Source organism: Macrosteles quadrilineatus, unplaced genomic scaffold (genome assembly GCF_028750875.1).
Source record: "Macrosteles quadrilineatus isolate MER2022 unplaced genomic scaffold, UCM_ALF_1.0 Scaffold_2__2_contigs__length_208266976, whole genome shotgun sequence".
Classification (NCBI taxonomy): domain Eukaryota; kingdom Metazoa; phylum Arthropoda; class Insecta; order Hemiptera; family Cicadellidae; genus Macrosteles; species Macrosteles quadrilineatus.
In genome coordinates, this window is record NW_026542595.1 from 61,544,900 (window position 1) to 61,689,078 (window position 144,179).

The window sequence follows — 144,179 nt, forward strand, 5'->3', positions numbered from 1 at the left end:
TTAACGAACAACCTCGCTCCCTTTCAGATCTTAGGAGATGGAAAGCTACTGAACTGAGAATGTTTTTGCTATATACTGGACCTGTTGCTTTAGTGAATGTGTTAGAACAGTGTCTATATGAGCACTTTTTATGTCTTCATGTATGGATAATCATTCTTTGTGATAGGACATTTCATTGCAAACTAAATTTACGGAAATATGCAGGTGATCTTCTAAAACACTATGTTAGAGTCTTCAGTATGTCTTATGGGCAGGAATATCTAACTTATAACTTTCATGGCTTGACTCATTTAGCTGAAAATAACATTAGCCTCGGTCCACTAGATAACCAAAGTGCTTTTAAATTTGAGAATTTTATGCAATTTTTGAAAAAAGCTCGTACGAAAACCAGAAAAGCCTCTACAGCAAATCGTTAAAAGATTAAATGAAGAATCTAACATATCTCAGCTATATTGGCATCATAACTCAAATAAAGTCATACATTTTCCAGTTTTGGAAATAAAACATAATGATGATCCCCTCATACAAAATTGTGAAAATCCTCAATATAAGAAATTGTTAATAGAAACATTCCTAGCTACTAATGAGAAGCCGAACAATTGTTTTTAAATTTGAGAATTTTATGCAATTTTTGAAAAAAACTTGTACGAAAACCAGAAAAGCCTCTACAGCAAATCGTTAAAAGATTAAATGAAGAATCTAACATATCTCAGCTATATTGGCATCATAACTCAAATAAAGTCATACATTTTCCAGTTTTGGAAATAAAACATAATGATGATCCCCTCATACAAAATTGTGAAAATCCTCAATATAAGAAATTGTTAATGGAAACATTCCTAGCTACTGATGAGAAGCCGAACAATTGTGTCTTAATTGATAACACTGAGGTTGTGTTAATTGATAATATCTGTCATTCCAAAAACAAAAGTGTCTGCATTGTTGGTAGAGAATTCAAGTGTAAATCAAATTTTTTTGACAGCCCTTGTGAAAGTTCAAGGCTTAATATATTGTTGCTAGAAAAACTGTCCCATACCCAAAAAACTTGGAATATTGAAAAAAATACTAAAAAATAGCTATTGTTGCCATACAAAGGGAAATATGTTTGTTTCCCCTTAGTTCACATATAATCTATATATTAATTTGAAACTGTGTTTCTTTGTCACAGCTATTTTGAGAGAACGGCTGGGCGTAGAAACTCGGTAGAGGTGTCCAAAGAAAGGTCTTGGTCTGTAGATGAGCCATCAAAAGAGAAACATGGTGAATTCCCTTGGGGCTCTGCCTCCGTGGCCTTTAAATTCCCATCCCATGTTATTCTTATGGAGGAAAACGGGGTTTTTGTCACAGCTAATTTGAGAGAACGGCTGGGCGTAGAAACTTGGTCGGGGTCTCTTAAGAAAGGTCTTGGTCTGTGGATGAGCCATCAAAAGAGGAAAGAGGTAAATTCCTTTGGGGATCTGCCCCAGAACCTCTAAAGTTGCCTCTTCAGATTTGTTTACATTACGACCAATATGCATAATTCTACACTAATTTTTAATGCAACAGCTGCTAATATTTAAATTGTGATTTATTGAATTTGTCAAAATGAAGTACAGTATTTGCAATGGATTTTTCTGATTTTAAAATTGATTTTCTTCTGCATCGTGTCATGTTTTGCAATATAATGTTCTATTACCAAATCAGTGGAAAATCCTAATATCACAGTAACTTTTAAAATTATTTCTTATGGAGTTAACTTATATCTATTGTTTGGGTTGGTTTCTGCCTTTTTTACCACTCCATGGAGATTGTACGTAGGTGATACTCTTTGGCATATTGCATCTGTAGACGAAACTTCGGTTAATGTAATTATTACAATGGAAAAGAGCGAGAAATCCTGGACAATTTGATATTGGCTAAAAATAAAACTGAATTAACACTGTGCTACATTTCTTGAGCAATCATTGAAATAACCGATTTGCAAACAATGGAAACATAGAAAAAGTCATAGAACAGAACCAAGTAGAAGAAATAGAAATAATGTTTTTTTAACACTAAAAACACTAAAAAAAAACAAGATCAGCTAATTGAAAAAAGATAAGATATTGATTATATCTAACTGTTGTGTGGATCGTGAGTATTTCCATAATCTTTGAGTCGCCTGTAATGCTTCGCAATTGCTCGAATTCGAGCAACAGGTACACTAGTCTATATATTAATTTGAAACTGTTTTTCTTTGTGACAGCTAATTTGAGAGAACGGCTGGGCGTAGAAACTCGGTAGGGGTCTCTAAAGAAAGGTCTTGGTCTGTAGATGAGCCATCAAAAGAGAAACGTGGTATATTCCCTTGGGGCTCTGCCCCAGTGGCCTTTAAATTCCCATCCCATGTTATTCTTATGGAGGAAAAACGGGTTTTTGTCACAGCTAATTTCAGAGAACGGCTGGGCGTAGAAACTTGGTAGGGGTCTCTAAAGAAAGGTCTTAGTCTGTAGACGAGCCATCAAAAGAGAAACAAGGTAAATTCCCTTGGGGCTCTGCCCCAGAGGCCTTTAAAGTCCCCTCTTCAGATTTGTTTACATCATGACCATATGTATACATTTACACTGCTTTTTAATGAAACAGCTGTTAAGTTAATATTTAAATTGTAATTTACTAAATTTGTCAAAATGAAGTATTTGCAATGGTTTTTGCTGATTTTAAAATTGATTTTCTTCTGAATCGTGCTATGTTTTGCAATATAATGTTCTTTTACCAAATCAGTGGAAAATCCTAATATTACAGTAACTCTTAAAATTATTTCTTATGGAGTTAACTTATATCTATTGTATGGGTTGGTTTCTGCCTTTTTTACCACTTCTTGGAGATAGCACGTAGACGATATTCTTTGGCGTATTGCGTCTGTAGTAGACGATACTTGGTTGGTGTCATTTTTAAAATTACAATGGAAAAAGCGAGAAATTATGGACAATTTGATATACTAAAAATAAAACTGAATTAACACTGTGCTACATTTCTTGAGCAATAATTGAAAGAGCCGATTTGCAAACAATGGAAACAGGAAAGTCATTGAACACAACCAAGTACAGTAGAAGAAATAGAAATAATGTTTTTTTTTCATTTATAATTGCTATTATAGACAACCTAATGCGGCTATGAGTGGGAAGCATTTGTAGAAAACACAAAAAAAAAACAAGGTCAGCTTTTGAAAAAAGATAAGATATTTACAAAAAATTTTAATTATATCTAACCGTTGTGTACATCTTGAGTATTTCCATAATCTTTGAGTTCGACTCTTATAAAGTCATCGGAAATTATTTTAAAATAACGCCTGTAATGCTTCGCAATTGCTCGAATTCGAGCAACAGGTACACTAGTTCTTATAAAAGTGGAAATGAAGAGAGTCGTCAAATATTAATTGGTCGTCAATAAGACAAGTTTACATAACATCATATATTGCATGAACAAACACAATCTTATTAGGCCTACTATTTTTGTTCCAATTATTTTATTATTAAATCATGTTGCTCTTGGACTTACTGCATGTGATAAAGGTATGTATGCAGAAATGTGTTACGCCAGCATAACATAATTAACAAGAATGATCATAAAAGATTATAATCTTATTTTTTCTTAAATAACTAGTTATTTTTCTAAACTTTCTTTTGTTTGCAAAATTACAATTTGCAGTACAGTAACATATTTTTTAAACTGGGTGAAAACGTAATTTAACGAGAGAACCTTTTAACGAGCCTTAGAACGAGAAGACCTAGGCGACGGCCCCGTCGCATTACCCTAAGACCAGCTTTGGAAAGTCATAATATTCTAACAAAAATGAATAAATTCACTGATATTATTGTTTAAACAAAGCAAAATATTAGTGGTGTTCATAAAAGAACAAAGTCTTAATGGGTAACTTCTAGTCAATAAGGGCCAACAATACAAAGAACTTTGGTTATATTGTACTTCCTTTTCAGATGAAAGTATATCTTGCTACAGTCTTATGAAGCTGTTTTGATTTTCAAATATTTTTTTTCTCAATAACAGCTATATAAGTGTTTTTAGTGTTGCTGATTAGATCCATGATATGTGATCATAGGGTTTAAGCACTTTTATGTTAACCTGAGTAATTGATTTCAATTTCAGACAATGGTTTGGGCTGTTGTGAAATTTCTTGAATAAAACACAGTCAGCTGTGTGCCACAGAAGTGGCTGACGGATGACCAGGCATCATGCATGTGGCCACCAAAAATACCTGGAATGTCGACATCTAAATTAATAGAAACTGAAGCACACCCAGACGACTCGTGGACTGTGTGTAGAGTAAAAACACTTTAGAGTAAAAACACTTTGTATCAATATTTGTGAGTATTAAGATCTGTATGTACAGTACAGTATTAATATTGTGTGTGGTAAAATATTGTTTAGTGGGATCATCACTGGGTTTGGCTTACAGGTATCAATAGGCCTACTTGGTTCAGACATGGAAGTTGCCCATAAAAAGTTCTAAAAATATGAATTAGTAAATCTTTAGAAACTAATTGCCTGCTGAAAAATCTTAAGAACCAAAATATTTTGTATAAATAATGAAATCTGTGTAATTCTCAACAATCGAGCTTATTTTTGTGTTCATAGCAACTACTTTGGCCATTTTTGAAATGGTTAAACATTATGATATTTTTTATACTTCTTCCAATCTTACCTGTTCATGACTAAGCTTTTTGTTTATTATTTAAAAGTGTTGCTCCTTTGTAAAATTAGTTTTTTTAATAACTTGTAAAGAAATTTTATGTTAGTGTCGTGTGAAAAAGCCCGGAAGAAGGAGAGGAAGGCTGAAGGATCCAGTGATGTGGAGAAAGGAAGTAGTTGCGATGATGAGAATAGAAAACGTAAGATTGTCCCCAAAAAATTTGGTTATGAAACTTATGAAGACACGATTGCAGTAAAAAAAAAAAACATGGCGGCAAACAACAAATATCCCACCTCCATTCCCAGATGTGGATTCAGAAATTCAAACTGGTCAAGCTGATGAGTCTTCTCAGCCTCTTCTGTCTCCTCAGCCTGACTTCAGCCAACTCAATGATGAGACACAGCAGCCTGTTGGATCTGAACAAGCTAATTCAGTCTACTGAAGATTTTCAAAAAGGTAAGCCTTTTATTGAATTTCGCTAGGGAAGTAGCTATTACTGTGTATGGTAAGACCTAGACAAGGGATTGGTATACTTTTTTTCATTATGATGTACATTGAGGCCAAAAACGCTATTCATTCAAATTTATATAAAACCTCCGTGAACTTGACTAATTTTTGTTCGATAAAGAAATTTGAAAACTAATGATTTATTATATTGAAGGCGTTTTTTTACAGTTAGCCTATTGGTAACGGATAATATAAAAAAACTGTAAATTATAAATTCCCATGTTCTTTTTGTGGCGAATAGGACGTAAATTGTAAAGTTTTCTTGTTTATGGATATATTTTTATGAAACTTGGCAAATGTATTTATTTTATATTAAGCTATTCATATTACACTAAAAACAAGTTTTTGTGTTGACTGTTTATTGACTGCTTGTGTGGACTTAACCTAATCATGAGCTCCGAGGTGAGAATTTTGTGATTGACGATGAAACCCCAGTTGCACTAAATGTAGACTATGTTCAAAGTTAATATGACAAGGTGGGTTAATAAAACGACTTCAAGTTTATCAAAACAACTCTAATCCAAACGTAAATTTGAACTAAAAAAAAAAGTAAAGTATGCTTAACTGTATCCCAAACACAACCATCAACCTCAAGTAACAAGTAACATATGCTGGTAAGTTACAACAATTCTTTGCAAAAGCAAAACTACCCTCTGCATCAACTGAAATTCCTGAACTTCAACCACTTCTGAGAAAAATGGATTTATATAATAATCGGTTGGAGATAAACGCCAGCAACAGAACCTCTCTCTATCGATGTTGGTCCGACTGACGTAGGATTTGAAGAGAAGAGTGTTTCAGTGTCTGACAAAGAACTGCAGTCTCCCATGAGTTGTGTCTCATCATTAAATCCCCCAACAAAGAAAACCCCTGCTACATATCCTAAATCAGTTACACTGCCTGTTAAAGGGCAAAAAAACTATACAAGAACTTTATGATAGAAACAATTTACTAGAAATGGCCCAAGGGCTGTTAAGAATGGCAATTTAATAGCTCAAATGATGTGCCTTGACCCACAACCAGTAGAATGCCTTGTCCTCTATTGTAGAGGATAAGTGGTTTTTAAGATTGCTAAACCACTTTGAACCTCGGTACAATGAATTTACTCTCTGGTAACATTTTTGCAAAAAATTCTGATTCGCTATTTTGAATTTTTGAATTTAGAAAAATACGCTGATCTGCTACATAAAATAAAAGAAGATCTCATCCATGTCAAACATGTAGCCATTACCACAGACATTTGGACCTCTGTGGCGAATTGTGATATTATGGCTGTAACAGCTCATTTCGTCTGCCCGAAATCAAAAACAATGGTCCACAAGTGCCTTGAGTGTGTGCCATTTCCCGAAATAAGCCACACAGGAGAGAACATCTCAAACTTCCTAAAAGAATTTTTTGAAGATTGGGGGATAGAAAACAAAGTGGTGGGTACAGTAAGAGGCAATGGGGCAGATATTACTGCTGCTGTTAACAACAGCAAATATGAGGGAACTCGTGTGTGGCCCACACACTACAACTTGTTTTTTTTTCGCAAAGAGGGATTCGCCGCTGAAATGTCAGCGTTACCCGGGTTGCGCCCGATTGTGATGTCGTTCTTCAAGAAGGGGTGTGTCGGTTCCAAAAGTCGGTTCTCGGTTCCATCGGTTCTTAGCAAAGGAACCGCAACCGAGGGTCGATGCCAAAATGTCGATTCCTCGGTCCCGGTTCCTGGATCTGATCGTTCTAATTAATTTGCATCACATTTCAAATTACTGTTCAGTACCATTTATGTTAAATAGTGAATGTAAAATTTAAGAGCAAATATTATTATTATTGTTTTTGTGTAGTATATGCAATTCAATAGGAATTATTCATTCAATTTACGTAAGTCAACAGATCAAACAGCTGATTGAGTCGACCATCGGCACTCTACAAATGAGAAGGGGTAAATAACAATATTTATCTATTTTTTTACCATACCCTCCTTCCTGATTATCTTTTTATTAAAATTTTTGTTTGACTTTAGATGATTGATGCGAAGTATCAGGTAAATAATAAGTTACAGTTACGTCATGTGCAACTGTCTGCAGCAAGGTGGAAAAAAGAATGTAATGGAGGATAGTTCAGAGTCAGAGAGGAAAGTGGCAAGCATAACTCTAAATCAATATGAAATAAAAGTTAATATAATTTTAATTTTGTATTGTAAAAACTGTTCACACACTTTTATTTCCTCTATGGCTGTTAAAATATCGTAAAGCCATTCTTAATTGTGTGAGATTCAATAAGTGGTGGAAAGAGTTTAAAACACGCTAGCTAAGATCACGATTAGAGTGTTTACTTCATCTATGATCACAATCCCATTCCTTCTCTTTCAGACTTGACATTGCACACAGACCGTCTCCTCTACCCGCGCATGCGCAAAGAGACCTAGTATAGTTCAATTAGGTAAGGTCAGAAGAATAAATATGTTAAATAAATGATAAAACTGTTTATCATTTGTTTTTTAACATATTTAATTCTATCCTATTCGCCGCAGCGCACTATACATACAGACAGAAAAAAGAACTATTCTAGGTTCTAGAACCCTTTCTCTCTTTGTGCATGCACGGGTAGAGGAACCGGTCTGTGTGCAATGTTAAATCTCTTTCAGTGATCAGAGTTGAGTTATACCTCCATACTGAAATTAGCACAGTCGAGTAAATAAAAATTTGTTCATTTTGGTTTTTAGTGTAGTGATCGAATTTGCTTGTGATCTCTGTAGGATGGATGGACCCTGATATGTGTGGGCTTATGTTCTATTATTTTGTATAGTGAATCATGGTTCTGTTATTAGATCAACACACGTTTCCTAACCTACAATTTAAGTGCAAAATTTATTTGTAACAGTGTTCTGTTAATATTAAGATGGCTTCCGTTGTTTGGTCTTACTTCAAGATCGACGAGGTTAATAAGTTTGCCAAGTACAACGTTTGTTCAAAATTAATTTCAAGAGGTGGGTGCATGACAAACTCAAAAAGCACTTCAAACTTAATGCAGCACCTAAGAACTCATAAAATTAATCTTGCTCCTGAGCCCAGCTCTAAATAAAAAGGAGAGTATTGGTCTAGCTAAAACTCTTGATGCATTTCTGCAGAAGTCAGGTAAGCCTATGATGCATATGCATTGTACTGGTGGTGCTTCCAGCCAAGTTATGACTTCAGAAATAAGACCTAGGTACTTCAAGCCAGTCTCAATTTAGAGTTACTCTGGATGTTGAACATGACCTTAATAAGGTTAGGCCTACATGCCAAGATGATGCAAGTAGGCCTATTTCTTCTAATTCTGACCAATCAGAGGGTTCATTTGTAGGATTACTAGCTGTCAGTAGGCCATCGTCAAGCACACCTTTGAGGCTTGATGTTGATATACCCACACATGGAGATCCTTTAGGCCTAGGCCTACATCAGTCCCGAGTCTGACGTCAATGTCTTTGTTTACGTAGACGATATAATTATTGTATGCTCTGAATTTAACCAACATTTAGAAATTTTAGACAAAGTATTGAAACGCCTTAAATATACAATGTTAACCTAAAATAAGGAAAAGTGTCAATTCTGCCGTTCTGAACTGAAGTACCATGGATATATATTTCATAGTCGAGGTCTAAGGGTAGACCCAGAAAAGGTAGACGCAATACTTAGCCGGTCATCTGGGAGTATTTAAGACCTTCAAGAGGATAAAACAGTATTACAATTTTCCTAAAATGAGATAAGATATTGCTAGATATATTAAAAGTCCCCAAGTCTGTCAGCGTACTAAATACGACCATAGGAAGCCTTTTGGACTGCTAGGATCACGAAGAAGCAGTGACCAACCATGGAATATGTTAAGTGCAGACTTAATGGGACCGTTTCCAAGATCAAACAAGGGATTCAAGTACCTCTTAGTTATAACTGAGTCATTTACAAAGAACACACTACTGTTTCCTTTAAGGGCCGCAACAGCAGCATCCGTCGCTCGACACTTAGTCGATGATGTTTTTATGATATATGGAGTTCCGCAATATCTGATATTCGATAACGGTTCTGAGTTCGTTGGTTCTAAAGTCAAGCAAATAGCTGGAGAATACAAAAATAAAGATCTTATGAAATACTAGTAGACACCCCCAGGATAACCCCACTGAGAGGACCAATAGAACGATTATCAGTATGCTGAGAGCGTATATTCAGGACAATCACCGGTTATGGGACCAAGACTTGCCAAAACTAGGATTTGCCTTACAATCTGCTGTTAGTGAAGCCACAGGGCATTCTCCAGCATATCTCACCTTTGGTAGGGAGCTTAAAGCTACCAGAGGCGGATTAAACCTACTAGAGAATTGGGAAGAAGTTGCAGACAACCAAGATGTTACACCTCACCTAGGAAACCTGAGAAATCTTGTAAATATATACAAAGCAGTTTAAACGAATTTGGATGAAGCTCGCCGTAAAAATGAAAAGCGGTACAATCTTAGGAGAGAAGCAAAATTTGAGGTTGGAGATTACGTAATAAAGAAAAACTTTACACAATCCAATGCAGCCAATTACTTTACGTCAAAGCTTGCACCTCGATACGTAACGTAGGGCCTTACAGGGTAAAGCAGGGGTTATCTCCAGTTGTGTATCTCTTAGGGCCGCTTAACCCAAACTTGGTTAAACTGTATGCTACGTTTAAACTTGGTTTAAACCATCCGGTTGCTTTCCCCAAGTGTTGAACTCCGTTTAACCTTGGTTTGATCTAAACCACCAGAGGATTTGGTTCAACTGAAAAATCATAGTTAATCTCTGGGAAGAAGAAGGGGAACTAAATTTATTGAGAGCAGACGGCAGATTATATGTTTCGGCTGTAAACAATTGTCATAACCTAAAACAGTGCTGCATTAACTCATTTCTCACAATTGGTTCGTTATAAACTTATTTCTTTCTATAAATTCTCTTTTATAAACTTACTCTTTTTCTAACGATATCTATATTTGTGCTCAATGGAAGATTTCATCGAGGTGTTGGATAAGGTTGATGAAGAGGACTTTGATATTTATGCCCAAGAACTCGAGGACCAACAAACATTCGAGAAAGGATATATAACTTTCAAAAATGGGATGAAATTGAAGTTTTTGATAGATTTCGCCTCCACAAAAGAACAGCAAATATCATTCTTGAAGCCATCCAAGAGGAGATTTCATCAAAAACCAACAAGAACCGCACTATATCACCAAGTCTTAAACTTTTAACATGTTTACGGTTATTTGCGTCTGGTAGTTTTCTGCTAAATGTTGGAGAAATGAGTGGTATTCATTACTATACAGCTAGCAAAATCGTAAAACAAGTGTCTCAAGCGATTGCTAGGTTGTGTCCCCAGACTACCATGATGCCTGTGAAGAGGACCGAAAAAAGGTAAAAAGTGTTTTTTTTACACGTTTCCCTAATTGCTTAGGAGCATTGGATTGTATACTCGTAAAATTCCAGTCGCCAGGTGGTCCCAACGCATTAACTACTGGACGGATTGGGCAGAAATTTGACATGATGATAGCTCACATTCCCGATTAACATATGCATACAACTGACATAACATACATAAGAACATAACATACAACTGCAATAAGCATTTTATTTATATACCAACCCCGTACGAAAAACGGGTACTCTGCTAGTTTTCTATAAATTTTCAGCTTATCTGTGATACAATTGCTAGATGGCCTGGGTCAACCCATGACTCGCACATCTTTCACTCCTCCAGAATCCGAGCTGAATTTGAATCAGGCGTGTATGGAAATGGTCTGTTGGTTGGTGATAGTGGCTACGCTTGAACTAACTATTTAATCACCCCATTAGGCACTGTCACAACACAAGAGGAAAACCTATTCCAAGAGTCAATCGTGAGAGCCCGAAATCCGATTGAAAGGTGTAACGGGGTGTGGAAACGTCGATTCCCTGTGCTTTCCCTAGAGATTCGACTTAAGTTAAACCTGATCGAAGGTATCATTGTTGCTACTGCGGTTCTCCACAACATTTGTAATATGGGGAATGAAGATCTCCCACCCATGGATGATGATATTGAAGCAGCCATCGAAGCTCTAAATGCAGCACAGCTCCTAGACCAACCAGCAAGCCAGAAGATGATTTTGACTTTTGATTTTAGAAACTTTTATTTAAGAATGATGGCTAGTTTGTTGGAAGTTTTGAAAGAGATAGTGATGTTATTTTTTGGAAATTTAATTTCTAATCACATTATTTAAGACTCCATATTCCATAGAACATATTTTGATTTTTAACCTCGTTTTTTGTGTGATATATCTGGATTGTTTTCTAATCCTTCACTTTTATAGCTGTTGGATACTGATTTAAACTTTATAACGTCTACTTCGTTTTGATAGTCTTCTGGGCTTTGGGGGATCGATATTAGCCTATGTACAAAGCTATGGTATACAGCCATTTTTGTATAGCAAAATGTTTATATATATATATCTAATTCTGTAAGCCCAAAATTTTACAATGAAATTGTGAGCAAACAGGAGGCTTTAGAAAGCTGAAAGAGGTCACATTATAAAGGGAATGAAATTTTGGGGAAAATTATTTATTTTTCTTAATAATTATGCACCAAAAGGTTGTTACGGAATAAAATCATTCACATTTAAATAGCATGGGAATCAAGGTCGTGTCTGTTTTGTTTACTTTAAAACACGTGGTTTAACTTTATTTAAATCATATGGCAATACGTACTGTAATGTTTAATGTTAATTTGTTTTTGTAAGAATGTTAGTCAAGTAGTAAACAACACAAAGTGAAAATTAGATCAAATTTTTTGAACAAACAACTTGACACTTTTAAACCTTATGCTTTACAATGGATTGTTCTTTTACACAAGAAGGGTCCAGGGAAAAAACATGTTTATTCCAAAATCGAGTTTTTTTCTGGTTTTAATACCATTTTCTAAATAAACTGAGTGTCTTTCACTTTTAAATTGTGCAGGGGAAAAAGCTATTCAGTCCAGAGATATCGACAGAAAAAGAAACCGTATGCAGGGAAAGAATGTGTTTAGTCCATGTGAAACTGGGAAACAACATTTTCAGTCCAATTTATTTTGTTTTGCAAGTTGGTAGTGTTGTGTTCCAGCTGGATTGCCTGAATAGTTTTGCTTCTTTGTTCTCATCAATCTGTACATGGCGTTTGACTCGGTCAGTGTTTATAGTAGTTGTTTACTGTGTTATGATAGTGTTTACTGAGTGGCTTGTGTGATTCCTTCTCCGAATATGAACTCCAACTCTAGTGATAGTGATGATGATTGTACACGGCATCAAACAACCAAGAAGAGAAAGAAAACTGGGGAACTCCAGCTACAGGGTGGCAATAAACACAGTCTCAAAAATAGTGGAAGAAGTATGTGAAGCTATATGGAATCGATTGCAACCATTGTACACGCGAATGTGATGGTAACGTTTTTATGTCAAGTGCCCTAGGGAAAAGGCTGTGTAGCTACAGTATGGATGTGCCTCCTGATGAACGGCTTGTGGAAAGTGGTATTAACTTGCCTTACGTAATTGTTGGTGACAATGGGTTTCCTATGAAACGCTTTCTTATACGCCCATTTCCGAGGGACAAGAACCTTGACGAGGAAAAGCGAGTACTTAACAACAGGTTATGCCGTAGCAGAGGAATTACTGAAAATGCTTTCGGGATTCTGGCACAAAGATGGCGTATTTTCTTTCGTCCTTTGATGTGCAATATCGACAAGGTTCAAAAAGTCATTCAAGCAACAACGGTTCTTCACAACTACCTATGCTGTAAGGGAGATATGGCATCAGCTGGAACTCAAGAAGAGATCGAAAAAGCATATAAAGCATGCTGGAAACTATTGCCTTATTACGGGACTCGAGCCAGCGACGAATCAAGTGATGTCCGTAATTACTTCGTTGCCCATTTCACTTCACTTGATGGGAGTATGTCGTGGCAGTGATCGAAATGACCAGTAGTGTTTCCTGTAGTAATCAGGACAAGGTAGCCATTTTATACATGATAAATAAATATTAGGTAGGCCTTCATTATTGTATACAACCTATTAAAGAGCTTTTTTCTCGTTCTTAATGAAATTTAGTCAGATGAATATAATCACATGTTCTCAATTTATTGCATTGTTTCATCATATTTTCCCTTTTATTACTAGTGCACAGTGTTTTCATGTGATTCACAATGCCTATGCAATGCAATATATCTAAATATATAAAAGGCCCTCACTGACTGACTCACTCACTCACTCATCACTAATTCTCACACTCCCCATTTACCTAGGAGGCTGAAATTCGGTACCGATTCTTTGGACATTAAATAGGAAAACTAAGTAGTTTTTATTCTGATCGGACTTTCGGCAAGGCCACACTAAAAAAACCTTTAGTTTTTTTAGTGTGGCCTTGCTTTCGGGCTCCGCCCCAGTGGCTCTGGAGTTTCCCATGTTAACCTTATGATTTTTCATATTTAAAAAGAATTTCTCAACAGCTGTTTCAATTAAACAAGTTGGTTCTGTTCTATAATGTTCAATAGCATTAAAGTTACAAGGATTACCAACCGGGTGCAGCACTATTATTTTTTTTAAATTTATGACTGCAGCCAATTTGCAACCAAAAGGTGAGTGAGCGTAGCGAACGAACTTTAACCTGGAAGCGAGTTAGCGTAGCGAACGAGCTAACCTGAAGGCAAGTGAGCGGAGCAAACAAGCTCCAACCTAAAGGTGAGTGAGCGTAGCGAACGAAGATTGAAAATTGAAGATCAGTGGCGGTAAATAGTGCTCCAAGAGTTTGTTATCGATTTTAAAGACATGAAAAATTATGAGTTTTGGATATTCATGGGAGATTATTGTAGTCTTGACGGAGAAAAGGAGTTGAGAGAATTGAGTATGTTTGCCCTTTATGTACTAGCACTACCATTTTCAAATGTGGCGTGCGAAATAGTTTTTTCCAAGGTGAACTTAATAAAAACAAAAACAAGGAACCGAACTACAACGACAATAAATGGACTTCTTCTTGAGGTTCCTCAATCCATGTTATCTTACATGACGTCAAACAATTGATATAAAAAGAGAGCAGAGTGTCCATCCAATGTACCTTTCATATCTTGGGACTTCGGAAACGAGAGTGAAGAGGACATAGTTTTCATCGATTCCGATTAAAGAATCATATGTTACATGTATTTGATGTGAGATGTAAGATGTTGATGTGAGATGTAGATGTGTGTTTTGTAGGCCTTTGGATCCATTTTAGTTCCTATAACATTATTAAGAAGAGATTTTAATTTATGTTTGTTCTGTTCCAACTTTTATATTATTTGTTCGAAGTGCTGGATTTGATTTAGTTTATATTTTACTATTAGCGGCTAACTATAATAGTTACCACGAGAGTGATTTAATTTAGTTGAACTTATTGTGTGTAATAAAGTTATCCCTCTACATATGATACCCAACCCAGGTAATTGAACCTGTAAATCATTGCATAGTGTCGAAAAACCCTATTAAGTATGTGTTCGGAAAGCGGGAAAATTAACTCCCGATGAGAAACTAAACAGGCCAGAGAAATGAACGCAAAAGAGCTGACCACCACAAAGTGCAGTTAGACGGATTTGATAAACGGGTAATAGTTGATTGCATAAAAGACTTTCACGCCAACAAACAAAATCGTGCCAACGTGTAAAAAATTACTCCCTATTTTGAGAGAAAAAATCAACTTTAGGTGGAGTGAATGGACGGTTAGACAAGTTCTCTAAAGACCTATGATTTAGGTAAAAAGCATTTGTTATATTATTAAAATAATCGAACACACTATACTAACATAAATTCTACACGAACATTACCATATTAATATTCAATTTTTAATTTGTTTGGCTCCGCCATTTTGACTTACTGGAACTCATTTTTTGAGCTGCTAGAGATTTCATTTTAGTTCAGAGAATTGTTTTATCACCAGCAGGAAATTTGCTGAAACCAATATTAATATCAATTGAAAGTAGCCCAATTGTAGCAAACCTGCAATCTAAGAAACTACACAAACTTATCAACACGAGTTTGTAGACTGACTATCTATAAACAGCTGATCTAACCATGAAACCAAGTTTAAAGAGGTAAAAATGGGATTGATTTTTGTCAGTATATATCTTAAAAATCCAAACAATATGTATGTAGCATGTCTGATATTAATACGTGGACATTTATGAAATTAAATTAAAGTTTTAGTTCTGTTTATTGTTTTCCAGATCAATCGTCTGAGTAGACTTGGAGGGGCCAATGTAGCAGATGTGACGAAAAGAATTTTGAGGCAACTGCTGACAAATGGGGCAGCCTCAGAATTTAGCTGGCTGGGATTAAAGCATAAAACTGCTTTCTCAACATTGCAGTTGAAATAAGTTATATTTCGTAAGTTTATATGAAATAAAAAACATTGTATTTCTGTGTATCTCTCTTTATGCTTCTGAATTTTTAGCAAATTTCCCATAGGAAATAAGCTATTACCGTAGGTACTATGGTAAGACCTGAATCCAGGACCGATTTACTTTTTTGTTTTGAGGTCCCAAGGGGCCAAAACACCATCCGTTCCAATTCATATGTATTTTTTTATTTATTTGAAAAATCACAAAAATCTTACAACATTTTATAAACAAAGCTTGCTGCAAAAGCCAGGAAAAATTGGCTTGTCTGCAGCTCATACAGATAAACTTGTTCTAGATAACAATGAACTTTGTCCCTTGGTCAGTCCTTCTCCATATTACACTCTGGTTTTGCTTGTTTCTTGTCAAGATTTGCTATTATATTGTTGTTTTGACTTATTCTCTACCTTTCTATATAAGACTAGCTTGCTTTAAAAACAACTTGAAACAATTACCTTAAAAACAATAAAATATATAATAATAAATAACATGCATTAAATTAAATACTTCTCAACTTTAACAATAATTGAATGTAATTGAAAATCCTCATATATGTATTCTTGGAGTATAAGTACATTTTTGTAGTTTATTTGTATATGCACATATTTTGATCAAATTTTGAAAATTTATTTAAATTATAAATTTACATATTTATATATGTGTCCATTAGCACAATAACTAGAGCAAAAACGATCCAATTTCAATGAACTTTGGTACAAAATGTATGAACCCACAAGTGAGTTCACAAAACAGCATGATTGGACTATAAGAATGGATGTTTATGGGGATTCTATGGGGTAAAAAGTGATTTTTCTCATTTTTTACCCTTGAAACGGAATTTACTGATTTTTCCTAACCCATTTTGTAGAACCTTTGACTATTGACACAACAGTAGACCTATCTACTAGTCAGTGGTAGAAATGTAAAAACTTTAATACATTTAGTGTCTTGAAGTGTTTTTGTACAGCGATTGGTTACAGTGAAATTCCACAAATTTTAAATTTAAATTCCCAGTATTCTTAGGAGAATAAATAAACTGTTGTAATTATTAGGTTGTTTACGATAATATTTTGATCAAAACGTCAAAATTCATTTCATACTAATCTAGACCTAATGTTCTTTAAGTAAAGGACTTAATATGTTTTTTTTTTTTAAGACATATGTTTGTGAAAATCCAATCGCCCAAACGAAAACTCGCTTAGTTGGCTGGTTTTGCTGCGGCGGTGACACTTCACTTAGCAATTTGATTTTGTGTCTTCATCATTAACTGCAACACATTGATTGTAACAATGATCTTCCATAACAAAACTGATAAAAACCCCAAAAGAAATTCTCCCTTTTCTAAACTATAAATATATTTTATTTTTCTTTGTAAAATTATTACATTTAAATTTATACTCAACCATTTATACACTGTCCACTACTAACATTAATTTAACATTTATGGTATACTGTCATAATTTACAGAGTTTTATACAATCTTGTTATTGAACTATACACACGGCCATTACATTCCAAATTGTTTAATTTATTATTTAAATGTGGTATTCGTGGTAAAGTTTTTAACTATAGGCCTATACTTAAAACAAACTGATAATTTGTTACGACTATTTTAATTTAAATGAAAGGGGTTTAGCTGAAAGGTTTATTATTTATTTTCCTCTTTTCGTTATATATTTTATAACAATATCTTGACAAACGCCATTTGGCCAATGATCCAAAAATCACCTACACACCTCCTACAAACCTGCTACCCTACCTACACACCTACTACAAACTCCTCATAATTTTTTATACAAATAATCCAGATATTAATATTTTTGGGCTGACTTAACTTTTTAGGTTTTCCTCTTCTTAACTGTTTTTACATTTTGATATAAATTTTCAGGAGCTGTGAGAAGAAACAAAAATGCTGCTTCTTCAACTGACAAAGAGGTTGAAGAAGTGATCAAATCATGGTTGCGCGCGGCTAAGTTTAGATCTCAGTCAGAGTAAGTCTTAGTAAGATTCTGCAATTGTGTTGTTATGAATTTTAATCAAACCATAACTCACCAATGTTTTCATATTTATTCATTTTTGTTTATTGTGTTTATTTCTTTAGTGTCTTTTCATACCAATCAAGTAAACTGACAGATGCTATGGAATTACAAAAATTTAAATTGGAAGGTGATTCAACAGATTTTTTTATGATACTTAATTACCCTCTCTGTAGCAGCAAACTTAGGCAATTATTGTTTTTTAAATGCAGAATCAATCTGATATGTTCAAGGAAATATTTATGTGATAATCCAATGAGGCAAATGGGAGTTTTCTAAGACAGTAGGATTGCCTGGGGGGGGGGGGGTTTGACACGGGGTTGACATATGCTTTGAATACCAATGCAAATATTAACTACAATTGAATTAAACTTTACTTTGACAAGCAGTTCTGATCATTCGAGACATGATAATATTATGTCTCTTGCTCTAATGCTCTGACCAGCAAGAGCATGATAATATTAATGACTATTATCATATCAGTATATTAATCTATTCTATTTATTGTTTTAGGGCAAAACATGTTGCTGCCGTTGTTTCTGTCGATGATGGCGCTACAAACAACTAATTGTTTGTAATTGTTGTGTTCCTAAGAGTGGAAGGAGAAAACTCATCTTTTCTATTTTATTTATCGATGTTAGATGTTACCATTGTTTGTTTTTTTTTCATGTAAATAAATATTTTTACCAAAACAATGGGTTTTTATACAGTCCAACCTCGGTATAACGAATCTCAAGGGACCGAACTAAATATTCGTTATATCAAGGATTTTGTTAAAACGAGGTTCGTTATATAGAGGTTAGGATTGTAAAACATTCGCTATGTCAAGGTTTGCTATCAACATCGGTAAATGTTGGTCGAGGTGTGACGTCGTTTAAACACATTTACAGTACCATATGCTACTACAGTTACTGTATTTTTAAAGTTGCAGATTAAATAAAACTCCCATTCTTTTATACAAACGTTGATTTATTTTTTTTCATATGAACTGTACAGTATTCATAAAATCATAATTGTACTACAGATAGTCAAGTACAGTACACTACAGAAGTACAGCACCATTTCAAAACGAAAAGTCTGGTTCTATAATACAGGCTATACGGTGAATACATTTTAATACACTCACCTCCCGAATTCTAGCCATTAACGGATGATACGTGTTAGCATAACTGGGACATTTTCGACGAAAATTAAGCTAAACGCATACGGCTTTTATAATTCAAGTGAATGTTTCCATTGTTTCCGTACACGTTGGGTCAGTGTTGTTGAAACAGGGTTGAAACAGCAGAGTTTTTTCTAGGTAGGAAGCCTTAGTAGGTAAACAAACCATAAATCACTCGTCTTGAGCCGGGCCTACTCAAGGTCATAGACCTCTCCCCTCCTTGCCCGTCCCGATACGTTTGCAATGAACTGCTACAATTGCAGACAAAATTATGTTTTGAAACATAAAACAAAACTACAGATAGAGACGTTTCTCACAGAAAACTGTTAGGGCCTACAGATTATTTGCAAAGAAAATAAATTATATTAGTGTTTATTTTGTCAATAGTGAACTGAATTTTGTTTTATCTTAAAGACTAGCCTACATTTTTTTTTAAATAATTTGCTTGTTTCATTGTGTTTAAATACAATACGTGCGTTGTTCATCGTGATTCCTATAAAATTGGAACCCTTTTTGTTCAATTAATATTTTGCAGAATAAACCACGATTTAAAGTTTCCGGTAAGCTTTGACTTAACACTATCCCGGAGAATTGGGAGTTGAGTGTATGTGTATTTTGATAACTATCATTATCAATCTACAAAACCTTTAAATAAAATAGAAATGTTTTAAATTTAACAGAAATAAGAAAACAGTAATAGACTTGTTACAAAAAAATACTGTACACACAGAACAGAACATAAACCATATAAAGAACAACAGAAAATGTGAGTACAGTAATGTAATTTAAAAGAAAAATAACACTTTTTCAATAAGCCTAACCTATTCTCGTCATTCTACATCAGAATTAAGGATTTAGTTGGCATTGTCAGTTACTTCACTTACTTGGCTACTTCCACTCTGATTATTAAAGAAGAAGTCTGTTATCGTTGTTTGCTTACGTGCAGTGATGCTCAACGTGTCCAAGGCGCAGTCCAGGTCGGTGATAGATTTCACAACACCGTCAGACAAACCACTCTTTTTAAGAAAAAAACGTTTTAGCAAGCTTAGAGCTTGATGAGCTTCTTTTGAAGTTGGGTCAGGCAACTCAGTTTGTTCATCTTCGTCGTTATCTTCCTCCACATCCGCCACATCCGCATTCTCATCTGACGTCACAGAGGAGATGATTTCGGCATCAGTTAGTTCTCCACACACGGCCAGGTCGTCATCAAATGTAACGAAGTCTTCGAACCCTGCAGCGTCCTCCTGTAGGTTGAGCACTTCTTGGATTTGTTCCCAACTCTCAGGAACATCGACGGCTTGAGTGAAAGGCTGTGCTGTGTTGTCTTCCGAGGTCGGAACGGCGAATCCGCTCTTCCTGAAGCAGTTGGAAATTGTGGTCTCCGTGACCTTGCTCCATGCTTTTGTTGTCATCCACATGGCGTCCAAGATGTTAATGTTAGTTGGAATTCGGCTTTCCATGTCTCTCAGAAACTGTTGAACAACCTCTTTTCGGTAATTGACTTTAAAGCTTTGAATAATCCCCTGGTCAAGTGGTTGCAGCTTCGATGTTGTGTTTGGAGGCAGAAACTCGATCTTTATGTTACTGAGTTTAGGAATGTCTCCATGAGCCGTGCAGTTATCCACAAACATAAGAATTTTCTTCTTTTTCTTTTTCATTTCTTTGTTTACACTTTGAAGCCATTTAGTAAATGCCTCACAGTTCATCCAAGCCTTTGGGTTTGCCATGTAGTCCGTAGGAAGATCAGTCAGATTTTTAAAACATCTTGGGTTTTTTGACTTCCCGATTACAAGAGGCTTTAATTTGTCAGTTCCTGTGCAGTTTGCGCACAACATTACAGTTAGGCGATCCTTGCTGCTTTTCCCGCCGTGGCATTTATCGCCCTTAAACGACAAGGTTTTGTCCGGCAAACACTTAAAAAACAGTCCCGTCTCGTCCGCATTATAAATGTTTTCCGGTTCGTAGCCTTCGGTTAGCGCGATAAGTTTATCTTTCCACTCGGAACAAACACTATCGTCGACTTTAGCACTTTCACCGCAAATTTTTCTAAAAATAATTTCATTTCGTTTTTTGAAATTTTGCAACCATCCGTTGCTAGCTCGGAATTGTTCATGCCCCAGTTCAGAAGCAAACTGCTGGGCTTTTTCTTGAAGGATTGGACCGCTTACAGCAATATTTTTGTCCCGACACTGCTTCAGCCATTTGAGAACACACTCCTCTACATCCTTTAGCTCACACGACTTTAACTTTTTGATTGCCGAACACAGATCATCGTTGTCGAACTTGTCCTTTCTTTTTAAAATTGTAGCCAAGGTGCTAGGTGGTATGCCAAACTCTTTCGCAATTTCCGTTTTTTTCTTTGTTGGGTTCTCTTCAACGCACTTAATAATTTTACGCTTAGTATCCACGCTTAACGCGCACCGTTTCTTTTTATTGTTTTCACTCATAATCTCTGATTTCACGCACTGCACAATCCACTGCACTGACAGACGCAATGAACTGGAATAAAACAGGACAGGAAGCTAGACGCTGTGACCGAGCGTTCATGTCTAGACGCGAATTGCGTTTGTTTCCGTTCGTTATAACGAGGGATGACGCAATCAATTCGTTAAGTAGAGGTTGCGTTCGCTATATAGAGGTTCTGATATTGATAAATTCGTTATATAGAGGTGAATAACATCAGCCGGGATCGTCAAAAATTCGTTAAATCAAGGTTTATAATACGGTTTGTTCGTTATGTAGAGGTAAAATTTACATTGTTTTATATGGAAAGTTCTAGGGGATTTAAAAAAATTCGTTATATCAAGGAATTCGTAATATCGAGGTTCGTTATATTGAGGTTAGACTGTATCTACCAACAGTTGAAAAAGATACAATCTATGATAATCATTTGTGTCAAAAACTGGTGTACGCTTTGTATGTTATTGAGGCCAGTGACTTTTGACCATTTATTTTAATAAAATTACCGAAATTTGAATAAAAATAAATATTTAAACAATGTCCACTTAATGTTCAATTGAACATAAATTGAAAATCATCAAAATGATCATTAATTGTACTAGACATGCGCATTATATGTATATCGATGTTTGTGATATTTGTACATTTATTGAACGTTAAATAGTCTTAATTTGTACAAACATGAATGTGCATATGATGTATACTCAATGCTCAATTGAGCGTTAATTTAACATAAATTGAATAACAATTTGATGTCAAATTGATGATAAATTGATCCAAAAACGCACATCATATGTATATCGATGTTTGTGACGTTTGTACAATAATTGAACGTACAATAGTCGTAATTTGTACAAGCATGAATGTGCATACGATGTTCAGTTTAACATTCTTGAACATCAATTTAATGTTCAATTGATGTACTTGTGTTATATGGGACAATACACATTTGTGTAGTCTATTTTCATAATGCCATAAAGTCAGGTCTATTGTCATTCGGCACTGTGAGTGAGTGCAAGAACAAATATTCAAAATATTGAGTGACGGGCCAAGTACACAAAAAACTATGTTCCAATTGCAGAAAGAATTGGGTTCTAAATTTGCTAAGGAACCGATCACTGGCATTACTGTGAAATCTCCCACGAGAAAGGTGCTCCTGATGAGCACCTCAATCCTATGCTCAAAAGAACAGAGGATAATCTGGTTTCACGAATGGTAGACATTCCAAACTGTGACACTGTAGTCACCGTGTTACAAGAAATTTGTTAAAGTGTATGTGTTAAGATGAAGTAGATAGCCGTGTTAAAAAAGAAACTTGAAGCATTCAAAGGCACTATGAAGATTTATGAAGTCTTAAAAAAAACTCTAATCACCTTGAAGTAGAAGGTGCTCATGCAGAATGCCAAGAAGGCAAATGCAAACATTACTTGTTGGGAATTATTCAACTTGTACATTGTAAATGTCGAGTTATTTTGAAGCGAAACATTGAGTTTTGGTGCCATTTTCTTGTAGCGCTTCTATCCTGCAGTAAGATGGCGGACCAGGCTTCCGCTGCTTGAATGTTATATCGTTGGCATAGACGCTAATGAAGAAAAGCCCTTAAGGAAACCCTTGACATGTTTCAGAGTTTTGCCAAACGTCACCGTTCCCTTAACCTTTAAGAGCCTAGTGAGCTCCATGAAGAGGACAAGGAGCCAAAGTACGCCCAGAATCCCTCAAACCTACGTGAAGAAATATTGAGGGGACGATTCCATGACACTGACGGCACTTTAAAAGAAGTGGGCCAAGATGAGGACGTAGCAATTTGCTTTGTTATCGACACACTAAAAGATGTCTTCGTCAACGCCAATGAAATACATTTAGATGGAACGTTTAAAGTTGTACCATCTATCCCGAAGAGTAGGCAGCTCCTGACAGTAATAGCAGTAGAGAATGATCAAGTGAATTGATTATCACAAACAATAATATGAATGTTACAGGAAATAATAATTATTTGTTGATGTCATATAAAACGTGATTGGTAAACAACTACAATATCACAACAAAATAGAATATTTCAGAGCACTACAAGCAACCTTGAAATGCAATACATGATTTTTTTAAATGGCTCTATAGTAGAGAACATATATTATTATTTCCTATCGGTTCTATGTCGTATATTTTGTTGGATAGTTTGAAATCGTAAATTTTGCCATGCATGGAGGAAAATTAATTTGTATTTGAACATTCAAATTGCTGGCTATTACTCATTTAACTCAAATAGTTTTGTTACTAAGTCTTAGCAAGCGAAATAAGATATATCGTTGATGATACACAGACAGCACAAGGATATTTAAAAAATGGTTTTAAAATATATATTCATCTTTAAAATATTTTATGTATTGTAATATTATTTTTAAAATATTTGTTTTTAATTTTTCAATAATATTTTAACGTAACACCTTTAAAATATTTTTAAAATGATTTTTAAATGGTCTTCAAAATATATCTGGTAAATATTTTATATTTTCGGTTGAATATATTTAAAACATATTTTTAATATATTAAGACAAAATAATTTAGTTTTTTATGCAAAAGTTATTTTTTTAAATATTTTATTTAACTAAAAAAATACCATTTAAAAATATTTATAGAACTTTAATTGTAAAAATATTTTTTTTAACACTTTTTAACGCCTTTTTAAAGAATATTATAGAAATATTTTGTAAATAGCCTGTTTCAGTTATAAAAAAATATATTTTGGTAATTTGTTTTAACCGAGCTGGGTAAAATATATATTCCCACACATTTAAAAAAATATATTTTGAAAACATATTTTGTGTTTCTTAAAAAAATTGTTTTAGGGCCATGACTAAGACTTTTTTAAATAAATAAAGTAGTCTTTACTAAAAATCGCATGTAAGTTTATATTAAAGTTGGCTTAAAATCACTCCAAAAATAATTTCGTTACTTTTCCCAGTTTATTAAAAAAGGGTTTTGACTATCTCATAAAAGTAAACTTTTAACATACCGGATGTCCGATAATAGTCGACATCCTTCTAAGTTTTCAAAAACGAGTCAAAATACTTAATACTTAGATACTTTTAATCGAAATGGTGACCACTACTTATTTGAGTTACTCGCACAGATATATTGCATGCAGGGCAGGCTAGCTGGTGGGGCAGGGGGGCCATCGCCCCGCGCGGGCCCCTGGGTTTTGATGGGTTTTGATACGTGAAAACGTAATTTAACGAGAGAACCTTTTAACGAGCCTTAGAACGAGAAGACCTAGGCGACGGCCCCGTAGCATTACCCTAAGACCAGCTTTGGAAAGTCTTAATATTCTAACAATAATTAATAAATTCACTGCTATTATTTTTTAAACAAAGCAAAATATTGGTGGTGTTCATAAAAGAACAAAGTCTTAATGGGTAACTTCTAGTCAATAAGGGTTAACAACAATACAATGAACTTTGGTTATATTGTACTTCCTTTTAAGATGAAAGTATATCTTGCTACAGTCTTATGAAGCTGTTTTGATTTTTTAAATATTTTTTTTTTCTCAATAACAGCTATATAAGTGTTTTTATTGTTGCTGATTAGATCCATGATATGTGAACATAGGTTTTAAGCACTTTTATGTTAACCTGAGTAATTGATTTCAATTTCAGACAATGGTTTGGGCTGTTGTGAAATTTCTTGAAGAAAACACAGTCAGCTGTGTGCTACAGAAGTGGCTGACGGATGACCAGGCATCATGTACGTGGCCACCAAAAATACCTGGAATGTCGACATCTAAATTAATAGAAACTGAAGCACACCCAGACGACTCGTGGACTGTGTGTAGAGTAAAAACGCTTTGTATCAATATTTGTGAGTATTAAGATCTGTATGTATAGTACAGTTTTAATATTGTGTGTGGTAAAATATTGTTTAGTGGGATCTTCACTGGGTTTGGCCTACAGGTACCAATAGGCCTACTTGGTTCAGACATGGAAGTTGACCATAAAAGTTCTAAAAATATGAATTAGTAAATCTTTATAAACTGCCTGCTGAAAAATCTTAAGAACCAAAATATTTTGTATAAATAATGAAATCTGTGTAATTCTCAACAATCGAGCTTATTTTTGTGTTCATAGCTTTTATAGCAAATGTAAACAAAAATCATAAGATATTCTTTGACAGACATATAAAACTAAACAATCTCCAGTTGAGGCTAGTTTTTTCTGAAAACTACTTTGGTCATTTTTGAAATGGTTAAACATTATGATATTTTTTATATTTCTTCCAATCTTACCTGTTCATGACTAAGCTTTTTGTTTATTATTTAAAAGTGTTGCTCCTTTGTGAAATTAGTTTTTTTAAATAACTTATAAAGAAATTTTATGTTAGTGTCGTGTGAAAAAGCCCGGAAGAAGGAGAGGAAGGCTGAAGGATCCAGTGATGTGGAGAAAGGAAGTAGTTGCGATGATGAGAATAGAAAACGTAAGATTGTCCCCAAAAAATTTGGTTATGAAACTGACGAAGACACGATTGCATTAAAAAAGAAAACATGGCGGCAAACAACAAATATCCCACCTAAATTCCCAGATGTGGATTCAGAAATTTAAACTGGTCAAGCTGATGAGTCTTCTCAGCCTCTTCTGTCTCCTCAGCCTGACTTCAGCCAACTCAATGATGAGACACAGCACCCTGTTGGATCTGAACAAGCTAATTATGCTGTTCAGTCTACTGAATATTTTCAAAAAGTTAAGGGGGGAGTTCACGCCAAAAAATATATTTTTCGTCAAAAATTATTTTTTTGCATTTTTTGTTTCTATATTAAATTTTGAACATAAAATAATAAATATAAAGCCCTAAGACTTTTTTAACTTTGAAAAAATAATTTGAAGTTCGTAAAACAAATTGAATTTTTCTGCATTTCAAGCAAAATTGGCTATAGATGCCTTTTTTTCTCATAAATTCATTAGAGATATTTTACAGCATTCTAGCTATTTTTTTTTTTGTCACTTTGTATAGTAATACAAAATGAAATAATTCTATGTTTGCTTATTTTACTGGCTTTGCATTTAGAAAAAGTGGTGCAGTTGTTTACAAACATACAGCTGACTTTGTTCTGTCTGCTTTTTGTTGTGAATTCACTGATTACAGTCTGCTTTGTTTACTATCTCAGTTATTGTGTGTTAGTGAATATTGTTATTAGTGCCATAATGTGATTTTAAAAATATAAAAAGTATATTATTTTAGTGCTACAGCAGTGTTATTAATTTATTCCGAAATTACTTATTTTGACTCAAGAGTACAAAACAGAGGTTATGTTAGGCTTGTAATCATTATTACCAGTAGACATCTAGTTCTAGGTTATGAAATATGGGTCCAGTGAAGCAAAGAGAGGTGAAAAGACTAAGTAGCAGAACTTTAAAAGCTAAATCTAAAATTAAGGCTCAGTTATCTAGCGCGAAACGATGGGCCAAAGAAAACATCAAAAGTTTCCGAAGAAATTCCTGACCCTAGTGATGAACCCATGCCTTCTTCATCTAATGATACTCAGCTCATGGACTTTTAGCAATAGATGACCCAAGTTCCTCAAAAGTACAAGACGGCCTAGATAGGTATGCTAACATTAGAAAGACGGAACTAAAACAATCAGCGATTAAAATCGACCAAGAAGTAGGCCTATCCAAAGAAATAGCGCCTGAGTATTTATTAGTTGATTTTAACTCTTTGAAATCTTTGGTCGAAAAATTTGCTTGTCCTGACTGCCTAGAACCTGAACTTATTTTAGTTTCAAAGAATAAAGTAGGATTTAACTCTTATTTAGCGGTTGAGTGCGGAATTTGTCAAAAAGAAATTGTATGTGTATCAAGTTCAAATAAAAATGTCTGGCGATTCAGAATTTGATGTAAATAGAAGAGTAACTAAAGCCTTCCTAAACATAAGTAAAGGTCACTCTGCTGTTGAGCAGTTTTCACTAATAATGAATATGACTCCTATGAGCAAAGGACTTTTTCACAAAAGCTGTACTACACTTCACAAGTTATCTAAAGTGACCAGCGGTGAGTACTTGGCCAAAGCCAGAAAACAGGTTCGGGATTTTTGTAAGGAGCAAGATGATGCTCTTACAGAAACTAGTGTTATAGATTTGGCAGTTAGTTATGATGGAAGCTGGCATAAGCGTGAATTTACCATCAAACTATGGAGTAGGAAGTGTAATTCATATTGACACCGGATTGGTAATAGATTTTTGTGTATTATCAAAATGTTGTCGCAACTGAACACTTACCAAGGAACAATTGGGTGAAGACAGCCCTGAATTCAATATATGGTTTCAAGGACATGCTCCAGTGTGTGAAAAAAGCTATAGCGGATCCTCTCCAGCCATGGAAGTCACCGCTGCAGAAATATTGTGGACACGCTCGACTGAATATAATTTCCGGTACACCACTGTAGTCAGTGATGGAGACTCTAAAGTTTTTAGTCACCTGAAAGAAATGAACGTGTATGGTGATCTATCAATCACAAAAGAAGAATGCATCAACCATGTTTCCAAAAGACTTGGAACTGCTCTGAGAAACCTTGTGAAAGACACAAGAAAAGCCGAAAAAGTTACACTCTGAGGAAAGACCTTTGGCAGTCTGACTGACAAAACAATTACAAAACTAACAAGGTATTATCATAATGCAATAGCTGAAAATATAAACAAGGATGTTACATCAATGAAAAACTCTATTTTAGGCACTCTATATCACTGCATTTCTACGGACAAATATCCAAAACATTTCAAATGTCCACGGGGAGAACATAGTTGGTGTTTTTATAATAGAGCTCTGGCCAACAATGAAACACCAGGTAACCACAGTGATAACATAAAGACTCCGATCAATGATACTGTTTTTAAGTATTTGATACCAGTTTATAAGAGGCTGACTGATGCAGAGCTTTTGAGAAAATGTCTGAAGGGGCAAACGCAAAACAGCAATGAAAGCTTACATAGCAATATATGGCGTAAATGCGAAAAATCCAGGAGTGTGTCAAAAAGACTAGTAGAGATTGCAGCAGCTGATGCAATCAGTGAATATAACTTAGGAAATGTAGCAACCATTACAAGTATGATAAATGCATCACTCTCACCTGGCAGTAAAGCGTCGTCCCTGGCAAAAATACGTGACCGTCGTCGTCAGATTAGAATAGAAAAAACCAAGTGTGCGAGGTTGAAGAGAAGGAGGCATTATTTAAAGATAAAGAACATGCAAGAGGAAGAGAAGAGGAAGGGAAATGAAGGTGTAACATATGGGCCCGGTCAGTTCAAAAGGTAAGTTGTTAGTTAAACTGTACTGAAAAGCGCGCTGTTTTAGTTATTTGGTGATTTCCGAAAGTTGTATTTTTACACCTTAGAAATTACATAGCTCAGCTCCTATGACAGATAGAATGATAATTTTTTATTTTGTTGAGTTTATTCCCTTATATGATCTGTAGGATGGATACAAAAAAAATAAACAGAACATATTTTTAAAAAACATTTTTTATAATTTTTTTTTGTAAAATTCAGCTTTTATTTTTTACTTTTTTTTACTATTACTTATTATGATAAAGTCAAACCCATCCTACAGATCATAGAGTACACCCTTAGGAACACTTGGAAAGAAAAAAAAATTCAAATTGCATATATGGTTTATAATCCATACAGAATCTAGCAAACCCTTGTAAATGGTAAAACCGAACCCCCCCCTCCCTACGGGGGTGGAAATTTTTTTTCCACAATTGTTTTTTGTTTCCATGGTTATGTGTAACAATCATACATAGTATAAATACTTAAAGCTTAAATTTAAAGATTTTTGCTTTTTTGTTAACTCCCCCCTTAAGCCTTTTATTGAATTTCTCTAGGGAAGTAGCTATTACTGTGTATGGTAAGACCCAGACAAGCGATTGGTATACTTTTTTTCATTTTGATGTACATTGAGGCCAAAAACGCTATTCATTCAAATTTATATAAAACCTCCGTGAACTTGACTAATTTTTGTTCGATAAAGAAATTTGAAAACTAATGATTTATTATATTGAAGGTGTTATTTTACAGTTAGCCTATTGGTAACGGAGAATATTAAAAAACTGTAAATTAAAAATTCCCATGTTCTTTTTGTGGCGAATAGGACGTAAATTGTAAAGTGTTCTTGTTTATGGATATATTTTTATGAAACTTGGCAAATGTATTTATTTTATACTAGCTGTGTGCCCGTTCTACGCACGGGGATCTTATCATAGTCAGTTAAAACCTTCTTATATAAAGCACAGCAGTTGGTTTGCATACTTTCAGATATGCTGACAAACCTATTCCTTTGCAAATACAGTATCTGACAGTTTCCAGCCAAAACTAATGCTTCGCAATTAAATTTCACCCGGATCTTGTTGGTCCACATGTTAAATCCAATGATTAAACTAAATAAACTGTATCAGCATTCTGACACATACTTTCTCCCATAAGTTTGTCAACAACCTTTATTATGTGTAAGTGGAGAGTATTATTATTATGAGAGTAAATATACGGAAATGGGATTTGTACAATTTTGTTCAAAATTTAAAGGACTATAACATAATGGTTAAAAGTATTTAAGGTACTACTACCTCAACATCATAATTTAACACTTTATTCGGGTTGACATTTTCATTATCAAGGTGCTCTTGTCCTTTCCGTGAAACACTGAGAAATAAGGACATTAATGTGTTACCAACAGACATACACACAAAAATACAGAACTTAATTAGGGAATTTGCTACGCTTTAAGCATAACATAGTACATATAAAATTAGAATTTGAAATCTTTGTTAATGTCATAAAACTTTATCATAACAATTTATATTTGCTTGGACCGGAGATGACCCGAAATTCTGTCGAAATGCTATATGAATCGGTTTGCTATATGAAATGAAGTACAGTACTATAGACGATTTAGATTGGTAATTTATAATAAAAATTACCAAAATAGGCCACGAACTATTGATACATAAACAACGTTCAAAGCGTTTGAACAATTCATGATGGTTTGCTGAATAAATGTTTTACTAAAATGAGTTATCGTTTTCTTAGCATAAACTAACATTTTGGAATCCAGACAGAATAAGCAAAACTTTACAGCTAGAACATCAATTAAATTGAATACGCCTGTAATAAATAAGGTGCAACACTAACGATAACTAATTTGTAAATTACTGTGATGTGTTGGTACGTAAAAATGATTCTTGCTGCTACCAATGGTTAAAAGGAAAAGAACCAGTACCGTACCAAAAACCAACGTTTACAGTTATGGACTGTAGTACATCCGACCAATTAAATGCGTTAATCAAGGTTATTGATCTCTTGGTTTTGGATTTTCTCGTAAAAAGTTATCGGCAATCAAAGTTATTTCCCATTAATTGCTTTATTTGTACACAACTCTTAAAAACTTATAGATGTCAGTTTGAAAAAAACAACCTTATACAACAACTTTCTGTTATTTCATAGATTACGTATTCTCTAGACAATTATTGGTATATCTATTAACATTATAAAGAAATGTGACAAAAATAACACAACGTTGGGTTTTTGGACGTTTGTAATTTTATTTCTTAAGTACCTAGGTAGGCCGTATATTCTAGGGAAAAGTACCGGTATCAAGGATCGTCGTCAAAAAGGTTGTTATAAATAATTGGGTAAGCGTACGTACCCAAGAGATGGGCTATGGGCCTATTGGCTGTATGGTCCAGCGATTGCATCACACGTTGAGTAGGAACTATTGACTATATAAAATAGTCAATGGTAGGAACAGAAAGTGACACATTGGAAAATCGAGTTTAGCATCATCCGTAAACCTCTGTTACAATCACCCACTGCAGTTGTGATTTTTTACTTTTCACTTTACACAACCGCCATTGAAGCGCTTGAATGAGTGGAACCTTGTTTCTAAGCTATTGGCGACGATCATTAATAAATTTAAGTTTCCCAGCCATATACAACACTGATTCAATGTCTTCTTTCTGGTTATCAAAAGTCCAGAACAATTTTATACATAAAGAATCTCTAGTTCCTGACCTGGATGATGCCTAGTTATTTAATTTACGGTTACACTATATTATTCCACTTGCGATTAATTAAATCCTTTATGTAAGAAAAACGTTTTTAATCTCACTTGGATGGGATTTGCCTTCAAAATTCTGACCAATAGAGGGTTCATTTGTAGGATTACTAGCTGTGAGTAGGCCATCGTCAAGCACACCTTTGAGGCTTGATGTTGATATACCCACACATGGAGATCCTTTAGGCCTAGGCCTACATCAGTCCCGAGTCTGACGTCAATGTCTTTGTTTACGTAGACGATATAATTATTGTATGCTCTGAATTTAACCAACATTTAGAAATTTTAGACAAAGTATTGAAACGCCTTAAATATACAATGTTAACCTGAAATAAGGAAAAGTTTCAATTCTGTTGTTTTGAACTGAAGTACCATGGATATATATTTCATAGTCGAGGTCTAAGGGTAGACCCAGAAAAGGTAGACGCAATACTTAGCCGGTCATCTGGGAGTATTTAAGACCTTCAAGAGGATAAAACTGTATTACAATTTTCCTAAAATGAGATAAGATATTGCTAGATATATTAAAAGTCGCCAAGTCTGTCAGCGTACTAAATCCAAGGGAAGCCTTTTGGACTGCTAGGATCACGAAGAAGCAGTGACCAACCATGGAATATGTTAAGTGCAGACTTAATGGGACCGTTTCCAAGATCAAACAAGGGATTCAAGTACCTCTTAGTTATAACTGAGTCATTTACAAAGAACACACTACTGTTTCCTTTAAGGGCCGCAACAGCAGCATCCGTCGCTCGACACTTAGTCGATGATGTTTTTATGATATATGGAGTTCCGCAATATCTGATATTCGATAACGGTTCTGAGTTCGTTGGTTCTAAAGTCAAGCAAATAGCTGGAGAATACAAAAATAAAGATCTTATGAAATACTAGTAGACACCCCCAGGATAACCCCACTGAGAGGACCAATAGAACGATTATCAGTATGCTGAGAGCGTATATTCAGGACAATCACCGGTTATGGGACCAAGACTTGCCAAAACTAGGATTTGCCTTACAATCTGCTGTTAGTGAAGCCACAGGGCATTCTCCAGCATATCTCACCTTTGGTAGGGAGCTTAAAGCTACCAGAGGCGGATTAAACCTACTAGAGAATTGGGAAGAAGTTGCAGACAACCAAGATGTTAACATCACCTAGGGAACCTGAGAAATCTTGTAAATATATACAAAGCAGTTTAACTAGTTTGGATGAAGCTCGCCGTAAAAATGAAAAGCGGTAAAATCTCAGGAGAGAAGCAAAATTTGAGGTTCGAGATTACGTAATGAAGAAAAACTTTACACAATCCAATGCAGCCAATTAATTACTTTACGTCAAAGCTTGCACCTCGATACGTAACGTAGGGCCTTACAGGGTAAAGCAGGGGTTATCTCCAGTTGTGTATCTCTTAGGGCCGCTTAACCCAAACTTGGTTAAACTGTATGCTACGTTTAAACTTGGTTTAAACCATCAGCTTGCTTTCCCCAAGTTTTGAACTCCGTTTAACCTTGGTTTGATCTAAACCACCAGAGGATTTGGTTCAACTGAAAAATCATAGTTTAACTCTGGGAAGAAGAAGGGGAACTAAATTTATTGAGAGCAGACGGCAGATTATATGTTTCGGCTGTAAACAATTGTCATAACCTAAAACAGAGCTGCATTAACTAATTTCTCACAATTGGTTCGTTATAAACTTATTTCTTTCTATAAATTCTCTTTTATAAACTTACTCTTTTTCTAACGATATCTATATTTGTGCTCAATAAAAGATTTCATTGAGGTGTTGGATAAGGTTGATGGAGAGGACTTTGATATTTATGTCCCAAGAACTCGAGGACCAACAAACATTCGAGAAAGGATAGATAACTTTCAAAAATGGGATGAAATTGAAGTTTTTGATAGATTTCGCCTCCACAAAAGAACAGCAAATATCATTCTTGAAGCCATCCAAGAGGAGATTTCATCAAAACCAACAAGAATCGCGCTATATCACCAAATCTTAAACTTTTAACATGTTTACGGTTATTTGCGTCTGGTAGTTTTCTGCTAAATGCTGGAGAAATGAGTGGTATTCATTACTCTACAGCTAGCAAAATCGTAAAACAAGTGTCTCAAGCGATTGCTAGGTCGTGTCCCTAGACTATCATGATGCCTGCGAGTGAAGAGAACCGAAAAAAGGAAAAAAGTGTTTTTTTTAAACACGTTTCCCTAATTGCTTAGGAGCATTGGATTGTATACTCGTAAAAATCCAGTCGCCAGGTGGTCCCAACGCAGAACTGTATAGAAATAGAAAGGGTATATCTTACAAATATTATAAATGTGAAAGTTTGTGTGTGTGTGTGTTTGTTTGCTTGTTTGAAGTTCGAAAACTACGAATGATCACGCATTAGCTACTGGACGGATTGGACAGAAATTTGACATGATGATAGCTCACATTCCCGATTAACATATCGGTATATATTCTTATCTCAAAAATCCTTTCGGGCTCCGCCCCAGTGCCTCTGTAATTCCCCATGTTAACCTAATGAGTATTCATATTTAACGGGAATTACGGGATTTAATCAGCTGTTCAACTGTTTAATTAGCTGTTTTCTTTCTCTTCTTGGTCGTTTGATGCCGTGTACAATTATCATCACTATCACTAGAGTTGGAGTTCATATTCGGAGAAGGAATCACACAAGCCACTCAGTAAACACTATAACATTGTGAAAGACTGTGACCATGACCTTAGTGTCGAAATGCATCAGTCATTAAAAATAATTTAAAAAAGGGTACTATGGTGTATTATTTATTAATATTAATTACAGTAGCCCTAAACCCTGTGTTCCAGCTGGGTTGCCTGAATAGTTTTGCTTCTTTGTTCTCATCAGTCTGTACATGGCGTTTGACTCGGTCAGTGTTTATAGTAGTTGTTTACTGTGTTATGATAGTGTTTACTGAGTGGCTTGTGTGATTCCTTCTCCGAATATGAACTCCAACTCTAGTGATAGTGATGATAATTGTACACGGCATCAAACGACCAAGAAGAGAAAGAAAACTGGGAGAATGTCCACGGTAAATATGCAACTAAAGCTTCAATCTTTTGAAACGGGACAAGAGTGTTCCTGTAGGGAACAATTTTTTGAAAAAAGTGGTACCAACAAGACAGAGTTATAAAACGAATGAACTCTTTAGGCTAAAATGATTCTGTTAACGCCTACCTGGCTGGTTTAATTACTGTTGTACCTGTTGTCAGAAGACGACCAAAGGTTGACGAGAATGAGGCTAAATATAGAGATTAGATATGTCGATGAAAGCGGACCCGTTGAAATGGTCGTGTGTAAAAAGCATTCATGGGGTTACACGGTATTGGTCGAGGAAAAAGAGCTTACATTTTGAACTCACTAAAAGAAACTGGTATTTCTCCCAAGTACAAGAAGGGAAAACACAACCACCACAAACATTCTTTATCTGAAGACACTAAAAACAAAATACGCGACCACATAAAAGCCTAAAAACGAGCGACGTTCGTTACAGTCTTGCAGATACAAAGAAGAAATATTTACCAGCAGATCTCAATGTAAATAAGTTGTTTAAGATGTTTAAAGACTTAAATCCACAGTGCAATATCTCGTACGAGTCCTATAGAAATATATTTTGCACTGAATTTAATCTAGCTTTTGGATATCCGCGAAAGGATACATGCTCTCAGTGTGATTTATACTCTGCAAAAATCAGCTGCTTAAAATCTGAACAACAAGCAGCCAATGACAATGAAACAAAACAAAAACTGGAAACTGAAATTAAAAGTATAACATCGGACAAGGACATTCATTTGTTAAAAGCTGATCAGTGGTACAAATTAAAGAGAAGGGCAAAGAAGAATGCAAAGAAAGATAAGACTAAAGAAGCTATAGTTTTTGACTACGCCAAAAACTATCACGTCATCACGACCAATGACGTCTACTATAAACGTCAACTCAGTGTTTTTCTGTTCAATATCCATGTACTATCACAGGACAGAGTGTTTTCTACGTGTATCCTGAAAATACAGCAAACAAAGAAAGTGACGAGGTTTGCTCTTCTTTGCATCACTTCATATACAACATTCTTGGCCCTGACGTTACAGATCTAGACACCTTTTGTGATTCATGCTCTGGACAAAACAAAAATAACATTGTTTTCAAGTTTTTTCAACATGTAGTTGTGAAAGAAAAGAAGTTGAAGAGTGTAACATGCTCCTTTCCGGTCAGAGATCATTCGTACAATGAGTGCGACAAGAACTCTGCGTTGATCCCTCAAAACCATGAGGCCCAGTTACCAGAAGACTGGGCAGAGTGTCTAGCAAATTGCAGACAAAAACCAACACCGTTTGAAGTAATTAAGGTTGAGCAAGAGATTATTAAAGAGTGGGGTTTTCACCTAGAAAAATTGTACAGACAACAGTTGGGCTGAAAAACTCGCCCTATTAAAGTGTTCAAAGTTCACCAGGATGATCCTACTTATATGAGCTACAAGACAATGTACACTGTACAGTGGACCTTGGAAGAAAAACCCAATGCGCCCACCAAGTGAAAAATGGCTGAAGAAGAAAAGTTGATCTCTATTACCACTAGCGGATGATGGTTACTTCAACCTTCCAAACCAAGCTTATGCAGGTAAGTTATCCAAATCATACTGTTTTTTTTGTGTGTTTTTTAACCAATAACGCAGAAAGTTTTAACTTAGGTAATAACTATTATTAAATTATTTAAATTACTAAATTAAAATAAATCAAATTATTTTAAAATAAAATAGCTTCAAAACTATTGTTTGGTTTTAGGACCGTTAAGAATATCCAAAGCAAAATACGAAGATTTACAAACACTGAAAAATTTCTGCACAAATCCAAAAGCGGCAAAATACTTTGAAGAGCCTCTGTATGAATAAACATTCCACATGATAATGTGTTTAAACAACACTTAATAAAGTTCGATTTGTTCAGATTTGTTGCATTTTTTCTTTTCATGTATTTTTTTTTAGTTTTCAACGCTGTAAATGTAATTAAAAAAATTATCCTCACCAATGTAAGTGTTGTAAACATAATATTTATAGTTGTTAATTGTTTTTTTAAACACATCTTTATTGCCATAGAAACATGTGTTATTAGTCTACAAAATTTAAAAATCTCCCCTTAAAATTTGGGAATATGTGACTGAACATGTTCTTTCCCTGGACCCTTCGTATAATGTTGGAAGGCCACCATGCAGCGGTAGGCCACCACGCAGAGGTTTTGTTCTTTGAAATGAAGAAAACAGGCACCAGATTTGGCAAGCATTCGGATGAGCATGAAGTTATTCCTGTGGATGGATTACCACTTTTAAATGAGATTGCATTACACAGCATATAACCAATGAGTGCATCAGTTGTTGTGCATTGTACTTCATTGATGAATCGACAAGTGGAACTTGTTTATAATTGGTTTTCCTTTATAATAATTAGGAGTAAAATGACTACACAGTATGGTTTCTAAAGTCCATAGTGGAAGTGATGTTTATTTACAACAAATTAATAAACATAGCAATCACATGGCATATAATTAACACATGACAGCTGCTTCTAACTTAGTACCAAGAAGGCAATGAGGAACAAGATTATAAATAAATTCCAACACCCCTCCTTAATCTTGATCCTTCATTGGGGTAAGACCAAGGTCGGTCATGAAACCATCATGCTTGATTTTGCCAAGTGATTTTGTCAAAATGTCCGCTACCATCCTGGAAGTTGGAACGTAATTCAGCACAACTAGTTTTTCTCTTGATTATGTATCTGACAAATAACTGTTTACGAATTAAATGTTTGGTCTTGTCATTCACGGTTCTCTTCTGCGAAATCTTCATTGCTGGCATGTTGTCACAATGCAAATTTACATGCTCAAGAAATATTCCCAGCTCTTCCAACAAGTGCTTCAGAAACATTGCTTCCTGAACCATTGCTACAAACTCTGACTCTGTTGAGGAATCAGTCATACATCTCTGTTTCATACTTCCCCAAGACACAGGTCCTTCACTCAGTTTAAAAACATATCCCGTACAACTTTTCCCATCAAAGTTGTTTCCATGACTGGCATCAACAAAACCATGTAGAAATTCTTCATCAGCTTGCTCCTCCACAACATGCTTCCACAAATTCTTATTCGGATCTTCTATTGCCTCTTGATAACTACTTGGCTCTAGATCCTCACAGGTAACCATGTAGGTAACAAAATCAGGAAACATTTTAGGTTTTCTTACTCTTAGAGGGTACCTACTCCCAACATTAATTTCAACACCTTCCTCATCATTTCCCGAATTCCCTTCAGCGGATCCTCCAGTTCCAACATCGTCATCATCTTGCTGAATGTTGATATTATCAAGAATTAAGCTCTCCTCTTCTGCCTCAGGATTCCTGCAGGGTTCATCGAGTTTGGCGGTCTGGATGCTTACTATGGTCTCGACTGGTTGTATAGTTTCATCACCATTATTTTCTTCACGCCCATTATAAAATAAGTTTTCAAAAAACTTGACATCTCTAGAATAAATCAATCTACGGGGAGACTTAGGATCGATCAATTTATAACCTTTGACATCCTCACTGTAACCTACAAAAATGTGAGGAACACTCTTATAGTCCAATTTGGTCCTTCTCCCCTTAGGCACATGCACATAGCCTATGCACCCAAAAACTCTAAGGTGACTGAGGTCCACTTTCGATCCAGTCCATTTCTCCTGTGGTGTGACTCCAAAAACAGCTTTTGTAGGACTTCGGTTCTTAAGATAAATAGCTGCCTCCACAGCATACTGCCAGTAACCCTTGCTCAAATTTGAGTCACTTAGCATGCTTCTAGCCTTTTCAATAATAGTTCTATTTGCACGCTCTGCTATCCCATTCTGCTCAGGACTATATCGAGTAGTGACCTGGTGCCTTATTCCAAATCTATTACACACTTCTTCTAGTCTCGCATTCATGTAATCCCCACCTTCATCTGACCTAACAGTTTTTATAGTCTGGTTGGTCTGATTTTCAATTAAAGTCTTAAACTTGAGAAAACAATCAACTACTTCATCCTTTGATTTCAAGAAATAACCAAAGGTCATTCTGGTGAAGTCATCAACAAATATTACCATGAAACGATTACCTTGAAGAGACTCAACATTCATAGGCCCACAGACATCCATATGGATTAACTCTAGTTTTGCCTCAGCTCTCTTACTTGGAGTGGTTGGAAAAGATTCTCTTGAGTGTTTCCCCTCCACACAGGGAATGCATGGTTCTGGCCTCTGACTAGGAAAATCAACACCCAAAGCCATCCCCTTTTTCAAAATACCCATGCTAACATGATTCAAGTGACCCAACCTTCTGTGCCATAAATTGTGAAGGTCCACACTAACTGACTGGTCAACTTGAGTAGACATAGCTAAATTTCCATCATTTGGATCAATGTTGCATTTACTCTCTGTATCCAACCGATACAGTCCATTTACATTTGTTCCAGTTCCACAAATTTCACCTCTTACTGAAAACCCATCTTTTATGTAAATATTACACCCTTTGTCATCAAAAACTAAAACTTGCCCTTTACTAGCTATTTTGCTCACAGATAGCAAATTTGTAGACAAATCTGGTACATACGTCACATTCGATATCACTCTCTCACCAAAGTTTTTAAGGTTGACAGAAACTTTCCCAGAACCCGCAGAGTAAATTTTGGTATTATTAGCGACAGTGACCTCTTCAACTCCCTCATTCGAGTTAAACGTTTGAAAACTTTCTTTACTTTTAGAAAGATTGTCAGAACAACACGAGTCTAAGTACCAGCTTTCAGGTTCTACCTTTACAGTCAGAGCAGTTATCCAACTCACATTTTTATTTTGGTTTTCACCATCTGACTTACCAATTTTGGAAATTGACCCTATCTTTGAGCTATTACTAATGTTAGCTTGATTATTTTCAGGACAATCCCTTATCATATGGCCTGCCTTTCTACATTTGTAACAAGTAGTAATAAAAGGCTTCCTCGTCTTTAAGCTATTATTAAAATTAGCTTGATTAGTATTTGATTTTGATAGAAAATGCTTCCCAGTACTGCTTTTAAAAGTTGAAAATACTACAGAGGACTCAGTGGTATCCTTTTCAGCCATGCTATTTAATTTTTCTAGTACTTTACTATATTCTACTTTATCTGTACTCTCGACTGCCATCCTAAATGCCCTGTAAGACTCAGGCAAACCTCTTAGAAGTAGACACGCCTTCATTTCATCGTCTACGGGTTTCTCTATGTCAGCAAGTTGAGCATTGAGGTCAAGAAATTTAGAAATATACTCACTCATGCTGTTGCATACTTCCAACTTCAAATCTAAAAGCTGGTCCAGCAGAAATATTCTCCTGTTTGTGCTCTTGACTTCATACTGCTTTGCTAAAATGTCCCATGCTTCCCTCGCTGATGTGGCCGTCCTGATATGTAGTTTTGGAGCTGCCTCCAGGTGCATGGCAATCTTGGCGAGTGCCCTCTCATCTTTGTCTGGATCCACAGTTAGCGGTGTTGTCTCTGCAATAGTCCTACGTGGTTCAATGCAATTCCACAATCCCTCATACTTTAGAGCCATCTTCATATCAAATTTCCAACTGGCATAGTTGGCTGACCCTTTCAACTTCGAAATTCCAGGGGCTGATGTGGAGTATACAACTTTGTCTCCCATCATACTAATTAAGTGTTCGTTCAATGAAATTTACTATAATATTTCTTAAACACTTCTCTTCAAAAATTAAACAGTTCAAAATAGGCCACAGAAAACATGTTACAGTAAAAGTGAAACTGGGCCCATAACCACTTGTTTATAATTGGTTTTCCTTTATAATAATTAGGAGTAAAATGACTACACAGTATGGTTTCTAAAGTCCATAGTGGAAGTGATGTTTATTTACAACAAATTAATAAACATAGCAATCACATGGCATATAATTAACACATGACAGCTGCTTCTAACTTAGTACCAAGAAGGCAATGAGGAACAAGATTATAAATAAATTCCAACAGTGGACACTTCAACTCTTGCTGCCACAATGTCCTAATACACCCACCACAGCTTCAAAATAACAACGAGCTGCAAGACCTATTTAATAATGCCCATGTTATGAAAAATATAAGACAGTACAACAGCGCTATGTATATTTTGTATAATTTAATTTATGACATTTGCATCCATTTCGGCTATAACAAAACAAGTACGGTATGTAATAACCATTATAAATATTATAATATTCAAAAGTTTTAAACGATAGTTCAAGGTAGGGTAACCCATGAGACTAATAATTACTAATGTATAGGGGCTATTGCCCCTACAAGTCACTATTATACATTTAAAATGCTACTTTAAACCCGTAACGCATGCATTAAAAACTTATGTTTTTGCTGCAGAATTACCAGATTGTTAGTATTTATTACGAATTATTTTTATGTACAGCTTATTTTTGATGTTCACTTCAAAAATACTTGAATATTCTTGTAATTACATTATTCTCAGGGCCACGAAAGAATAGGACTATGTGTAAGCGGACAAACGATAGATGCCCTCCACAAGCGGGTAAAGGATAAGGAATATCACATTTCAGAAAAAATAATTCTTATGATTGGTACAAATGACTTTTTAAGGGTAAGTTACTTCACGACCACTTAATTAGAGTCAATTTGAATATGATTTTAAGAACTTATTTTGCTCTTAGGGATGTTTAAAGTATCTATCACCCCTATTTAGATTACAAACAGTTATAAAACACACCAGCTTATATACATATAGAAAATCCAGCTTTCCACCATTTAGTTGCGATAAAAATCATTTATTGACTGGGCTAAAATAGGTACTAGTAAGATTTCTACAATATAACATTAGCAAAATATATTTTTTAAAGGTAGGATATATTTTGATTTTTTTATTCTGGTTAGGCCTAGTTGGCTTTTTAATTATAGTGGTTATAAAAGTGTTACTATGTATATGTTTACAATGGTTTTTGTATCTATTACTTATTTAATACGCAAGCAGGTTTTTTGTGACAATTACTCCTCCGAAACTACTGAACCGATTGACGCGTTTTTGGTGTCAATGGAAAGAGCGTAGCGTGAAGTTGTGCAGGAAACTTTCTTTTTAGGGAAATAATTAGAGACTGAGGCCCTGGAGCACTTTAAAGTTTCGTATTTCTCCATAAGATTAACATGGGAAACAAACATTGTTATGAAACTCCAGCTGATGTCAAAAATTATAAGTGAGAAGAACATACGTTAATTGTAAAATTTTGACAGAGAGGTTATGCACCTAATACGTTCTTTACATTAATTTTAAATATTTAATTTATCTTTAAAAATTACTATTGTACCTGTTGCTCGAATTCGAGCAATTGCGAAGCATTACAGGCGACTCAAAGATTATGGAAATACGCACGATCTACACAACAGTTAGATATAATCAACATCTTTTGTAAATAGCTTATCTTTTTAAAAAAGCTGGTCTTGTTTTTTAGTGTTTCTACAAATCGTTCCCTCTCATAGCCGCATTAGGTTGTCTATAATTGAATGAACGAAGTGAATTCTCATACTGGTGTGAAATGCATCTTTATGTTGATCGAAATCTCGAGAATGCCTAAAGTTATCAACTTGATGTGTTGCACAAAGATTCTATACCACTTTATCTTGCGACCATTAGTTGTTGAAAAATATTTGTTCCGTAATTATTATAAAATCTTAAAAAAACATTTTTAATTTTGTCCCATAAGATTAACATCCCATGAGCTACCTTCTTCTTCTTTTTATTTGTTTACATTTTACGACCTACAATTTTGTCTTTTACTTGAGACAAAGAGAACGACTACTCTTTCATCCATAGAGTAACAGTCAAACCGTATTCACATTATAACTCTACAATTTCTAGGATAATAATGTATTTACGAAAATACTGGCAGGAGTTAACAAATTATCTACTAAAATGTATCGCAATTGATTGAAAAATAATTATTTACATGTTTATTCAACAAGCTACGTTTCTTCAGTAGGCAATGCTATATAATAAGTACGACGCGACGGTAAACGATGCCGTGGGTGAAAGTCTACTAACTTATATTGTTTCCTAACTTGCTAAAAGTTAAGTGTTATCTTTGACTAATTAATATTAGATAAGATTTCACTATCTAATAATCAATGGTTTTAGTTATTTTCGTTCTGGTTGTTCTAAATTAAATTTCCGTAAGGCCTCGCGTCGGTGGCTTTATCTATTCAGTCAGTCATTCAAATATTGCGCCAAAATATTTAGATAAGTTACTGTACTTTCATATTACTACTAAGACTTTTTTTATCAAATAAGGTTTTTTTTCATTTAATATATCTTTTTTTCATCGGTCGTCTGCAGTTCACTCGCTAACTAAGACAGAATCAGTAATGCTGCCTTACGTTAAGTTTACTAAGTTTAGTCTTAAAACATACTCCTCAAGGTTTAGTGCATTCTGCTATTGATAATAAGACGGCAACATAAGTAGGTTTTAACAGTTTGTGAATAAAATCCTATCCATTTAAATTACGTAGGTAAGTAATGCAATCAAACTGCATTTTAGATTCAACTCAAACCTCATTCAATAAGGTTAACCTAGAACAAGTAGACTCAGTTCTGATGAAGAGCGGATGAAACTCCGCCAATGGACACAAGAATAGGTAATAGGAAGGAGCTTTCCCGACTTTGGTCTGAATAAGTGACAAATTTTAGTGAGTTTAATATTGAACTCTCAGTCGACTATATTGTGTCAACTGAGCTTATGGACCCTTCATCAAGTATTGAACACTAAATACTGTAGGTCAATAAGAGGGAACCTACTGCTTCAAAGAGCTAACTTAGCCCACTTATAATAATGCTGCTAAGGGCCCATAACAAAAGGACTATGCAGATAACCAAGAAGTGAAGATCAAGACGTACGGTACGAGCAGACATAAAATTGGGCTCACAGGTCTTCATCGATTGTACCAAGGCAGTGGAAGAATGGTGAGACAGACAATCAGAATGCTGAGGTAGATAATCTTAACTTCAAAATATAGCCTAAACAGTATAAACTTTTGAAGGAAGGCGGTGAAGCGAGGAAGTGATGTGTCATGTAAAGTTGTTTTGTGTTTAAAGTGTGTCTGTTACATTAATTGCCTAGACGGCCGTGTTGCCTAGCCTAGGTATGGCCTGTCAAGTGTTTTGTTAAAAATCTGTGTCTAATGATGTCACAGTACTATGTTTATTTGTTCATACAACAATCTGTGTTTAATGTGTTTTTCACCGTCAAAGAATGTAGGCCTACGGTAGAAAGTTTAAACTAAGAAAGGTAGGCCTTAATATAACCCTAACTTACCTAAATAGACCTAAAAAAGTAATGTATCCTATAACTTTCTTTTAACTACTATATCTGTGTCCTTATAGTAGGCCTACTTAGATTAAGTTGCCCATATTCAGGGGAACAGTTTCGCAGAGAACCTAGCCTACGATAATTTATCAGATGAAATATTTTTGTTTAACTTAATATACCCTATGCGATAACTTATCGTAATCGGTTCACTTTTAGGCGATACAACTTACCGTACCTATTTATCATGTAGGCCAAGGCCTATTTCAATATTGAACAATTTATGCCTAAGATATTTTTTAAGGAGACTCTTTACACTGTGTAGCCTACTTTTTAGTTTATAATAGGCCTAATAACAAAGGTAACATTTCTAAAAATCAACATGAATCTTTTGTGTATGATTTGTTAAAGAGATAAATTTTTAAATAGCCTACATAAGTTAGGCTACGGTAAGTTAACTTTGATCTTTTTCATGAGTTTATAAAAATTTAGGCTATTTTTCTTACCTATGTTACCTACTGGGTAAGTTACAGTTCCGCAGAGAACCAACAATAACTTAATTATTTTATCAGATGAAACTTATCGGTTTTATTTTAACTTAACTTAATATCGTAGGCCTAGGCCTATTGAATTTAAGTTCATCATACATTTACCATATGATATAAAAAAAATAACGTTTAAAAAATCCCACTTCCCAGAGCCATAGGTACACCTACCGAGGTAACCAAACATTAAAGAAGCATTTTATTGTTTTATCCCTGGTTGTTTTGCTATTAGGTAGGCCTAGGCCTATTTGTTTTGTTTCTTTTGGGTACACTTCCATATCTGTTGGCACAAACAACCGAATGAGTAATATCGATCGATATATCGAATTAAACAATCGAATAATTAATATTACTCATTCGGTTGTTTGTGCCAAAGATATGAAACTGTACCCTTTCTTTTTAATAGGCCTAACTTATTATTTATTTTTGGTCAATTGTAAATTAGTCCTAGACAGTAGTTTAGCCTAATTTCTTAAATAGGTATGAACAAAAACCGTACCAACCATAAATCAATTTTATGTTTAGCGACATACATTGGAAAAAAAGAATTTTTTTAAATTGAAAAATTGAATCGGATAAATATTGATATGCATTGTTAAGATAAAATGTATTTAACTTACTCATCTGATAAAATATTTGGCAATTATATAGTATGTCTACATTAAGAAATGATGCAATTTTTAGATGTTTCCTTACAGTATTTTTCACGCTGATTCCAAAAATGCAATCCGTTTTTGTCGGAAAGATTCCTAAGTGGATGTAAAACGAAGGCTAAAATTACGAATCTAAGGTTCATTTCGCGGTTCGGATGGTAATATGGCGTGGTCTGGACGGGTTCGAATGTGGGCTGAGGACTGTGTGAGCAAAGCAAACAGCTGTTTATACTTGACTCAATGCGGAATTAAATCAATTTGTTTTGAAACTAAATAATCAGCTCTTAGTTAAGTAGGCATGTGGGGAAGGTAGGATGGGTTTTATGTGAATTTGTGACTGTATTAAGTGTTTTGAAGTTAGGTTCGATTAGGAAGGTAAAGTTTAGGTTATAACGAACCGGCTCATTAATGCTACCTCCAGACTGTCTTTGCACAATTGAAATAGTGGTTGAAACACAATGAAATAACAATATAAAAAATGCTTGCAAACAAAACAAATTGAAATATTTATCTTGTTATTTTTACCTTAAATTCAATTTCCATAGGTAGGCCTACAGTACTTTATTTGTTTCTATATACAGGCTTCTATTCTTCTGGTAACATGGTCCTACAGGTTAAAATACTTAAATAATAACATTGTTATGCATTTTAAATAGTAACATTGTTTTGCATCTTCCCTTAAGAAGGAGTTCCAGATTACTTATAAAGAAAATGATTTTTATAAAATAAAAAAGAATATAAGATGTTTTAACATTAAAACCTAATGAACTATGCATTAAAAATTCAATAAAAATTAAAAAGTGAAAAAATTGTTAGTAAAAGTTTTGAAAATGCCCGACCGGGATTTGAACTAGGGACTCTAGCATTGAACTCCGATCAGTTAGCCACTACACCACGGCCACTTCTAATCAAGTAAGGTAACGAAAGCCATTACGAATACGAGAATCTAGGTCTCGTAATTGTAAGATAACATTTCCCAAAAATTGTCTTGCTCGGTAGAACTTTTACCAAACGAAATTCGACTGACTACAACAGTTCCTACAGATTTAATCATTTATTGATCTCATAGGCCTATCTATCAATGAAGTAAAAAATTGGAATATTTTAAAGAAAATGTCAAGAGGGGTTCACCAGTTAATTAATAATAAAAAAAAGTAAGCCATAGATAAGTTAGGCCTACACACAATGTTATCGTAGGCTAACTTAAGTACTTTATTACTTTTTTTTAATGGTCCTTTACTTATGCTAAAACAAATGGTTGGCAACCATATGACACAAAAACAACATTGATTGTGAAAGGCCTACAATAAACAACACTCTACAAACTAAACAACTAAAAACTATTTTTTTTACTCATGCGTTAATTTAGTTAAAGTTTTTTTCATTTTCTCTGTCAATGGTTACTATCTTTTTTAGGATTCGATTTTATGAGAATAAAGAGTGGATAACATAAAATGTTAGTTTGTCTCTTAAAACACAAATTTTACCAATTTCATATTCCATATCTGGTCAGATCTGGATGCCAGATACGATCAGATCTGTGATGCCAGATCTGAACTAATTCCATACCTGGTTATATATGGGTGCCAGATCTGGAATATGTCCAGATATGTCATCCCAGATCTGGGACCAGTCCACTTTCCCGGCTGTGATAATATTCAATAGTTTGATGCCATAAAATGGTGTTAGTCAAATTAACCCTGTTCTCATAAGGGTTACTAACACCATTTTATGGCATCAAACTATTGAATATTATCACAGCAACCTACATCATGTATTAGAGGTGGCTGTGTGATATTATTCATAAGAATTCTGAATTAACCATAGTACTCAAATTGCCATTCGCGATAGACCTAGGGTACTCTTAAAGCTAAGTTTACACTAGCATGTAGCAGTGGCGCCACTAAATCGCGCCAGTTTTAGTGTCATGACACTAGCGGTTTACACACAAAAGGGAGTGTTCAAGCCATGCCACTGTTAATGACGCCATTTTCATGGAGACACTCGAGTTTTTTGCACAGAAATGGTTGGTTTTATTTTGTAGCTGTTGTCCCTTATACAATTTATACAACAAATAACATCAAAGTAAAGTAAAGGGATTACCTTCAAAATGTCCGATAGCATTGAGAGTGTTCGGAATGTGTTAGGAACGGCGATTGATGTGGTTAGTGAAGAGTTATTGGAGGAAGCACGTGACATTGTGAGTCGGATTAAGCCCGACTAATTAATTAATATAAAATTAAACAAAAGATTATACTAATTAACACCGAAAAACACACGTCTATACAGAGATCAAGCAAGGTAAACAAATGAAAATGGAGCTAGACGTCCGTCACTAGCACTGGAACTGTGGTTTACACGGGCCACCGCAAGTGACGCGTCAGTACAGATGGCGCGTCAGTCGCTACTGGCGCCACTAATATTTGTCAAAACATATATTTGTGGCGTCACTCCAGTTGGCTCGCCACTGCGCCTCTCCACTAAAAATGGCGCGTCATTAGGGGTTTACACGGTCCATTTTTGGCGCCACTTTGAAGCCAGTAAAAGTGGCGCCACTGCTACATGCTAGTGTAAACTTAGCTTACTTGCTCTAGCTTTTATAATTAACATTATTAATTCAATTTATGATAGGGCCAGGGGCCATCACATAAGGTTTAAAATCTTGTAAATTTTATGTTTTTTTTTAACTTTTATGGTTGATATAGGGGATAGAGTCTTACTGTTATTCAGTGCTCGATTTGGGGGGAATGCAGTGGAACGGAGTTCCGGTACCTCTCTTTCAGAAAGATAAAAATATTTGCATAAATAGTTACCTACATAAATAGATATTTCATTACATTTCATTTGGCTTCAGTTAAAAAAGGTAGCCTTAAAAAAACTTGAAATGAATGATGAACGGTTTGCTGAATATAAGAAAGAATAGTATAAATATTAATAATTCTCTCAATTCACCGTAGCAACGTGGTTACAACGAGGTTTTTACCAAAAAGTTTGCCGAAACCTTTAAAATTTGAATTCAGGGGATTTTGTGGGTAATCAAGACTTGATTCCGGCTAATTCCGGGGATTACCACCGGATTTTGCCGGTAAAATGAGCAAGTTGTGTTAGCAACGCTGGTCATCACTGCAACTGTCGCCGCACGAACTTGCGGCGGGCCGCAGAGGCAGGGTTAAGGGGGACCAAAAACTTAAGACAGATTATATATTAAGGTAGCCTATATAGAACTGTCTTCGTTCATTCTCATACGCGACTTCGGAGCGTACTCCTAGTAACGATTATAAATGAAAAAAATCATTATTTCTTTTCTTCTACTTGGTTGTGTTCTATGACTTTTTCTATGTTTCCATTGTTTGCAAATCGGTTATTTCAATGATTGCTCAAGAAATGTAGCATATTGTTAATTCAGTTTTATTTTTAGCCTATATCAAATTGTCCAGGATTTCTCGCTTTTTTCCATTGTAATAATTTCACCAACCCAAGTTTCGACTACAGATGCAATACGCCAAAGAATATCACCTACGTAGGTACCTACGTATACCTACAATCTCCAAGAAGTGGTAAAAAAGGCAGAAACCAAGCCATACAATAGTTATAAGTTAACTCCATAAGAAATAATTTTAAGAGTTACTGTGATATTAGGATTTTCCACTGATTTAGTAATAGAACATTATATTGCAAAACATGACACGATGCAGAATAAAATCGATTTTAAAAACCCATTGCAAATACTGTACTTCATTTTGAAAAATTCAATAAATCACAATTTAAATATTAACAGCTGATTCATTAAAAAGTAGTATAGAATGTAAACAAATCTGAAGAGGCAACTTTAAATGCTTCTGGGGCAGAGCCCCAAGGGAATTTACCTCGTTCCTCTTTTGATGGCTCATCTATAGACGAAGACCTTTCTTTAGAGACTCCTACCAAGTTTCTACGCCCAGCCGTTCTCTCAAATTAGCTGGGACAAAAACCCAGTTTTTCCTCCATAAGAATAACATAGGATGGGAATTCAAAGGCCACTGGGGCAGAGCCCCAACGGAATTTACCACGTTTTTCTTTTGATGGCTCATCTACAGACCAAGACCTTTCTTTAGACACGTCTACTGAGTTTCTACGCCCAGCCGTTCTCTCAATTTAGCTATGACAAAGAAAAACAGTTTCAAATTAATATATAGATACCTAATTACATGTATTTATCATGGATTGCGTTATAAAATACCTTTTTCATTGTTTGATATTATCATTTTGCTAATTTTACAAACATTTAATAATATACGGTCTCTCAGACCGACGTTAACAAAATAGGGATACACTAATATCACACTTTTTTGCTTATTTTAAAAATAAAAATAAAAAATAATAGATTTTATACTTTAACAATTTAATTTCAAGATTGCTCCTATATAATAACAAGAATTGTACGAATATTAAAATGTTATGTTAGTAAAAAAATACTAATCTTTTTCTTTGTTAGATCTTGGAAAAACATGTTCTGCAATCAACTTTTTTTCCCACTTCAAAATGTATTTTCACTTACACTATATTTATATTCTTAATATTTAAACATTATGAAAAAAAAATTCAGGATAACAAATTTCAATATTTAGTATATTATATAACAAATAAATATGTAAAAGTTTGTCTCACAGACCGACGTCACCAGTTGAAGCTACAAAATTATGCCACCACTTCAGGGTTAGTTTTCGCCACAAGAACAACTGTAAACTGAGTATGCAGGTTTTCTGCAACCATTTCCTCTATCAAACCTTTAGGATTAATACAAGAAAAAATCTCAGAGGCTGACAAAACTAGGGGAAGTCGACTTCAAAGAATAGAAGTAAACGGGGAAAAATGGAAACAAAAGTCCCATACAATTAACCGAGAGTATGGTGAAATGTACCGACTTCATGTTGAAAGTAAGACAAACTAATGGAGTTCATCCCTCAAATCCATATGTATTCGCTTGCCCCCCATGCCAACACCCTTATAGGGGTTCAGATATCATAAAAACCGCAGGCAATGAAAGTGGGGTGAAAGATTATTTTTAAACTCCAGGGGTCTGCGAAAACAAATAGCTAAAGTTACGCAACTGTTTAATATAAAGAAAAATGAACTGGACTGTCTTGTAGACTAAATTGGGCACTCTATGAAGGTGCATAAGAACTTCTACCAGATGCCCGACCAAATTATGCAGAAAACACAAATAAGCAAAATACTCTTTTTACTGGAATCGGGTAAAGCCAAGTTGTGTGGAGGTAAATGTCTCTCTGAGATGGGAGAAGTTCTTGAAAAAGAATGTGAAAAACCAGACAATAATATGGAATAAATGGACACATCGAACACTGAAAGGGCACCACCAAGACCATACCAACTTGGCCTTACTAAAGAAATTCCAAAACCATCAGATGAAGAAACTTATGAACCTCCATCTAAAAAACGAAAGAAAACTGAAATGAAAAAAATTGGTCTTCTGAAGAATGTGAAAAACCAGACAATAACATGGGAATGGACACATCGAACACTGAAAGGGCACCACCAAGACTATACCAACTTGGCCTTACTGTACTAAAGAATTTCCAAAACCATCAGATGAAGAAACTTATGAACCTCCATTTAAAAAACGAAAGAAAACTGAAATGAAAAAAATTGGTCTTCTGAAGACAAACAAATCATAATCAAAAAGGCAGAGTGTTTAGCTTTTCAAAATAATTTCAGTAGATTCCAAGAGGTAGGTTGGATGAAAATAACGTATCTTGTTTAAAGCCAATGAAGCAGAAAATGAAAATTTCGACTGATGACACCAATACCTTTTTCAATACTCAGAATAAACAAAGAAAACTAATACATCAACAATAGGTACTTTTAAAGAGGTAGGTTGGATGAAAATAAAGTATCTTGTTTAAAGCCAATGAAGCAGAAAATGAAAATTTCGACTGATGACACCAATACCTTTTTCAATACTCAGAATAAACAAAGAAAACTAATACATCAACAATAGGTACTTTTAATTTTTTATAACACATTCCCCAACACCAGGTGCTTTTGCCTTCTTTAAGTTTATTCTCAAGTTACGTGAAGCTGGCCCGCCCATTTCAGCACACTTTTTTTTCAAATGTATACAAAAAAGTGTGCTAAAAGTGTGCTCTTATAATTATTATGATATAATCAATTGTATTTGAATCAGTAGTGGGGGTAATAAAATGACCCAGCCCGCCCATTTGAGCTACAGATCTATAAACCATGCCAAAAAAAACTGTGCTAAAAGTGTGCTCACAGAAATCATTAATAAAAAAGTGTTGCCACTCCCGTTAATAAACAAATAGCCCCTAATTGGTAAGGGTAATAAAATGACCCAGCCCGCCCATTTCAGCTACAGATCTATAAACCATGCAAAAAAAACTGTGCTGAAAGTGTGCTTACAGGAATCATTAGTAAAAAAAGTGTGCCGCCCCCGTTACTAAACAAAAACCCCTAAGTGGTAAGGGTAATAAAATGACCCAGACCACCCATTTCAGCTACAGATCTATGCCAAACAACTGTGCTGAAAGTGTCATAAATTACGCTCCCTTAATTATGAAAATTAGTTAATAAAACTTAGTATGAAGTTTCACCTGGTTAATTTATATATTATTTATAGCAGCATAAAAAACACATTTCTTAACTTTCTTGTTGCAGCAAACCTGCATACTCAGCCTCCAATGTTTGTCTTACTGTACTCTATTTTTATTTTGAAAGTGTTTTTATTCAAATGAATTTTACCAATTTTACTTACGGCCTGTGAACCATTGTTTTCAGAACGAATTGCATTTCGTCCTCATATGCCCATTTGTTTATTTTTTTTTTTTGCAGCCTTTCCAGCCGTTGTTCTTCGACGATGTACAGCATGGCGGTGTCTATCTCTAATTTTTTCCATTCACTCATTAACTGAAATTCTGAAAAAGAAATTTTGTTTTAGATTTTTATCATCCGGAGACACGTACACTACAATTACCTTCAGCTACAGGGTTGGAATAAGCACAGTCTCAAAATAGTGGAAGTAGTATGTGAAGCTATATAGAATCGATTGCAACCATTGTACATGCCCACACCTAACAAAGAAATGTGGCAAAACATGGAAACTGTTTTCAGACATCGTTGGAACTTCCCTCTTTGTATAGGTGCCATCAATGGTAAACACGTAACTATCCAAGCACCACCAGACTAAGGTACAAGTTCTTTAAATAGTACTTTCAAAAGTAAATATTCCACAGTTCTCTTGGGCCTAGTTGATGTCGAATACAAGTTTATTTGTATAGATACGGGTTCATATGGGAAAGAATGTGATGGTATCGTTTTTATGTCAAGTGTCCTAGGGAAAAGGCTGTGTAGCTACAGCATGGATGTGCCCCCTGATAAACCGCTTGTGGAAGGTGGTATTAACTTGCCTTACGTAATTGTTGGTGACAATGGGTGTCCTATGGAACGCTTTCTTATACGCCCATTTCCGAGGGACAAGAACCTTGACGAGGAAAAACGAGTATTTAACAACAGGTTATGCCGTAGCAGAAGAATTACTGAAAATGCTTTCGGGATTCTGGCACAAAGATGGCGTATTTTTCTTTCGTCTTTTAATGTGCAATATCGACACGGTTCAAAAAGTAATTCAAGCAATAACGGTTCTTCACAACTACCTATGCTGTAAGGGAGATATGGCATCAGCTGGAACACAAGAAGAGATCGAAAAAGCATATAAAACATGCTGGAAACTATTGCCTTATTACGGGACTCGAGCCAGCGACGAATCAAGTGATGTCTGTAATTACTTCGCTGCCCATTTCAATTCACTTGATGGGAGTGTGTAGTGGCAGTGATCGTCATGACCAGTAGTGTTTCCTGTAGTAATCAGGACAAGGTGGCCATTTTTTACATGATATATAAATATTAGGCCTACATTATTGAACCTATTAAAGAGCTTTTTTCTCGTTCTTAATGAAATTTACTCAGATGAATAAAATTACATGTTCTTATATTATTGCATTGTTTCGTCATATTTTCCCTTTTATTACTAGTGCACAGTGTTTTAATGTAATTCACAATGCCTATGCAATGCAATATATCTAAATATATAAAAGGCAAAGCCCTCACTGACTGACTCACTCACTCACTCATCACTAATTCTCCCAATTCCCATTTACCTAGGAGGCTGAAATTCAGTACACCGATTCTTTGGGCGTTAAATAGGAATTTTTTATTCTGATCGGGCTTTCGGGCTCCGCCCCAGTGGCTCTGGAGTTTCCCATGTTAACCTTATGATTTTCCATATTTAAAAAAGAATTTCTTAACAGCTGTTTCAATTAAACAAGTTGGTTCTGTTCTATAATGTTCAATAGCATTAAAGTTACAAGAATTACCAACAGGGTGCAGCACTATTATTTTTGTAATTTATGACTACAGCCAATTTGCAACCAAAAGGTGAGTGAGCGTAGCGTACGAACTTCAACCTGGAAGCGAATTAGCGTAGCGAACGAGCTAACCTGAAGGCAAGTGAGCGGAGCGAACAAGCTCCAACCTAAAGGTGAGTGAGCGTAGCGAACGAAGATTGAAAATTAAAGATCAGTGGCGGAAAATAGTGCTCCAAGAGTTTGTTATCGATTTTAAAGACATGAAAAATTATGAGTTTTGGAAATTCATGGGAGTTTATTGTAGTCTTGACGGAGAAAAGGAGTTGAGAGAATTGAGTATGTTTGCCCTTTATGTACTAGCACTACCATTTTCAAATGCGGCGTGCGAAAGAGTTTTTTCCAAGGTGAACTTAATAAAAACAAAAACAAGGAACCGAACTACAACGACAATAAATGGACTTCTTCTTGAGGTTCCTCCAATTCCAATTCATGTTATCTTACATGACGTCAAACAATTGATATAAAAAGAGAGCAGAGTGTCCATCCAATGTACCTTTCATATCTTGGGACTTCGTAAACGAGAGTGAAGAGGACGTAGTTTTCTCAGATTCCGATTAAAGAATCATATCATATGTTACATGTAAGAGATGTGAGATGTAAGATGTAAGATGTTGATGTGAGATGTAGATGTGTGTTTTATAGGCCTTTGGATCCATTTTAGTTCCTATAACATTATTAAGAAGAGATTTTAATTTATGTTTGTTCTGTTCCAACTTGTATATTATTTGTTCAAAGTACTAGATTTGATTTAGTTTATATTTTACTATTAGCGGCTAACTATAATAGTTACCACGATAGTGATTTAATTTAGTTGAACTTATTGTGTGTAATAAAGTTATCCCGTTACATATGATACCCAACCCAGGTAATTAACTTCTAGGCCTATATGGAGTATGGCAATGGGTGTAGGTCTCTGGAATTTGTTTTGGTTCCTATTCCATGTTATTGAGAAGTTATGATTTTGATTTTAGTAAGTTTTCTTTTCCCAACTATTATATAGCCTATTCGTCAAATGTAATGGGAATGTTTTAGTTTTAATTTGATTCATAACAGTCAACTTATAGGTTTCATAAGATTGATTTTTTATGATTTCCCATCTCTAATAGATACTGAGTTTTAGATTGAAAACAGCAAAACTGTTTTTGAATTACGTGGTATAACCTCCCAAACCAATTTTGTAAAAGAGTACTATTCAATTGCCCAAATTATCGTACAAATAGCATTATCGTACGTTGACGTACCGCACATCGTACGGGAGGCTAAATTATCGTACAAAACGATAATTATCGTACGTCTGAGAACACTAGCGAATAGTGGCACGAAGCACGTGGTTCCGAAGTGTTGACTGCGCACGCGCTAGGCCGCAGACGTGCTGCTGGAAGCGATTCTCACATAACCTTCGCGGACGTCACGGAAGAGCGTTGTGTACGGGCTCATTTTATAGCATGGCAAGCGATATATTTCTTCCAAGACGTCCAGGAAGCCGGTGAAAAGGCCTTTACTGTATTCGAGAGTTAAGAAGTCCTATGAGCCAGAGCTAATGCAGCAATGTTGGAATGTTGCCGCGCGGTATTTGCAGGTGCACCACCCTCTCTCGGCACGGGGGAGTGACATTTCACAGAGAGAATCATGTCGAATACTTGTCACATAGACAACAGATGAGTAATACAGTGACAATCGCATCCGTTGCTTCAGTGAAGCACAAGTATTTTTACGGTGAGGGTGTTTACCAATTTACTATTATGGGGGAAGTTAGGAATCGTGGGGCAACGATTCACAGTGCGGAGAGAAACTTAATTCGTAGAGAGGTTGAAGTTTGTGATAAAGAATGCAGTGACAGAACTTTATTAGTTTCGATCGAAAAAGTGACAGAAAGTGCGGCAAATCATTGCAAAGTGTCGAAAACCCCTATTAAGTACGTGTTCGGAAAGCGGGAAAATTAACTCCCGATGAGAAACTAAACAGGTCAGAGAAATAAACGCAAGAAGCTGACCACCCCAAAGTGCAGTTAGACGGGTAATAGTTGATTGCATAAAAGACTTTCACGCCAAAAAAATTGTGCGTGTAAAATTACTCCCTATTTTGAGAGAAAAAATCAACTTTAGGTGGAGTGAATGGACGCTTAGACAAGTTCTTAAAGACATAGGTTTTAGGTAAAAAGCATTTGTTATATTATTAAAATAATCAAACACACTATACTAACATAAATTCTACACGAATATTACCATATTAATATTCAATTTTTAATTTGTTTGGCTCCACCATTTTGACGTACATGTCGTACATGTATTAATATTGTACTTCTACAATATTGATAAAGTCGAGTACTAAAAATAAATTAAAATCACAGTTGTTATTTTGGTTTTTGACTGGGTGCCGCGTGGAACATGAACGAACATGCGTCGAGCCAAGGCATAGCCGTCTCTAGTAATATGGCCAAGGTCGAGCCGTCGAGTAGCAAACGCCTGCATTTTTAGAATAGGGCAAGCCTCAGAGGAGCCTTGCCATTACATGTCTTGGTGGACTTGACTTGTTGAATAATTGTACGATATGGTACACTCTACTAATAAACTAGTGATGCATTTTTTGAAATTAGCATCAAGTTCCCGTTCGATTACTACTATTACCTAACCCAACATTTATTTCTACCATATTAATATTAGTTTCCAGCTTTTCATTTACTTTAAATTATTCTACTTTTAAACTTTCAAGTTCCCTGCTTAACAACTCAAATCTAGTATCTACCTTTTTTCCTGTCTACAAAATGCTTATTGACTTGTTGGAATTGTTCTTTCATTTGCTGGAATTTTTCCTCAAATTTCTTATTTGGATTATCAAACCTTTCCTCAATTTGTTCCCTTTCATAAACAGATATGATGGAGTCATATCCAAAGTTATATCACTAAGATTTAAGTTTTGTCAGAATTGGTTAGTGGAAACCCTATGTACAATGTCAACGAGTTCTTGGAAAAACACTTTTCATGATTCAATGTTACCATTCTGGGATCAAATCTAGGCCTGTTAATTGGTAAAATTTTAATTAGGCTAAGATATTTTATGTGACTTTGCCCATTGAATGTATATGTTAAGCGGCCGATTCTGATTCTGAAGTTATATCATTAAAAGTACTACTGGCTGAGGTAATACCTGTTATAACTAAAAAATACTTTTTTAGCTGCCTAAGATGTGCAACTGTGGACACAATGTTCTAAAAAGTGTTTAGTGGACTATAATAATAATTATCATTTATTATTTAGAATTATAATTATTTCGCAAATTTCAATTCTACTCAACGGGAAAATGCTGCATTAAATTGTGTGTCAGGCCTCATGTTTGTAGGTTTATTAATGAGTTCTTGGATATTCATTGAAAATGGATTCTTGCTCTGGTAAACACCTTGCTACTTTGTTTATTTTCTGTCCCTAGTTGAATGTATCCTGCCGTACATCTCATCATTTCACTAATTCTTGTTTTTATGAATTAATTAGTAATTTTTATGATTTACATTTAGATTATTATGATGTGTCTGAAAAATTATAAGCTGTTTGGTGGATATTTCATTTACCAGTAGCTCACATTTTTTTCAGATTGAATTCTTTACAAGAGTTGGGGGAGAAGGACATTGGTGAGGCTAATAACCAACGAGGTTGCTGTTAGTTTCAGCTGGGAAACAGGAAACGGAAGAGGGCACTAAGCAACCTTGCAATTATCAAGGCTTTGGAAAGTAAGTTTGTTTACCTTACTTATATAATGATTTTACAGGCTGGTATACTTTTTTTGTAATTAAAGCAAATTGTACCTGAGTGTGATGGACATTTTATTTTGCAGTGTTTACCATCAATGGCACCATTGCAGTTTGGAAATCTCCAAACTTCTTCAAACCTTCTTACATTCCACTTACATTCTCAAAATCTGAATCTGTCGCAATTGCCATATGCTCCGGTTGAAAGGTGTCACATAGCAGTTTGCATACATTAATCACAATAATCCCCCATCCGAAACGAAAATCCAAGAGTGTTTATTTTATATTTCAGAGAAAGATGTAAAGCTTGCTTGGAAAACCTCCGAGATTAGTTTCGAAAGCAATTCAGTTAAACTCCAAGATCTGGAGATGCAGCTCTAGAGTCAACATCATCCTGGAAGTTTTGTAATTCTATGCTTTTCCTCTGGGACCAATTCGTTCCAAAGCCAATCAACGGGAAACTTAACTGTTTTGCCTGACGACACCAACGTCAATCTCAATGAAGACTTGGGACCATTGGACGGTTTACCTGAGGGACAGGTCGAAGGTCCGTCTTTAAATGACGAACCATTGGATACCATTGAATTGGACCTTACAGAGATTCCAAGCACAAGCAACAGTTCTTCGCCTACATTTACAGCAGTTAAGAGAACTACGGAGGAGTACACAAGAACAGGATTTAAGAAAAGAATGACAACTCAAGCCAAAATTGGTCAGGACTTAGTAAACCTGGAGAAGGAAAAACCTACACTAAAAATGAAAAAGACTGACGAAATCAACAAGAACGATGAAGATGTGGGGGTTTTAACTCTGTACTACCACATGTAAAAACGTTGGATCATAGAAAAAAATATGCTTTTTAGAATGAAAGTACAAGAGCTACAGTTCTCCGTAACCTGAACCGTGCATAAACCGTCCCACAAGCTCTGCAATGAGTCACCGGTATGACAGTCGTCAAGCAGACTCCACTCTACTACCCCTCCACAGACTCATCTTATAGAACATCCACTCCACTTCATCCACTAACATCACCAGAAAGTGAGGAGGAGTACATGGCCTCATACACTTCAATGTAAAAAAATATTTAACATGTTTTACCTTAATTGCATTATGATATTTTCGATGACTTTTATGTTCTGAACAATTTTTTTTCGTAACCACAAAAACTTAATTTTTTATTAAATATCCGTCCTTTCAAACAGTGTTTCTGATATTCTAAATGCAATATTTTTTGGCAAGCTAACAAAATAGTTTGGTTTTTTCGAGTTTCCAATTTTATTTCTTTACTTTCAACAAAGTATTAAAACCTTTAGCAATAATATTAATTTATATTACCTTATTGTTATAATTTAGGTGTTCACGTAAAAGGGCTGCTGATATATTAAATTATTGTAGTAAATAAGACTTAGCCCTACTGCACATGAAGAAAGTCCGCGTAATCTTGGACAAACCGGTGTACGAGGGTATGTGTATTCTGGACCACAGTAAGACAAGGATGTACGGATTCCACTACCGTCTGCAAGAGTGGTATGAAATAGATCGGCTCAGACTCCTCTACATAGACACTGACAGGCTGATCTATTTAATCCGTACCGTAGACGTCTACGAGGACATGGTGAATCACATAGACGACTTCGACACCAGCAACTGTATCTGCCCAACGCGATGGTCCTGGGGAAATTCAAGGACGAAGCCAACAGGGTGATTATCAGTAAATTCGTCGGCCTGATGGCGAAACTGTACTGTTTCATGTTCCTGCAGAGTGATAGCAGCGAAGACGGTGTCGGCGACGATACAAATGCTCGGATCATAGCAGATATGGTCCCAGGCAGGGGTGCCCACAGGAAGGTTTGATGTCGCAAAATGAAATTTTTTGTTGGGGATAAAAAAAAAAAAAAACATTAGGATTTGGGGCGAAATAAAATATTTATTTCCTTAGCTTGTGTGACAGTCGACCTCTTGATTTTAAGCTACGGTATTTATTACACTGTTATTGTTATATAGGTATTTTTAGGTTTCGCAGTACGAATAAATAGTTATCGTTTCGTTTCTTTCAACTTGCGTCGTCCAGGCGTTTCGCGATTCTGTCTGAAGCTAAAATTGAGTAAGCACCAAATCGATAGTTCACGTGCCTAGCGCTAGTGGCAGTGCCGGCGCTACCCACCATTAGCTGTCTGCACAGTGAACCTCAACTATTCAATTACAAGGTCAAGCTACAAAGCGTTGACAGACAGACGTCGTTCTAGCCGCTAAACGCAGCAACGTTAATTAATTCGTTTATAGAGTGTGAGTGAACTATGAGTTATAGTGTAAATAGATACTGTGTTTTAAACTAGTAGACTTAACTAGTGCGTATAAAGTGATCAGTGACAGACGATACCCGCGTTTGGCGCTGTAACTATAAGTGATCGTGTGGGCATTCGAGAACTGTGCAAGTTTTACGATATGAATCCAAGATTACTGAAGAACTCGTAACCTTTCTTGATATCCAAAAAACTACCCACACAAATATTCATATAAGTTACATTTTGCCAGAAGAACAAACCCATCTCACAGAACGCTTTCTTTTACAGATAAAAGTGATCACGATAAAGAAGAAGATGTCAACAATGACCATGACCTAGAAGACGAAGAAGCTAACCTGAACCAGTGGTTGAAACGAGGTTTCATACGGCCCTATCGGTGTCTCTCGAATTTGTCGGTCAGGGCTTCCATACCTAACCCTGATGTACGCAATTCTTCTTTCCCTCTCTGTTACGAACTGTTCTCTTGAGAGAATAATGAGCAAATTGAAGATTGTGAAGAATCGCCTGAGAAGCAGTTTAGGAGATGAATGGCTATCTAGTCTTCTAGTTCTGTCCTGTGAAAGTGACATTTCAAAGGAAATTCTGTCTGCAATATCGTAAGTTTTTATGGTTATGTTTTGAATAACTTTGTTGTTTTCGGTGGTGACTAATTTTGTGAACAGTTTTAGCGGTTGTGAATAAATGTATTAGATATATCAACAATGGCACGAAGACCGAGAAAGCCTGTTCTTCGGGTATTCAAAAAGCGGAAAACGTAGGAAACTCTAGAATTGCAAATGAGTGTGCCGACATAGCCCAAACTTCAAAACCTAGTCCCAAGTATGTTGACATTCCAATGTTTTTAAGTTAGTTTTAGTTCAATTCAATAGTCTGAATTGAACAGTGCTTTAAAGTTGAAACTAGGTGAAAGACAGTAAGTATGGATTTTATGACAATAACGAAAATGTAAATATCATCAGTGATTTATAATTGTTATCTAGTGCTTTGAAAAAATTTTTGAAATGTGCATCTTGCGACTCGTCAAACTTCGAACTGAGAAATCCCTCGTACATAGGCCTAGCCAGTAACTTGGAGATTTTTTGTAAATTCTGCTTGAAGTCTCACTCTTTTATGACATCTCCTAAGTAGATCTACCTTACACTAACCAGTATGAAATTAATTGAAGATTAGTATACGGACTACGTTCCATAGGAAAAGGCCAAGCTGCGGCAAAAACCTTATGCGGCATCTTGAATCTACCACGTTTTCGGACTAAGTTTGTTTCTTACGTTGAAAAGCTTTGAAGTTCTTTGGAAGATGTATGTAATTAAACCATGAAGAAAGCTGTGGAACATGCAGTGAGTTTCAATGACGTAAATCGTGGCATTCCAGTAGCGCTAGATGGTACCTGGCAAAAGCGAGGATATACATCTCTCAAGTGATCGACAAGTGCAGAGGTTTGTTGCGGCGGAGGTTTTCCTTTATAAGGCAGCAAAACACACTAGAGCATTATACCAAACAAAATTAAAAAAAACCCTTACCTGTTAGTGAATTTGTTGAGCAGACAGAGAAAAATACCTCACAAACGTCCCTTTGGCATCTCAAAACAGACAATTCTATATTCGTTAAAGTATACGAGAAGAATACAAATGAGATAAACATAATTAACATTTAACATCGACGAAATTGGCATTCTTGGTAAAACCTACGAATTATTTAAAGAAACTTTTATTTCCCGTCATCACAGTCATTAGTGTAAAATGATCCTTTCGATCCTGGAACACATTCAGAAAAGAAGGAAAAGGCTGGAAAACCGGTAATGCCCAACGGAATATAGAGGTTGACGAGAATTCAAAGATCCACCTATCAAGTAAGCCAACACCAGTAACATCACATCGACAAAATGACGACCGATGATTTTTTTTTTATTTAAGCGACGAATTAATAAATTAATTTAATCATTGACAGTAATTATGGAATTAATAAAATAGTAAAGCATAACTAAGAAGTGCGCTCGGTGATAATTTATTGTTGCAGATATTCAACCGAGGAAATGATAGCGTCTACAAAGAGCAAATTTGTTAGTGGAAAACTACCTAGCTAATTGTCTACTTATTGCTCAAATACAGAACGGATGCCAGAGTATATAACAAAAAGGCATAAATGTATATACAACTAAAGAAAGTGCTACCATGCAACTTTTTAAGCTGCCGAGCGTCTTTAATTTAATTTGCGTTATGAGCAAAATGGTCCAGGAATCGTGGTTAACGATTAAAAATTAATAGTAGCTTTTCTATTAGAGTTGATCCGATCTAACATGTAAAAGAACAGTTACTTCACTCATTCGTCACGTTGAAGATATGAGCACGGGAAAAAATCAGTTCATAGATGTTTGCAGTGTTTATGACACAACCCAATCGATTGTGCCTCTTCCTGTTGGTGTTTATAGGTATTTCAATTCCTCAAAATAAGAGTTGTTTTAAAGAGAGAAAGATTAATTAGATCAGTCATTCCTACATTTGTAAATGTAGTTCTAAGAGCAGTTGCTGAGGCTATGGTTAAGGAGGCAAATAGACAACGATCAGTATAGTTCAGGTAATGGCTTAGAAGAAGGAATACATGCGTAGCATCCTCTCTCTTGTTAACAGAGCTAGCCATGGAGGATGTAAAAACATAAAAGAGATGTGTGAAGATGACGTCAATAAAATTTAACGAATGGTTGGACATAGTCATTGACAAAATTACACGGGAAGACACAATGATGCGTGAAGCGATGCCTTCTAGGTTAAAACTCGAGGTTACATTAAACTTTCTAGCAACGGGGAACAACTATAGGTGCCGGAAACAGACTACGGGCTCTAAAAATTAAAACGAAGGAACTTCCAGTCGATGAAGCGTTAATCACAAAAAATACATCAAAAGATTGTAATACTACAGCAAGTGAATCCTCCTAATTAAACTCCAAAGGAAATAATAAGTCCAAGCTAAACCCTAAGACTCTAAAGGGTAAACCTAAACCAACGGGGAAACCGTTAGGCGGCAAAGGGCGTCTGACCGATGCGGCAGTTCTACAAATTCAGAAGTATTATGGTTTGGTCATAAGGCGAAACCATACTAGTTTAGAAGCAATGAAAAAGGCTATTTGGGCTGAGTTCTTCCACATAATTCAAACGAAGAACCTAATCACGGCCTCTGCCCCAAAGATGACGATACTTGGTGTAAGTACCAAATCGCCCGGAAAATAAAGAAGTATATGACCACACCAAACACTTTCATCTACCTGCAGATGTATGTATTTTATTAAACCAATTTTAAAAGATCTCAGTGACCCCACATTGATGGAAAAATGTGTCAAGGGGGAAAAACAAAACCCTAATGCATCTTTGAATCACGTGTTTTGGAGTTTCATACCAAAAGTGGTATAAAAAGGTTTGGAGTTTACATGGCTATATGTAATTTTAATGATGGCAACATTAGTACCTGCAGGGTCCTTGATAAATGTGGCCTGAAACTAGGTAAACACTTGGTAAATGCTATGGAACATCTCGACCGGCGCAGAATAATGAAGGCGGAATAAGACTCAAGAGGACATTGAAAAGAAGGCAAGACAGCACAAGAGTCTGCAAAAAAGAAAAATAGATGACCAATTTGAGGAGAAAGAAGGGGCAGAACCCTCCTACGCTCCAGGAATGTATTGAGGTAGGATTATGTTTTATGTTCAGTTAAATACCTTCTGTCTTTTTAATTTTACGCGCGTTTTCTATGCAACTAACGTAGGACCTACTTGAGCTGTTACATTCAAAATATGTGTCCTTATGCCTCTTATGTTAGTGTCTAGTATACTTAGCAAACTGGAGTAAGAAAAAAATATATATGTATAGTATTTTTAGAATTTAAAGAAAAAAATATGGGTTTCTACATTCTTTTCGCGTTTTCCGAAAGACTATATTTTTATGCTTATGTACCTTTTTCTAAAGAACCCGTTATGTTAACAGTTTGAATTTTTTGGTGTTTATATGTTATATCTATATACATGAGTGGAATATAAACCAGACTCATTAAAAAAATTAAATAAAAAATGTAATTTTTTAAAAACTTTTTACACAAAAAAAACCACAAAATATTTTATATTGTTCAAAACACTTTTTTGAGTTTCCACATATGTAAGGGGACACGTACGTTCACAAAAAAAAAAAAACACAAAAAAAAAAACAGAAAGTGGAAATCTTTATAGGTTTTTGAGAAAAAGGTACAGAAACTAACATGGCGGGAGGTAGGGCGTTGTGACCCCCTTAAGATGCCATTTGATTTTTCTAATCCTAGCCCTGAGACACCAGTGTTGTTACTTCTCGACGGACACTGCAGTCACACCAAGAGCTTAGAGCTCATACCTGGCAAGGGATAAAAATGTCATAATGCTCACTTTCCCCCCTCACACGACTGGTCGCCTCCAGCCTCTGCATGTCAGCTTCATAGCTCAACTCCAGGCGTATTATGGACAAGAAGTTAGAAAATGGCTCTTCAACAACCCAGGTAGGCAGGTCACTATTTATAGGTTGAAAAACTCTTTGCAAAACTTTTTTCAAGAGCAGCTGTTGTCGAAACTGCTGTGAACAGATTTCGTAAGACAGGTAAAAGGCCATACAATCCATATGTGTTTCCTGATCAACTGTTTGCACCATCCCTCACCACGGACCATCCAATGCCTCCTCAGCCAAATGAACCTACTTCAGAAACTTCTGCATTAGGCCTTAGTGAGTTAGAGTTATTACAATCTGAATAAGAAGTCCAAGAGATGCCAAATTGGGAACCAGTGTCTGCAAACAATGTGACCCTGGACGTGTCCAATATGCCTGTGGAAAACTAACGACCTTTGACATCAACAGGAAGTGAAGGATTAGGATTGACTTATTATCGTCCTTTGCCATTTTCGATTTCCCCAAAAATGGTTCTTCCTGTGCCTACAGTGAAAGAACCTCGTAAAGAAAAAAAATCTGACAAGAGAAAGGGTAAAACTGCTGTGATAATAGCCTCCCCTAATAAACTTGAGTTAGAGCAAGAAGAAAGGTAAAGAAAAGAAAATGCAAAATCGAAAAAATGATAAAAAGGATAAAAAAAAGGAATTATTAAAAGCTCAAAAAAGGAAAAGCTGAAAAACAAATGAATAAAACATGAAAAGAACCAAGGAAAAAAAGTAAAACCTTCCCTAACTGCTGTGATAATAGCCTCCCCTAATAAACTTGAGTTAGAGCAAGAAGAAAGGTAAAGAAAAGAAAAAGAAAATGCAAAATCGAAAAAATGTTAAAAAGGATAAGAAAAAGGAATTATTAAAAGCTCAAAAAAGGAAAAGCTGACAAACAAATGAATAAAACATGAAAAGAACCAAGGAAAAAAGTAAAACCTTCCCTGTACAACAAAGGAAAAATAAGTTTTCAACAGGTCAACCGAAAATGTCCTCATCTGAAGAAGAAACTGAGTGGGATGAAGTGTTCGTCTTTTGTAATGCACTCAACATGGAGAAACATGTTGGTGAAGGATGGTTCCAGTGCTCCGGTTGTAAGGCATAGGCCCAAGAAGTTTGCAGCAAGGCAGAGACAGAGGCACGAAAAGACGACACTTTCATATGTGACGTCTGCAGAGTAAGACTTAAAAACCGATGGTTGAAAATAGCTAGTGAACATAGTTAGCTGAATAGTTAACTATTAACATATTATCCATCAAGTTTGGTTAAAAAAAGTTACTACTTGTTTTAGTTTTAAAATAAATTAGTTTCTTTACATTTTTGGCAAAACAAATTCCAAGGTTGGATAAAACGGGATCTGTAAGGTTTTGGGAACGTATTTTTAAAAGTATTTTTAGGTTGAGTTATATGTTTAAATAGGAGTGTTTGTCAAACATTAATAAATTCGAGAACTTATGAAGCAGTATACGTGCATTTTTCTTGGAAAATCTTTCTGAAAGAAATAAAAACAAGAATACATTTTTAGCAAATCAAATTACAAGGTTAGATAAAAAGGGATCTGTAAGGTTTTGGGAACATATTTTAAAAAGATAGGTTGAGTTATATGTTTAAATAGGTGTGTTTGTCATACATTAATAAATTTGTGAACTTATGATACAACATATGCTCAGTTTTCTTTAAAAAAAAACTTACTCAAACAAATGATTACAAGAATGGTATCCCGTTTTGTCTAACTCTCCCTAATTACAATTGAAATTGTAAAAAAAAATGTAATTTATACAATATAGAAGATGCCAAACTTTTATTTGGTTACATGTATATAAATCCGGTATTTACGGGGAAGGTAAACAGTGCTTTTTGACCAAACGTCAATAGTATAGGATAAAATACATAAATTTGCCAAATTTGATCAAAATATATCCATAAACAAGTCAACTACAACAGATTTCATTTTCTTCATAAGAATAACATAGGAATTTTAAATTTGCCCTTTTTTTGAATTTTCTACGTAATCCTTAGGGATACAACAATACTTCAATACACTAAATTATTTATTTTTTTAAGCTCTACAAAATGGTTGGGAAAGAAATTCCAAAACTTTATGTTTTTAGGATCTAAAATTGGAAAAGCCCATTTTTACTCCACAAAACCCCCCATAAACCCCCATTCCTATGGTCCGTTCATGCTGGTTCGCAAACTCGTTCGAATAAATGTAGGTTTACACGTTTATACCAAATTCCATCAAATCGGATGATTTTTGTTCGAGTTATCGTGCTAACGGACACCCACACACACACACACACACACACACACACACACACATATATATATAAACATATATATATGAATTTAAACGGATGGTGTTTTTGGTCTCTGGGGACCTCAAAACAAAAAAGTAAATCGGTCCCGGGTCCAGGTCTTACCAGATTTAAAAAAGTCTCATTCAGACACTGAAGAAGGAAAGGCCCTTTTAGCTATAACAACCAGCACAGATGACCCAAAATAAAGATATTTAAAAAACAACAAATTACTAACTCTCCAAGGAAACGATTCACTAACATCTAGAATATTTAAGTAATTAAAAGCAACAGCTTAGGTAATGTTTTAGTCTAGTCAAGATATGAAAAAAAACCCCTTAACCTTAAAAAAATTGCTCTAAAAGGTTTTTTGATGGTTTTCATTTCCAAAAAGTATGTTAAATTACATACTAAAAGTCTAATAAAATCGGAGTCTCGGAAATTGGGTTTTTCCAATATGGCGTCCAAAAATTTGAAAAAATAATAAACCTTACTATTTTCCCTGTAAATTTTCTTCTGAACCTCCAATTTAGACCGAATTTGGTACAAACCTTTGAAACTGTATTATCTATAAACTATTCATGATTTAAGATAAATAATATACAGTAAACGTGTTGTATGGGGTTGAAAATAGGTAAAAATCTGTCTTAAGTTGTTAGTAGTAAATAACTTATTTCAATATTAGTCACTATAGGGAACAAAACTTTTTATCCCTAGTCTGTGCTATACCCATGTTGTAAATCCTTAAAAAATATATGCAATTTAGTATTTTTAATCATTAAATTATCTTAAGTGGTGGTGGGATAGTTATAAAAAACAATGTAATTCTTATGGGTACTCTGAAAATTACCATATCTTAATTGTTAATTGGTACGCTTGGATAACAATTCATCGTGGCCTGTATCGTCTCCACAGATACAAACACACACATATTTGTCATAAGCGAATTCTGTGTCGAGTCAAGTAATAGAATTTGTTTCAATACTTTTTTTACGCTCATTTAATTCTTTTATTTTGTAATAGTTCACAAGTAGTTTATAAAAAAAATATATGTATAAAGTTAACAGGTATATTTTGGTAATACTGTTGTTAATCAGATGTTTTTAAACTCCACAGGATTCGCTTCCGCTCATTCAATTGTAGTTTAGTAATAAAACACAAATAGTTAATTACAAAAATAATTACATGTATAATGTTTACAGGTTTATTTTGGCAATACTGCTGTTAATTAGATGTTTTTTTTTACTTCATATGTTTCCAATCGTATTATTGTTCATGTTTACAGTTATTTAGATCAAATTTAGTCTAGCCAAGATATGAAATAAAACCCCTTAACCTTAAAAAATTGCTTTAAAAGATTTTTTGAAGGTTTACATTTCCAATAGGTATGTGAAATAATATACAAAAAGTCTAATAAAATCGGAGTCTCGTAAATCGGGTTTTTTTCAATATGGACAAAATTTCCAAATTTCGCTAAAATACTTCCATTGTCAAGCAAGCTTTAACACTTTATTTATTCTTCATAAGAATAACATGGTCATTTTAAATGTACACTTTTTTATTTTCTCCGTAACCGTTAGGCACACAACAACGCGTCTGTATACTAAATTATTTTTTTTATGATCTCTTCAAAATGGTTTGGAAGTAAATTGCAACTTTTTACAGTGAAAAATGGGAAAATCCCATTTTTACCCCGTAAAAATAGGAGATCTTAAGCATACTCAATTTTTTGGCTTAACCTAGACACAAATCTTAAATATACACAAATCATAATACAAAAACTTTCTTCAGGGTTATATGTTTTTAGGCCAGTGTCACTAATGTAACCTGGACATTCTAAAATAAAAATATTTTGTCTTATGGTCTTGCAATCTATGGAGGAACGCCCAAAAAATTTAGATACAGTTCTGAAACTAAAAATGCTATAAGAATCATGCTATACTTAGACAAACGATAACTGTAAAAGATCAATTTTCAAAACTACAAATTTTGACTGTCTGATCAATAAATATGTACTACAACTAGTGGCCTGTAGGAGCCATAGCCCCTAATTTAGACTACAATAAAAAGCCATAAGACAAATATTCGAAATATGTTTTTAAAATTATCAATTTTATGTTACTTAAAATTAACAGTGTTTCATTTTTTATATCTTGCTTTTCCTTCCGTTGGAGTCGTATATTAGTTGCTTCTGATGAGTCAATGAAATTCAATTGTAAAATAATGATTAAATCAATAACACAACATAACAAATGGAAACGTGCACACGGTTTGGCCTGAGCCCGGAGAACGACGAATCAGAGCTGCAATCATACTGCCAAACATTGCACATCTTTTCTAGTTTAAAATTGAAGATTTGTTTTGTAATCTTACGAATTCTGTTATAGTTTCCATTTCGAGAACCAAATGTATGTAAAGGTTAAAATTATTACTAATTATTATGAAGGAAACTGCCCCATTTCACGGTAGTAAGTCAGAAATATATCTATGAATTTGTCCCTGAATTTTAAAACAAAATTTGGAAATTAGGAAAAATGTCCATCCATATGAACTAGAAATAAAATTTATATAAATTTATCAATCTTAGCTTCTATGAAAAAACTAAAAAAAGGAAACCTTCATGGGATCAAAATTTTTGAATAATTTTCCTACCAAATTAAAAAGTAAAATAAACCAAAATTATTTCATACATCTAGTGAATCAACTGCTAAAAAAAAGAACTATTATTCATTTGAAGAGTTTTTCAATTAATGTAAAAAAGTGTCGAGATGCTCTGCTGGAAAAAAATAAACAATAAAAACAACTCGATGACCCAAAGTGCCGCTCCAGAGATTTTTAAGATTTGCTCACTGCAACTACTCTACTGGCTGCAAGAATTTGCAATGCTCCTGCAACAAAGTATGGGTTACCTTGTACTACAGCTTGTGGACTTTACCAGCTTGGAGAACAATGTGCCAGTTCGTAAAGTGATCATAACAGTGTACAACTTGATGAAAATTATTACTAATATTATAAATGTGACAGTTTGTTTGTTTGAAGTTCAATCACGCATTAACTACTGGTCGGATTGGGCTGAAATGTGGCTTTATGATAGCTCAGATTCCCGATTAATACAAGCCTATTCTTATCTAAAAAATCCTTTCGGGCTAAAAATGTATAGATATTTATTTAAGTAAATAACATATGTATGTTGAATTTTAGCTAGCTTGTGATCTTTATTTTAAGACCTATTATTGGATTTTTCAAGAAAAAAATAGTCATAAATTAAAACACCCCCACCGCAGCAAACCTGCACCCTAAGCGAATTTCAATTTGCCTGATTGAATTTACACTAAAATATCACATTAAAAATATCATATTAAAAATATCACATTTATTCCCTATTTAAATAGCACTAGTTTAACTAGTACTTCAGTTTGCTGCGACAGAGAGGGTAAAAAAGCGTTTTTAGTAAAATGGTAAATAGTTTAGTATAAAAAAAATGCATTTTCCAAATTTGATAAAAATATATTCATATACAGGCTAACTACAACAAGTTTTCTTATTCTCCGTAAGAAAAACATAGGAGTTTAAAATTTAATTTTTTTTTTTATTTTCTCCGTAACTATGTATTAGACCCATGACAACGCTTCAATGTACTAATTTTTTTCTGAGCCCTAAAATGGTTTCAAAATAAATTGCAAAATTTTACGTTTTTAGGGTCAAAAATGGGGAAAACCCATTTTTACCCCGTAAAACCCCCCATAATCCCCCGTTCCCATGGTCCGATCATGCTGGTTCGCGAAGTCGTTCAAATAAATGTAGGTTTACATGTTTGTACCAAATTTCATCGAATTCAGATAATTTTTGCTTGAGTTATTGTGCTAACGGACACATTTGACCAACATCTTGGACGCCATCTTGAATTTTGGACTTCCGAGACTCCGATTTTATTAGACTTTTTTTCCTGGAAAATACACATAATTTTAAGTCAAAATAACCAATAAAACAATTTAAAGCAATTTTTTTAGGGTTCTCGTACGGATTTACTCGACTATTTGTTCAGATGAACTCATACCAGTCAGAAGAAGGCGAGATGCGCAGGTTCAGTTTGAAAGTTTAGTTTGTTCCCACTGCAATGGTCTATATAAGAGAAATGAACTCTCAACTCATCTACAATATTGTAAAGTATGTAAAATTGCTAAAGAGCAAATTTTGAGTTCTCAAAAACAAGTTTAAGTACTTGCCATCAAGCAACATGAATACACCTAAACCATAATTTAGATGAAATAACAGCTGTCAATTTGACCCTCTAATTTTGAGAATGGGAGTTCATTTTCATAAAAGTCGTCAACACCCTAGTGAGAGGAATGATGTTAGTAGGGAATTGAGAGATTTAGGAACTCTTCTCCTAACCTTAAAGATCTTGATAACACTATTACACAACTAGTTGATGTGTTTACTCCATTAAAGATTGATTTGATTGTAAAAGCAGTAGAAGTCATGGAGGAAGTATGATAAAAATACTGTGCTTTTTTGACAATATTAGCAGCTTTACATCCAAGGAATTCCAAAAATGATGAAAGAGTCTTTAACTATGTACCCTATGAATGTCAGTTGAATATGACTGACATTACGAATCCCATAGAAATATCTGATTGAAATAAATTTGAAAGACAAAAATATATAAGTGGGGTTGAAGATGGGAAATTCATACATCCCTTGAATAACCAACCAACTAAATAGTAATACTCACATTGATTTATTATTATTACAACAAGGTCATAAATCACATTATTGTTTAATTAGTGACTTTGATAAGTTAATGCTGTGGTCTACAAAAAAGAACCATAAGAAGCAATTTTTCAAGTTATGTTTACAACATATTTACACTAATAATTAATTGGAACGTCACACAATACATTGTAAAAACTTTGATGCCCAACGAGTGGAAATGTCTAAACAAGATTCATTACAATTTAAAAATTATAAATATCAACTTAAAGCCCCAATTGTTATTTATGCAGATTTGAATGTTTTATAAACTCTACCAACCATACTCCATTTGAATTTGCATTTGTTGTAGTGAAGGATTCTAAAATTATTTTTGAAGAATTGTACAGTGGCGCAAACTTTATGGATGTGTTATTCGAAAGATTATTTGAGAGTTATGACTTCATTAAAAGTCAAATAGCTATATATATTCCCCTTGTAATGACTTCAGAGCAAGAGGCATCTTTCCAAACCTCAACACATTGTCACATTTGCGAAAAGTCCCTACATTTAATAATGGGAGATAGGGTGAGAGATCATTGCCATATAAAAGGCCGATTCCGTAGAGCTGCCCACAATGATTGTAATTGAAACTATAAAGTAACAAAGAAAATTTCAATATTCATTCATAAATTGAAGAATTATGATGGACATTTAATAATGTAACACTAGTGTTAGCCGAATATAGAAAATGCTGTACTAAATTCGTGATAAAAGATTATCATATTTATAGTTTTCCTAATTATTACGCACTGTGGATATTTTATAGATCCAGAACTGCCCTTTGAAGCTAAGAAGAATTTTAAAGGTAGGCGACGAAACTACTGCACATTCTTTGAAAAACTGGTTACAAACTTTAGTCGCCATATTAAAATGTCTCATTCAGACACTGAAGAAGGAAAGGCTCTTTTAGCTATAACAACCAGCACAAATGACCACAAAATAAAGAAATTAAAAACAAAATTACAAATTCTCTAAGGAAAATATTCAACAACATCTGGAATATTCAAGTAATTAAAAGCAACAGCTTAGGTAATGTTTGTTCAGATGAAATGTTAATTATAAAATATTATTGGACATTTTTAAAGACACGTCCGTGGAGCTGCCCTCAATGATTGTAATTTAAACTATAAAGTAACAAAGAAAATTCCAATATTCTTTCATAAATTGAAAAATTATGATGGACATTTAATAATGCAACACTAGTGTTAGCCGCATATAGAAAATACTGTATTAAATTCATGTTAAAAGATTATTTTATTTATATTTTTCCTAATTCTTATGCACTGTGGATATTTTATATTTCCAGAACTGCCTTTTGAAGCTGAGAAGAAATTTAAAGGTATGCGACGAAACTACTGTGCTTTCTTTGAGAAACTAATTACAAACTTTAGTTGCTATATTAAAATGTCTCATTCAAACACTAAAGAAAGTAAGGCCCTTTTAGCTATAACAACCAGTACAAATGCCCCCAAATCAAAGAAATTTAAAAAACAATAAATTACTAATTCTCTAAGAAAAAGATTCAACAAAATCTGGAATATTCAAGTAATTAAAAGCAACAGTTTAGGTAATGTTTGTTCAGATGAACTCATACCAGTCAAAAGAAGGCGAGTTGCGCAGGTTCAGTTTGACAGTTTAGGTTGTTCCCACTGCAATTAACAACCTCTATAAGAGAGGTCTTTATAAGATCTCTATAAAGTCTCTATAAGGTCTCCATAAGAGAAATAGACATATCTACAATATTGTGAAGTATACAAAGTTGCTAAAGAGCAAATTTTGAGTTCTCAAAAACAAGTTAAAGTACGTGCCATAAATACATATAAACCACATTTTAGATGAAACAACAGCTTAACTACGAAATGAAGTTATCAACACATAACACGGTATCAACAACTGTTCAATCTGACCCTCTAATTTTGAAAATAGGAGTTCATTTTCATAAAAGTCGTCGCAACTCTAGTGAGAGGAATTATTTTAGTGGAGAATTGAGAGATTTGGGAACTTTTCTCCTAATTTTTAAAGATCTTGATAACACTATTAAAAACTAGAGGATGTGTTTACTCCATTAAAGTTTTATTTGATTGTAAAAGCAAAGAGAAGTCATGGGGAAGTATGGTAAAAATGCTGTGCTTTCTTTGAAAAGCTGGTGACAAACTTTAGTCGCCATATATAATGTCCAATTCAGACACTGAAGAAGAAAAGGCCCTTTTAGCTATAAAAACCAAAACAAATTACCCCATATTAAAGAAATTAAAAGAAAAACAAATTACTAATATTCTAAGGAAAACGCTCAACAATATCTGGAATATTCAAGTAATTAAAAACAAGACCTTAGGTAATGTTTGTTCAGATGAACTCATACCAGTCAAAAGGAGGCGAGATGCACAGGTTCCATTTTACAGTTTAGTTTGTTCCCACTGTAATGGTCTATATGAGAGAAATAGACTCTCAACTCATCTACAATATTGCGAAGTATATAGAGTTGCTAATGTGCAATTTTTTATTTCTAAACAACAAGACAAAGTACGTTCCATAAAAAAACATGGGATACACCTAAACCACAATTTAGACGAAACAACATCTAAACTGAAGGTGCCCATACACGTACCGCCAAGCCTGTCAGTTCTGCCTGAACAGTCCGCCGGAGACCGGCGGCCGTAGCGTGTGTGGGGTCCGGCTGGACTGTCAGTTAAGACTGTACCGGCGGCCGGTGATCGAATGGAAACTCATCAGTTCAACCGGCTTGCCGGAAGCTGTTTCAGTCAAAACTGAACGTGTATGGGGAGCGGCGTCCGACCACCGGCCGAACTTCATTTGTATTTCCGAGTTGTTGCTAGTAGTTGTGAATTGTTTCTGTGATTATTTGTGAGTTGTTGTTTTGTGATTGTGAAAATGTCACGTGAAAAAGAGAACCAATGCTTAGAGGAATTTATTAGTGTGTATCAAAGTGAGAAATGCTTGTGGAAAGTAAAATCAGCAGATTATCATGATAGAATGAAGAAGGAAGCAGCTTACGGACGGTTAATTGAAGTGTGGAAGCAGGTAGATCCAAATTGTAATAAATCTACTGTGTTGAAGAAAATAAACAATTTGAGAAGTAGTTACCGGAAAGAGTTGAAAAAGGTTAGGGAAGCAACAAAGTCAGGTGCTTCAGCCGAAGATGTGTACTTGCCAAAACTGTGGTACTACAATCTCCTGCATTTCTTGGACGACCAGGAAACTCCCCGCCAGTCAAGGAGTAACTTGAGCGAAGATGAACAAGTTGGGAACAATGAGGTAACAACAACATGTAATTTATGTATTTTATTTATTTGCAAAATCAATACCACATCATTACCATTCGAAAAGCAACAGTTATATTTAAAGTTACTAAAATAATGAAAAAAATGCAAAACTATTCATTCCAATGTCAATGAATAAAGTTTCTCTGCCACGGGACACTACATTCATTAACAAAATAATCAAATCAATACCACATCATTACCATTCGAAAAGCAACAGTTATATTTAAAGTTACTAAAATAATGCAACAAATGCAAAACTATTCATTCCAATGTCAATGAATGAAGTTTCTCTGCCACGGGACACTACCTTCATTAACAAAATAATCAATGAATTTTTCTCGAACCCTTATTGCGGCAGTCATGGTGCTTCCACGTGCTCTTTGTTGTAAACCGTACATGTTCTCATGTTCACAATTGTAACCTACATTTGTGATACCAGCTTCCCTGTCATCGATGTCAAAGCATTCTGTAGGGGCATACGTTTTCGGAACAGTGTTGACCAAAAAATTGTGCAATACACAGCATGCCATTACAACAGATTCAATTTTTGTAGGATTCATATTTATAAAAGTATGAAATATTCTGAACCTGGCACTCAATATTCCAAACGCATTTTCTACTATGTGCCTTGCTCGTGATACACGATAGTTGTACACCTTTCTATTGTCATCAGTTAAACTTGCCAATCTAAATGGTTTAATCATATCGACGCGTAACTGAAATGCATCATCCGCAACAAATACGTAAGGTAAAGCTGTAGATGTGTCTTTGACAATTTCTTCAGGAGGTATATTTAATGTACCGTGTTGCAGTTTGTCATAAAATAAAGTGTTCTGAATAACACCACCATCGGACACTCTACCATTTGTTCCAAAATCACACATGATGAACCTATAATTTCCATCAACGATTGCCATCAACACCATGCTATGGTGTCCTTTGTAGTTGAAGAACTCCGAACCACAGTCTGGGGGAGGGATGATGGTAATGTGTTTCCCATCAACTGCACCGAGGCAGTGTGGGAAATTCCAACGCTGCTCAAATTGTTTTGCTATGGATTTCCATTCTTCCTCTGTTCTTGGAAACTGAAAACGAAGAAGAGTTTTAATTCTTATTAAAATTATATTATTATTATATTATTATATAATTATATTATTATGATTATTATATATAATATATTATACAGGGTGAGTTTTAATTGTCCCCCCCCCCAACTTTTTTCTACATTTTTTCAAATATCAATCCCAGACCACTTCCACACATTGTTGGGTAGTAAGTACTTCATTTTGACAAGGTAATCATTTCCGGCCGCCATCTTGGATCCGCCATATTGGATGCAAAATTTTTTTTTCAAATGTAAAGGTGGGGTTGTGACCCATTATTTCGAACTACATTTTTACCCTGATTACAATGCCGCAAACCATTTTCAAAAATCTTGGTTCATTCTAAAGTTACGAGGGCTTTTTAAAACATTATTTTTAGCCCATTTTAACATTGTGCATTTACAAACTAAGACCATAATCCCAAAATAGTGCTAGATAATGATAAGTATACACTACTAGTAATTGTCCACCTATTTTCACTTGATTATGACTGATGTATTTTTTTCGGCCGCCATCTTGGATCCGCCATTTTTAAATGTGATAAATTATTTTAAATATGAACGGGGTGTTGTGACCCATCATTTTGAACTACTTTTTTAAGCTAAACTCAATGCCGCAATCCATTTTTTGTTATCAAGTTTATTTATGAAATATTGAAATTTTTTTTGTTAAAAATGTCAATATTTCAAAATCAAAAAATGAAAATGAAAAACGGATTATGGAATTAAGTTCAGCTTAAAAAAGTAGTTCGAAATGATGGGTCACAACACCCCGTTCATATTTAAAATAATTTATCACATTTAAAAATGGCGGATCCAAGATGGCGGCCGAAAAAAATACATCAGTCATAATCAAGTGAAAATAGGTGGACAATTACTAGTAGTGTATACTTATCATTATCTAGCACTATTTTGGGATTATGGTCTTAGTTTGTAAATGCACAATGTTAAAATGGGCTAAAAATAATGTTTTAAAAAGCCCTCGTAACTTTAGAATGAACCAAGATTTTTGAAAATGGTTTGCGGCATTGTAATCAGGGTAAAAATGTAGTTCGAAATAATGGGTCACAACCCCACCTTTACATTTGAAAAAAAAATTTTGCATCCAATATGGCGGATCCAAGATGGCGGCCGGAAATGAAGACCTTGTCAAAATGAAGTACTTACTACCCAACAATGTTTGGAAGTGGTCTGGGATTGATATTTGAAAAAATGTAGAAAAAAGTTGGGGAGGGGGACAATTAAAACTCACCCTGTATAATATAATATTATATATTATAATATAATGTAACTAATTATAATATATATAATTATAATATATATTATAATTATAATAATATTATTAAAATGTATAATAATATTATAACTTATTATAATATATATATAATAGAATATTATATATATTATATATAATAATTATATAATTATATTATTATTTTATTAGACTATTTTACTTAAAATTAGGGAATTACATCCCGTATTTTTTTTTCAGAATGAGGAATCCACGCCGAGCGTAGATGTGCATGATGACAGTATGCGGATTGCTCCTAGCGAAGACATCGAAGTGCACGACATCGAAAGTACTGCTTTACCCGCATCATCTAATAGCAATGTAAATCGCTCTAAAGTATCATCGAGACCAAAACCAGCAGATAATGTTACATTGACACATGAAGTTTTAACTACCGTTCAAAATCATTTTAAGACACCAAAAAACCCTGATGATCGCTTTGATGCTTTTGGAAAAACGATTGCACTCAAATTGAGGGAATTGCCAAACGATCAACGCCGGTGGGCAGAAAAGTTTATAAATGATGTTTTGTTTGAAGCAGAGGGTGGTAATTTAGGCAGTAATTTTGCGTTGGTTAACCAAAGACCATATGAATACCAACAATACCAGTCCTTTTCACCACGACAGTTTCCTCCGATGCGTAATATTTCTACAACCAATTATTCCCCATCTACATCCATTAGTTCGCAGCACGGAAATTCCACCCCATACCAATCACCACAATCCTACCAAAACGTAACCCCTCCACCCAACTCACAGGTTTACGTTGACTTGAATGCGTCACAATCACAAGACCAGCGTACTACAAATGAACTTGTAACTTTCCTCTCAGAATACAATGATGTTTCTTAAATTATTACAACAAGTTATTGTCAACAAGTTACAAGTCAACAAGTTATAAATTAGTACAGTATTGTGCTTTAATTTCGGAAGTTTGATAACCATTGAATTATGTGTTACATTTACAGAGTGTCCATACAATATGTAGACTTATAGAATATGTGGTAAATTTGTTTAATCGCTCAACATAAACCTTTTTTTTATACTGTATTAACTATGTGTTGTGTTTGTGTGCAGACATGAAATAAAATTCTCTCTTTTTAATATGCTCATATATATTATTTCTCTTACCTTCAAGTGATCCTTTTGGAGAACTTGGTAGATCGCCTCACAGGTTTCTGGTATAATTTTTCCTAGTGCTTGTGGGGATATGACTGTTGAATACTTTAGGTCCTCTAAACTCCTCCCAGTAGCTAAGAATCTAAGTGTAGCGGTTAGACGTTCGTGAGGAGATATGGCATTCCTCATCACAGTGTTTTCCCTCTCAATCAATGGAGCAACCAGTGACAAAAGAACTAGGTACGTATTTTCGTCCATTCTTAAGTAATTATGCCAGTCTTTTGGAGTCACCTTTAACTCTTTTAATAAATTTATGTGAGAATACGTGTCCCTCTTCATCAACCAGCTTTTCGACCAACACTCACGTTTTTTTCGCCGTTTTTTGGTAGGAACTACTGCTAGTAATAAACCTAAAACTGCGTAATCATCGTCATCACTAGACATTTTGAACTATAAATAATCTTTAGAAAATAAATAACTACACAAAAAAACTTGCAAATCTTTTTAAACTACTAAAAACTAAACGCACGAAGAAATCAATGTGTTTTGAAGCGCTCGCCGGACAGAATTGAACTGAACGTGTATGGGGTAGTCAGTCCAACAGTCCGCCGGTCTCCGGCGGACTGTTCAGGCAGAACTGACAGGCTTGCCGGTACGTGTATGGGCACCTTGAGAAATTAAGTTATCAACACATAACACGGTCAAATTGAACAGCTGTTGATAATTTGACCCTCTAATTTTGAAAATGGGACTCCATTTTCATAAAAGTCGTCGCCACTCTAGTGTGAGGAATTATGTTAGTAGGGAAATTATGAGTTATTTCTGAAGAGTTGTACAGTGGCGTAAACTTTATGGATGTGTTTTTCGAAAGATTATTTGAGACTTATGACTTCAAACTTCATGGATGTGTTTGTCGAAAGATTATTTTAGCTCGTGACTTTATTAAAAGTCAAATGGCAATATTGAATTCCCCTTGTGATGACTCCAGAGCAAGAGGCATCTTTCCAAAACTCAACACAGGACATGGAGCAGTACAAGAGGTAGACAATATACATAGGCAAATTGAAGGCTCTCAATATATCGGAATATTAGTCTCCCATTATTATGCAAAGAATTCCTCTGAATGTTAAAGAGATAATCTCTTCAATATTATTCAGATGTCCAACCAAGACTTCTTCGATTTTGAAGACTCCAGCAATGATTTGGCATTCAAGCGTATTCCATTTGCCAAAGTGAGTTGCATCACCTTTACTCAGGTGTTTGGTAAAGTGGAATATGCTGAAATACATGGTGGTGATAAGGTTACTACTACAAATATCAAATTAGATACTCCTAAAGAAACACTAAATGAGCGTAAGCGAGGAAAAGGAGTGCCAAAATGTTCCGAAAACACAACTAACCAAACACTTAGCTAAAAGACACCAAAAAGGATTAAAAAAATACTAAAACTTAGCACACTTAAGATGAAGAACTTGTTACTTGTTGAAGAGCTTGATGAAAACAAGTTAACCTGTTTTCCTGTGACACTTTTTACCAAGCAATGATTTTTTTGGGATTCATAGGAAAAACCAAAACTCATAATAAGTTTGTTGGTAACTACCAAAATGAAGTTTAATTATAAATTTTTCATTTTTTATTACAATACTAATAAGGTTTTCTTCCTTTTTTCTATGTTAGTAAACAAAGGGACCATGTAATGATTCATGAATAAATGTTTTTTAAACAACTTTATATGTTTTATTAATTAATAATCCCCTATCACATTATTTTTTTCAATCAAGGCTATATCAAAACTTTAATTTAATATAGTTGTAACCGGCAAATAGAACGGTATTGTTATAAATTAAAGAAATACTTAAGATCAATACGAGCTGGTGGCCCGTCCAACGTACGGGAATCGAGTTTCAACTAAAACGGAATAATTCAGAAGATCTAGTTTATACGCATAGACACAAATTTGGGCAGTTTTAATGGGGAAGGTCGACTTATAAACAAATGTAACGTGACCACCTATTTATTCCATTCGAATATTATAGACCTAATATATGGCGATATGTATTTTAAATCCGATAATTTTGCCATAAAACAGCATTTGTGTCGATTTGAAAAATCTTGAAGTGAGATTGGTGACCGATTCACACTGGTTTTGAGTAGAGTAGCTACATGCCACCTCCAATTACATTACGTACTTACCGTACCTTATCTTACCTCCGTGACCACTGAAACTTTTAAGAGGATCTCTTCTATCACCTGCCTCTTCAAAATTTAGATCCCAGTCTGAGGATGCATTTCATAACTTGATATTTCCCGTCTATCGTGTGGTACTCCTTGGAATACACTTTTTAAAAGTTTATGTACAGCCTGTCCATCCAAGCTTTACCTACTTCTGGAAAGCATCCCTATAATTTGGGTGTTAACACATTTCTCTAAGCTCTCTGTTCTTTTTTATTTCGACCTCCAGGCCGTTATCTTGAACTTGTCTGTATATTTTCTCTGCACTTTATTATCTAACCCAGCATTAAGGTTTTTCGATTCTTTGGTCAGTGCCCAAGTTTCTGAATCATCAGTACTATACGGGGATAGTTGGTATGGTATGAGTCGACTTTGGTTTCTGCTGCAGTTTATTTGACAGTTTTATAGAGACCTACTACACCGATTGACGCTTCTATTACTAACCAAAATTTTAGTATGCCGACATACTCACATTCAAACATACAGAAAAAGAAGTATCAACACGTAAACCACTTATATCTTAAACAATTAAGCGATTGACTGCTGAAAAAATATTTTCCAAATATGAGTTGAAATTTGCAATGCATAAAGTAATAATTACACGGATTGCATTTACGACAAATCTTGAGTAAACGCCAGTGTTTGAGATGTTTAGTTCAAAATAACACATTTCCTGATAACGCAGATCCTTCACGGTAGGGGAAAACTACCAACATTTTAAAGTTAAATAGTATGTAAGCAAACACCAACGAACAATATTTTTGTAAACAATCAACTCGTAACATAAACATTTCAATGACAGTTATAAACCAGCTGTTAGTTAAACCAGCATTGAAAATACTTTAAATTGCTAGCATCGGCTGCTAGACTTTTTAAAAATTAAAACTTAATTTCTAAAAACTGAAACCCTAAACTAAAATTATGGCTTCGACATTCCCTGGTTCTCAAAATTATCTTTCTTTCAACACAAAAATCATGAAAATCCGTCACGTGGTTGATTCAGAATCGTGAAATAAAAAACCCTGTTTCGTTTTAATATTATAGATGGGTCTATCTGGCAAATAGAACGTTATTGTTCTAAATTATAAAAATACTTAAGATCAATATGGTTATTTTTATGTATAGTTAATTAATTATACCTCAATTAAGTCTAAAATGACTTTGATTAGTCATATTGAAATTCAGAAATGTCTACTAGAGACAGCTGAAGTTGGGTTCCAGATTCCAGGAACCAATCAGCAAGCGATGTCAGATTTCAGTCATCCATAGGCAATGGACGTGAAAGCAAATAAACATCAAAATTGATGAGTCCGTCCACAATAATTTAAGAACAATAAATATGGTTATATCTGGCAGTTGAAATCTCTTTACATTATTTAAAAAAGGTTGGAAGTGCAATGTAGTTGTAACTGCATATTAATACGTTTGTTATCTTAAATTAATAAATTATCGCTATCAAAGTAGTATTAAAATTTGTTTCTACAATAAATATTCATTCAGAAAAAGTATTACACCTATACCCCTTTTTACACCTAACCCCCCAGAACTGGCACTAGCAGATACCATGCAAAGCAACTAGATGTGGTGCAAAAGCTACTGGACCAATCATAAGAAGGTGAACAAGAAGTCAATCTCAATATCAATGTGGTTGATTTCTGTAATTTCTACAGCAACCACATATTTGTAGACCATATTTCCAGTTAACTTAACTGACAAAACTTGAAATGGGTTATCAATAGCCACTACCAACCCTACAAACTAAATCTTTTAAACTGCTGGACACTCTTTCTTAATCTTAGTCTAGCCAATGGTTAAATAATATGATTTTGTTTTTTCTTAATTTCAATTTAAACTAACTACCAACGGTACAGAATTTCCCCTCCTTAACTTGAAATTACATAAACAAAATTATACACTCTTTCTCAAAATTAATTTTACACTAGTGTACCTGTTGCTCGAATTCGAGCAATTGCAAAGCATTACAGGCGTTATTTTAAAACGAATAACAGTCATAATTTCCGATGACTTTTTAAGAGTCGACTCAAAGATTATGGAAATACTCAAAGATGTACACAGCAGTTAGATATAATCAAAATTGTTTGTAAATATCTTATCTTTTTTGAAAAGCTGACCTTATTTGTAGCGTTTTCTACAAATTTTCCCCACTCATAGCCGCATTATGTTGTCTATAATGTCTATAAATGAAAAAAAAACATTATTTCTATTTCTTCTACTGTACTTGGTTGTGTTCTATGACTTTCCTGTTTCCATTGTTTGCAAATCGGCTCTTTCAATTATTGCTCAAGAAATGTAGCACAGTGTTAATTCAGTTTTATTTTTACTATATCAAACCGTCCAGTATTTCTCACTTTTTTCCATTGTAATTTTAAAAATTACACCAACCAAGTATCGTCTACTACAGATGCAATACGCCAAAGAATATCGTCTACGTGCAATCTCCAAGAAGTGGTAAAAAAGGCAGAAACCAACCCATACAGTTAACTCCATAAGAAATAATTTTAAGAGTTACTGTGATATTAGGATTTTCCACTAATTTGGTAATAGAACATTACATTGCAAAACATGGCACGATTCAGAAGAAAATCAATTTTAAAATCAGAAAAAAATACATTGCAAATACTTCATTTTGACAAATTTAGTAAATCACAATTTAAATATTAACAGCTGTTTCATTCAAAAGTAGTGCAAATGTATGCATATGGTCTTAATGTAAACAAACCTGAAGAGGGAACTTTAAAGGCCTCTGGGGCAGAGCCCCGAGGAAATTTACCTTGTTTCTCTTTTGATGGCTCATCTACAGACTAAGACCTTTCATTAGAGACCCCTACCAAGTTTCTACGCGAAGCCGTTCTCTGTAATTAGCTGTGACAAAACCCCGTTTTCCTCCATAAGAATAACATGGGATGGGAATTTAAAGGCCACTGGGGCAGAGCTCCAAGGGAATTTACCACGTTTCTCTTTTGATGGCTCATCTACAGACCAAGACATTTCTTTAGAGACCCCTACCGAGTTTCTACACCCAGCTGTTCTCTAAAATTAGCTGTCACAAAGAAAACCAGTTTCAAATTAATATATAGATTTCCTTTTAAAACAACAACTCTACAAAAGAATAAACAAACCTTTCAAAACAAATCATAAAACCCTATCTCCGTTTGACATTTCAACTAGCGCTACCTATCAACAAATTCTACAAACACTAACTCCTAGTTCAAATAGCCTCCACATGTTTACAGCACCTTACAGAACCCTCTACTCAAAACAACAACTTCTATTTACACAATTTTTCATTTTGAAGCATTTCATTTTCCTAAGACAATTCAAATATTATCAATCCTATTTACAAAAATTATACCTTAAAATAAAACCTTTCTTTAAAACCCCCAATTACTTAAGCGATCTTAAACAAGCCTATTTAATTCTCATTTGAACTCTTCACATCCGCTCACAGTTCACTGACCCCTCCCAACATCAACTTCAGACAAACAAACTTTCACTTCTGCAGTTTTGTTTAGTTATGTCGTTTGCGTATGCTGTGTTTTTCTTTAGTTTTCCCTTAATTTATTTATCCCAGTGTGTTATATTCCCTGTTTTTATGTTCCCTCGTGTGTTTCGTGTGAAGTGTTTTGTGTTCTGTGTTATTTTCCCTGTTTACAAGTGCAAAATTAATCAAAATGTTATTGTGCGTCCTTTAGTAAAAATCCCACTCATACACTACGTTCAGACTCCATTTTAGATTCATACAGATTCATACTACCTTTTGCTTCCACAAATACTCACACATTCACCAATACATACACATTTATACACTCTCTTTACTAAAAACACTTTAAAACTTTGAAAAATTCTTAAGAACCTAAAACAACTCCCACAGTAGTAATTTACAAAACTTCAAATTCCCTCTTAGCTTGCTAAAATCCCTTAACTAATTAATAATTCAACTAAACAAATCTAACTTCTACTTTACAGACATTTCATAAAGACCAATTTAGCTTCAGTCTACGTAGTCTTCCATTTAATTCCATTTTTCATATTTCCTCTTCCATCAATACATTGGTTACTTTTGGTCCTCTTCACTACTTAACTCTTCTTTAAGTCAATTATATGAATTTTCTTCACGTCTTCTAACTTGCTAGGATTTTGTACTAGTACAGTTGAATCACTCAGAAAATAGCGTATTACATAAGGTCCAACGTATCTAGGTGCTAACTTCTTGCTGAATTTATTTGCTGCATTACTTAAATAATGTGTCTTGATGTATACTTCCATATTCAACTTAAATGGATGGTTTCTCCGAGGATAGCTATATCTCTCCCTCCTTTGATTTCTGGCGATACTCCTCCTGACGTTATTAATGGCTTTTTCCAAACTCTCCCTCCTTTGATCAGGAGTTAACTTCTCCGAAATAATGTCATTAACATTCCATAAGTTTGTCAGTGCATTGTTGCAAGGATGGGCAAACATTAAATTAAAAGCAGTTGATTTAGTCGAACTATTTACAGCAGTATTGAAACTTGTGGCAATCAGTCCCAGATTTGAATCCCATTTATCATGTTGATTACCATAAAAACTCCGTAAAGCATTATTAGTCTCCCTCAAATATCGTTCTGACAAATTTCCGTTTGCTCTATACGCAGCTAGCTTTCTGTGTTCCACATAGTTATTGAACATGAATTTCTTAAATTCCTTGGATGTAAAATAACTGGCATTATCAGACACAAGTATTCGGGGTACTGAGAAACTATCAAAAATTATCTTCAATTTTTCTATGATAAATTTTGTCTTGCAATCCTTCAAAGGGTACAACCATACAAAACGGGTAAATGCATCGACTACTATTAAAATGTACTGATTGAGTTTATTTGATCGGGGAAACGGTCCAGCTAGGTCAATAAACATAGTGTTTAGAGCTTGAGTCACAGGAACAGATATCAATCGACCTTCAAACTTACGTTGTTCCGACTTAGACATCAGACAGATCTTACATTCACGGACTCTACCTTTTACGAATTCATTTAAGTCAGGATGGTGAAAACTTTCATTTACTTTACTTTGAGTCCTAAAAATTCCCATATGACCACCAATTAATGAGTTGTGATAGAATGCGAATATTACACTAAACAGTTTCTTGAACAAATAAATCTTCTTTTTGAACAATAAAACTTCATTTTTCAGGGTATAATTTTCATTATTAGTCTTATTCTTGATGCTTTCAATGATTTTCTTACACTCTTCATCGCTCTCTTGATGTACTTTAATGTCCTTAAGATCCAATGGTATTTCATTTAACACATTACAAAAATAGACTTCATTGTTGATATTGCTTAACAGATTTGTCTCGTCAATTTGCGTCTCACTCTCTTTGTCTCCACTAAACATACGTGATAACGCATCGGCTATTATATTCTCCGAACCTTTTACATGTTCAACTGTGAATGGAAGACTAAACCACCTTTCAAACCATCTAGACAATCTTCCCCGGCTTTTTCGAGATTTGAGCATGAAACTAAGACCTTGACAATCAGTAACTAATTTAAAACTTCTTACTTCCAAGAATTGATGCCATTTCTCTACACACAATATTACACTGTAAGCTTCCTTTTCGTAAGTGCTATAACGCATCTCAGTAGGTGTGAATTTCTTCGAATAGTAAGCAATAGGCATTAAATTCCCCTCCTCATTTCTTTGCAATAAAACACCAGCAGCTGCTAGGTCGCTTGCGTCGGTATGCAATTCAAATTCTTTAGAAAAATCGGCCATTTGTAGTATAGGCGGATTTGCTATCTTACTCTTTAAGGTTTCAAACGCATTTTGACACTCCTCATTCCACTTAAATTTTACACCTTTCTTTTTCAGCGCAAACAGAGGTAAACATATCTCGGCATACTTAGGAATATATCGAGACCAATAACCACACATTCCTATAAACTGTCGCACTTGCCTCACAGTTTTTGGAGCAGGAAATTTCATTAATGAGCTAGTTCGCTCGGGATCTATTGTGATGCTATCTTGTTTAATAATATGTCCTAAAAAACTTATTTCCTTACAAAAGAATTTGACTTTTTGTGGATTTACTGTAAGTCCATGTTTTGCTAATCTCTTAATCACTTCTGTAACATGCTCAATATGGTTTCTCTTATCAGGGCTATATACAACTATATCATCACAAAAGTTAATCATATACTGAAATTTGATGTCATTAAATATTTTGTCCAAATAATGTGATAGCACGCTACTGCCTATTTTCAATCCAAATGGAATTCTCTTCATACGGAATTTACCAAAAATTGTACTAAATGATGTTAAGTCTCTGGATTTTAAAGCGATTGGACATTGTAAAAATGCTTTGTTTAAATCTATGACTGTAAAATATCTAGCTCCTTTTAGATGCTGATACATATTCTGCATATCTCCTAGTGGGTAATCTACATTGATTAACTTCTTATTGAGTTCAGAGTAGTTAATTACAAGTCTGTCATCTTGAGTTAAAAATGCAGGGGCACTATATGGACTAGTGGAAACTTCCACGACATCTTGTTTTATCCAGTCATCAATTATAGCTTTCATCTTCTCTACTTTGGGTGGACTTAAAAAATAAGGGCGGATACTAACAGGTTTATCATCCGTCACTTTAAGCTCAATTTCCAAATCAAGTGCTGATCCTATCTTATCTGTAAATACGGTAGGAAAATTCTTAATTAACTTCTCAGCTTCTTCACACATTTCAACATCTCCTACTTTAATACTACTTAAGGGCGCGCTTTACCCGCAGTAGAAATCCTGCGATCGTTGTTGCTAACGCCAGTTACGCCGTTATGTGCTGGGAGCGCTAGGAGCGATGCGGCGAGAGGGGAAATGGCAAGATGGCCGCAACTGGCAAGCAACGAACTCCGGGCTGCACAGTGCTTGAGACTGAGATGGCTCTCGCACGCGCAGTCGCGCCCGCCCGCGCACCACTCACTGCCAGCCACGGCCACAGTAGACCAGCAGGACTAACCAACAAGGGCTGGCCCACTCCTTTGAAGTCTGAGCGCGCCGCCCGGCCCCGCCACCTCCCCTACTTCCCCCCTCGATGACGTAGCTACAAGGACACTCGCGGACCACGTGGCTGCTACCCGGCTTATTAGTCGCGTTTCTCACCGCGTTCTGTCATGTGTGTGTTACAGTTTTATAGTAGTGTTGTTGGTGATAGTGTGTGGTGAAATGTGAGTTGTACTCTAATTGTTTACGATGGTTGTTAATTGTTCTGTAGCAACGTGCGCAAATTATCAAAGAAAAACTAATGGTGTTGTTTATCACACATTTCCTAAAGATCCAGCGATCAGTTCTATTTGGGAAATTAAATGCAAAAGGGCAGATCCTATAAATAAAAACAATGCTAGGATTTGTAGTGACCACTTTCTTCCTAGTGATTATGAGGACGATATGAAAAACAGACTCCTTGGCTTGCCACAAAAAAAGATTTTGAAAAAGGGTGCTGTTCCATCGATCAACTTAAATAGGACGAGTGACGAAGACCACCATGAAAACTTAAGGTATGAAAGACACAACAATCGTATAATTAAGAAAGCAGCTTTAGATCGCTTAAAAACGTTAAGCCCTAAAAAACCTAGATTGGAACATGTTGAATCAATGACAGAAGATATTGAAAGTAATTCTATTAATGTAAGTAGTAAAAGTATTAACACATCATGTAGTCAAGAGAACATCACTGATTGTTTAAATTGTTTAGAAAAACAAAAAAAGATTGAAGCCATTGAAAGTGAATTGCTCGCACTAAAAAGCGAACTACAAAAAGCTAAACAAAAAATTAAAGTAAATGCAAAAAAATTTAAAAGGTTAATGACAACTAAAACTAATTTGAAAATGGCCTTAACCAAGCAAAAAAACATTTCAGTAAAAAGTTCGAAATGTAATAAACAGTGTCATTCATTTTTTAACAATGCTAAAAAGATCTTTACTGCAAACCAAATAAAAGCTGTTGTTAGTAAAAAAAGTATAGTGAAGTGGAACTCTGATGACATTTCTAGAGCTATAGTTTTAAGAGCTCTCAATCAGAAAACCTATGAATTTTTAAGGAAAAAAATGAACTTCCCCTTGCCTTCACCATCAACTTTAAAAAGATGGTGTTCAAAGTTTCAATGTGATCCTGGTCTTTTGACTAATGTTTTAGAACTTATGTCTAAAAGCTCAGAAACAATGACTGACCTTGAAAGAACGTGCATTTTAAGCTTCGATGAAATGCACATCGATAGTAAAATTTGTTACCACGCAGGTTTCGACCAAGCTCTAGGACCCTTCTCAAGAGTCCAGGTTGTTCTGGCAAGAGGCTTAGTATCCCCCTGGAAACAACCTGTTTACTACTCTTTTGATACAACGATGAATAAAGATATATTGTTTAATATAATACAAGAATTAGAAACAAGTAATATACGGGTTGTTGCTGTTGTATCCGATTTAGGGGGCTGCAATACCTTGTACAAAGAGTTAAAAATATGCGTTGACAATAACTCTTTTGTAAACCCTGCTTGTGCATCTCGAAACATTTACGTTTTTGCAGACATGCCTCATTATTTTAAATTAATGAGAAATCACTTATTGGACAGCGGCTTAAAGTTAGGGGACGGAACTGAAATAAAAGTAAGTTTACTTACTGATTTGTTAGAGAAAGACAAAGGTGAAATAAGGCTATGCCATAAACTCAAACCGGAGTTTCTAGCTTTAAAGGGAAATGCAAGGCAAAAAGTCGGCCCTGCTAAAGCAGTATTCTCACACACAGTGGCTAAGGCTATATTGGTGCTGTTAGGTAATAATAAGGCTTCAGATTTCTTCGATTTAATGGACCAATTTTTCGATCTCATGAACAGCAAAAGATTGTATGGGAATAACCCTATGAATTTCGCCTTTGGCATTGATGAAAATGTTTTTAGAGATCAGAAGAAAATATTAGCAGAAGTTGAACAAACAATTTCAACAATGAGGGTCATTGGAAAGAAGAACATCCTTCCTTTCCAAAAAGGGATTCTCATGTCCATCTCCTCACTTCTGAAACTTCACGAAGATCTAAAAGAAATTGGCTTGAAACACATTTTAACCGTGAGACTAACACAGGATGTATTAGAAAGCTTGTTTGGGCAACTGAGGGGAATGGGAAGATTTAACGACCATCCAACTGCCACAGAAGTAACATACAGGATTAAACAACTGTTACTTTCTAATAAATTACCTAAGCCATCTCCCAAGTCGAACCAGCTTGTTGAGGATGATAAGACATCAACTAGCACTTACCTAACAGCTGAATTGTTAGACTCTGCTTTCAGTGCTAAAGAAGCCGATGAAGAAGCCGATAAGCAAGTAACTCCTCTTGATGAACCTCAGCAGGTCAAAATCACAGAAACGGTTGATGAACCATTTGATGAAGACGAAAGTTTTTCTGCTGACGACTTCCCTATTGGCCAAGAAAAGGACTGGGCTGAACAAGAAGCTATTAATTATATTGCAGGATACGTAGCGTTCAAAGTCAAACACCTTGACCCAAGCTTGGGAACTGTTACAAGAAGTCTTCTACCGCAGAATTCAACCCTGGAGAAAAGCTGGGTATCATCTATTTCTCGTGGAGGTAAAAGCTTTAATTTACTAAATTAATAAATAATGATTAATTTTAGCGAATTTCCCGTATAGGAAATTAGCTGTTTTGTTATTAACGTAGTGGTTAATAACACTTTATTTACTTGTACTTTACATATGCTGGCATTTGAAATTCGCTGATTATTCATGTTTACTGCGAGTATGAATATTTTTAGTTATAACTCGTTACAGTTTAACCTAATTCCACAAATGTAATTGTCATATTTTTTAGCCTCTCCGTAACCGACACACACAAAACATATTTTGTAATTATTAGTTAATTAATTAATTATCTTGTAATAACTAATACTTATTGACCCTTGGTTTTTATTTAAAAAAACAACTTCAAGTATAACTTACCTTGAGTACAGATTAATTACATACATAAATTGAGATGGAAATTAAAAAATGCATAGTTGCGACTGAAAAAATACAACATGTAACTGAAACGGGTCATTATATTTCAGGTCTTACGGAACCATCAGATGGATGGAAGAAGCAAGTGATGCTATTTGAAAATGATTTCAAAATGCAACATGGCAGTGGCCTTGACAGGGAAAGAAAAGTAGTGGCAAGATTCGAACAAGTATTAAAAGAAAAGTATCCCAGTGTCTGCCCGATGGCAATTAAACTCTATGCTAAATTAAGGACTATAATTAGGATTAGGCATCTGAATAGACTGAATAAAGTAGTAGACAATAGAAAAAGTACACAAAAAATGTCAAAATGGGTACAATCAGGGAACAAAACACCAAAGTAATTATTTTGTAAGTTGTTTACCGTATTTTATTACATTTATGTAAATTAAAAATATTCACAGCACCAATGCCAATGTTTTTATTTTTCAGCCATGTTTGCCTTAGAATATTATGTATCCTATTTGTCGGTGTTTAATACATGAGGACAAAAGTTGTTATAGTCCAGTAAAATTAGACATTTTGGTATGCAAAAGGTCGGGTAGTTCTGATTTTTGGATATGTTGTTAGTATTGGGACCATAACATAAAATCCAAGTTATCCACCTCGAGATACTGCCGCTCGCCGCGGGGCGCGCCACTTGTTATCGAAATATTTAAAATATGGCAATTCTTATTGTTTTTCACTTAATCTCTCGAACCGTTGATTTTACCGAAACTTTTATATTATTACATTAAAGAAGAATAAATTTGTGACAGTTTAAGCCCAACAGAAAGTATGTAGCGTAAATAATGGTCAAAATACAGACCATCAAAATAAATAAATTTTCCAAAGACGTATAAAAAATGTAGTTTTTTCAATATTTCCAGAATATAGTTGTTTGAAGCAAACACCGTATTGATTTAGAGAGTATGCCAGTTTATTTGCTATTAATAGAAAATAAATGAAAGTATGAATAAAAATACCCCCACCTCAGCAAACCTGCAGACTAAGCGAATTTCCATTTGCTTGATTTGATCTTCACAAACCTATTTAAATAACATTAGGTTTAACTGGTACCTAGGTTTGCTGCTACAGGGAGGGTAATATAGTATATAAAATAATAATAGTATGATAAGAAACAAATAAATTTACCCAATTTTATAAAAATGTGTCTATAAATAAGGAAAAAACAATAATTAAATCTTCGCTATTGGAATAACTTGAGGTTTTTTAATTTACAATTTTTTAATTTTCTCGATAACCTATAACTGTAAAAAAACATTTTAATGTACTAAATGATTTGTTTTTAAGCTCTACAAAATGGTTTAGAGATACATTGTAAAATTGTATGTTTTGAGGGTCTAAAATACGAAAACCCCGTTCTTAACAAAAAACCCTATAAAGCAACCGTTCCCATGGCCTGATAATACTTCGCGAACTCGTTTTAATAAATGTAGGTTTACATGCTGAAAAACTGACCTTCAAAATATACCTTCAACGGCAAAACTACTCTTCCCAAAGCTGTCAAATGTTTATACATAAACGTTTAACTAAGCTTTGGGTACAATACTTTCACATAAAAACAAAATAAAACAGTTTAACATAGTTAACAGTTTATTAAGGCTGAAAGATCAGGCGAATAAGATCTTCCAATTACAATCACTCTACAGATCTTCCATGCAGCGGGTAATCTTTCCACGCCAAGTGCGCCCATCTATACAGGACATGCTGAATATGAATTGAAATACAAGATTGATATTGAAGAACACACAAAATTCACAAAGATCGGAAATTTTACTACAAGACGTGCAGACAAGTTCTGGTGTGGAATTTGATCTGATTAGCCTATCGAACAGGCCCTCATAAAGACAATGAAGGATTGACTCGAGGACGAGGGATAACAGACAAAATGTTGTAACTTGATGGGCGCTTGGGATGAGCCGTCCTCATCAAATCTGTAGGAGTTGAGAAATATTATAAAACATGACGTCAGTTGAACATTAACAGTGAGCAACATGTTGACGTGCACCATTCTCGCATTGCTCGAGACAACGAAATTGATGAAAAGATTAAATAGTGGTTTCCTCAACACACACCATTCAATAAAAATGATATGCTGATTATTAGCGAATTTCCCTTATAGGGAATACGCTATTACATTGTAAGACCTAGACCCGGGACCGATTTATTTTTTCATTTTGGTATTCCTAGAGGCCAAAAATACTGTTGGTTCAAATTGTTATAACATATATAAATATATATATGTATATAGGCCTATACCGGGTGTCCGAAAAAGACTATAGTTTTAAACATACCTCACGATACTATTGTTTAAATGGATGAGTAATAATCATTTCGTGCTGTGTAGAGTATACTTTAAATTTTTAGTTTCGTACGTTGGCAATAAGTAGCGTACACCTATTTTACCTTGAACATAGTTTTGGTAATAAATTATAATACAAATAATAAAATATTAATGATAAAAATGAGTAAAAATAGCTTGCATGTCTGCAGAGCTAAAAATGGGTCGCATAATGAGGTGTGATAGTCTTAAAATAACTTTTATTTTATTATCTTTCATTTAATGTATCAGCATAGCCTTCTCTATGGTATCAGTCGTTGAACAGTAGTTTGTATCTAGTACAATAAATAAATAAATGTTCAAACTAGGTGAGTTTTTAGGAGACCCTGTATAAAAAAAAACTAAAGATTTTCATAAACTGTATCCAAAAAAGTTATTATCGTTCGTTAGCACGATGATTCCCAAAAATCATCCGATTTAGTGAAATTAGGTACAAACATTACTTTTATTAGTGAATCAAGAGATCACGTCATGTATAACGTACATTTATTAATTAAAACGAGTTCGCAAAGCATGATCGGCATGATAAGGCCATAGGAACGGTTGCCTTATAGGTATTTTGCCAGTAAGAATATTTTTTGTAATTTTTAACCCTCAAAACATACAATTTTACAATTGTATCATTAAAGAATTTCGTAGAGCTTAAAAACAAATCATTTATTGGTTATGGAGAAAATTAAAAAAATGTAAATTAAAAAACCTCAAGTTATTCCAATAGCGAAGATTTAATTATTGTTTTTTCCTTATTTATAGACACATTTTTATAAAATTGGGTAAATTTATTTGTTTCTTATCATACTATTATTATTTTATATACTATATTACCCTCCCTGTAGCAGCAAACCTAGGTACCAGTTAAACCTAATGTTATTTAAATAGGTTTGTGAAGATCAAATCAAGCAAATAGAAATTAGCTTAGTCTGCAGGTTTGCTGAGGTGGGGTTATTTTTATTCATACTTTCATTTATTTTCTATTAATAGCAAATAAACTGCTATACTCTCTAAATCAATACGGTGTTTGCTTCAAACAACTATATTGTGGAAATATGGAAAAAAACACAATTTCTATACGTCTTTGGAAAATTTATTTATTTTGATGGTCTGTATTTTGACCATTATTTACGCTACATACTTGCTGTTGGGCTTAAACTGTCACAAATTTATTCTTCTTTAATGTAATAATATAAAAGTTTCGGTAAAATCAACGGTTCGAGAGATTAAGTGAAAAACAATAAGAATTGCCATATTTTAAATATTTCGATAACAAGTGGCGCGCCCCGCGGCGAGCGGCAGTATCTCGAGGTGGATAACTTGGATTTTATGCTATGGTCCCAATACTAACAACATATCCAAAAATCAGAACTACCCGACCTTTTGCACAGCAACCCCATATTTTCTGACAGATTTACTGGACTATTATTCTTCATGAGCTATCTAATGTATACTGAGAAAATATCATTAAACTAAAATAATATTATAAGTAAATGAATATAGCAATGTACCCTTTTGGAATATACTGTTACTTATTACATATAACCGTATGTTATGAATTTAAATCACATTATGAAATTGTAATACAACTGAAGGATTTTACAGTATTACAATACACTTTCCGTTGTAGGCATTATACTAGTTAGATTTGATCTATTTTATTACTGTAAATCTTAAATGTATTTTAGAAAAACATTTATTAAGTTATATCTATTAAAAATATTTATAATAATATGTTAAGTCAATTGTTGTCGCAAAACAATATGCGGCAAAACGCGGTACGGCCGGCCGTGCGTCGCCCCGGGACAGCAGTTAAATGAAGTTTTGTGTTTTCATTGCATTACTGATCGAACCAGCAGTTTTATAAAAAAATGTTTGCAATAAAAGTTGTAGATAATTTAATTATCTACAACTTTCTCGCTGAAAGTTTGTCTCTACCTCAAAAATAAAAAAAGTTTACGCTTACTTACATTTTCATGTCACACGTTTAAAACTAGGTAAGTATTTCTTGTTATTACAAATCACAGACATTATTAAACCAAAATATATTTGCACCGTTGGAATCGTCAATTCATGCAGAATAGAAATATATAAGTTTGATTCTAATTCCATTAACGTAGAGAGCTGCAGGACAGTGTATTTGCAACGCAAACGCAATACCAGGCGCTGCGTGCTGGCGGCGTGTGGCATCGTTCCTTCTCATGACGTCACGGGGGGGGGGAGGGGCTGGAGTCACTTTTCTCTGCTCCGTGGGCTAGCCCTTGTTGGTTAGTCCTGGTAGACCAGCGCTTTTCGGTAGCCTTGCCTCGTCGCATCAACACAACCACACAACTCAAACTAGGCTACTACTGGGTGTAAGCGCTCCGATGTCGCGTACAGTATAATCATAGACTAAGCAACAAGTTTGTTTCATCTATGGTAGAATGTAGCGAAGTAAGCTATGTTTGTTATTCAAAATTATTACTTTTTTTCTACACCATTAGACATCTTAAAATTATGGACATTGGCAGTAAAAAAAGGAAATTTGTGTACATGACGTACAAATACACATTATAATTTGTCCTTCACTATATGCAAAGTATACACAACAAATACATAAAGGGTACCTAATATTATTTTATTTTCCAACAGGACCCTAGTCCACATCCTGGATTACATGGCAACTATTTAAAAACTCGGTAGGATTATAAAATTATTTGAAAATATATTTATTAATAAGGATTTGATGATTGAGTTGATTATGGATTATAGATTTTGATGATTTGATTAATTAAATCTCGGATATAGACCCTAATAGAATTTATATCCTATCTCTGATGGGTAGCCCTCTTGGGTATCTGGGATCAATAAGTTCTGGCAGAATGCATTTGAAATAGAAGTCAGTTAGTGGATTTTCCATATTCTTCCTCCAGAACTCATCGTCTCTCATGATCTTCTCCACTGACAAACCATGAGGTGTCCAAACTACAAACAAACAGTATTTCTTCCCGGTTATATGAAGCTGCCCTTGCACTTGGTAATGGTAGCAATGGTGTGTTTTCAATCTCAGCTCTCCTTCGTCATTGAGATAACAAAATTTTATCACTTTCTGACGCACTGCCTCTGCTGGTGTTAGGTTTTTAGCAGACGCTGGACACTTCACCTGTAACAAAATTAAAATAAAATAAATGGATTTGGGTGTTTTGATCATTTATCTATGAAAAATGATCTAAAATTCCCTTACCTTATGTGTGTGTGTGGACGTACATATAAATGAAACAATAGACCAATTAACAGACAGACCGATAGAAATTGAGATAAGACTTATCTCTGTTTTCATATTCTATGAAATGTAATTTTTTTCCATATTTATTCATATTTTGGGTAAAATTATCGAAAACGTTCATAGTTGTAAGAAATGTACAGACAAATCTGAAATTTGATTGATGTAGCTAAAAAAAAAGTTATGGTAATTTTTGCCTGCATTTTCGATATTTTAAGAAACCCTATCTGCAAGTAAACTATAGACAAACCTACGAAAAAATACTCACCTTACATTCACGTACTTCAAGTTGTACATCTCGATACTTTTTTTAAACCCTTCCACTATTATGTCAGCCTCCATTGCCGTCGATGACTTGGTCCAATTCTTATAGCACACATGTTCAGCTGGTTGGATTTGTTTTTACTCAGCCCGTGCACAGATAGAACAATAAGAGTTGCGAACCCCGACAAAGAGAACCTTCTTGGTCTTATACCCCATGATGCAAGCCTTGAAAATGAAATGTGACGCAATAAGAATGGTCGTTCAAAGGATGATAGTACATTTTTTTACAAGCATAATTAGTGTGTTTTATGCAATCATCAATATGATTCAATAAAGTGAATAAAGCTTCATACCAAGTTCCAGTTATTTAGGTTTATATCTTCACTTATTTTCGATTTATGAATGGCAATTTTAGCAATTTGGTGTTTAGCAATTTTAATATCCCTGCAATGGTTGGACATAGAACAATAACTTCAAAACTAACATAGTATTTTTTCAGCCAAACCTATTATTAAAAACAAACCTAATGTTTTCAGTAATTTTAAATGATAAAAAAGGTAAAGACCATTTCCCTCATCAACATAGGACATTTCTTACACGTATGTACTTACCACTCCGGAGAGAGCATTGTAGTTGGTTTTGTATGACCTTTTACTCCAGGCACCATCGACTACTACTGTAATTTCTAGGGTTCCCGTTTCTTTATCAACTCTGCCTTCCTCGATCGCTAATTTAGCTTCCTCTTTAGCAGCTTCAGCCATGCTCTCCCATGAGCATTCATGAATGGTTGTATATAAGAGCTCTTGGTGTTTGTTATACGTTTTTGTAGACATACACGGCATGTCTAAACTGCAACACAGCTCCTCCAGTTGACTATATCCTTGGCCGATATTTGTCATACCTTCATCTTTTATCTTTTTTTATCGAACGTGGCACTTTAAATTTTGGCTCGTAATAGTTCAATCTTAAGTCACAAAATTAATAGAATACATGCTTTTTTGCGGCAATAATAAAACATTTAGTCAAAATAAGCATGTATCGTATGAAACATTTTGCAATAAATCAGTTATCTATACGATATTAACCGATCTTAATAATCTTTCTTTATACTGTTGTTTAGAAGATAAATTTATAGAATTGTAAGTGGTAAGTAGGGGTTTTTTTTAAGTGACTTTGTGTAATAGTGAGAGACACATTTATGCATTGGAAATTCACTTAGTATGAAGGTCTGCTGCAACGTGGGTATTTTGATATCACCTTGTATATACTGGTGCTGTATACAACAATACTATTTCAATTAATAATGGTATCGCGCGTATAGTCTTAATACTTACCATTGAAGTATTCACATTCATTACATTTCCATTGTTAGGTAATATGTCCGTCGTGATTTTTTCAATCCTCCGACAAACCTTGCAATGGAATGTCAATTCATCTATCAGACCAATGCGTCTGTCATTTATCAAATACATATCTGAAAACTTGCAGTCAAAAGGCTCGTGGTTTTCTAGAGATTGCAGGGATTTGATAAAATGATCTATGTTAACTATCCTCCTTCCATGTATGGATATTTCTTTGGCGATATCTTCGTTATCTTCTTCATCTCTGTAAACACAAATTTATCAAGTTCCAAACTTGTAGTCGAATAATTATCATACACTCTAAAGTCAACGACCAGACTTCACATAGATGTATTTCATTTAGGCTACTTTTTTAGAAACTATTTTCAAAAATAAATGTTAATTGTTAATTATTAAACTGTTAATTGTCTTTATAATGTGAATTAAAATTTTGTAAATTACTTTTAGGGCAAAAAATATATTAAGCATGCAGAAGTAGTGTATAACATTTTAAACTGTGAAAAATTAACAGTAATAAAAAATAGGTTTGTATTACCCATCTTTCTTTAATAATTTACATAAAAATACATTTTTCTCTAAAGGGAGTTTCTAAGAAATAACATAGTTTTGAAAATACCTGGGAGCGAGAAGCTCAATTCCGGCTAACCAGTCTGAATCGTCACTGTCACTGTCAAGACTGTCATTCCGCCTGCAAAAAACATAATAAAATTTAACGTATTTACCGATTTAAAATTAACAAATGTAGTTTTAATAAACATTCTACATAGGTAGACATTTTACATTTTTAAATACATAGTTTTAACTACATGAACAACAATAGTTACTAATACTGTACTTTATACTGACTTTAGTCAGTTCTAATTATTTATCAAGTAACTGTTAGAACATTAATATTTTAATTCTCTGTACAATTGATAAAAAGATAAATTGTATGTATTACCGAGTTAATACTACTGTATAAGGTTAGTGATTGGTAAAAAAAAATAGCTAGCATCAATATTATTTATAATGCATTAATTACCTTATGGTAATAGTCTCTCTTCCAGCATCAGGCAGATCATCATTGTTTAGTATTCCTGTAGGTTCAGCCTCAGTAACGTTATCCTTTTTGGAAATTATATCATGGTCTTTAGGAGTACTGTGATGGAAGCTGTCGCTAATCTGACATTCGGAGAGGCGTACGAAGCTGAAAAAAATATATACTGAACAAGGTATATGATAAGTCTGTACCTACTGTACTCAATAATAATTGGGTTTATTTCTCCGAGTGATTGTGTAAGCTGTAGGCCTACACAGTTTGGCAACAATGAACAGTTATTTTATAAGGATCGACTAAATGCAGAGGATTAATTAGTAATGGTAATGTTTTAGCTAAATAGTTGATCTTCAAAATGCATTCCAACATTTTTTCGAAGGAGCTTTTATACTTTAATACCATCTATACTTTATAAACCTTATGAAAAGCTAAATAACGGGCAGGCAGGGCGAATTAATACCTTACCTTGTATCAGTAGATTCTATTATTTCATCATTGTTGTTCATTTCTGACATGACTGTGTTATGTTTTGAAGTAATGCCTGATTCATCTGTTTTTGGCAAATCATGGAAGACAGTAGCGTTAGACTGACATTCGCTTGCAGATACTAGGCTGAAAAAAAAATGGGTAGTTTAAATAATGATTAGGTTACCTTTTTTAAACCTTTTAATGATTATTTATTGCTCATTCCGGTTCATTAAACTTTCCATAATTTAAAAACAATGTTTTTAAAAAGGACCTTTTGATATTCGTTACACATTTTCCAGTATATATCAATTGATTAAGTAGGCAAGTATTTAGTTTTTTTAATCATACAGTTATCCCGCTTATGGTAATCTAAAACACATTTAAAAAATTGCCCGCGCGTTTATTGTATTGAGTATAAACAACTGGTACTAATAATTTGATTTTTAACAATGGCCCCCTGTTATTTACTTATCCGGTACACACAGATCTAAGATTTATTTGTACACTGTTTATTACTATATTTCACTGCACAAAGTACTAGCTGATATAGATTGTATAGATTTTTGCTATGGATTATAAACAAAACAATGACAGTCTGTTGGTAGCTATAACCCTTATAACAGTTGTTGCCTTATTTGTCATAAGTTCGCCTTATTTTGACAATGACCTTCAAACCTATAAAGACAGTTACGGTACTTATTTTATCTGCTTATTAATTGGCTTATATTGATTCCTAAACATAATTAACAATAATAATAACAATAATATAACAAACCACTCACCAAATATTTCTCTTTCTTTCCCGCCACTTATCAAGATTCTTCGCTGTAGACCTTTTCCTTTTAGTGGAAAGTGTCAAATGTCGTTTGACACGAGTTTTCCTTGAAGTTCCAGGCATTTAAAAACTCACTTTTAACTATCTCTAAACTTCACAAACACAGTTAAGAGTCTTCCGTAGTGGAAGCCATGTTGGATTTCTTCCCCATAAGAACAATGTTAAACATTACATCATTTGTGGACACGTAACGGCGTTATTTGTTAAGATATAGCTTTGAAATTTATAATTTGTATTTTTAACATAATAGACTCGTGACTGAGGTTTTTGAATTTCGAAAATCCATTTTCATTTCCTTTCAATAATTAGCTTAATTTTAAGCTAATTAATAATCAATTATTCATTATAAAAATTAAAAATTGTGAAATAAAAAACGTCAATCTCTAGAGGACCGCAATTCCTTAAATTTAACTCCTTATCCATAATTATATGACAATTTGCTGATGAGATATTTGGACCCAAAGTTAACATTGTTCTTATGGGGAAGAAATCCAACATGGCTTCCACTACGGAAGACTCTTAAACACAGAGGTAGAGTAGCGCCGGGTTTGACAGATGGAAACACGTGGATCAAGCATTGGAGTGGTGAGAAGCGGTGCTGAGAGGGGGATTTCCGGCGAGCTTCCCCGAGCTGCCGCTAGACGCCGGCACCGCACAGTGGTAATTTTTAATTTGCAGAGGTTTCCAAGATTACTCTTTTCGAATTAACCAATAATGATAGCTACGCACTCTAAACGGATTATAGTAGTAAAAAGACCAATCTATAGTTCTGCGTTTTTAAAATTTTCAAATAACGTTTTTTAAATAAGTTACGGCTAGTCGAAAAGGCCCTTTTTTCTTGTACTAAAACTCAAGTTTATAAGGTGTGTAATAAAGATAATTGAAATATAGAAACGCAGAACTATAGAAAATTTCATCCTCTTTAATATGAGACCTTAAATTTGATTCTATCTTCAATGTAGCAGGTGAAAAGAGAAATCTTGCAAACCCTTGCATTCGGTTGCGCGTCAGGGGTAAAGCGCGCCCTTAAGCTTAATTCACTCAGGTTTGTACTTGGAATTAACCTAATTTCATCTTCAGGTTTAAATGTAAAATAACCCATTTGTCGATCCATATTTAGGTTTAACTTGCTTGCACACATAAAAGGGTATCCTAAAATCATGTCAAAATATTTTAACTCAGCCACTAAAAATGTTTGTTTACAGGTAAATGATTTTATCTTAATCAAAATTTCACATTGCTTATTTATGCTCAAAGGTTCATTGTTTGCAGCTACTATGGTTCCCTGCCAAGTATTTTCACTCATAATTAATTTATTTCCTAATAATCTATTGCATAAATCCAAGCTTATAAAGTTTTGACTAGCTCCAGTGTCTAACAAAGCTCCCACACTAAATTTGTTTCCTAAATCCACAGAAATACAGGGTAAATGTGTTACAGTTTTAGCTCTTACTTTCTTTAATCCAGGTGAATTTATTTTATTAAAATCCTTAACAACTCTTCTCAGTTCAGACTTAAAATTGGGACTATGAGAACTATATACAGGTTTATTATTTCCGAATTCTTTCTTGCCGTCCGGAAAAACAGATTTGTAGTCTAGGCTACGTGTTTTTCCTGGCTTAACTAGTTTTTTGGATCTGGTCTGTAACAATTTCGAGCAATATGACCTACTCTCTGACATTTAAAACAAACAGGCCTCTCATTGTTACGATTTGAGTAGTGACTTTTAGGTCGTTGAACTCCTGGGTTAGGTTTATCCATCCGAGGCTTATCATCAGTTGATAGATAAGGCTTGCTAACACTACTATTACTAACTGGAAAACCTTGATTTCTGAGGTAATCATTGTATGTTACATTATTTAAACTTATACAAAGATGATCTAAGTCTAAAAATGTTGCAGGGTTCTTCTCAAATATTAGTTTGTTGCGCAAATCAGGATGTATTCCATTCTTAATAAAACTAACAAGTTGACTCTCAGTTAAATCACACTTTAATACCTGGAGGTTTATTTTTATTTCATGCACATATATAGACAAAGGTTCAAGGTGTTTTTGAGGTCGAAATATTAAATCTTGTTTCAGCTTTTCCCTTAAGGTGATTGGCAAAAATGTGGTGATTATATTAGCATGCAACAAATCAATTGATTTTGATTCCTTCTTGAATTCTAATATTTTATTCACTAATGGTGCTGTAGAATAAATTGGTAGAATCTCATACAAATCTTGCTCAGATAAAGAAGTTTCATTTCGGACAGTAACTAGGTTTCTCAAAAACTGCAACAATGTGTTTGTTTCTAAACCATTACACACAGGAAAATTTTTTAAATAAATTTCCAATGGGTTTGACAACTTTGTAAAAAGGCTACTAGGACTTAGGCTACTATTTACAACTGTACATGAGTTTGGTTGATTATTTATGACTTGACCCGGAACATTTTGTTGAAAACAATCAATCTCTACTTTTTGAGGTGTAGATGAAGTGAAGTTTTCAGTTGGTGGAACTACCGATTTAGACTGATTTAATTTTTCCCCAATTATTTCATTCTCAACTATAGAGTTATTCAGCTCCTCTTCAAAATCCCCCATCTCCTGGTCTGAGAAGGTATGCATTGTTTTAAATTGCTCAAAACTATTTAGGATTTGCTGATTTAATTTGTCTAAACTAACTTTCTTATCTGGTTCCAGCTTACATTGTAATAGATTAGTAGTCCGGTTTTGTACATGCACTAGTTTTGCCTTGATTTTAGCTATTTTGAGTTTAGTCACATTTTCCCTACACTGTTCAATTAGAGAATCAATTTGTTCACACTTTTCCCCAATTATAGTTATTTCCCCAGATAAAGTGTATGAACCTTTTAAATTTGTTAAATCGGTATAAACTAACTTTCTTATCTGGTTCCAGCTTACATTGTAATAGATTAGTAGTCCGGTTTTGTACATGCACTAGTTTTGCCTTGATTTTAGCTATTTTGAGTTTAGTCACATTTTCCCTACACTGTTCAATTAGAGAATCAATTTGTTCACACTTTTCCCCAATTATAGTTATTTCCCCAGATAAAGTGTATGAACCTTTTAAATTTGTTAAATCGGTATTCTGGTTAATACAATATCTTAAAGTTTTTCTTAAAGAGTCTACATCACTATCACTCGTTTCTTCCCCTCTTATTCTTATCTCGTACAGAAGTTCTTCTTTGTTTAGATAATTTAAATTGTATTTTGACATGTTGAAATTTTACAGCCTCTACTTATTTGCTGTAATTCTTCTAACATAGGCCTACATATTTCTCACTTATACCAGCATTTAATTTTAAATGATTCTGGAGCAGAGTGGCGCACTTGTATACCCCTACCATGTAGCCAATTAGGTAGTATACTTCAATTTAGGATGAATCTAATTCAAGGTGGTAGTAGAAGTGAGATAAATTAAAAGACAAGGTAGGCCAAATACATATATTTTTTACGGTTCTCAAATTACACCAAATACACTTTCCAAATAAAATCCATTATGGTCTTATTACTCCCAAATCTTGTACTAAATAATAAAATAGTGGAAAGATCTTACTTTAATCAGAGACACTGGTTTAATGGTCAGAACTGGCACTAGCAGATACCATGCAAAGCAACTAGATGTGGTGCAAAAGCTACTGGACCAATCATAAGAAGGTGAACAAGAAGTCAATCTCAATATCAATGTGGTTGATTTCTGTAATTTCTACAGCAACCACATATTTGTAGACCATATTTCCAGTTAACTTAACTGACAAAACTTGAAATGGATTATCAATCGCCACTACCAACCCTACAAACTAAATCTTTTAAACTGCTGGACACTCTTTCTTAATCTTAGTCTAGCCAATGGTTAAATAATATGATTTTGTTTTTTCTTAATTTCAATTTAAACTAACTACCAACGGTACACACCATGAAATGATAGGTAACAAAACATGTGTGTTATTACATACAACTTCAGTAACCTTTTTTCAAAAGTTAGGCTTGTAAGAGTTTAAACCCTTTTGTTCTAAACCAGCGCATGGTAATTTTAAATTTAAAATTTTTGAATTATTCCCGTAACCAATGACCACACAAAAAATTTTAATATACTACATTATATGTGTTTTTAAGCTATTTAACATGGTTTAGGGAGAAATTGGGAAGTTTTTGTGTTTTGATGGCCAAAAATGAGAAAACCCAATTTTTACCCTATAAAACCCCGTTCCCATCGTCCTATCATGCTGGTTCACAAACTCATTCAAGTTTTTTGAACAATACTTTGAATTTTCTCCGTAACCAATCACTGTACAAAAACACTTTGATATACTTAATTATTAGTTTTTTTAAGCTCATTAAAAAGGTCTAGAGATAAACTGGGAAACCTCATTCAAGTTTATCCCGCCTTACACCTTCTAACCAATTTCATCAAAATCGAACAAAAGTCCAAGTTATTGCGTTCACAGACACACACACACACACAAATATATATATACATGTATATATAACAGCTACTTCCCTATAGGGAAATTAGCTAAGAGCCCTTGTCAGTGATGGACTACAAAAAAAAATGTGTGCTATTGATATTGGCGATATGCAACTGTCTTTCAACTGTTCAGCAAGAAAAATTATAAAGTGGTATAAGAAACTTGTTTTCTACTTCTTGGATATAACCATCAGAAATTCATATATTCTGCACAATGAAGTCCAAAGAAGAAAAATGAATATGCAGCTATCGGAGTATCGTAAGAAGCTTGTCATGCAGATTTTGGAAAATCACTTGTGTAATGAGAATGAATGTTCAAGGCGACCATCAAAAGGTGAGATTTCACTCCGTCTCACCCAACGACACTTCCTCACACTGATCCCAACAACCGGCACTTAAGTAGGCCTATGTACTTATTTATTTATTGCAAACGGCGATAGGTACACCAATACAAAAATAGCCTATTACAAATATGATGGCATTGAAAACAATCAGTATCATAGAGAGATCACTGTTATACAATGTGCTGTAGCGGATAGGTCAGGTTATGATAAATATTTTACTACCAGTACTTTCCTTAAATAAATAAAAAGGTCTTTATTAGAAAGCGTATTCCTCATTAGATAATGAAACACTAGTACCTACAGGTAACATATTTATGATAACTTAACCTAACTGCCGCAGCAAGCTGTATAAGCGGTGGCCTCCATATAACTTCATACCAATGTAAGTTACCACATTTAAGTTTTACAAAAATTAAAATTATTTTACGAGGCTTGTTAACTGGGCGAAACTCCATTATCCGTCTCCTACTGCGGAAAAAGATGCTTATCGATGTTTTGTTTACAATATTGGACCTAGGTTGATTTAATTCTATAACCCTGGATTAACTGAACAAAACCTAGCATCAGCTTTAACAGTAGGAGACGGATAACAAAGTTTTGGTACTTTCGTAATTTATGGCGGCCGCCCAAATACAGCACGTTGTGGCGGTTAGGTTAGGCTGGGTTATCTTTTTTTATGACTCATATGTTATAGTTTGATACATAAAGAAACGAGGAAAGTCCTACAAACATATTTATGATAACCCAACATAACCTAACCGCCGCAGCGTGTTGTAAAATAAGTGGCCTCCCGCCGTACAATACGAAAGTACCCAAAGTTTTGCAGGTTAAATATTTCTATTTTTTTCTTTTTCAGAAATGATTGTGTGTCTCCAATTAACCAACTATTGTGTGCACTGCGGTTCAATGCAACGCGCTGCTTTCAATCAGTATCTGGGGATTGTGCAGAAAGTTAGTTGTGCCATTGCTTCCAAACGCTTCCCAGAAACACCTGAAGAAATCAAAAAGAATCAACTTAAGTTTTATGATATAGCTCGATTTCCAAGAGTAGTATGTGCTATAGATTGCACCCATATTAGATTTTGCAAGTCACCAGGTACGCCTACCTATGCTTATTAATTATTCTATTTCATTTATATAATTAACATCTTGTAAAATCTTTTTTCCTTACAGTCCACGTCATTTTCATATGAAAAACAGATGTTATAGAAATGTTTAAGTATAAAAGATACAAAGCACAGTAATGAATATGATTGAGAAAGTCTCAAAATGTTTGTAATTTCATATAATTGTACAATTAAAACGCAAAGTTTAGATATAGGCCTATCATTCATATTATATTCATAGAAAGATGTTTTATTTGCAGAGAAAAAAATTTCCAAAAACATATTTTTTTTAGGAAGGGATGACAACTACAGTAGGCTAATTAAAAAAAATTGTCAAAAATATGTGCATACAACAATTAAACTTAAAACTATATTATAACTTAAAAACATAGTTAACAAGGTACCCTTTAAAATAAATATTTTATTTTGATTTACAATATGTTTCAGAAACTTAAGTCTGTTATCAAGTAGGCTAATATTTATCATACCCTCCTATAATTTTAAAATATTTTTTTTTTGTTCAACCCTATGCTAAACTAATTTATAGATTATGAAAATGGTGAAGTCTATCGGAACAGAAAAAACTACCTATCATTAAATGTGCAAGCAATTTGTAATGGTGTTTTAGAGATATTGGATATTGTAGTGAGGTGGCCAGGGAGTACACATGATTCCTACATTTTTAACAATTGTTTAAGAAAAGCAATATTTCTTGCTGGAAGATATGGTTATGCTGTATTGGTTGGGGACTCGGGGTACGTTTGTAAAAGCTTCATGATGACACCTCTGGACAATTTTAAAAATCCAGCACCTCTACAACGAATCCTAAATTCGTACTCGAAATCCAGTGGAAAGGATGTTTGGAGTTTAGAAGAGAAGGTTCCCGTCAAGGGCAGTGAACTGCGTTTAAAGTTGCGAAATGCATTACCTGTTATTGTTAATACTGCTTTGCTGCACAACATTGCACAAGCAAGAGAGGTCCTGCCACCTGATGATCAGGATCTAATACTGCTTGCTCCATGGAAAACACTCATTGCAGAGGGAACACCCCCTCTACCGGTCTTATTACCGGTAGGGTAATAAGGCAACCGTTTGTTGCTGTGGGACCTCAAAGAGAGATCAACGTGAACTTCCGAGCACGACAGGCTCTTGTGGCAACCATTTTCATAGGTTTGTGTTGACACTGCTGTTCAAAGGGTTCGCTTAGAAAACAAATAATTAACTTCACAGATTTACTTTTTAAATTCTTCACAATAGTTAGTTTTAGGCTAACTGTTGTATTTTTAGCTACCAGTCTGCAAGGTAACACAGTTTTTGTTCAATTTCGTTCAAACTTGATAAAAAAGATCTTTAGCCTACAACCTCATGAATGAGTTAATCAATAATAATTATAAAATTTTAACTGACACCATAATACAGTATAAAATACATTTTTAATTTTTGTTTCAGACTCACACAGCTAGTAGCTGGTATCTGAGATGGAAAACCGCACTGAACTAAGAGAGGACTTTGTAAAGTGGAATAAATTAACAAGTACTTCAACACGTGTGTATTATCTTATTTTTATTACACTTACATTATAATACCACTAATCTTATTAAGCTCAGCTAACAAATTTTTTTTTCTTTAGTATTTCTTGCTCAGTTTTTTCCTGCTCTTGCTCGAGCTTTTCTTTCTCTTGTTCCTCTTGGAGATATAAACATCGCATTACAACTTCATGTTGCTGTTTGGCTTGTTCAGTTGTCGTTTTAGAGTATGTATTTTGGTTGTTGCCAGAGCCACGGCCTCACTTTCTTTTAATATAGGTCTTCGTCTGTTTGCAATATGTCTCGATGTTTTTGTCGATGCATGTTGCGGCATTTTTACACTCAATTTCGCTTTTTTATCTTCCAAGCTGCTTTCGGGGCTGAAAGGTAGGGAGGTCTTGATTGTTTCTTTAAAAGGGATTTCAACTATATCTGCCTCGACAAAATTATCTTAAAAGGTGGGCCTCCCTTGCATGCCAAAATATAGAGGCTAGGAGTGTTCCTCCCTAGATCTGGCATTCGTCAATTTTTGACGTTGGAAATTGAAGTGTGATCTGGCAGCGTCAAAAAATTGACGTTTAGGACATGGTGTGTTTCAACTTAATTGTTTGACCAGTAAACTCACTTAATTGCAATAAAACTTATACCATTGGAAAGAGGAGGTTCTCAGGATTAAATTTCATGCATAAAACATTATCCGTCGATTATTATTTAGCAAAAAACAGTAATATATAAAAAAAACTAGTGATTTGAAATTGTATACTGGCGGGAGTCAAAATTTGTGCAATCGGCAAAAAACAGCTGTTTTCATTGGCTGATAGACGATGATGATGAAGTTGCCTTTGTCTGCCAATGTGTTGAAGGCGAGGAAAGAAGACGATATGTAGTGCCTATTGACAGTTTTACTTTCAAAAGTGGTTGATAAATCAAGCCTAGGCATATAGCCTAGAGATGTATTTTCAACATTATTATTTTTCCAAAGACATTGTGCCAAAGACTAGGTTTCTGAGTGCCAATTACTTAAGACGTATGCCAATTACTGTGCAATGTTTTTTTTTTACTTTTAATAAAATTTAAATTCAAGTTAAGGTTTATTTGTTAAATAAATTATCCAACCACAATCACAGTAAGTTTTTGAGTAATCCCACATTTCTTTTTTTTTTCATAAAAAATAAACTTTGCAGACATTTTTAAACGTAAAGTTTCAACAACACTGCCAATTACCCCTAAGTGCGACCTCCCAAACTCCAGGACATGTAGAATCTGATGCTGCTGACTCAGATGTAGCGAGTGAAGGTCTGGATGACCCTGCCCCTCCCTTGGACATACCTAATAATCCATTGAACGCTAGTTGTAGTGAAACTAGTCATAGTCCTAGGCTTCGAAAAAATGCAAGAAAAAGTGATATTGACATTGATTATTTGCATGACGAAGTGGGATATGAGCACATGCCCTGTAGCCCTAGTTCATTATTTTCTCATAGTAGCGATGAGTACATGCCTACAGAGAAAGAGTTGAAGCGGGCGGAGTAATCATCGGATGATGATGATGAACCTTAGAATAAGAAAAGGCGAATAACGAAAAGAACTCCTGAAATAGTTAAAAAATAGTTTAACTTAATTCACAGTAACCTTTAGACTTAGTTTCCATAAATCCACATACATTGTAGTTGGAAGGAAGAAATGTGAAACGACTAGATAAGGCCATAAGTGCATCATTAGGCAGAAACTCTTTGATCGATTAGTAAGAATGGAAAAGGGAAAAATAACTTCAAAAATAAAAATACTCAGACACCGACACTACTGTCTAACTGGAACTGGAACCATAACAACATGCCGTGCAGACGACAACAGCTTACAGCAGAAGCGTTTGGCACGGCGGCGCGGTGGTGGGGGAAGGCGGGTGGTGTTACGAGAGACAACGGTTCGTCTAAACAATCGTGTAGTGTGAAAGGGGCCATATGGTCGCAAGGCCACTAGCAGTAGATACTTATTTACTCGTGCGGTAGTCGGATACCAACCGTGTGCACCTACGGTACGCGGGTGAAAATCGTACACGGTTGGTAATCGTAAAATGTTAAAGGGGCTATAAGCTCCAATGCGATACAACAAACACGATTAATAAACGCACGAGCGAAATCGAATATACAGAATGTCAGAATGTTATTGACTCTTGTAAGAGTCCAAAAACCGTCAAAAACCGTCGTTGATCAAGAGAAAAGTCGTAACTATGATGTCAACCGAAGAATGGTGAAGTTTTTTAAGTAGTCTAAGTATTGCCATGATTGCGCAATAACAAAAAAAAAAGAACGTGGCGAGGATTCTCCAGAGCGAGCTGTTTGGTACAGTGGTCATGAAAAGGATTGCAGTGTAAAGTATAAAGGATCTTCAGGTGCAATGGAAGTTCAAGCTGCTGAAACACTTTGGAGAAGGTCATGTGATTACGGTTTCCGTTACCTCACTTTGTTACCTGATGGTGATTCTAAAGCGATCATCTACAAACCTTTAATGTTTACGGGCCAAGTGAGACTTTAACCAAAAAGAATGTGTGAATCATGTTTCAAAAAGACTTGGAACTGCTCTTAAGAAATGTTGTTCTGGATTGTAAAGCTAAAAAAATCACCCTCGGTGGCAAAACCCATAAGTCTGAAGAACTCGACCATAGTAAAACTTACAAAATACTACCATAATAGTATTCTTAGAAATATAAACAATGTAAATAGCATGAAAAGAAGCATATTAGCTACTCTCCACCATTGTCTGTCAACATATGTCCGTCCTAGGCATTCCAAGAGCCCAAATGATGTCAACGGCTGGTGTTTTTATAATCGGGGCTCTAGCAAAGGGTGAAACTCCACGCCCTCACATGACACATGTAAAAACTCCCATAACTGAAAAGGTACTGAAACATATAGCCCCAATTTATGAGAGGTTAGCTACAAAAGATCTTCTCCAAAGATGTGCCAAGGGCCTAACTCAAAATGCCAATGAGAGCCTGAATGACATGAATGATATGGTCCAAATGGCTGAAAGTCCACAACGCGTCGAAGCGGAGCTTAGAATATGCCATCGCAGAAGCTGTGGGGGGATTTAACTTTAACAGTATCTATGGCATCATCCAAAGTAGCAGTTGGAAGAAATAGTAGAAAAGTTATGAAGATGAGAGACACGTGAAGAATAAGGCACTACAATTCTAAAAAAACCACAAAATTTCAGGAATACCGAAGGAGAATGCGGCTTGAAGCTTTGGAAAGGGAAGAAGAACTGAAAAATAAGGAGGGACCAATGTATGGAGCAGGGGAGTTTTAATGTAAGTATATAATACACCATATTTAATAAATAGTATTGATGAACTGAATTACTTCTAGTATTCCTGTCAATTGGTTGGTTTTCTGTTGACTACCGCAATTATGAATTTTCTGAGTTTGCAAATACAGGAACAGCTGTAACTACAGTTCCAACTCACTTAGAAACTTAATTTTTTTTGTAGGTAATATATGTATCTACCACCTGTAGTATGGATTAGTTCAAATTATAAGTATAAGTAATTCTTTTAAATAAGCTTAATATAAAAACCTAAAAATATATGAATTTATTTTATTTTTTATTTCATATGCCATAGTTGGCTTATGTTAAGCCCATTCTACAGGTTGTAGGTACTACTGAGAGAATTGAAATAAAAAAAGTATATTGATATCTATCTCAGAACTTGAGATATAACTGTTCCTGTAAAACATATTTTTTAAACTACCCCCGTATAGGGGTTGAAGGGGTTGCAGGCCAAAAAAGTGCATACAAGGTGTTGTTACCCTTAGGACAATAATAAAAATTATTTATATAAAAAAATTCATCATTATTGTAGATTTTGATGTTTTTTGTAGGGTTCCCCCTTAAATGACTAAACCTTAAAATAAATACTTATCTGAAATAGATAAGGCGCATCTACTGGTTTGGGAGTCTTATCTTAATAACTCGTATTTATAGAATTTCTTTTGTAAAGTTTTATACCAAATTTAGATCGATGAGATAATGAGCCAGATTAATGGCAGTAGTCTCTCTTTGGCAAATATAATCATCTTTTTTGATTAAAATACATAGTTTATTTTTGTTATTAAAAATAATCTTTTGCATTTGGAATCATACCCCAGGTAAGAAGCTCAGGTAAGAAGCTGATGTTTGAAGCATTTCCGCATCTCTTTTTTGAATGTCCTTCACTAAAAATTTAGGAAATGCAAAGAAAAGGCTAAATTAAATGTGATCAAACATAAAGTTCAAATGTAAGTAGAAAAGAGGCTCGAGGAGAACGTTCACATACCCATAAGATCAAAATGGAAGAGATGCAACTTCTGAAGCACAAAAGATAAAGAGGTTTGCTCATACTGGGAATTTACCGAGCGCAAATTGTGTTTATGATTGAGTGTGTTTTTGTATGATTTTCCTGTGAATCAAAGGGTTAATGTCGCTTTGCTGCGCTCAACGAAAACAACTACTAGGTACAAAAAACCTATACCCCTACCATGTAGCCAATTAGGTAGTATACTTTAATTTAGGATGAATCTAATTAAGCTGGTAGTAGAAGTGAGATGAATTAAAAAACAAAGTAGGCCAATAACATATATATTTTATAGGTTTCCAATTTCACAAAATAAACTTTCCTAATAAAACTCAGTTACGCTCTTATTAGTTCCAAATATTGTACTAAATAATGAAAAACTGGAAGGGTTTTACTTTAATCAGAGACACTGGGTTTAATGGCCAGAACTGGCACTAGCAGTTACCATGCAACTAGAAGTGGTACAAAGAAGGTACTGGACCAATAAGTGGTTGATATCTGTGTAACGTGCCGTTTTTCCCACTAGGAATATATGCGCTATTCCGTAGTTAAAGCGGGAAAGACGTCACCAACTCTCGCCAGCGGATCGCTCAAGTCGGCGTGCTGGGAAGTTTCCAGGGTTCAGATAAAATAATTTATTTAATTAACTCAACAACCTAGCACAGGTACAGATTTGTATTTACGCAAAAATGTAGTGTGAATCAGGTGTGAACTCAGTACCGGTAACCAACAACGCTACGCTACTGTACCATCATCATCGTTCACACCTGGGAACAGCTAATTATATTACATTTAAAAATAACGAAAACCCGTTCAATAAAATTTTGAAACAACTTAATGTTGCAGTTTCGTCAACCTCAACACTTAGAATATTACTTCTTAATATACTTAGCGTGCTCCACCTGACCTCGTGTTTGCACGACCTGCAGAGACGGGTTCAACTTTGCCCGCTTTGCCGCAGCAGTTCAACACCTACTGAATATCCCGGCAAAATATCCGCTATAACCCCGTCACCCTCAATATATATTGTAAACACAATATTAAACGAAGTTTGTATCCCTAAAACTCTTTATTGCCACCCACGGGAGCCCTAGCATACGCTAAAGCGACCTTATACAAGTTCTAACACCCGACAAAGATCCTACCGTGAGTTTTACGTCTAAAAGAATAAAATGAGGGTTTATCGCTAAATAATAAAAAATAATAGTACACACTATTAAGATAAAGCCGGCGAATTACCTGTATACTCCAGGGATCTTCACTGACACACTAAAGCACACGTTTAGCAAAATCACTAAAGTAATCACTCTAACGTCCTAACTCTCGCAATCGCAGGATTAGAATGTCCTCGCATCCCTTGCCCACAAGGCCACAAGGGATCTTCCCTACTTCCCCCTCCCTAACCCCTTAGGGATGGGGAATCAGCTGATTCACTTCCCAGCTGATCGGTGACGTCACGAGTTCAAAATTGGCGCTGTCACAACACAACGCCAAGACAGCCGACTAGTGGTACAGGTTATGTTGTTACTGTTGTTATTCACCTGCGCCGACTGTGAAATTATACTGCGGAACTTTAATATCGTCTCTGGTTTAAACAAAAAGCATAATTTCCACCCGTGACGTGTAGCTTAGTGTGCGACAAAGTGTATGCATGTTATGTAGTGATATTGTATTGGTGATCGCGGTTCACCACCCTAGCCTAACCAACAACTTTGACCGTACTTCCCAAAGGTGTATATTAGGCATGGGGGTTACACGGAAACGGTTTATACACAACCGTTATACACAATCGTTTTGTACACAACGATGCAATACTGTGACTTGTGAATCTCAAAAATAGTGTCTTTAGTGATTTTGCCAAAAGTGAGGTTATCCCTACTCAACCCTAGGATAGGCCTAGAACAGCCTATTTACCTTACCATGATAGGTTTACCACTATCACCAACCAGGTAAGGAATAGGCCTACTGATAATTAAATAATAAATATAAAAACTTAACCCCTCTATAATTTTGACCCATTACACCCCCCTCCTACTTCGGGGAGCAAAAAAAAAACAACAAAAAAAAAGATTCCGTGCCTAGGGTTTGAAAAATAAAAATCTCCAAGGAATTTAAGACCTCTTATTCCAAACAAAACAAAGGAAAAACACCTTTTACAGAAAAATAACCAAACACAAGAGTGTCATTCAGAAATAAAAACAAAATAGCTACCGAGCATTAAAGATAAACAAAATAAATACTTCTAACTATGAAATGTCGTTGAAGTTACTCCCACCCCAACGACCGTCTTAGCATCGCAGGACGCACTCTCACGCGGCTACCATCCGACAGATATATACGCCACTTCCTATTCCGTCGTTGACGGCGAGAGCTGGCTGGCGCCTCCTCCTCTAATCTCCTGAGGATTTCGTCAGGGATCCAGGGCTGGGGTCCTGACCTCCCCGGCTGGTACGCCGTCACCGACCGCCTTCCCCTGCCTTGTCCTGGCACCGTGACAATAATTCGAGTGGGGTTTTGCACCCTCACCTCAGGTCGCTGCACCAGCGGCCTCCCTACTCTCCCACGGGCCTCAATCTGGGGAGGACGCCTACCTCGAGTTTCACCCCGATCCAAATGCCGTCTTGCATCCTGGGGTTGACCTGGGGTGCCTGTCCGTCGACGTACGTCCCTCCTGAGGGGTTCTGGCTGGCGCTGGGCAGGACCACTCCTCTGCTGACTAGGCACCTCAGCTCGCCTCCGTTGTGGGTGCGGTCGCCTTTCCCACCGCCGGTTCTGTCGGTCCTCTCGACTCCCACCAGGCTGACGTGATGGAAATCTTGACCGATCAGGTGCACCGCGTCTCGTGGCCAACCGGTTTACTCTCTGGTCACCGTACAGCCACGGTCTAGGCAGAGGTTGATCTCCAGGGTTTTGTTGACGGTCTTGCCTACAGCTTGGGGGAATGTTTCCATCCAGCGCACTCATCTCGGCCTCTGACGCCTCAATCTGGAGGCAAGGCGATTCGCCTCGCAGACTCGAAGTTAAAGCGGCCTGCACCAATAGTCTGGGCTCGGGGGTAGTCTTCCCGCCTGCAGGAGACTCACCGGATGTGGGCAGCTCCTCTACAATCTCCCCCTCTTCCATCGGCTCTGTCTGTGGTCGGTCGGCCGGGTCCCTCAAGGAGATTTCCGCAAGATCCCCTATTGCCCGATCCAATTCACCCAACAAGGGGTCACCCGGCGAGCACAGATCCACCACTTCAACATCGAGGACCTCTTGGTCTTGAGCCTCCTCCTCCTCATTGAACTGCTCCCGGTCGAATCTTCCCCGCTCCAACACCCCTTTGATGGTCAGGCGGGCCCGAGCCGGGTCGATTGTCACCCCCAGGAGTCGGGAGTTCCTGGCCAACTTGTCCCCGTAGGTGCACACGAACACCCCACAGGACACAGCGTCCTTCTGACGTGGGCACCGAAGGGGGGTTTCTAAGATCCTCCACCCCTCCTGGTGCAATGGATCCTCTTCTTCTTTGGCCACTTCCTTCAAAAATCCCTCGATGGCCTCCATCTCCATCCTCCGGGGAAATCCCATCGGGTCATACGCCCGAATCTCTTTCACCTCTGGCCGCACAACCACCAACGACCAGTGGGCGTGGGGTTTTACCTGGGGCAGATGCAGTGGGAAGAAAATCATTTCCCGCTGGAATATGTCGAGCCCTGCCGCCCTCCTTCGGGTCGCCTGATATCCCCCCCTCTTCCACGACCATAAAAACTCTGTGTCAAAACTCACTACACTGGGCAACGTAGGGTAGAAGAGGTTTCTACGCTCTATAAGCCGGAAGAACGAGTTTACCACCCGTCCATTAACGAGGTTTTCCCCAACGAGTGATTCCAGGTCCTCCAGTGAGCACTGTTTAATGGCCCGTAAACCTGCCATCCCGTCCCAGATAGTACAATTACAATCCAACACCTTTAACACCCACTACATTCTAAGGCAATAGTTACGACTATGTAAGCGGGTTCGGCAAGCAGAAGCAGCTACTGTACAAACTATCACGTGTGCAAGCGAGTAAGCCGGGACTCCACCTGTAACCAAGCGCTGCATAAAACACCGGGTCTCAAAAAATACTTCCCGAACCACCACCAGGGTTAGAACAACATTCAACGCGCTTCCGACACCAATCTAAGCCACCCTTTCCACAAAAGGTTTCAGGTCCTTTACGTGAACCACATGAGGGGTTTTAGAGCTAACGTCTTCCACCTCGTAGACATTCACCCCCCGTTTACCGGTAATCACGCACGGACCGTGAATCTTTGGAGCCAGTTTACCTACCACGGCATCCGCCACGGACGATAGTACGTGCGCTCTTCGCAAAACCCAGTCACCGATCCCGTACGTCACCTCACGCCGCCTCAGGTTATAATATTTGGCCTGGCGTTGGTACGCAGCTTTAAGGTTATGGTGGGTTTGGCTATAGAGTTCCCGGAAGGTTTTGCAACGACCTTCGTAGACCTCACCCACCGACGGTTCAGCCTCCTCCCCGGAGCTCTCAAAGGACCCATAAATCGTTTTTGGGGGTTTTAACTCCCTCCCAAAACAGAGCATCCCCGGGGAGAATCCGGTTGAGTCATGTCTAGCGGTGTTCACCGCAAACTGAAACTCTTCCAACAGCCGGTCCCACCCCTTGTGATTGTCCTTCACAAATCGGGCAATCATGGTTTTCACAACCCGATTCGGACGCTCGACCGGATTTGACTGAGGGCTATACGGGGCCGTGGTTTGCAATTGCACGCCCCATTCAGCGGCCAGGCTGCGGACTATTCGAGAGACAAACTGCGTCCCATTGTCGCAGATCATCACCTCTGGAGCCCCATAACGCAGCAACACCGTCTTCAATTTCTGGGACACGTTCTGTGCGGTTGCGGCTCCTATTGGAGCTAGCTCCAGCCACTTACTAAATGTGTCCTGTATCACCACCAGAAACCGATGGTTATACCGTGTCCTTGGCAAAGGTCCGATGAGATCCACAGAAATTGTTGACCAGGGACCCTTTGGGCGTCGGAAATACATTTTACCGGCGGGTTTCGTTTGTGCCACCTTGTAGGTTTGGCATTGAGGACAACTCAGGACATAGAGTTTTACATCTCCCCTCCAACCCGGCCAGTAATACCGAACGGCCACCCGGGCCATTGACTTCTTTACACCCAGATGCCCTGCTGTCGGTAAATCGTGGTTCTCTTCTAAGACAGCTCGCACCCGGTCAGGGGGAACACACATCTTCCAGACTGGGTTTTCTGTGTTGCCAAAGGAGCGGTATAACTGTCCAGCCCTAACACAGTAATTCTTAAACCTTCTGGGCCGGTTAGTCACCAATGCGAACATACGTTCGTACCATCGATCTTTAATAAACTCCTCGTCCGGTTCATTATCACCAGGAACGAGTGTAGACGCGCCAGTTTCATCACCTGACGGCATAGAGTCCACTGATGGCTTGTCACCCTCGACAGCCTCACTACCTTCCACGGCAGCCACCCCCGTTGGGTCAAGACAGGCTTCGTCACCCAAATCACTTGGCCCCAGGCCCACTGGATACCTGGATAAGGCGTCGGCTACCCTGTTTAACGTGCCTTTGCGGTACTTGATTTCAAAATCATGTTGCTGGAGCTCCATGACCCACCGAGCTAATCTACCGCTCGGTTCACGTAGTTTCATGAGCCAGCTGAGAGCAACATGATCTGTAATCGCCACAAAGTGGTAGCCTTCCAAGTAGGGTTTAAACTTTCTGACTGCCCAGACCAAGGCAAGACACTCCTTCTCTGTGGTAGAGTACTTGGATTCCTGGTCAGTCAGCAGACGGCTCGCATACGCGATCACCACCTCCTTGCCCTCAACTTCCTGGGTTAAGGCGGCACCCAGCCCCACATTCGAGGCGTCAACCTGCACCGTGAAGGTTTTACTGAAGTCGGGGCAGGCCAATACGGGAGAAGAGCACAAAAGCTCCTTCAACTTCCGAAGCGCAGACTCTTGCGCATCACCCCATTGCCACTTTGCGCTTTTCTTAAGCAGATGTCGTAGAGGCGCCGACACCGTCGCAAAGCCTTCAATAAAGCGCCGATACCAGGACGCCAGACCCAAGAAACTACGCAGCCTCTTGATATTGGTAGGTATCGGGAACTCACTAATCGACTGGACCTTCTCAGGGTCAGTGGTTATCCCCTCAAAATTTACCACGTGTCCAAGATACTTTAACTGGCGTTTGCAGAAGTGGCATTTTTCGGGGTTCAACTTCAAGCCAGCAGCACAAAGTCGGTTAAATACTAGTTTCAGAAGTTCGAGGTGTTCCGCAAAGGTCGTCGCCACCACTACCAAGTCGTCAAGGTACGCAAAGACCTTAGGTTCAAGTTCAACCCCTATAACCATATCGAGCAACCTCTGAAACGTCGCACCGGCTGAGTGTAATCCAAAGGGCATAACGGTAAACTGGTACAGCCCTCGGCCAGGAACCGTAAACGCGGTTATCGCCCGGCTTTCAACTGCCAGAGGTACCTGCCAATACCCACTCTTAAGATCCAAGGTGCTGATGTACTTGGCTTGGCGTAACTTTTCCAGGATTCCATTGATCCGGGGTAAAGGATACGCATCCTTAACTGACGAGTCATTTACCGATCGCATGTCAATACAAAATCGGTAGGTGCCGGATGTTTTCTTAATCAACACCACCGGTGAGCTCCAAGGACTCGTGGAAGGCTCTATCACCCCTTGCTGCAGCATATCGTCAACCTCTTGGTCAATTATGGCTTGCATGGCGGGGTTACGCGGGTAATACCGCTGTTTAATGGGCACTGCACCCTCTTTGAGCCGAATTTTGTGCTCAACCAGCGAAGTCAGTCCCGGAACTGCCTCAAATTTTGGCAACTCGACACTCAGGAACTCTGCCAGTTTCTGTTCCTCCTCTGGTGCAAGAGCGTCAATCGCGCTGAGGTTATTACCACCCGTCTCCATGATCTCAGTAGGCAAAATCACCCTTCGATCAACGCAGATCAGGTCAAGCTCCTCTAAACACCTCATGCCCAGAATCAGATCGCACGTCAAATTCGGGACATAATACGCCTCCCAGGTATGGGCTTGTTCGCCCACCCGGCCTGAAAGCTGGTACAAGGATCCCGCTTCACGGCTCGAACCATCAGCCATTCTCATTACTACACTGACGGTGGTGGGGTTCACACCCCTGTCGACAAGGAGTTTCTGAATTCGTGACCCTATAAGATTGACACTAGCCCCAGTGTCGACCAGTGCTCGGAAGGTTTCGCCAAACAATTCAACCTCCACAAAGGGTCTAACGTCACCCCGGTCGACACCTTCCACGGCTCCCGTGAAACCCTTCACATATTCGAGCCACCGATGCCATTCGTGGGAGGTCGTGCATCGTGTTGCTGCCCCGGACTCGGCTGACCTCTGGGGCTCTGAGTCCGGCCACCGTTTCCCGCACGACATCCGCACCGGTACGTGGTAACGCCCTCCATCTTGCAAAAATAGCAACGCACCCTCTTAGGTTTTGGGCAATGCCTAAAACGGTGGCCACGCTGGTCGCAATTCCAGCACACTAACCCACTCCTTTCCGGGTTAAGCATGGGCCTCAGGTTCTCACCCCTGGGCGCACACCTATTCAACTCCGGCATTGTTCTGGGTTGAACACCCCGCCGAGTTTCAAGACTGGCACAATCTACATTATTTACCACAGGACCGGAAGTAGCCATCGTCTCCCCCTTAGCGCAAGCATCGACACCCTCGGTTAGCATGGGTTTAACCGCAGCGTGGTCAAACACCCACTCCATCCTACGCTTTGACACATAAGCCGTTTCCGGAACAAGAGCTAGAGACGGAGGAGGGGGAGGCCGAAAAGTACTTCGATCCCTCAAGTAAGCCTCATATTCCTCGGCCCTCCGAGTCAACTCTGGTATTGTAGCAAAGTCACTACGCCGTACCAGTTTATAATCGGGCTTCATATTCGTGTAAACTAGGTTTAACTTCTGCTGAGCAGAGAATTCACCACTGCGCCGAATCAGGGTTGATATCGCAGTGAGATAACAGCGGAATGACTCGTTATCACCCTGCGTACGCTTGCGAATTTCCTCGTCAAGGTAGCGTCGGTATCCGGGAGGATAAAACTGGGTTTCAAAATCAGCCAGAAAATCAGCGAAACCAACCCAAAAACTCCTCTGGTTCCGATACCATAACAGAGCTTCCCCTTGAAGCAGCTCTGGCATTGCTCTTAACACCTCCTCATCGCTCAAGGAGTAGGTTTCTATCAGTTCACCAAGCCGCTCAACAAACGAGACGGGATCTCTTCTCCCATCGAATCGCAAATTCCACTTCCGCACAGAATCACAAATCGAAGTAAACTCGCGACTACGCTTGTCAAGCATCGGTTGATAATAGGTAGAAGTAGTAGGCAAAGTTAACTCTCTATTTCGCCTAACCGTATCACCACTTGGCTGTCCAGAAAACCAAGGCGCAGTACTCGGTCTACCACGGAAGTTGTTTTCTCCCACCGGCCTAGGTAGCCCATCTGTATACGGCGTATAGTTGCCCGGCTGTAGGTAAGGACGAGCATCTGACCGGGTTCTCAAAATTGAGTCACCCCACAAGGGCTGAGCCACGCCCCCAAGACAGGGCTGAAGACCTACTCTAGCCGAAGACACCCCGGTTGCAGAGGATACGGGTTCAGGCTGAATTTCAGTCGTTATAGGCCACTGGAATCCGTCACTAAAGGTGACAAGGCTACCGGTCAAATTAAATGGGCCAGTCTCCTTACGTAAACCGTCTATGGTTGACGTCTTTGGTTCTGACGCGGTTCTCAACACCACGGCCAAGGTCTGCCTAACTGTGTCCACGTCAGTGCCAGGCGGAAGCCCCAGCATTTCACAAACACTATCCGCAACAACATGTTTGGCGTCCGACCCCACATTCTCGCCTGGGAAGGAGGGAGGACGTTGATCACCCCCAGAAGCACTCTCAGGCATGTAACCAGGTTCATGGCCCGTAGCCGTCACCCATGTAGGCTGTTGGGCTTGGTTAATCATACCTGCCTGAGACAAGAAAGGCCACTGACTCTTAGGGTCCTTCCAGAACTGGCAAAACCTTCTCCTCAGATCTTCCACCTTCCCTCGAGTGTCTAGTCCAAACCTCTCCATCTCACGTGTGAGGTCCTCTTTACGCAATTCGTGGATCCACCCCACGCGAGGATCATCGAACGGAGACCTCAAGCCTTCACCCAAAATTGTCGGGTTTGTCCTTGGGATCACCCCTAGAGTCGCAGGGGGTATTACATCCCGCGTGACATTGAGAAGGTTCGCAGTACTACTGGTAGTCACCGTAAAGGTCCCAGCGCAAATTGTCACTACTACCGGTACCGTGGTAACGGTTTGAGCAACCGACGACTCAACCTCAGTGGTATTCGGCATGACCGTAACACGGGCCTAATCAGATAAAGTCAAAAATAAAATAAAAAATTATTAAATTTAAAAAAAAATAAATTCGCCCACGTCTATGTATAGGTGTTATAACACTTAAACCCTTATCACCAGTTATAACAGTTAAATAAAATGCCTAAGTGCCAACAAGCTATTTAAAAGAATAATAAAGCAAGTACTAAATTATCAAATCAACACCAAAATAAAAAAAAATAAAATTATACTATACACCCCACAACAATAAATGCAGGTTCAATAAATAAAATATATACAACTGACAATAACTGGTTGCTAAGACTAGCACAAAAGTATCGGCCAAAATTGGCTATGCTACGTGGGCTAAATAAATTCACAACCACAATTTTAAATAATAATTGGTCGTTAACTAGTTTTACTTGGTCGTTAGTTAGCCTAAAAACAAGCGCTAGTTCCCTCCAACTGATATAAACCAGCTCAAACTAGAGTTAGAATACACTATGTATATGCTAACTTTAAAATACAACTCCAGTAAAACTAAGTCCAAATCAATCAAAAAATGTCTACTCGTTCGGGCGCCAATGTAACGTGCCGTTTTTCCCGCTCGGAATATATGCGCTATTCCGTAGTTAAAGCGGGAAAGACGTCACCAACTCTCGCCAGCGGATCGCTCAAGTCGGCGTGCTGGGAAGTTTCCAGGGTTCAGATAAAATAATTTATTTAATTAACTCAACAACCTAGCACAGGTACAGATTTGTATTTACGCAAAAATGTAGTGTGAATCAGGTGTGAACTCAGTACCGGTAACCAACAACGCTACGCTACTGTACCATCATCATCGTTCACACCTGGGAACAGCTAATTATATTACATTTAAAAATAACGAAAACCCGTTCAATAAAATTTTGAAACAACTTAATGTTGCAGTTTCGTCAACCTCAACACTTAGAATATTACTTCTTAATATACTTAGCGTGCTCCACCCGACCTCGTGTTTGCACGACCTGCAGAGACGGGTTCAACTTTGCCCGCTTTGCCGCAGCAGTTCAACACCTACTGAATATCCCGGCAAAATATCCGCTATAACCCCGTCACCCTCAATATATATTGTAAACACAATATTAAACGAAGTTTGTATCCCTAAAACTCTTTATTGCCACCCACGGGAGCCCTAGCATACGCTAAAGCGGGCTTATACAAGTTCTAACACCCGACAAAGATCCTACCGTGAGTTTTACGTCTAAAAGAATAAAATGAGGGTTTATCGCTAAATAATAAAAAATAATAGTACACACTATTAAGATAAAGCCGGCGAATTACCTGTATACTCCAGGGATCTTCACTGACACACTAAAGCACACGTTTAGCAAAATCACTAAAGTAATCACTCTAACGTCCTAACTCTCGCAATCGCAGGATTAGAATGTCCTCGCATCCCTTGCCCACAAGGCCACAAGGGATCTTCCCTACTTCCCCCTCCCTAACCCCTTAGGGATGGGGAATCAGCTGATTCACTTCCCAGCTGATCGGTGACGTCACGAGTTCAAAATTGGCGCTGTCACAACACAACGCCAAGACAGCCGACTAGTGGTACAGGTTATGTTGTTACTGTTGTTATTCACCTGCGCCGACTGTGAAATTATACTGCGGAACTTTAATATCGTCTCTGGTTTAAACAAAAAGTATAATTTCCACCCGTGACGTGTAGCTTAGTGTGCGACAAAGTGTATGCATGTTATGTAGTGATATTGTATTGGTGATCGCGGTTCACCACCCTAGCCTAACCAACAACTTTGACCGTACTTCCCAAAGGTGTATATTAGGCATGGGGGTTACACGGAAACGGTTTATCACTCGTTTTGTACACAACGATGCAATACTGTGAATCTCAAAAATAGTGTCTTTAGTGATTTTGCCAAAAGTGAGGTTATCCCTACTCAACCCTAGGATAGGCCTAGAACAGCCTATTTACCTTACCATGATAGGTTTACCACTATCACCAACCAGGTAAGGAATAGGCCTACTGATAATTAAATAATAAATATAAAAACTTAACCCCTCTATAATTTTGACCCATTACATCTGTCTGAAAACATTACACAAACCCAGTAAAAACCATTCTCTACAAATTCTAATAATTAAAAGTGGATTTAAGATCCTTACAACACTTTGTGAAAATGTGCTTCTCAAGAACAAAACTCTACAGGTCTGTATGAACTTTACTTGTTTTCTTTTCATGTTAAAATACATTAAAGGTGATATAAAAACTATTCTTTACTTTATATTTCCATCCAAAAATGATTCCTACAAATAATATATACAATAATCCCCTGAAATCTTAATATAAAACAATATTTAATTCTACTTACAATTTCTACAGCAACCATTTTCAAAAGACCATCTTTTCCAGTGAACTTAGCTGACAAAACTTGAATCTTATCTGGTACCACTACCAACCTACAAAATTAAATCTTTTAAAACCCTGGACACTATTTCTTAAGTTTTTCCCTACTAATGATTAAATAATTTAATTTTGTTTAGGTCATTTTAATTCAATTAATTTACCACGGTACAACCAGAAATTAAGTTAAAATATTTAAAAACTATATTACCATACCATGTATTGTTTGTAAATGTCAAATGCTTTTATACTAAACTAGTGTACTTGTTGCTCGAAATCGAGCAATTGCAAAGTATTACAGAAGTTGGTTAAAAACGAATGACGGTCATAATATTTTCCGATGAGTTTTTTAAAGTTTTTTAAAGAGTCAACTCTAACTACTCAAAGATTATTTAACTAATGGAAGTACTCACGATGTTCATAACAAGTTAATGTAACCAACATTTCTTGTAAATATCTTATCATTTTTCAAAAGCTGATCTCGTTTTTAGTTTTATCCAAAAATGTTTCACACTTACAGCCGCATTAGGTTGTCCATGTTTATCTTCTAGACAATTTACACATTTACTGTTTACAATTAACATAAGCTATGTTCTTCTTCTCACTTTTAATTTCTGACAACAGCTGAAGTTTCATAACAATGTTTGTTTCCGATATTAATCTTATGGAGAAATATGAAACTTTAAATTGCCCCAGGGCCTCACTCTGTAATTATTTCCTTATATTCCTTGAAGGTTTCCTGCACAACTTCACGTTACTCTCTTTCCAATGACACCAAAAACATGTAAATCGGTTCAGTAGTTTCAGAGGAGTAATTGTCACAAAAACCTGCTTGCGTATTAAATAAGTATAGATTTAATGTAAATATGTCAATTTTGAGTAGAGATGGGTTTTTGAGAGATCCGGCCAACCAGAAAGGCGACCCCATCGCCGCTTGTTGGGTGTTCAAAGATAAAATAAAAACCAACAGAAAACAGGAAAGATGGAGAACACAAATCACCACGTTGGAATGAACAGCAGTCTCTCAGGATTGGTTTGAGGACATCCTTCACTTGCTGCCCCCAGAGTCGTTGCCATTGATAAGGCCGCGTGCGGCAATGAAATTCTATTAAGATCTAGAACATGGGTTGTAGAAAATAATATAGCTTTCATGGGTAGCTTTTTTCGCTACAAAGTGTTTCGAAATTCTCCCATTATGTCGCATAGGCTGGTTACATATAGTTTTACGTAGAAGTCAGAGTACTCTCACAAGGTCCTCATGTCCAGTTCGATCCATAATCTGTAGGCGTGTTCGTAATCTTCTAAACACAGTCATAGCTTATTGCAGAAATGGTGACGTGCAGGAAGTGAAGTATCTTTGAATATAGGTAATCCGTCAACATAATCGTATGTGAACACTCCTTTACGAAGCATTAAATCCATCTTCTCAACAGGACAATCTTAAGGGTTGCTACTAGATTTTCTCTTTTTAGATTTGTTAATACTTGATGGCATACATCTAAAAGAGTCTAGGAATCTAGTTTCATATTTCCGTTTTTTTTTTTTTAGAAACAAATGAATTTATCCGTGCTTAAACATTGACGGATCCACGGATCCATTATCTCTTCTTAGTTCCGGAACTATAAAATGTGCATCGTACCCATGAAGGTTATGAAGAACTAGAAGGATGAATCGTGGTATCTGATAGTTTACATTGCAACTGTTGCAAGCAGGTCCTCTATTCTCCCCAGTCAAGTGATCGTGGTCACCAACTTTCACATTAACCTAAGTGAATTCTTTCTTCTGCTGATGCGGGTTTAAAAAAAAACTGCTTAAATTTTCAACAAATTCCAAAAACAGCTCTCACGCGATCTCATGTAGACACTCCAGTAATTGAGCGAAAATTCTAAATTTAATATATTCGTAACAAGAAAAGTCCAAACTACTAGGTTTGTTCTTCCGAAATTTCGATAACTTAAATGGTTATTTAATTTGTCAACTGAAAATCATCAACTTTGGATATTAATAATACTTAATTTATGTATTTTTCAAATATATATCACGTCAAATATATATTATATCAAATATATTATACAGCATATCGAGTACTTTAGAGTATTATTTGTTCAAATAAAATACAACATGTATGATGTATGCTATTACATTGATATGTTGAAAAATGGGCACAAAACCTCACATCGCGGAATGCGCACTGATTTGAGCGATCCCAGCGGCAAAGTGAGGGCGTTTCCATATATTCACGTAGTAATTCTTAATTCTTGTTCATACATAAGAATGACGTAGCTTATGCCGTGGTGTTACTATTAAATGACGTATACCACCTTATCCCTAAACTAACTACGATATCGTGTGTGTGATAGAAGCACTAGTTGGCAGTCCTAAATTGCGAGTACTGTATTAAAAATATAGTTTGAGCACAATTCCCTGCATATTTTAATAACGTTTACTAGTATTATAAGTGTTATAGCTTTGGCATATTGGTGCAACAATATACATTTCGAACAACATCTCACTACGAAATTAAACTTTACAAATATATTAACACTTGAAATTGGCATGGGCAAGATTGTCACTTTACGTTAAGCTGTTTATTCATTGTTGGTTTTGCAGTACAAAATCCCGCACACCTATTTCCAACCAAATGATAAAAAATTAGCTTTTGAAAAAGTAAAATGCAGTTGCAAATATTCTTAGCCTAAAGACATTTTCGGAAGGTAAACGGCGAACCACTAACTGTCACTGATCACAGTTGGGGTAGAAGGGGAGGGGGGAGGGATGAGTCACTAAGTTCTAGGAAATACACAAAAAATATTAATTGTTCCAGTTCCCACCTGGCTACCTGTTGTTTTATTCACTCGTGTTGTGTGATGCACTCGGACGCTCGTATACATTCTGTATTACAAATTATCTTATTATTTTTTTCTGTACCTGTCTCTGTGAATACATTAAGTCTTCGTCGAGTTTGATAATATATAGTATCTATTTATAAATTAATGTGTGAGCCGTTACTACTTTCCACCGAAGAATGTCACGACTCATATTCAGTGTTCCAGTTGTTTTTGAAGAGTAGTAGAGCTAAGCACGGCGGTCATGCCGTGACGTCATAATTAGGTAATTGGTACCAAAGTATTTTGCGATTGTGGAGCAGCGTGGATTACGCAGAGACTCTGGCGATGTACGTTGTAGATTTGTTGGTATTTTTATTAGGTCAAGGTCATCTGAATCTGTTTAAAAAAATATTCTGCACTAATATGTAAATAGTGCAGAATGTTTTTTGTTTTATTTTTCCATTCATTTTTGTTACAATCAGCAATAGTAATAATAATGTACAGTAGTTAAATCTAAGAAGTGTTGGAATCGTTCTTCGTCATTATAGAGCTGCTGCTTCCATATAATATGTTGAATGATCGGCATCAAATTTTTTTCGATTAGGGCATCAACCATGCCCTAATCGAACAAAAAATTGATGCCGACCATTCATCATTCAGGTTATTCCTGTTCAGGTTGGGCAGCTCCGTAGTCTGGAAGCAGAGTGCTGTTAGCTGTTGTTGTTACTGTAACTGCATACCCAGTTGCAAGTAGAACTCTCAACTCTTCAGCAAAAACATCTATATATTTGAAAGTAGGTTGAAAGTTGAACATCGTCGTACTGGACAAACTTCACCTTGAGAGACATAATTGTTGTATTGAGCTGAAGTTGCCTCTAGATAGTGATGGCAAATGACTATCGATGTTTTAACATAGATTTTTGTGGTACGATATACATCGAAGTATCAAATAAAATACATCGATGTTTTTTTCCATTTACCTCTAAAAGGTTATCATCGGTTATTTATGTAGTTATCTGCTAAACCTGAACTAGAAATGCATACATTCGACCTATAAAATTTTTATTTTGAACTAAGTTTTACATCAACATTATCATTTAGCTGACTAGATAAAGAAAAAATATTCTGAACGGGCCAACAAGATAAATACGACAGACGACAGCTCGCTGCTACACAACTACTACTACACTACTCAGTCCTTAGTCCCTGCTTTTACAGTACAACAGAATACTAACACTGTTTCGTTTTGACATTTTATTCCTTTTGCCTCACCTCTCTCTTCAACCCCCTTCCATCGCACTAATACTTCTCAACAACTGCGCACATCCGTCCGCCTATTTGTCTCATGATGACGAGTCACCGAGTCTTATCTGTTCGACGTAAGTTCAGTTGCTGTTTGGAGTTCGGTGTAAATGGTGATGCAGTAGTACAACTGTTCAACTAAAATATTGTGCAATGTAGTGTTAATCAGTTTGTTAGTATCGTGTGTGTATTACAGTGATAAGCATAATATATTGACTGTAGATACTGCTTTAGAGGACACTGATAGTATTATTTATTAGCTCACAAAATGGTATTGCCAAAATGTGACGTATGGAAATACTTTAGAAAAATCAATAAAAATAATGCAAAGTGTAATGTTTGTGCTGAAGTCCTTAAGACAAGTGGCAACACATCATATTTAAAATGCCACCTTAATGAGGCACAAATTGCCGGACCAGACTCTGTCTAAATCCCCAAATAAGACGTCGTTGTCAGGAAAACCTCATACAAACCTGCCTGTTAAAAAAAAACATCATCTGAGACTGGGCCGGGGACGTCAGTAGTGGGAAACTAAGACCGCTGGGGAGTGACGTCACAAGAGCCATGTGGTGCTTAATTGACGGTTAAGCATATGGTGGTAATGGTGCGTGACCTAGCACGTGGTGTGGTGGGTTACGGCATGGTGACGTCATGATGACGACATGCTGACGTGTCAGACCTAGGGTGGATCGATATTTTCAAGGTTATTGTTGTGGTTTAAAAAAAAACAGCATATCGGTAAAGGGATAAGTACCGATATGCTGATTTTTAATTCTTTATTGAAAAATCAAAATTTACATAAAAGGAATATAATTGTTTTGAAAACATAAACCTAATACAGATCTAAGCTAAACTAAACATTTGGATCATAGAAGTTATAGGAGGTCTACTACAGTAACAACAGTTGTCAAATTGTCATCCACACATGTCGCAAGCGAAACAGTGTTTGCATTGGTAAGAAGAGTAAATTACGATTTTTTTGTCCATGCATATTATACACTCAAAGTTTGCTTCTTTTATTGGAAACATAGTAGGAATTTTGTTAAATTTGAGAAATTAGCTATATATACGACATAAAACTGTGCGAGATAACTATTTGTACATTTTACCTTTGCAATGTTTGCGATATAATTTGTTGTTAATGAGATGTTGTCTTTAGCTAGTTCCACTACAGACTAATGAGAGACCCATCATACACATTCTTTTATGCTGTTTATGATTGCTATCTGGTATACAGCAAACATTCGCAATTGAAATATTTCCACTTTTGTCTTTGCATTTTATAAGATCGTTAAGTGAAAAGTTTGTTATTATGTACATATTACGAAAAGTGTTTGGATTTTGGTTTACTTGGATACTTACTTGGATACTTGGAGAATTCCCACTGGTATCGCATCAGCGACGTGGTCGTCAGGTTTTTATACATTTCTTCATATATATTTATATAGATGGATTCATTTCCTCTTCAAGATTGTACATGGCCTAGACATATATCTCATCAACACTGTAGTAGGCCACTTGACTTAAGAATGTTTTTAGCAGGTTCTTGAATTTGTTGACAGAGGGCTCTTGTGTGATGTACTGAGGCAATTTATTGTAAATTTTTATACTATTGAAGTAAGGGCTCTTGCTTGCAAGGGTGGAATTTACTTGAGGTACATGTGGATTTGTTGCTCTTCTTGTATTGTAATTGTGGACCATGCTGTTTGTTACAAAAATATTGGGGTTCTTCTTAACAAGCAATGCGGATTCCAATATAAAGAGGGACGGAAGTGTGAGGATGTTCAGTTCTTGGAACAAAGGTTTACAGTGTGTCCGTCTATGGACTCCACATATTCTTCTAATTGCACGCTTTTGAAGGATGAAGATGCGTTTTGCCTCACTACAACCACCCCAAAATACCAAACCATATGAGATTATGCTATGAAAACAGCCATAATAAACCTTAAGGAGAATCTCGATGTCAACCAGCTTTTGAAGTCTAAACAGCAGGTAGGTGACAGATGACAGTCTGGGCGCTATTGCATCGACATGTGTTCCCCAATTAAGGTTCTCCGTAATGTGTAGGCCCAAGTATTTGGTTTCACTACAGGTTTCAAGTAGCACCCCGTCCAAGGTCAATATCGGAGGTGGTTCAGGCTTCTTCCTGTTATAAAATTCCATTAATTTAGTTTTACTAGAATTAAGGACCAGATGATTTTTGCTACACCAAGTTGACATTTCAAGCAAGCCAGTTTGGGCGTTTTCAATCGTGATGTTCCGATTTGGGCTTGGGACTAGGTGACAGGCGTCATCGGCAAAAAGCCATAAATTTCCAGATGATATGGAGCCAGGCAAGTCATTCACGTATAACAGGAATAGGATGGGCCCAAGGTTTGATCCCTGGGGGACACCGATATTCAGAGCTGGTGATGGAGACGATTTATATGTCCGAAGGATGTTGTCAGGGCCTCTGTGCTTCAAGGATACAATCATGTGCCGATCTTTAAGATACGAAGAAATCCATCGCAGTGGGTTTCCAGAAATGCCAAGCGTTCGCAGCTTATCCAGAAGGATCCTGTGGTCAAGAAGATCAAAAGCCTTTGTCATGTCGTAAAAGAGACATAGTAAGCTGTCAGATATGTCAAGGTGGTTATACACTTCCTTTAAAAGGGCAAAAATGGCATCACAGGTAGACATGTTTTTTCTGAACCCAAATTGGTTATTTGACAAGATGTTATTTGTTTCAATAAAACTTAGCAATCTTTTAAGAAAAATAATCTCAAAGATTTTACCAAAACAAGGCTGGACAGAAATAGGCCGGTAGTTACTTGCGTTAAGAGGATCATTTTTCTTAAATACAGGGACAACCTTTGAAGTTTTCAACGAATCAGGAAAGCAACCAGTTTCAAACGACTTGTTAATAGAGCAGGCCAATGCTTCAAAGATGTTTTCATTGCAAAGTTTGAGAAGGCTGCATGGGACTTCATCAATGCCAGAACTTTTTTTTGATCCTATTAATAAGACGACTTCACGAACCTCAGACGCAGAAGTAGGAGACAGTACAAAGCGACTCGCTTCGAGATCAGTGGGCAACACAGGGGCTACATTATCTTTAGCCAACGTACATATTTCCTGGTGAAAAGATTTACAGAAATAGTCTACTATTGTCTGAGGATTTTTGACTTCCACGTCATCGATCATAAGAATCAGGTTTGATTGGGTCTGATACTTTTCATCGCACAGTGTACGGACCACTGCCCAAGATTCCTTGCTTGTGTTTTTGGAATTTAATATTTTGTTACCAAAAAAGGCCTTTTTTGTTTTGTTAACAAGTGCAGAGTGGTGGCGTTTAGCTGCGCGATAAGCATTTTTTCCATCGACAGAACAGTGAGGCGACCTAGTATTCCAGTACAGGTCCAAGAGTGCTTCATGCGACTGCGATACCTCATGACTGACCCAAGAAGGGCTATGTTCATTCTTTGTATTTGAAGTAGACACAGGGAAACTTACATTAAAAACATACATGAACGAATCGTAGAAATGGTCAAATAAATCATTAGAGGTGATATTTCTTAAATTAGGTTCTGGCATCCAAGCTTCATTGTTAGATAAAATTTTGAAGGCTTCAAAAGTCGAGGCTGTAAATTTCCTCTTCACTGTCTTATTTACATTTCCCTCTCCAAAACGTTCACACAACAAGTGTACTGATAACAAATGGTGGTCAGAAAAAAAAACAGGTTTGGCACTGGAGGCACGAAACATATGTGCAACACACGAGTCAACAATAAAATAGTCAAGCTGAGTTATACAATCAGGTGTTACTCTCGTTGGACCTTGAAGCAGCTGACTTTCCCAGGATCTCTCAAGATTGTTTATATTTAAGTCAGCGCAAATAAGAAGCGGGATATTAAACTTATCTCTGAGGGTAGAAATCAACAAGTCAAAACGATCAATAAAATCAATCACATCAGCGCTGTTGGCAGTCCCAGGCCGATACAATACCACAACAATAATTTGGAACTTGTCTAGCTTCATTAGTCCCAAACAGAACTCAAATACACCTTCAGAACAAATGTCTTCGTCAATAGATAATGTCATCGGCTTAAATTTAAGCCTAGAGTCAGTTTTAAGCAACAGAGCAACTCCACCCCCTACTCGGTTAGGTCTAGAATATTCAGAAATGGTTTTGTATCCATTTACTTTAAAACAATTCAGCTTAGATTCATTAAGCCACGTTTCGGCAACACACAATACTTCAGGGTTCTCATTATGTAACAAAACTTCAAGGTCTTCTATCTTGTTAAAAATAGACCTAATATTTAAGAAATCAAACCTAAAACTAATATCACAGTTTTTTTCCGCCCCAAGACAATGTGGGTTGGGGCTTATGTCCCGTTTTTTGGATCATCAGAAGTCTTAGAAGTAGGCCTAGGCCTATCATGTTGTTCAAGGTTAGGCCTAGTACTGGTCCTGTGACTATTAGTTCTAGGAGTCAAAAATTTACATATAAGTATTCCCTCAGGCCAGAGATTGCTATCCAACAGCTTGTCAATAGAGTCAGAAGGTACACCTACCTTAAAAGATGAGTAACCCTGGTACTTAGTGGGAAGTTGTTCACACTGGATTTGAGAGTGTTCAATAGGACACAAGTTCCTTATATACTCAACTAGGCTTTCAGGTTTCACACATGGGTCAAATCTTGATAAAAACACCCAGGATTTCCTCTGTGCCACAACAAGAGGTCCAGTTTGTTTGGCTTTGCCAATTATAGCTCGGTTTCGTTGCACTTTAGATTGAGGACGAACTGGATTTGACTTCTCTCTATCACCACGACTATTTACATTAATCCTTTTCTTCCTAGTCACTTGATTCCAATTGCCATCAGCACCAGGAGACATGCATAACTGAGGCGATACAACAACACTGGTAGTGATATTGGAAGTGTTTTTACCACGTTTCAGTACCTCACTATAACATTCACTTCTAGAGGGGTTAGCAAAATTACTAATAACGTCAGCGTCATCGCCACGGCCATCTTGATGAGGCGTGACGTCATCGTCAGTGCTGCCAGTCTTACAGCAATTATTAAAACTAAGTTCATCATCTCCATGCAGTGGAGAGTACGTCACAGAATTATTTCCATTACTTCCAACTACTTGAGTCAAAGTAGAGTCAGAATCAGCAATATGTACTTCGTCATTGATTTGAACTTCCGGTGGGCTCACATTGCCTTTTAACCTACAAACGTCACTGGAAATATTATCTAGCTTTGCTTTAATCAAACAATTGTCAGTTACTATATCATTCACTAATTTAAATAGCTTTCCAACATTCTGGAGTAGGTTACAGTTGTCATCAAAGCTCAGAGCATAATCCTTAAGCCTAGCTAACCTGACTTCGCAGCCTGCACAAAACCATTTGACTGAATCTCCCAGCTCTTTTATAGATTGGTATTTATCACTTTCAAATGACACACAATCGGTATGGAACGATTTACAACAAAATCCGTCACATGTAACTCCAGGATTTCCTTTATTCACGGTTTTTTCACAGACGCCACAGGGATAACGAACTGTACGACCCGACATCTTGACCGAAGTTCCAATGTTTCTGTGAGAAAACTTATTAAAAACCACTATTTTATTATGTCACCATTATAAACATAAATTCAGAACTAAACTAAAATATCACTTTAATCCTGCAAGGTGTATCAGCTATTTAACTGGTATGGAAAAGTAATGTACACAGTGTTTCTACTTCTTCGTGAACAGTTGGCGGTACATGCGGGCGGAGCATTGTTCCACTAATTACAACCATGTGCCACATTTGCAACATAGTACCTTATATTTCTAAGACTTGTTTATTCATTCAAATCGTTATGTTTTTGAATGATTTTTAAAATAACAAACATTTGGTATATTGCACATTGATTAATGATAGACGTACAAACGATCAAGCTATATAAAAACAAATTTCCCACTCTTTACCCTATAATTTACTATTTATTTAAAGCAAATGTTAACTCTCATTAAATACTCTTGGTTGTATTGTAATCCAACGTATTTCTGTTTATCGTTTGTTCTTTTGTGAAACTGTTTGAATCTTTTTTTATTGCTATTTGTAGTACAGAAAACTATTCAATTTAACTAATTTCACTGTTAAATATGTTCAAATGTTAGGTAAGGCTTCTTTCACCGTCAACCAGTCTTTCTAGTATATCCACCACTTCCTTGCTAAATATGGATCTTTTTACACTGGATGATATTATATTTATTTGTTCTGGAATGTCTTGATGTAATGCTCTATTGTAGCTCAGATAAGGAATATTATCTGTAGTGGATGAAATAGTGTTATCTTGTATGTTGTTATTATTTAACTTTGAATTGTTGGATTCCATTTGTCTGTCTCTAGTGAAACCACTTTATGCGAGTTTACCAATCAGATAATATAGATGTACTGGTACATGTATAAATAATCAAGGTGTATAAGCTAAAAATACCCTCCTCAATACTGATATCTTCAATTAATTGTAATACAAATTACTGATTTTAGCAAACAATCTTTTTTAATAAGATGTTGTCTTTAGCTAGTTTCACAACAGACTGATGAGAGACCCGATCTTAAACCTTCTTTTATGCTTTTTCTAATGGCTACCTAGAATCATTGTTTATATACAACAAACAGTCGCAATTGAACTATTACAACTTCTGTCTTTACATTTTATGAGATCGTTAAGTGAAAAGTTTGTTATTATGTACATATTACGAAAAAGTGTTTTTTGATTTTTTGGTTTGCAATGTTCCGTACATAAAACTTAATATAACCACTATTTTATTATTTTACCATTACAAACATAAAATTCAGATCCAAACTAAAACAACACTTTAATCCTGCAAGGTGTATCAGCTGTTTAACAGTTGGCGGTATGCGGGCAGAGCATTGCTCTACTAATTACAACTACGTGCCGCAGTTTAAACATAGTACCTTGAAATTTCTATTTCAACAAGACTCACCCATTCATTCAAATCTATATGTTTCGAATGGTTTTTTCAAATAACAAACACTTGGTATACTACACATTGTTTAATCTACAACAAATAACCACTCGTATACATAAAAAAAATCGCTTCAATACAAAATCAACAGTAATATATAGCAACGAATGTTCCAGTAAAAATTGTGAATAATTCTTATAACAGTTTGTGACACAATTGGTATTCAAGTTTACCAATCAAATCGTAAAACATAAATTGGTAGATGTACAAAACGATCAAGCTGTATAAAAAAACAAAATTTCCTACTATCTACACAGTTATTTACCATTTAATAAAACAAATGCCAACTCTTATCAAATACTCTTGTTTGTATTTATAAAATTCAATGTACAGTTCTGTTTATTGTTTGTTCTATGTTTGTCCTTTATGCGATAAAAATTAGTGGAAAGTGGTTGTGTTTTTGTATTGCTACCTGTAGTACAGAAAGCTATTTAATTTAACTATTTTCACTATTAATTATGTTCACATGTAACGGTTTCTTTTACCAACAACCAGTATCTCTAATACATCTAACACTTCCATGCTAAAGTCGGATCCATTTTAACTGGATGATATTATATATATATGTATATATATTTGTTGAATATATGAGTGTCTTGATGTAATGGTCTGTTGTAGATCAGATGAGGAATATTATCTGTAGTGGATAAAATAGTGTTATCTTGTATGTTGTTATTATTGTACTCTGAATTGTTGGATTCCATTTGTCTGTTTCTAGTGTAACCACTCTATGCGAGTTTACCAATCAAACAATATAGATGTATTGTTACATGTATTGTATAAACAACCAAGGTGTACAAAATAAAATCCCTTCCTTCAATACTGTTATCTACAATTAATTTTAAAGCAAATTAGCGTTTTTTAGCAAACAATCTTTTACATTATATAAACTTACTGCGAGATATTTATATTAACACTATCACGTAAGCTAAAACGTGTCATCAATTGGTTGTGTACAATCCCTAACAAAATTGTTGACTTGCAAATTGTTTGTTATTTTAAAACCAATTCGGAAAAATACCTTTTTAATTAAAATGAAAACAAAATGAATTGACAAAGCGTGTAGACCAAAACTAATGCGGGTACTTGTTCCAATCCAGAGAGCTGAAACGTTCAATCACCGGTGTCCCCCCCCCCCCCCCACTGTCATTGAGAAAACACTCTTTACTTAATTCTTTTACGTTGAAGTAAAAAACATCGCAGCAAGCTAGATCTTTAAAGTTTTGTATTCACATTGTTTCTATCTGGAACATTATAAGGTAAACCTATTTGACCATTGCAAACATTCATTAGTTAATTGTTAAATAGTGAAAGGATAGAAATACGTGGTCTATATGTTAAATCCAATGATTAAACTAAAAAAGCTTTATAGGCTACCTCAACCTCACAATTCACTTTATTCGGGTTGACATTTTCATTATCAAGGTGCTCTTGTCCTTTTCGTGACACTGAAAAATAAGGAAATTATTGCGTTGCCAACAGACATACACACAAAAATACAGAACTTAGTGAGAGAATTTGCTACGTTTAAAGCATAACAAAGTATATATAAAATTTAGGCAAAATAGGCCACGAACTATTGATACATAAATAACGTAAATCGTAAACGATTCATGATGGTTTTCTGAACAAATGTGTTACTTAATTAGTTATCATTTTCTTAGCCTAACAATTTGGAATCTAGATATAAAAAGCAAAACTTATACAGTTAAGACATCAATTAAAATTGAATACGGTTGTAATACGACTGTATAAAATAAGGTGCAACACCGATGATAACTAATTTTTTAAAATACAGTGATGTGTTGGTACGTAAAAATTATTATTCTTGCTGCTACCAACGATTATAAGGAAAAGAACAACTACCAAAAACCAACGTTTATAGTTAAGAATTACGACCGACAAATTAAATGCGTTAATCAAGTCTCAAGGTTAGTAAATTCTTGGTTTCTGATTTTCTCGTAAAAGGTTATCAGCAAACAAAGTTATTTCCTATTAATTGCTTTATTCGTAAACAACTTTTAATGTAAACTTATTGATGTCAGATTGAAAAAACCTTATACAAACAACTGTTTGTTATTTAATAGACTATGTATGCATATTCTCTAAACAATGATTGGTATATCTTTAAACATCAGAATGAAATATGACAAAAATCACAAAATGCTGGGTTTTTGGACGTTTGTAATTTAATTTCTTAAGTAAGGAGGCCGTGTATACTAGGGAAAAAAGTACCGGTATCAAGGATTGTCGTCGAAAAGGTTATTATGAATAATTTGGTACGCGTAAGTACCCGAGAGATATTGGTTATGGGCCTAATGGCTGTATGGTGCAGCGATTGCATCATGTGGTGAGTATGAACAGAAATGACTAAACCGTTAAGGGTCCGCCAGTTCCTCCAAGTTTGATTGATAAACTTCAACCCGCATTATAGTTCTATCTTTGTCTAAAACCGTTGGCACATGTGCAACGGTCATTGTTTGGTTGTTCATTTGTCCAGCTTTCGCAGTGGTCATTGTTCGTCGTTAGTTTGTCCAGCGTATTCCAGTAACCGTTGTTTTTGAGTGTATGATAAAACTATATTTTATTATTTATATTGTTTTGTAATTATCATTTTACTATGTTCTGTTAATAATTGTTTTTAATTATTTATAGCCAGTTTATAATAAACAGTGTAAAGCAAAGTTATATTGTTAACTTGTTTGGAGATAGATTCAATTGTATACTTCAGTTTAATATTTCTGCAGTTCTCCATACATTTCATTAACACAGGTAAATATTTGTTGTATATAAATAGACATAAGTTTAATAGTTAGATTTTCTTTTTTTTTTGCTAGAAGCTTTAATATTAAGGTTGGTTATTATTTATTCTACACAATCTAAATGTTATTATTATTATTGCAATGCAAATTTATATTTGAGTAACGAGCTTTTCACATGTTTATTTTTTTTAGCTCTATTCCCTCCTACTGAGTGAAGGTGATTTCTACGAAACACTACTCCTCCATTAATAATGAACGATTTTTTTTACAAACTATTTATCAAAATTAAGAATTTTTTTGTGTAGACGCCCTCTTTTACCAATTCCTGTAATAAAAGTTCTCAGGCTTAACCCCACAGGTTATCAAAATCTCAATGTATTTCTTATGAAGAAAATATTATGTTTACTTAAACAGACGAGTAATTTGTATTAACTAGCGCAAATGTTGCTCGAAATCGAGCAATTGCAAAGAAGTAAAGTAGTTACAGTATTTAAAAACAAATAACTTATTTAAAAACGAATAAAAGTCATAATTTCTGATGAGTTTAAAAAGACTCAACTCATAGATTACGTACCTAACAGTTCCACACAATCAACATTTCTTGTAAATATTTAATCATTTTTCAAAAGCTGATCTGGGTTTTTAGTGTGTTCTACAAATCTTTCCCACTTATAGCCACATTAGGTTGTCCATGTTGATCTTTGTCAATAATAAAGTCTGCATAGTCCTACCGTGGTACTACCCGTTGTCGTCAGTACGTTTACAAATTTCAGTCAATTTTTATAGCGATAACATTTTTTACAAAGTAGTAAAATATTTTAATTCAATCCTTTCTTTAATGTACCCAATGCGTTTCGTGGAATTGAAAAATAAATAATTTCAATTAAATTATACAGCTGATAAAAAAAATGTAAACAATTATGTTCTTCATAAGGATAACACGGAACTTTAAAAAAAGCTACTGGGGCTGAGCCCAAGGGGGAATATTTCAAAAATGTAAGGCCAGTTTGTAAATCTACGCAACACGCTCTTTCCAATGAGACGTCAATGGATAAAATCGGTTTATAAATGGTTGAGGAGTTCAACCGACAAAAGTTTCATGTAGCGTATAGGAAGATCTAAACAAGTTGTTAATCAAAACCAGCCCATTAGGTGCACACTTTCATACTTTGGAGCTGTCCCAGAGGACTTGCGAAATCAAGGACTAAGCCACTTAAGGCTTGAGCCACTAAATGAAAAACGTCCCAAAATAAGTCGTGCCAAGTACGAAGAACTTATGTCACTGTGCAACGGTCCAACACGTGTAGTAAGGCTTGGCTGAGCACAAGTCCTTCTACAAACACTTACAAGCAGCTTCGGAATCAAACATCAGACCTAAAAAGAAGAAGACTTCACTACAAAAGAAATTCCTCAAGAATAAAGAAGTAAAGAAGAATACGCCAAAGAAGAAGAACTTTAAGACAAAAAAATACAGTGTGTAGGCACTGCGCACAAAGAAACAAAGAATTGAAATGTAAACAGCTGACCGCTAGCGACATTAAAAGAGCGTAATGTACCGGCGATCGAGGATTTGAAGCTTTTGGAACATACTGACGCATTAACCAGCCAATGCATCTATGGCAACAATGTGTGACACTCTGGCCTCGGATTGCTCAGTCTGGGGTGGGTCGATGAATATTATACACAGAGTGTTTATCCTTAATCAATAATTCAATAATTCTTCATGAAAAGGGGCGCCACCTAGTTTTTAAACTTCCTGGGATCCAAACTAGGAAATGTTCCAAGGAAAAGGAAAATTTAAAACAATTTTGATAAACAAAAATACTGAAAGGAATGGCAGAGGCTAAACCCTACAGTTAATTAAGATAAGTCCTTGGCTAAACACACTTTCCAGCAAAATCTACCAAGTGATACTAATTACTAAAATATTACAAAAATTGTCTTGATAATATGGCTCAAGATATCTGCTTATCTTTTGCTCAGATAAGAATGTTGATGCAAAATACTCTCTGACTAATTCCAGAAGTTAAAAGTAGATAATAGGGCAAGTTCAAATAAAATGTTTTAAATAAATGTGGTTTCCAAGTTTAAATTCAAAATTCAAATTGTATTCAAAATATTCAAAAATACTATAACTGTTTTATCTAATCAAGATAGGGCACACACCAGGTGATCTGAATGATAACTAGAATTTTCAATCACCACAAAATTATTTAATGTTGAAGTAAAGAATGATATCTCAACAACAATTGCCCTTTAATATTCAATATTCAACATTTGCAAAAGTAAATCCACTGAATTATACCTAACTTGTCGGCCGACACTAACTAATGGCAATAAACATAGAATTCCCACTTAAAACTAATTAGAATAATCCCTGAAAATGTACAAAAGCAATAGCAAGTTAATTTAAATCATCTAAATATATACATATAATACAAAAGAGTGAAAATGAAATTGTCCTATCTGTGGTTTGAGTGCGTTGGTTAAGTCTGCGAAGGTTAGGTGGAGCACGGTACACCCACAGATCGACGAGTGAACACCAATGTCCAGAGAAGTAGTCCAACACGGTAAGTAGATGTCCCAAAAGGTAGAACTGAACCAGAAACTCAACAGTCTAGCACCGAAGACCACATCAGGGGAGGTAGGTAGCACCAAGTAATCACTAGGGTCCAAAAATTCCCTCTGCAAAACCCATACACATACTAGTACTCAGGTCTAATAATATAGTAGTCATGTTCCTAGTTAATTTTTGCTGGTAGTACACCATGTCCCAAACATGAATAACTCAATAAATCTTCACTAAATTGAATAAAGTTCATGAATGTTATAAAGTCTCCTCATTTATGCATATAAATTTTCACATAACCTAACCTAAAACATGATATTTACATACAATGACAAAAGTGAAACGCTAAATATATTTAAATCAGTTCAAGTGAGTTTGAGTTTAAGATATAAGTTAAATTACAAAGTCCATGAACTATAATTCAAGATATTGATTCAAAATAATGCAATTAGTTCTTGTATGGATCCCCTTCACTACTAGAATATAATTCACTCTCTAAATTAGCACCCAAAATTTATCATAGGTTGCTTTAATTTAAGTTTAGACTCACTAGCTGCTAATATATTCAAATAAGTTCATGTACAATCACGGAGATGATAAACTGTAATGTTAACACTTTCAAAAATTAATAATAACACATCTTACCCTATTAAACAATTAAATACATACTTACACACTTTGACATACATTGGTGAGACTTTGGAACGTTTATGTAAATCTTCACAAAATAATTCACTTTGTTTTACAGTTATAAATTTGCTAAATTAATTCATCATTTTGTCAGACTCAAAATTCACCGATAACATTGAACATTTAATTTAGTTGACTTTTCATTAAAACACATAATAAAACAATATTTTGGATCAAACTATATACAGCACTATTAGTAAGAAATTGCAATTGAGCATTTTAAAATGTGGAAACTTCTATAATTAATTGCTTCTAATGTGATTCAGCCATAGTGAGTGTGCTGGTCTATGTGAAAATATGGATTGAGAGTTTTATACAAATACAACAACAGCTATATTACAGGAACATGATTATCAAACATTTATATTTACAGTATACTACAACATAATCGTTAACATTTTGAATAAAGAGACAAATTAAAAGATTTTAAGTAATCAGTTACCAGCTTTCATGTTTCATCCTCAAAACAGGTTTTAGTTGGCAGAATTTTCCACTGTTACTAAGAAATAAATTGTACTGATCAAAAATACCATATAATTTGTGAATTCTACATCAACTACAATATTTATCAGACTAAATCACTTTAAAATTAAAGTTAACACTATTAAATAATAATTCTTAAAATATTCCAAAGCCTCTACACTGCATGTCTAGCCAAGATTTCATCATGAACAAGTTACACTGAAATATATATTTTAAAAGTTAAATTTAATAATTCATATGATTTCAAAATCAGTTAAAAATCAAATTAAAGTATTTACAAATATTCTCACCTCTGCCAATAAATCCCTAAAGGTGGTCAGGAGGGAAAGAATGATCCAAAGTAGAAAGCTTGCAAATTGCTGACACTTCTTCTAGGCTTGCTGACTCCAAAATGGCTAACTTTTAACTTTGAAGAATCACATTGAATGTCGTCAATTTAGTTCTGGAAATTTCCATCACTGTTCCTTGTTCATGCACAACTTCAGTCCAGTTTGCAGGTTTTCTGCTATGAACATGTTTCAAAGGGGGAAGGAGTGGGGCGGACAAAGTTCAACTCAAATCCTGAGTTATGGACTTTCCTTAGTGCCTGCAGAACTTTATTTGCAAAACCAATGTTCAAATGTAACAATTGTGGTATCCCTCATGGAAAGGAGCTCCTAAAATACCATAAATGTGTTGTATGATCATGGCCAGTGATCATGGTGGGAAACTGTGGCAATTATTAATTTAAATGGTTACAAATGCGTACTATACGAAATCCGAATAGTCGCTGTGAGCGACGCTCGCACTTTAAGGTAAAAATACATCGCCGCTGGCAGCGAAGCTGTAGCACTGAAAGGGTTAAACATTGCTGACGCCAATCTCTTTAGAAGCTATCTTTCTACACACTGTATTTTTTTGTCTTAAAGTTCTACTTATTTAATACGCAAGCAGGATTTTTGTGACAATTACTCCTCCGAAACTACTCAACCGATTGACATATTTTTGGTGTCATTGGAAAGAGCGTAACGTGAAGTTGTGCAGGAAACTTTCTTTTTAGGGAAATAATTATAGAGTGAGGCCCTGGGGCCCTTTACAGTTTCGTATTTCTCCATAAGGATAACATGGGAGATAATTTTTATTTACAGAAACATATGTTTGTTACTTGAAAATAGTCAAAGTCTACTACATAATAATTGCTGTGTATTATGACTGTTAATGTATACTACATTTCAACCAAGGATTGTGTACCTTAAAGCTTAATCATAATGGATCTTACTACTTTATTTTAATGCTGGGAATGGTAAAATGTAGTTGAGAAAAAGTTACCATGATTTAGAAAACTTTAATATAATAATTAATGTAGGTATTTAAAATCACAAATCTTTGACATTCTTAATTCATTTGAAACGAAACAGCTGATCGACAAATCAAACAAATAATCTACTTCATGTGATAAATGTTGTTACACTAACATGGTTTTCTTTTAACCAATAACTTGATTCTTTTTTTACTTGTGGGTGTATTTTTAGTTTGCAGTTATGAAAGCACCAATCCAAGTAACTTTTATCTAATTTTCCTTATAAACTAACAGTATTAATGAATTAGAATTCAAATCAAATCAAAATCCTTTATTTCGTATAAAATAGACAAGATTTACAAAATGTAATATGCAATAGAAATAGGTTTTAAAATGTATAACTAAAAATAAACGAAATTAATCCCACATGGGATAACCCGTGCGTGGGAGTGAGTCGTATGATGTTTGATTAGAAAAAATTGAGAAGGTTTGATAACAAAAAACAAGTACTTCTAATAATTACTGTGCGGGCTTGACTCCAAAGCGCCAGCGGAGTCATGACATAGTAGATTAGGCCCACTATGTACTTTTAATCTACCATGTAGATAACAACTATCAGTGTCAAATGACCTACCCCACCCCTAACCAACCCGATCGCCCCCCCCCACCCTCCCCCCCACATACACACACACACACACACACACACACACACACACACACATACACACGCACACACACTACCACACACTGATACACTCAGCCGTCCTCGTCCCAACACCAACAAGCGGCTGGTAGCCCTAGGGTACTAGGGCCGTCAATGCTCTGTCCCTGTGGCACAGAATCGAGAACTGCACACACATACACACACACGCACCCACGCACACTCGCACACACACAGCAATGTCACGCACACCTGTATCAGCTGTCAACCTATTGTCTGTATATAGAAACTAATAAACTATTAGCTCCATCCCTACCAATGAGATTAAGCCAGTGAACAATGTGTTTTTTGTACGTTGAAATTGAGTGTCTGTCGTATTCTCGTAAGTCTAGTGGAAGGTTAGAATAAATGATGTGTGCAACGTAATAACAGTTAGTGGTAGAAAATGTCTTTGTAAGTCTGGGTAAGCGTATACCTTGGCCTAGTGCACGTCGAGTATTATGGTCATGTTGTGGACGGTCAAAGAGTGTCTCATGGTGTTTGTCAATATACAGTGAAACTGTTCTGATGAAAAGTTGTCTTACATCAAGCACATTCATTTCAGTGAACAGAGTTTCAGAAGGGTATTGCCTACACCTGCCGAGTGCCGCTTTTATGATTGCCTTTTGTGTTACAACGAGAGGTTGTAGAACATTGCTGTAAGCACAACCCCAGGCAATTATCCCCCCCTCAAGCAGCGACTGTACATAAGCAAAATATGCATTTTTAATTTCATCTTTTTCAAGGAATTGGTGTAGTTGACGAAAAGCAAATATCAACTTTCTTAACTTTTTGTTTAAATATGACACGTGATCTGTCCATGACAGTTTCGAATCAAATACAACTCCAAGATATTTATAATTTTGAACTCTATTAATTACTGGACAAATACAGTTATTTCCGGTTTCTTGACCACATGAATGAATTTTGATTTCGTTGCGAAGTGTGTCACTTCGAGCTCTTAAGGAAATTGGAATGAATTTTGTTTTGGTGACGTTTAGCGTTAAAATATTCTGATCAAACCATTTTTTAATTTTCGATACACCTCTTTCGGCATTGGCAAAAGCTGAGTCCCAAGTTTCGCCTTGGAATAAAACTAAGGTGTCATCTGCGAAGAGGTAAAATTCACCTTCAATGTCCAATTTCACAAGATTATTAATGTATATCAAAAATTGTAAAGGCCCTAACGTGCTACCTTGGACCACACCAAAATCTACATTACCAAGATTCCCATCGATTCCATTTATATTTACAAACTGTTTTCTATCATCAAAATAAGATCGGAACCATTTTAGAGCCACGCCTTTAACACCTATCAGTTCTAATTTTTTTTAAAGAAATGATCTCTCAACTGAATCAAAAGCCTTGGCCAAGTCAAAAAATACCAGAATAACACGCCTACCTTTACTGATGGCCA

The 144,179-nt window shown here is 35.7% G+C and overlaps 3 protein-coding genes across 3 annotated transcripts; 1 reads left to right on the forward strand and 2 right to left on the reverse strand.

Moving 5' to 3' along the window:
* Positions 1 to 19,628: 19,628 nt before the first annotated feature.
* LOC128984295 (tigger transposable element-derived protein 6-like) lies at positions 19,629 to 21,221 on the reverse strand. Its single transcript, XM_054403601.1, has one exon. It carries the CDS (start codon positions 21,219 to 21,221, stop codon positions 19,629 to 19,631), a length of 1,593 nt encoding a protein of 530 aa, XP_054259576.1.
* A 52,287-nt stretch (positions 21,222 to 73,508) lies between these two features.
* Positions 73,509 to 79,065, forward strand: LOC128984296 (uncharacterized). Its single transcript, XM_054403602.1, has 3 exons — positions 73,509 to 74,130; positions 76,733 to 77,347; positions 78,808 to 79,065. Exons 1-3 carry the CDS (start codon positions 73,747 to 73,749, stop codon positions 79,063 to 79,065), a joined length of 1,257 nt encoding a protein of 418 aa, XP_054259577.1. The 5' UTR covers positions 73,509 to 73,746.
* A 16,013-nt stretch (positions 79,066 to 95,078) lies between these two features.
* LOC128984298 (uncharacterized) lies at positions 95,079 to 99,567 on the reverse strand. The gene is made up of 7 exons (XM_054403603.1): positions 99,452 to 99,567; positions 98,667 to 98,813; positions 98,187 to 98,351; positions 97,782 to 97,853; positions 97,217 to 97,409; positions 96,416 to 96,568; positions 95,079 to 95,420 (listed from the first exon to the last, which is right to left on the reverse strand). The coding sequence occupies exons 1-7, from the start codon at positions 99,565 to 99,567 to the stop codon at positions 95,079 to 95,081; spliced, it is 1,188 nt and encodes a 395-aa protein (XP_054259578.1).
* Between the last annotated feature and the right edge of the window lie 44,612 nt (positions 99,568 to 144,179).

Coding starts and splice junctions, on each gene's coding strand:
- LOC128984295 (XM_054403601.1), bottom strand. CDS start 21,221: ATGAGTGAAAACAATAAAAAGAAACGGTGCGCGTTAAGCGTGGATACT.
- LOC128984296 (XM_054403602.1), top strand. CDS start 73,747: ATGTCACGTGAAAAAGAGAACCAATGCTTAGAGGAATTTATTAGTGTG. Junction 74,131..76,732: donor AACAAGTTGGGAACAATGAG/GTAACAACAACA, acceptor TTTTTTTTTCAG/AATGAGGAATCCACGCCGAG. Junction 77,348..78,807: donor AGCGTACTACAAATGAACTT/GTAACTTTCCTC, acceptor AATATTATTCAG/ATGTCCAACCAAGACTTCTT.
- LOC128984298 (XM_054403603.1), bottom strand. CDS start 99,567: ATGCCTGGAACTTCAAGGAAAACTCGTGTCAAACGACATTTGACACTT. Junction 98,352..98,666: donor ATAGAATCTACTGATACAAG/GTAAGGTATTAA, acceptor TATTTTTTTCAG/CTTCGTACGCCTCTCCGAAT. Junction 95,421..96,415: donor ACAATGCTCTCTCCGGAGTG/GTAAGTACATAC, acceptor ATTTTGTTACAG/GTGAAGTGTCCAGCGTCTGC.